This window comes from Melitaea cinxia, chromosome 5 (genome assembly GCF_905220565.1).
Source record: "Melitaea cinxia chromosome 5, ilMelCinx1.1, whole genome shotgun sequence".
NCBI lineage: Eukaryota > Metazoa > Arthropoda > Insecta > Lepidoptera > Nymphalidae > Melitaea > Melitaea cinxia.
The window spans coordinates 6,943,258-7,087,436 of NC_059398.1; the positions used below are offsets into that span (position 1 = coordinate 6,943,258).

The window sequence follows — 144,179 nt, forward strand, 5'->3', positions numbered from 1 at the left end:
CATTTAATAAGCCGCTGGCATTTAAATAGAAGGCTTACAACTCAATATTAGATTAGAAAGCTACCTATGTTAACTGCCGTTCATCTTTTTCATTTAATCATTTTCAACTAAGCTCATTTTACAAACATAATATCATATTAAAATAAAAAGGCAGTATTAATATCCTAATGTATGTATATTTTACTGAGTTAATGGAACCTATTCCAGTCGACCTCATTTGCTAACAGTCCTAAGGAGATTCTCCTTACTCTCCGCACTACCTGTGCGGTTGTATCTAGCGGCGTTCATTTGGGCCCATTGTGGATTTTATACCAAGTAAAATAAGAACTACAATGCAATACAGTGCATGTGCAAGACTACACAAAGTCAACTGTACGGCGTATTATCACAAGCTACGCGATCCCTCGGTGAAATAGTCTTTCATATCTTGAGTCTTGACCTATTTTAGAAATGGCAACTTCTTTTCGTAAATTACACGTAAATTCTGTACATTTTGCATTATGTAAGCTTCGTGGTACGATTGTACCTATTGTAAATAAGTATTACAATATAACGGCTTAGGAAATTTCTTATTATTTACGAGTACACGTTTTAATGTTCGCATTTTTCAATTTTTTTTAATAGGTATTACCTCTTAATTTATAAGACATATATATTACATATAATAAAGGTATCTGTCTCAAAACAAAACTTTGTTGAATTGGTAGTGAATACTGTCTTAAAATGCGTATAAGGGAAACACAATTTTGCGAGATTTTAGTATCAGCAGAAGCTTTGTGAGATCATAAATTTGGCGAAGCGATATCTTGTGATTTTTGTGATCTCATTAAAGAAATATGTTCCATTACGTAAATTGTAGTAAAAATATTACATTTTGTGTTACAAATGAGTATATTTCTGGTCCTCATTCATTTATTTTGCACTATTTCATCAGCTTCCGTATAAGTAGTTTGTTGAAAAACTTAGTAGTCTTTAATTCCTAAAAAAAAACTATGTATAAAAATGTAATCTCGTAATTTCAGAAGTTTGGGATTATGTTTCCAAATCCAAAATTATATACACCAATTTTTTAAAGGGTCGCAAGCGTAAAAAAACATTTCAGTAGGACGGATATGTTTTACATCTCATAAAGTCACATAGTAAAATATTTAATTGAATTACCCAATTCCAGAATTCCAGAATACCCATTTTTGTAAGCTACTCTTACTACACGCAAAATACTCCGCCACGTTTACGGCCGTGCTGTGTGTAAGCAGTGTGCATGCACCCTTGGTATGCAGTTATCCATTCCTCACCTTCCCCAATTTGAATAATATTAAAGAAGCATGGTGGTCATGGTTTAAATGTCCGAAAATCATAATCTGATAGTAATTCGAATCTAAAAGATGGCTTTTTTTGAGAAATATTTCAAGTCGTCAATCACGAGAGTTCGCGGAAGACGTAATAAACGCGGGCAAAACCACGCAAGTCATCTTGTTTGGTTTACATGTTCTCGCATAAACCTCGACGTCCTTATAAACATACGAGCACAAGGGCTCTGGCGGCCAAGTATCACTTTCATTCGTGATATTGATTACGTATCGCATTTCACATTCGTTGTAGCACTGAGAAAATTACGCGAGCCGCAGGCGTCGGGCAATTTATACAGGTTAGACAAGAGGTGCTATTTGCAACAATACTGCTGTAATTCACTTTCTTTGGCATTCTTTGTTTTATTGAAGTGAAACTTCTTTAGGCGCATGAGGGTAAAATTTTTACGGATGAAACGGCAACATTTTGATGAAACGACAACGTTTTTGTCAATGGCGCTGCAGTTTGCCAAAGAAGTTTCACTTCTGACATGTGTACTTTGTACTCACGCACTTTTTTTTTTAAGTTTCTTATGGTGTCTATACATGTCCATGTTTATACATATTAGTATTACTGTTTCGAAATGATGTTAATCTGTATTTATTTTTATGACGACTCTACTTGACATAATGCTGTGTTTGTATGAAATCATCTTTTTCATTTCGTTTCGTTTACCTTACTATATAACAATAAATAATAAAATTAATTTTTCTTTATTTTAATTTTAAGTGAATAATAGGTTCGTGTTTTACTAGTAGATAATTACGTATAACAATCCTTAGTTCCTTAGTAAGTTAAATTTGTTTCGTGTTGGATTAGGTAATACATTTTTGGACCGGAGTGGCAGGGGAATTCGTAATTTAGCCTGAATCCACTCGGGAAGGAAAGAATAATAGTAGAACGTTACAGGAATTACCGTTAGAGATAGGTGCATTGGTTATTCATTTGTTCTTAATCTAATAAAGATTTTATATATTACTAAAGCGTTGAGCAAACACGTAAGTTTAATACACGCCCTAACGTAAAAAGAGAGGTGTTATAAGTTTTCTGTCTGTAGCATCGTAGTTCTCGATCAGATGGACATAGTCACATATTATTATTAGCAGTCATATATATTCATATATTATTTTATTTGGCTACTTTTTAAATTTATTTATAGCTTATTTATACATAAATATATATTATTTTAATTTATTATTTTTTTCTCGGGATCGGATCTTGATGTAAGAGTGGAGATATTAATAAAAATAAGTTCAAAATTTTCTTTTTTTACATGTATCTATGCAAACAAATAAAATTAAACTTGGGCTCCTAATACAGAAACTCCAGTTTTTCTTAGTTGATTTAAAAATGTGTAGCGTTCAATAAAAAACAATATCTGTTTCCAATAAACAGTTTTTTAAGTATAAATAACTTAGTATTCCTTATATATTATCAAGAGAATTTATTAAAGTATCAGCAATTTAATAATTTGTTTTGAAATACTGTTAGCATTATAAAAGGAAACGACAAAAAACGATTAATTCATTAAACTTTTCAAACGGAGATCAATTATCTTGTTTTACTTTCCATTCTATTTTGTCGATTATTCCGCAAATGTAACTAACCGTTGTTGCTCAATCAAGCCAGGCGCTTATTATCTTGTTAGTAGCCTGTCTAGGACTTACAAGACTCAGCACTTCTTAACTAATTCCATTAAAATTTACTCCATTTTTCATTTGCGGTGGTATGCGGGCCTTTGTCTGGTGTTTCGTCTTCTATAATTTATCATCATATTAATCTATCTGTTTTTCTGTTCTCTGTTTTTTGTGGTACAATAAAATTCTCAAAATAAATATTTGGATGAGTTTAAAACAAGTCCCTGAAACCGATATTCAAAATACATATAAGTGAGTCATTAAACATCACATCATTGCTGTATATTTTCAACGATTAAACTAAGATATTTTAAAGACTTATTCATATAGTATTCTAAATGAAAAACATTTTACCTGGCACAAAATTGGTATACATAAAACCTATTTTATATATTTTTTTGTTGATATTACACAAACAATGTGCTTGTCTAAAAAACATTGTACGGTTGGTAAAACCGGCTCACATGTGCTACTCCGATTTGCTTTAGTGTTAATGATGTATCTAACACTTCCATTAATGTTGATCCCTCCGTAATGTCACGTCAAATGAAATACAAATATAGGGTGAAGGGCATTGTCCTTCCGTGCCTTACTCAAACACAATTTTAATATCTATCATCGTTAACAGACGTTTGGTGTGAACTTTCGTGCATGATAAATAAACATAAGAGTTTTCTTTCCATTATTCACTTCAATCAATCAATCAAATTTTATTCTAAAGTTGATTGAGGGGTTTTTACTTTGAAATTAATAAGGTCCTTCCACAATCTAAAGTTGAAATATTATACTTTATATGTTGAGACCAATATTTATTTTTCTGTTGGATAATGAATTAGAAGCTAATAAATAAATCCTATCCATCTGTAATATTAAACAGTATATCTTATTCCGGTCAAAGAGTTCGTATTCTAAATAAATATAGTCGCCTTGTGATCTCGCAATGGAGTTGAAACGAGCCCTCGTTTCGGACTGTTTCAAAAGAACAGTAAATAAAGTAATTGCTTTCAGGTTGAATTTCGGTCGGAGTTGATCTCGAATTTTGACGATATCGTTTTACCTTCGACTAAAACATAGACATTTGTTTCTGATATATATCGAACGTATAAAAGTACATACAAGTGAAGTGTTTATTTGTAATAACCACATAAGACTTTACCCACCGGGAGTTCCGGGGGTTGACGAAGTTAACAAATCCGTCAAAGTGTCTCCCATAAAGCTGTCGGCGATGGATAGCAATTCCGTGTCACCGATGCCGGAACTAGCGCCGATAGCGGAATTCGACAAGTCGCCGCCGTCACCGCCCAACGAAGAGGTGCCAATGGACGACTTGCCACCTCCACCAGCTACTATCTCTCAGGCGGAAGGGAAGAAACTTAAAGTGTAAGTAGACTCTCTTATTTTCAATTACTATGTATGTCAATGATACCAATTTTATTAATAAAATAAAACGAACCATTCAATAACTTAAGATTATAACAATTTTGTTTATTGGTGATGAAAAAGCTGCTTATAGACAAATGGGCTTAATTTTAAGAACAGAACAGATTATAAATTAATTTCATCAATTGAATTTTAAATATTCCTCGGTTTCACTATGACCCAGTATAAAATATGAATATATAAATTTCGAAACATTACGTTTTGTAAATGTTACCACGTCTGCCTAGAATAAATAATAAAATATGTTAGCTTTAGTATTCTTTTGATTAATTTGCTTTAGTTTTTATATTTGACATTTTTTTAGTAATTTTTCTGACAACTAGATCTTAAGAGATTTAAAATATGTTATTCTCAATCACTTCTGTCCAGTTTGCGTAGATATAAATAATATAACCTGAAAAATCAGTTGACATGGTACCACCAACATCACCAACATGTCATTCTGTCATGTTTTTGTCATCACATCCTTCGGTGCAGTCATCTACTGGTTCTATCTACTGCTATCATCTACGCAAACCTTGCTTTTATATCAATCTGTGGAATTCTTCATCCTATTTGTCACCTACGTGCAGGCAGTGAAATTTTTCGCCGTGCCTCTACCTCGAAAAAATGATCGCTGAATGATGAAATTCTAATGAATTCTCCCTGAGCGCTAAGATTTAGTGATTGTGAAGCGTGGAGTGTACATTTAATTTTTCCTCATGCACTCGTTACGCGGGTGCGTTACACAACTCTCTTATTGCAGAGGTCTATGGGCGGCACGGCAGTAACCATTTGGCATGAGGTAGAGTTTGTTCGTTTGCCCCTTTTTAAACGTTATATTTGTGAATAACTTTTTGCATAAAACGGTATATAGCAGCTCCATTGAAAAGAATTTCTGAAATTGGATATTCTGATGTTTTTTAATAACATGTTGTATGTTGATCTAAAATAAACAATCAATTCTAAAACTCTACAATTGATTGTTTTTTAACGAAAATTTGTATAGAGAAAACACACAAAGTTTCATTAAGTATTTAACATGCAACTACAAAAAGTATATATATATATCTCTATATATATATATACTATGAAAATATATAGTCACTCGATGGCAAACAAAACGGGCTACTTAAAAACTTACCCAGGTTAAAATTAAGTGGAAGGTCTTAATATTATATTGAAGTAGTCAAGGGCTCAAGGCAGCTCTTTCGCAGAATTGTTGATCCTGTATGTAATTAGCAACACTGTACTGAAATGATTTGAAAAGAGTATATAACTTCCAATCAATCGGATTTTTTTTTATTCCAGTAGCCTTAAACCGCATTTGTGATTTGTGATTTTACGATTTAATGTGAAACTCCCAACGATTTGGAATGTAGATTCTGCTTATGAGAAGTGGCAAGAAACAATTACTCATAAGAAATATAGCTTCAATAAATAATTCAATTATTAAAAATTCAGTAATATATTTTCCATAAAAAACATTACCAATAAATCTACCGATCTCTGTCAAATAAGCTTTATTACAACGTAATTCATGACTTTTCAATACACGGAAAAGTATTAGTTTTCAAAAGTTTTAGTTAGGTACATTTTTAGGTAAATATCGTACAATACGCATTTTACTTTAAGTTCAGACCTTAATGATTTTTTTTACTCTATATCATTTAAGCGCCACCTATGTTTACGATTTTGTACTATGTATGTCGATCGTAATCAATGTTAGTTTGTAAAGTGACTAGTGATTTGCTTCATTTGTTACTATTGAATGAATACATGCGTTTTTTATAGATGGCGTTGTTATACAAAAGTTTTAGTATTCAAAATACTTCTACTCTATACTACTATATACGAAAATTAAGGTCATTTAACATAAGAAATTATAAGATATTGTGAAAAGAAAGATAAAAATGTATGAAAAAAATTGTAAATAATAATTATATCTTTGTCTCGCTCTAAAGCTACGAGAAAGTCATTTGCGTTCTCTATCAGGCAACCAATACGTTAAATTTGAAGTAGGGCGCGTATCGTGTTCGGATCGAGCCGAGATCTCGGAGAGTGGTGACACGATCGTGGAGGGAAACATGCTTATGTGACGATTGCCGCCAAATTTCTAATTTCAATTATTTTTTTATTTTATCGTCTCGTGTTTGTGTTTGGTGTTATTTATTTTAAATTCAGCGAACTGTAACAGCTAGTGCTATTTTTTATTATTTGAAAAAGTGAATTACTTCTAAAGAAAATGACTCGAAAAAATCAACAGTAAGTATAGTTTTTTACTTATTTTTATTTTATTGAAAATCTAGTGTACATTACATTTCTTTTTTCGTTTTGAAACCAGTGTTGTTAGGTATTGAGATATCTAGGCATCACTGGTTTAAGATTTTTTTTTTATTACAGATTTAAATTTTATATAAGTAAATTTACAATTAATAGAATTTAAAAAGTTGTCAAGGTCTCCTTGTATCTTTATTTGTTTTTTACTTTACTTTAATTTACATAGAAATTACACGATAAGAACCTTATAATTTGACACATTTTTTCTTATTTAAATATCTTTAGTTTAAAACTATTCAAATGTTTATTTAACTACTGTTAATTATAGTGTACTGTAATAATTATAATATCGGCATGACTATCTTTTATAAAAAATATTTGAGAGTTAATTATTACGTATGGTGTCTATAATATTTTTAAGCCGTGACATAGAACAATTGTGATATATAACATTTTTAATTGAACACATACTCGTAAGCACATATGTGTTTGTGTGTATCAAATATGTAATTGACACGATAGTATTTTGATGATCTGAGTTCTTCTGAGAAATTTAACACGCACACCTTTAGACATACCCTTTTACGATATTTTCCGTTATTCAGTCATTGAAATTTGAAATTCGTACTGCATATAATTGTGATGTCCGCCATTGCAAGAAATAATGTTACTGATATAATTGGAAACGACTGTATTACAAGGACTATCGATAAATTAGCGATTCTCTTCCTTGGATATAACAAATTATAGTCATGTTTACACGAAGCAATTATTATTAAGTTAACAAAAAATAATTTAACAACTTTTTTACATTTTTCGTATTAAATATTTGGTTAGGTAGTGTAGTAGTTTTATGATGGTATTATTATATCAATAACTTTCAAAGGAAGCGTGTGCTTAAGAAATCCAACGAACCAAAATCCTCTGGGAAGAAATATGGGTAGATTTGACCTCTAAGACTAATTTTATTGAATCTAATAATTCGCAGTGGGACCAGTCACGGGGAGCTGCTCAGGAAATGGGATGAAATTGATGCTATTTACTGATGTACTTGTGTACGTGTATCCGACCAATCACGGGCATGTTGTTGATTGATTTATATTTAATTTTAATTTTAATTGTCTCAAAGCAACTTAGATTGTTATACCCAGACTTCTAAAGTCCACAATTTAAAAAGCCACGGAACAACGTAAATGATTTAATTATTTTATTGCCTTTGACAAAATTTTCTCTTTATTATAATAGGATTTACGACAATTTTTACACGTTTCGTAATTACTTTAAAACTAAAAGTAAGTATTAGTTTGAAACCTTTTGCGACCTTAATTATCTATGAGATTAATAAAAACAACATAATCTGTTTAAAAACGCCTTATTCGACGTCTTTTATTACAAATTTTATTACTCATTTCTACGTGTGTTTTAGAAAAATGTCTAAATAATAAGCAAAAAGTGTATGTATCTACACAAAGAGGACGTTGAACTCTCTATTTAGAGGTATGTAAAACTTATTAACACGTCAAACATGTCGCTAGATCAGTGTCATAAAACTGTTTTTGCGTGAAAGAAATTGCTTTTATAAAAAAAAAAAAATACGTTGAGTCCCAGTTGCGAATTGAGAGCGATGAGAGCGGAACAAGTTGGGCTGGCTTATGCACTTGACAGATCATCCGCCATTTTTAAGTGCCTATGAAGCGGCCTCCATACGAAACATCGTGTTTTAGCAAAAGGATTAGCAATTAGCAATTATAATTCATTGAAATGTAACTGCTACTACCAAATTTTAAGAGAATATGATCAAAAATTAGTAGGTATTATATATTGTATCTTTATAAAATTTACTTATGAAATAGTAGAAATATTACTAATATTAAACAAAATTTCAAATTATTGTTAGTATTATAAAAGAGAGGTCTGTGAGGAGGGGTGGATGTTTGTTAATCTTTCACGCAAAAGCTACTGAACTGATTATAAAAAAACTTTGTATTTTGATGGCTGGAAATCTAGAATAACAGATAACTACTTATTTTACTCACATTAATTACCTCGGAATCGGAAAGTACGCGGGCGAAAACTAGAAGCACAGGGTGCAGTTAGCGTATACAATTTTTTTAAGGGTGGTCTGTCTCACTTAATAGTGATTTACTATGACTGCTTTTTAGTAGAAGCTAGCAAATTTAACGATATGTTTTAAATAATTTATATAATTACAAATTGAAAGTTCATGTCTGTTGTGCTTTCCTATTATTACACGCCACACTGAGACTTTCATAACATAGCCGTTGTACGTACGCTTATACGGAGTGTTGAGCGTATGCTCTACATAGCCGACATATTAAGGCATTGAAAACAATGCCACGAGCGTTATTCGATGCATTGTTATGTAACATTATACTATATAATCATTTACGCACAACGTTACATAGATGCTACTCTATCAATGATTTCATCTTTATACAAAGCGCAAAATATATATAATAAAAGTTTTATTACATATTAACTTATTAGCCCACTTCACACTATTATTGCTTTTTTAACGCAACGTTAAAAATCACAGAAAAAAAATCTAAGACAAAAGAATATTTAATTAGGTTTTATTTTATTTAGTTCTTTTTTATTACAATTTTTTAAAGTTAAATTTTGATATATGTTGAATCCGTTATGTAGGCCACGTTGCTACTATTTACGTAAAAATCAGATCAGACGATCATGAGATTACAATTGACAACGGTTTTCACTTCAGTTTTCTTACGCTAATTATCAAATATGCTGAGAAATGTTATGTGGCAGCGTCTTTAAGCCGACTACGCTTGACCCCTTACGTTCTTACTGGAGCAGGATTCAAGAGGCTCTACATTTTGCATAACGGTGCAGTTTGAGAGTCCTTTGGGTTTAATCGGAAAAGTTGGAAAACTTTGCTTTTATGTTTTAAAAGTTGCACGTTATAAACTGTCGCCTAAGACGTGCACGAAAATGCTTTAAGTATTTTGTAGTCTTTTAGAGGCCTTTCTAATAAGTCCTTACTATAGTTTTAAGTTTTTGTACTAAAGCAATCGACAATTAATATTGTAAATGATAAATATTTCTTTGTTTTTTATTTGATTATTTAAAAACAGTATTAACGTAAACGCAATTGCTATAATATATATTTTCAAGAAGTAATCTAGCAAATATTGAAAATTCGTTAACAATTCTTAGACTTTGTTACTTTAACTTGAAAGTAAACATGAATACCCTAGTAAACATAAGCAATATAAAAAAAAATAATTAATAAGAAGTTATATCGGAACAGGTTATTACGACTGAGTTAAGGTTAATGTTTAACAAACAGAACTAGCGCAAGGGATACGGCAGCAGCATCCGCCATCGCTTAATCGATTTCCTTGCCGGGGATGATTTCTAGGAAACTCGACTTATTTCCGGTATAGTAATATAACTTTCTATAAATTTAAAAAATAATAAACGTTCTCCTTTCTATATAATTGTGGACACGATACACGTATTATTTGCTCTAGAAATACTTACATTTTTCTTTTAATTTTAAAAATAATTTAGACTATCCGCTCTGCACTACTTTTTTGTTTAATATTTTTGTCTAATTACGTTCTAATAGTATTTTATAGTAAAAACTCGCAGCGAAATTATCATAAAGATTTCACACACGTCATCTTAATAAACAATAATTAGTTCAAATAAAAGAAAAACAGCTCTCATCGACTATATCTTTTGTATATTTAAATAACAGTCTGTTTTTATCAATATGTATTTTAAGAATAACTAAAAGTGATAATTACATAATAATGTGTACAAAGACTCATTTGACCTGTGGCATATATTGATTATTTTCTTTCAACTGTTCCCTTTGTTGTAGATCAGATAGGGGCAATTTTAATACGTTATGGGTTGTAAGGGACTCATTATATTCTCTCTCTATAATTGATTGATCGTGACATACCATCACATCACGCATAAGTGGTGCTATCGTGAGTGAGAAAGTTCACACATAATTTAATGAGTTATGGGATATCTGTATCTATGTATTTATCTATTTTATTTTATTGTATTAATTGCATTTTTTTCGTGTATTTAATTGGATTTTATTTTTACTGACTAGGTTTAAATTTATTTATTGGTTTTAATTTATTTTATTTTTAATGAAAATTATTAAATTGACGAAATTATTATAGTTTTTATTAATATAGATTATGTAATTTGACTATGTATTGTGAATTTTTAGTAACAACTTAGTTTTGTTTTGTTAAATGAAATAATGGAATTGAATGTGATGTCAATTTTTGTATTTTTATCTTCATATGACATGTATTTAATACGACAACGACACTAACGCATTAGGATAATACCCTGTAATGTTAGACGTATGATGGAATAAATAAATAAATAAATAAAAAATCTATGCTCTCTATGCTATTTATATAAATAATAATGAATCGCTACACATGTTACCTATCGCAGAACTCGAGAATATTTAAATAAATTTCAGCCATTTTTAAATAATACTTTATAAAAGCTTTTTGTGAAAAGAAGTTTGTAATAAAAAAATGCAAAGAAAATTGTTAACTTTCAGAAAGACAAAATAATGTCTAGCAATTATTTTTTACAAGTATGGGTATATTATATACCCTATATTCCCCTTCATATTCTATGAAATACAAATAATGATTTACTTATTAACTATGTCAATGCTGAATATTATGAAGTAGATATTGTGTACATTTGAGACGAAACATTTTATCTCGTGCTTTTATTTGACACGAATGTGCTTTTTTGAATATTTCGAGAATAGAAATAGTTATACGCGTATGTAAAGAAAGCGAATGAAAATTTATTTAAAACTTCATGTGATATTAGGTACACACTTTCATTAAGATTGACGTATGTCACTGCACCAGACCTTGATCTAATCCGCGCTTCCTCTTAATAAAATAAGTGTACATCTTTGACACCCACTCGGTAATCTACTTGTAAAATAACTATAGGCTTAAAACAATAATAATACACTAGAGCTAATATACAAAAATAATAAGGCAGATATTGTTTTATACTTTTTAAGTGACAGAAAAGTTTTTTTTTTCAAATTTTTACTAAAATACTCTTTTCAACAAAATCAAGGCAAATGTTAGAATCAAAATTAGTTTTGAATAATTATGTGATAATTTTAAAATTCTGCTTCTTTTGCTTCAAAAATGTAATAATTTTAATTCCGGGTACTAAATAATGAAAAATATTTTTAATAATATAATTGCACATTATATTTCTAAATTTAAATTTAAAATAAGACGTTACAAATATTAATTTATTAACTAATCTTTCACTAAAGTCCTTCATCTGTTTTTGTTATTTTAACTCAAGTATATCGTACGTAAATATAATTAACAAACGAAAAATCATGATATATTAATAAATATAACACCGCAGAATCATTCAAATACAATTAATGCGACTATAACAAGGCTCTTATAGTTTCATTTTTAATAAATTCGTAGCTTTAAACAGAAAAATATTATTTAAATTACCCTTCTAGATTTTTCCGATTTTCTCGTTCCATTCATGCAATTACAGACCTGAAAGACAAAAGCAACGTCTGAAGTGGAAATAAAACTGAGCGTCTCAGCTAAAATATTTCCGTGACATTTTATATTCAAATCTCGGAATATCAGCGAACACAATATGGGGATGATTCGCAACGCTTCACAGAAGTTCTCTTGTTCTATTTACTTTTTTTACTACGACATTGTTGTTGTGGCATATAATTACTTTAATTACCAGTGTTATTTATATGTGTATATTTGCTTTTCTTATACGTGTATTTTGTTTCGTGATTTTGTGTCAAGGACCACTTATACGTTATGGGTGCTTTAAATCGAAATTATTAATGAAGCAACACAATGGTATCCCATTTCTAAATATTGTGATAACAATAAAATATTTACATTGTTTTAATTCATGGCTACTGGCCAATACTACCCCTTTGAAGAGATGCATTGTTTTATATAGTCTAAATATTATTGAAGCAGAACTTCTAAAGCGATATAGTTTTTATATTTTTGTATGCTCAGGGCAATGTCGTAATATTTTTTGTAATAAAAAGTTAAGAACGTTTAAACTTATAACGGACTACAATGTATGCTTAGGAGGTATGAGGTTCAACAGAGAGTCTTTTGTGTTGCTCGAGCAACGTCCCAGCACAAAATATCTGCCGTATTAGTCGGAAGGATCAGACAGGCGGAAAACCACTTTGACGTGGGTAGCCAGTGGTTACTCGAATGTGTAACACTAGATAACAAGCTCTTTTTATGTACAAAAAATATTAAATTACTTATATATTCGAACTTACTTTACTTATATATTAGAAGAAGTTCGAATTATGTTTATGTATGACTTTTTATTTTATTGAGTCGTATTTTTTTAATTATCAGTGAATAACGCACAGTAATAAAATTGAAAAGAAATTCTTATTCACATAGAGTTCGTTTAGAGCATTATAAGGCGAACTTTATAATATATAGTAAAAAAAATTCAGTCTAATAAAGATAAAATTGAATAAGAAAGTATAAGAAATATTTTCATAAAATAGAGGTAGTTTTATTTCTCTTGCTTGTCCTTAAATGATAGGATCGTGTTACACTGACAATCATCGAGTTTATTCTATGCAATTGACGAGGTCATTGGCCCGGCGGTGAGGATGGTGTAATTTGTATGTTATTACTAACTTTCCATCTAACCTGAGGGTTATTTTAACGATGGTTTCACTTCTACAGCAACACTATGTTAAACTGGGTACTTTACGTTAGAAACTAACTTAATTAACAATTGGCCATCAAAATAATTGTACACAATTATTTAAGAATTAAACTTCATGATATAATCGTTTGTTTTACTTTATTGCTAATGTTACTTTCACAAATTGCACTCATTACTTAACGTAAGTATCAATAAAAATTACGCTACGTTTTAAAAGTAAAACCTACTCTCCGCAATACTTTTAACTTACTCCGTTTCACTTTATTATAGTTTTCTTTTTGTCTTTTTATTTAACTGTAACCTCTTATTTAATTTAGTATCTGGTGAAAGAAAAGAAAATAAACAAATAAAAATAAATTGATAACAAAAAAAATAAATAAAGGCATATAGATGTAAGGGGTATATGTATGTAATTATGTATGTATTAACTGAATCGTATGAAATTAGTTCATACATCATACATATTTAGAGACTGTGTTTAAATCACGCACATCCTACTTGGTCAGGAATTCTCTAGTACTTATAGATGCTCATCTTTGTCGCTTATTATCTATTCGAGAGAGATAACTGAATGTAATTCGGTTCGGCGGTGCCTACATACAACGAAATTGGTTAATATAACCAACCTAACATTTATAATATTTTATTATTTAGCTTTTTTTTATACACACACGTACACACACACACACACACACACACACGATCGTCTGTTCCTAAAATAAGCAACTTAACGCTTGTGTTATAGGTAACAGACGACTGGTATAGCTACATATATATTTTTTTCGATAAACACATATAAATACTACATATATAAATAAATATTACACCCAGGCTCGGGGTGGGAATTGAACCCACAACCCCCGGAGCAGAAAGCAGGGTCACTACAAACTGCACCAACGGGCTTATCCAATTTACATATAACCATACAATTCATAGCTAGTTGTTTACATTTTAATGCTTATTTTGTGTGATTATACACTTACCTGCTTTTTTGTGTGATTAAACCTTATGTAATTTTTCCACGTGTAATTGTTTCTTTCGCGTGTGCTGAAAGAATCTCTTTAAAGGACTGGTACAAGTTTATACTTATGTTTCAATGAGCTGTATCTTTTATAATTCTGTACGTATTTTTATTGTATACGTATAAATTGATACATAAATTAAATAAGTGTAAAAAATGAATTTAGAAGCCAATGACACTCGGAGAATTATGTACGTTAATCCATACAACGCAAAATCCATAGGCTTAACAATTTATTTTCTTCTCCGTTAGGATTAATGGATTTTAATAGCAATATATTTTATTTACAGAACTAAAAACGTACGAAAACGTCAAAAAAATATCACGTGACCTGACAACTGCTTAATGACTTAAGATATTTGCAAATATAATAGCTTACCGAAGAACGTATTCAACCAACTCTTTGACACGGGTTCAGTGTATCATTCACGTTCTGTCAGATATTTAAAATACAGCAAAAAGGATATGTACTCACGTGAATGTTATGAGAAGATAAAAAACAAGGTCAGCTTATTAGTTGTCTTATCAAAGGAATTTTACACAAGGTACAGTAATAAATTAACTTGAAATAAGTCGGTATAATTCTGTGTAGAACAACGACAATGTTGTATAGGTATAGCTTCTAAAATAATTGTGTTTGCAGGCAAACGAAGAAAACCCGACTTCAATTATATCGACAAGTAATTAGGTACAACGTAGGTAGACGAAAACATATGTAATTACGTATTATCAAAGATTACTCCAAAAGTTGTAATCAGATATCGATGAAATTTAAATGTGACCACATGGTAAACACCGGCTTTCGATTAAATTAAAAATCATCAAATTCGGTACCCAGTAAAAAGCTATGCGGATTTTTGAGAGTTTCCCTCGATTTCTCTGGGATCCCATCATCAGATCGTGGTTTCCTTATCATGGTATCAAACTAGGGATATCTCCTTTCCAACAAAAAAATAATTATTAAAATCGGTTCATAAACGACGGAGTTATCCCCGAACATACATAAAAAAAAAATATACGGTCGAATTGAGTAACCTGGTCCCTTTTTTGAAGTCGGTTAATAAACAGTGCTTAATAGGCACGAAGTGTTATTAAGGAACATGTCATATCACTACTTTACATAATTATTTTTAAAATCTAAAGTAAAAAAAAAAAAACTTTATTCAAATAGATTCCAATTGCACCTTTAAAGCGTCATCTTAGAAATTAAAATTTTATTTATCGTTAAAAGTGAAGCTACCACCAATGCGGAATGTATATTCTGCACAGAATAATCGGCAAAAAACTCTGCAATTACTCTTATTTTTTTTTTTGTTTTATTATAAAATTGGTTATATATCTTGCTAGAAGTATAAGCCTCACTAAATCCACACATTATATCATCAATATAATCCTGCTCCGAATATTAATTCCTTTTTAATACAAACTGTAAATTTATTTAATAATTGGCAATCGTGAAATTTTTGTAGGATTTTATTAAACATACGTACGTATACAATATCCCAGAGATACTTTGCGCAGTCAGAAATTTGGAGTTACAATTTTGTCATTCCTTCTCGTGTTTATACTGCGATTATTACTATTTGTATCAAAACAATCGTTAGTGTCGTGAATATACATAATATATAATTATTATAAATACTTGTAGCAATATAATGAAATTATGACTATACTCTGTTTCTCTCGTCGTCTCCAAAATATTTGAATCAATACAACTAAAAAACCACAACTTTGTAACCATTTTCTTTTATTTTTAGGTCACCAATTTAGTGGCTTTTGCCACAATATACTTAAAACTTTGTGTAAACATTATCATAGTCAGAAATAGTATAAGTATATACTTATATTTAGACCCAGCGAAGTCAGGCAAGAGTTTGTAGATAATATCTGATTTTATAGACACGAGGAAATATGTGTGAGAATCGATTTAAAAGCGTTAGTGACAGTAAGTTGCGTTTTGATTGCCGGGTTGTAATCAGTTACGCTGTTGTTTCAAAAGCTAACCATTCGAATACACTTTCATTACCACCTTTCTCTCAGTTGACTATTTCACTTGCGATTTACATGTAACAACGATGTAAATTAATTTGTAGTTGCTTTGCAGAGTAATGTAATAGTAGTGAATGAAACGGTAGATATAGCTGAAAAACAAAATTGTTAGTTTCAGTCATTATGTTTCTATTAAAATTAAAATTCTGTGCTCAAATAATAATCAGTACGTTTCTTAGAAAAAAATGTTGGTGTGGATAAATATAATTTAGTAATTATTGTCTTTATTATTTAGGATAAATACTTAAGAACAATTTTGTAATAATGATTTTATTACTAGAAAGAAATACCTATTATATGTATTTACATATAGTGTATAGTACATATTTAATAGAACTAGCTGTGCCACACGGTTTTACCCTTGTCAATTTAAGGAAAAAATAAACTAAAGTATTATATAACTGAGGTAGGGCACAGCAGGAATTTCCTGCTCAAAATATGGAGCAGCCCGACTGGGGTAGTACCTCGACCTTACAGAAGATCACAGCTAAATAATACTGTTTTCAAGCAGTATTGTGTTCCTGTTGGTGAGTAAGGTGACCAGAGCTCCTGGGGGGGATTGGGGATTGGGTCGGCAACGCGCTTGCGATGCTTCTGGTGTTGAAGGCGTCTATACGCTACGGTAATCTCTTACCATCAGGCGAGCCGTACGCTTGTTTGCCGAACTAGTGATAAAAAAAAAAAATCTTCCTCCGTCAATGGGTTATCTAACACAAAAAAAAATTCAATCCCAATTAGTAGATCTTGAGATTAACTCGTTCATAGTAGTTTTATAATATCATCTTCATAGCGTTTACAGAGATTATCATCTTCTGTCATCTATCATCATCTATCATCTTCCTATCGTTTACATAGATTAAATAAAAGTGATATGACTACATTGTAAGATTAAATCAAGTATGAATTGAAAGAATCTAATTTTTAGGATCAAGTTATGTACGAATCGCTATTATTGAAAATATTAAACACATTTCGAATGACAAAGTGTCAATCGTATGTTATGGTTTGCCTTGTTTGACAAGTGTAAGTATTACTGCTCCATTGCAACTGACGGTATCAATTATGTCTCTGGCTATTTATATATCCATTGACGTTGACAGGAAACTCGTTTGTACCTGAATGTTAGGGTGGAGTTCAAAGCCGGAGACAAACTTGCACTGGTAGCTGATTGTTCTTGCAATCCCTCGTTATTACACGTATTTGTATATAAATGGTTTCAGATGGCTCAGTGTCTGTGAAAGTCTGGAAACCAAAACTGTAGTTAGTTAAATATTTTTAAGTTAAACTTTTTAATTTCGATTTATCGCTTACAATTGATTTTCAGATTTTATAATAACTATGAAAGATAGATAGATATTATATAAGAAAAATGAATTACTTCAAAATTTGTAACAGATTGCGCATTATTCGAATTGTTCATATAAAAGGCGAGCAAAGCGATAACTCTTACAAGAACAGCGATGCGGAACAACTGACCAGAAGACTGACTGTGTTGTGACAGTGCTCTAGTTAATACGAAATCTTTTTTTTTTGGTGCTATATCGCCGAATACTACGCAACATTTTAAATCACGAGAATACTGTGACACTTAACGGTATATGCTCTGAATCTTACCACCAGAGCTAATATTTTATACATATTTAGACGAGTTTCGTGCAGAAATATATTGAAGCTACCGTGATGTATTTTAATTATCATGCTACCATAAATGACATGAATATGCATGTGCGCACACAGAGGATTATATTTCGTTCATCATAGAGATAGTACATATTATATCCAACTATTTCTGGTCTTGATAGTCAATTTATTCGTGTCCAGTCCCATCCCGTCGGTAATTTGCATAAATTGATTGCTCTGTTCTGGTGTCTGATACGGCTCGCTAATGTTGGTACAGAGGTGCGCGGGCGCCGCCGCCTAGTTCGCAGTCGCGCGCCCCTCCGACCGACTGATACACGTTTAGCGGTAATACTTAAGGGCGTACCCTATCTGAATGACCTCGCGCGTTTCAACTCGCTTGACCGCCCCCTTCCCGCTCTTCACCTGACAACTTTTACGTATTTAAGCGCGTGAGGTAAAATAAGACATCTAGCGGATTTGTTGCGTATTATTACAACGCGCAATCATCAATCGATTTTATAGGCCGAGAGTTGATAACGCAAACAGATTAAAATACCTAAATATATTTTATTTATAATTCACTTCTAAATATATGTGAATACTAACTTTGCAAATTATTTAAATACGCTACAGAGTTAATTTGCAAATAGGGATGGACTAAAAAGAAATACCTGGATATCTATTTGTTGGTAAGTAATTTAATTAGTATAGATGTGCTGATTATAGCTTTGGCCGACTAGCCAAATAGTCGATTGTAAAGAGACCACTAGTCAGCGGGCCGAATAAATTAAAAAAAATCCTACTCTTTTTAACCGACTTCAAAAAAGGAGGAGGACCGTATATATTTTTTTATGTATGTTCGGGGATAACTTCGTCGTTTATCGACCGATTTTGATAATTCTTTTTTTTTGTTGGAAAGGAGATATCTTAGGTGTGGTACCATGATAAGTAAACTAGGATCTGATGATGGGATCCCAGAGAAATCGAGGAAAACTCGAAAATCCGCATAACTTTTTAATGTACCGATTTTGACAATTTTTGATTTAGTCGAAAGCCGATGTTTATCATGTGGTCACATTTAAATTTCATCGAGATCTGATTACAACTTTTGGAGTAATCTTTGATAATGCGTATTTACTTGACTAATTTTTTGTCTACCTGCGTTTTATTACTTGTCGATATAACTGAAGTCGGTTTTTTTTCGTTTGCCTGCAAACACAATTATTATATTGAGTACACATGATTAAACATACACTCATTGATTTAAAATTGTGATTTTTATTTTTAAATATGAATCGGTTACATTTTTGCTTTTATTTGAGTATATTTCTTAAATAATGTGTTCGGATCAATCAGTTTTTGAAGTATGCAGTCAATATAGAATTTTGTCAACTTTTGTTTTATTTCCTTCTGCCAAAAATTATCGTCTTTATTAATAATTTCGATTCTAAGCGATTCATTTTCACTGCCCCATACCGCATATATACATTTTTTGCTTTGTGTTACATGTAATTGACCTTGAATTTGGTAATACCAATTTTTGTTAATGTGGTATTGACCATTCTTATTTATTTTCCAGACGGTTATTTTTGTCTTCCTAATAGCTTCGTCTATGCCGATTCTATGCGCTGTAATGGGACATTTCACCTCAATGAGATGACGATGTTTGCCAATAACCTTGTGATTGTGGTCGTATGTATTTTCAGTGAAACTAGGCAAATTTATAGCTGACAACACTTCTTCAAGTTGTGACCGGCCACATCCTATTGCGATGGTACCAGCTACTGCACATGCATTCAAATTAATTCATAATAATATCATTTTCGATTGTAAGAGTTACGTTATACATTTTACACTGAAAAGTAAATAATGATATCAGACTATTTTGATTTTCTCCTGTTAGTATTATATCATTCGATGAATACGCTAGATGGCCATGTTTACAAAAGTTGAGTAATTTTTGAATTGAGATATGGCCACAATCTTCCTTCCGACGTGTTTATCGGATATAATTTCTTCCGGTTCCGTAGTAACAGTATACTGAAATTAAAAAAATAACTGAATCGAGAACAAAAAGTTGAACACATATTTTATTTGTTTACCAGAATGAAAATGTGAAAGGTAAAATAATACAGTGATAACTAAAATGGAAATACCTCTTTTTCTTCACTTTCTAATCCATGACAATAGGTTGAATTAAACCCATTAGTTGACTCTGCAAACTTATTCTTATGTGCCATAGGCGTAGTTAAATCTAGACCTTGTGGCACTTTTTTGAAGGTAGTCCTAGAAAAAAATATACATTTACTAAGATAATAACATATTTTACATTTTGTACACATTGAATTAAGATAACACAAAGACACATATCTACACACACATCCACGCAAACAAATACTAGTACACTTATTGCTGCATTTTTTTTTTGGTACTATATAGGTATGTTTGACACACTAAAACATACATTCATAAATAATATACATATACAAATACTTTATTCGTCGATTATAAGTAGGTCTGTCATTTCATTAGATAGTATGAATAAAGACAAAAAGAATACACAATATAACATACATACATACATACATACTTAATTACATACACACATACATATAACACACAAAACTTATACTATTACGTAATCGATGCCTACGATTAAAATGTCACTTCCTGGCTAGGTACTCATTTTTCATTTAAACTAATCCTAAGTAAAAAAAGGAAATTAAAAGAAATAAATAAAAACCGACTGCATAAAAACTGAAAAGAAAGATAAACAAGTCCAGTACTCAATCTAGATTCCTATACTGAGTACTGGACTTGATTTTAAATCACTCACAGCGATTTAAGCAGTCGGGTTCACATACCGATTTACTTTTTTTATAACCGCACCAAGTCCGCAAAGCCCAGTCAGGAAGTGTCTAATAATGCGGTGTGACTCTTAGCCTATTTTACTTACTGTGTGACATCGCAAGTTCGAAGTTGACAATTTTCTGAAGTTAAATCTTGGTTTTCTATATTTACATCGAGTTGTTGTAGTACCTGTCTTTTTCTTTGAGCTCTGTAAATAAAATAATAAGATGATTATTTATATTGTAAATTTTAGTAAATTTAATTGATATTATATTAATTTTATTAATACGTTCTATTGTATTGTAATAAACTTACAATACAATATAAAATTACGATAAAAAATCAGTACGTAATTAAGTACTTACACTGCGATTTTTATTTCCGTGAGCCTTTGTTGCTGATATCATTTCACTTTTGATACTTTCGGCATATTCAATTTACACAAGTAAACAAATAGGTAGTTATTTCGTCCTTTCGCTCGCTTATAAAACTAAATAAACAGTATTTGCACAAGCAAATAAGTAAATGCGTCCTTTCGTTCACTTGTAAAACTAAAGTGTCTACAGTGTCCTATCACACAAATGTCAAAATTGTGGGGTCAATAAAAATAAAATAATAAACAATAAATGCGCGCGCGTCGCATCAAACGACACAAGCTCCTCATACAACGGCCGAGAGGCGAATGCTCCTCGTCGCCCGCGCAGACACCCGCTTGCCCGGTTTACTTACGAAATTCAATATTACAGATTTCTCAAAAATTATCTATTTAATTGAAAAATTGGCAGACAGTATTGAAGAGTAATGCATTATTCACTACTGGTTAAAGTTTCATGTCTATGCGTTGCATAATTAGCGAGTTTATACGGATTTTAGACCAAGAAAAGCGTTCACGAAAAATTCATTTTCTCGTGATAAGGTAAATTTTTCAATATATCAGTAGACACAATTACAGATCAATTATCAAGCTAAAATATTGTCTTTAGAACTTTATTGTTTATTCAACGTTCAAGCATACTATAAGGAATGTAAAAACAGTAAATTCGGCCGGGTAGCCCCTTAATAATATCGTATGCAACCTGACAATTTTCGTACGTATCGTGCATATTAAAAAAATTAAATAGCGTAAATCGGTCGCGTCCGTGCCGCTAAAACCTGTATGTTTAATTGATAACTTCAGTCCACATAGTTGCCGCATGGCTCACGTGAAAAAAGTTGGTGATTGCGCTTATTAGTAAAGTGATTGATGAAACAATAGAATAAGACAAGATGCGTCAGAGATATCAACTAAAGCAGCGACTGTACGTATCAGTAATATTTATCATACTATGTAGCTAGTTCTTATGGCATTTGAATTACCTAGTTATATTCTTGTGATAATAACATTGATGTCAATAAATCGCCGGGAACGCTTTTAGTAAACAATGGAAAGAAAGTTACATGCATTCATATTGAAAATGTTCAAGTCTAAACAATGGCATTCCTTGGGGCGTAACGATGCAGTGCATGATAATATCCAACTTATAAAAGAGCCTTTAAAATTTTTGTGATAAAATTATGGATTTTGTAACACTGTAGGTAATGAAGCTATTAATAAACGTAGGTATCAGTCGTAATCACGATATATATGAAAAAAGATGTACGGAGAAAGCATTATGAAATAAAAACAAATAAAGTTCTTAATGGTAAACAAGCTATCTTTATAAATTCTTTACAAAACTAAAGAAAAATGTAATATTAGTGAAAAAAGATGTTAATGTGTAGAGATATTGGTACAAATATTGGAAATTCGACTAAAATATGATGTTTAGTAGTTATGTATGTTATGTTAGGTACATTGTTTGCTCTTTTTAGGCGTTTAACGTACCTGTGTTTGGAAATACGGAATCGTGTTTGACGGAAAACTTCAACGACTGTAACAACAGTAGCGCTATTATTAAAACTGATGTGATAATTCTTTAAGTATAAGTATTTGAAGATTTAACTAAAAATTCTTTTTGTTTTTGTTTCAGGTAAGTTTTGTTCCTGTCAACTTTTACGATAAAATAGAATTATTGCATTAATAAAATAAACAAAAAATATATAAAATAGCTTAAGACGACTTCTACGAAAAGAAAACAACAAATTGGAATGTAGGTTATTGTTTACTAATCGTTTTAACAGTCTATAAACTAAAAATTAAGAAGGTATTTAAAGTTTAATTAATGATATTAACAAATACAACAACGTCAAGTAAAAGTTATGATGGACATAAATCTGTAATCACTATTTCTGACGTAAACGTATTTAGTAAGTATATACGTAATATATAGAACACCTACAATTTTGGAATGCAATTAAAATAGAAAATTAAAAATAAATTCAATATTTTGTGATATATTAAAAAAAAAAAAAAAACATAAAACAGATTATTAATTTAGGATCGATTTTTTGTCATCGAGTTAAACATATAAAAAATATAAAATCAAGGTCATGTGAAAATATATGTGTGTAAATATAATAAAGATATGTTATTTTCGTCTAAGTGACCTTAATTGGTATGCGCGACGCTCCGATCTAGTCACCCAATGAATGTTGAACTAAATTAGGTATACCTACATGGCAAAAACTCATTTTAACGATATTATATACCTAATATAATAAAATAATTTACAACTAAATGAGACTAAGTAAGTGAAATATAAAAATAAATTATTGCTTGATATTAAATTAAAATGATTATAACAAATTGAAAGAGATTTTACAGTATTATAAAACATAAAGATAATTTTAGGCCAGAGCTTCAATTTCGTAGGTAATATAGAAAATTATAGGCTCGTAAATAATTTTTATACAATCTTTCGTACATTTTCTAAGGATTTTGTTTGTTTACTTGATCGTATGTCATGACTTTTAAAAGTGGATAGCGATTTTAGGAAGCCTGTTTATAAACCGTAAACCGTATGAACTTGAAATCGTAAACGGAAGTAAAGCAGCGAACTGCGACATTGTTAACCTTTTTTTACTCACATATAAAGTTACTGTTTGTATAATATGCTTTAAATTATAAAAATACTAGCTGACCCCGCAAACGTTTCTTTGTCATATACCTACGTTATTAACCCGCTTAATCCCCCCCCCCTTATATCTTAGGGGTATGAAAAATAAATGTTGGCCGATTCTCAGACCTACCCGATATGCCCACAAAATTTTATTAAAATCGGTCGAGCCGTTTCGGAGGAGTTCAATGTTTAACACCATGACACGAGAATATATATTAGAAGATTATATCTTTTTTAGTAGGTACAATGTCGTAATTATGATTATATTATAAAAACATTTATTCTGCCTAATTAAAATTAATGAAGGCGTGTAAAATGTCTATGATGAATGATAATGAGTCGCAATTATATTCAAAACGTTTTGTAGATTAAAAATGTATGCTAATAATTTATTAAAAAAAGATGTTTAAATACCGACGCCTTGCAATTGATTTGTCGGGAAAAAAAGTGTGTGTCAGCTCTGACGCACGACTGAATTTTATTTCTCATATATATTTTTTTATACTGGGAGCCTTATATGAAAATCGATTCTTAAGAAGTAAACACCAAAAAATCGTTTTGTAAATGCTATAAATAAAAATGAATCCTAACTATATGTTCGCACATAATTTTGACACCAAATTGGTTTTTTTTGCGTTCGTATTTCAAGGTCAAGGTATTTATAACAATAAAAAAAATCGTCCAAAATCTTTGACTGATAAAATATAGCGGCCGTAGGTATGAGCTTGCTGCGTCAGATAGTGTTTTATATAAATTCCATATTGAATGAAACTATTTTATTACACCATTGACTTAAATCTTTCATTTGAGTTTACCATACAATTTGCTAATAGATCCTGTAACTTCAACTATAGATATATGTCTAGTGGTTGAACATTAGCAAACCACTCACTGCGGGAATGCGGAATGGTTAGAGTGGATTCGAATTAAGAGCTAATACTGAAAGATGCTGTAATGCATGTTGTTACGAATCTACTAACTGCTCTTTTACAAGTACACATTCCTAACTATGTAAACACAATTGAGTAAACAACATTATTGTAACATTTGAATAAAAGCCTTTTGTCAATTTGAACATACGTGATTGTATGACTTAATTCAAATTCTGTGACCTGCAATGGACAAAAATGATTAAAAATATATTACACAATAAAATAATGTTTATTATGAATACATAATATATAAACGTAATATTTTAATCGAACCTGTATCTAAGTATTTTAAAAAAACATAAGCGTCAAAAATACAATTTTGAACTTTGTGTCTGAGTGCAGAAGTGCTATAGTGGTTTAATCAATTAATTAATACAGGACTATTTACGCTATATCAATTTAATTGCAAACGATTATAGAGTATGAAAGCAGTAAGCTGTTTCAATGGCTTGAATAATATAACGATTAGTTTATGTAACACGTTACACGGCTATGATATACCTATGCGAATAGAATAGTAGTCATTATTTAGGTACAGTCATTTTATACAAATCTCATAAATTTGTAATATAAATAGTAATGATCAGCGTTGCAAAAGCTACCGATTTATCGGTAGATCTACCGATTTTGGCCCTTGTCTACCGATATACCGATTTAGCAGTGCTATCTACCGAATTTTTGAATTTTCAACTAATGTAAAATAATTTTCTAAAAAAAAAGGTAAAATAATATTCTTAATACGGTAGCACTAAAAGAAAACGGTAACACAAAATCAATGCACGGGGACTTCCCGAAATTCTTCGCACCACGTCGAATATGACCGTTCAAATCCGCTGTCTAATGTACTAACACGTCATATAATAGAGTTTATTATTGTCTGGTGAGTTTACTAGGGAAAATCCCTGAAGATAACTTTCTTCGGGTTCGTTTCTTGAATTAGGTATAAGATTAGTGATGGATTATTTTTGGATTATATCGATGGATTAGAATTAGTATTCGGATTCATTATTGACATGGGAAGATTCAATTCGCATTTAACAAATTAAATGTAGTTGCGAAATTTTGTGAGGTGTTACGTGAATTCATCGCTAATTCATACTTCTTTCGCGGCAGAGCTGCGGCTTTCGCTGTAGAGTGAGTGTGTGAGTGAGAGGAGTGATATGTTTAGCGAATAAGGCTGTTGGTTTTGTAAACAAAATAAATAAATTACTTCTTTCTGTCTCCATTGTATGGACTACTTCTATAATTAATGTTTCTTAGTGATAAAACGTATTGCTTTTGAGTACTTTCTTTTTCTGTAATGTAAAATAATTATAATTATAAATGGAACAAAAATTTGCATGCCGTTTAAGGTAGATTATATGAGACATTGTAACTAATAACATCTTATGTATTAATATATTCATGAAAATAAAGAATTTGATTTAATTCAACGGAACAAATTTAAATAAATGAACGCTTTATTGACTTAAAATACTTTTGTTTTACTCCGAGTAAAAATCTACCGATTTCTACCGATTTTTCGGAGCTAAATATACCGATTTTTTATTTTACACTTTTGCAGCACTGGTAATGATGTTCTGCTGGTGTAATGTTGTAATATTTTAATATCGACAGTCTGAAACAATTTTAGTAACTGTTTTGTTTTGTTGTGTATACATTATTTTAGAAGTGCAACATAACCATATAACTATCTTATTTAAGAAGTGATTTAGTTATTTTAGGAAGACAGAATTAAATAATAGTCTTATATATAGCTGTATACTAATATTGTACGCTTCAGCCTGAAATATCCCACTGCTGGGTAAATGCCTCTTTCTCCATGTGTAGGGGAAGGATTAGAGCTTAATCCATCACGCTGCTCGAATGCGGGTTAGCGGATATATTTCAATATACATAATTATATACTTATTTTGCAAGACTTATAACAATAGTATATTTAGTCAAGTTATTTTAGGGTCTTAGAGAAAAATAATAATAACGATGGCCAAGTTAAGTTGAATATTATAAAAGCTATAAAATAGTACTCATGGGCATAAAAAAAAGAGTGTGTGTACTTATGTACGCACGTAAGAAGTTATACTTCATTGACTAGCTAACTTCACGTTGCTAACTTATTCGTTGGCTAGCTAATTTCAAGGTGTCGGTTTTTTGTGACGGTGTGTGCGCGCATCGTAAAAATTTAACCTCACCATTTTTCCCTAACGCCCCAAAAGAAGTATAACTTCAATAATACTTAACAGACCGTTAAACATAATTTTCAATTAAAGTTTTGTCAACGTTTTCGAAACGTTAACGATATAATTAAGTCACGTTTCAAGCATGTCCTGAACTGGAACAGGTTAGAAGACCATTCAGATAGATGTGAGACATTGACCGTGAACAATGTAGTACATTCGAAAAAGGAATGCAAAATACGAACCCACCTACAAACTTTTTTCATGAATATATCAATTTTTTTCAATTTTCAATAACCAAACCATGGTATAGCTATAATAAATACAAAAACCTAATTTGGTGCAATCGTCAGGAAGTTATGCGCTTGCAAACGTTTCGGCGGCGATAGATAAATCGATTAAAAGACTTTATTAATTTTTATATTTACAATTACTAGTGGTCGCCCAGAGGTCGAAATTTGACCATAATTAAAAATTTAAATTGAAAAAAAAGAAAAAAAATAATGGAAATAAAGAACCTTTTTAAAAAAATTAAATTTGACAATCAACTACAGAGAGAAATACACGGAAGTGTATGTAATGGTTTTTTTATTGGTTTAATATGTTTTTATGCATAATAAAAAAAAAAAATATTAGCATTCTGCACATCTTTTTTATATAAATTGTAAGTGTACGAAATTTTATACTCGTCCATCCGCGCAATTTTCGTAAAAAGGGGTACAAAGTTTTTGCTTCACGTATTAATATACAGATAATCAAAAAATTACGTAGTTGGACAGTGTTAAAGTAGTTAAAATTATTTCGTATATATTGCATTAATATATTTCGTAATATGATTCAACGAAACATGCTGAGTACACGTAATAAACAACGTGATTCTTGTTTTAAGTCAGCTGTATTTTGAGTGCACAAGTGTTTGAAGGTGCCACACGTTTAGTTCAATACCGTGAAATATTGTATTACCATTAAAAGGAATATTTTATATTTGTATATATGAAAACGAGACGTGTTCATGAAATATATTTACCATTTTTTGGCAAATATATATCGTTTCTGATGGCGGACTTAAAGAGACGGTAAGACTTTGTTTTGTTTGTCATTTAGCTATTTCAATTTTGGCCTAAAATAAGTTTGGCAAGTGATTCATTTTGTGGTATTAACCACGATTCAGCCAGCCATATCCCACTACTGGTCATAGGTATCTCTCTCCATGTAGGGGAAGGGTTGGAGTTGAATCCACCTACGCTACTTAACTGCGGATTGGCTGATATGAGTAGTCTTATAATTCTTTACTTATGTTCTTTTTCTTTAACAAAGTATAAGTTTCTCATTTGTAGAACTTGTTGCACAAAATGGAATCGGAGTTTTTCAATTGCTAATTAGACTCGAAAAAAATCTACTATTGCTTTTCCTAACTTTTTCACAACAGTCAACAGTCTAGAACACAATTGAGTGCCTGAATATAAATAGTTGAATATTTTTATCAAACCTCGCTCGGTTTTCTGTTTTGATCTAAAAAGCCTTTATTTATAAAACAGTTCAAAACTAGAAAACCAAACTCGCTTTTTAGTGGACCTGCGAACTGTAAATATATATGTATATAACTACAAATTCGTAGTTACGATTTGACAATGCTAGAATATATTCGAGAGCTATTCAAGCCGCATTCAAGGCAGACCGGTGAAGGCAGGAATAGTGCAAACACTATCAATTTGTTGTTATGTTAGCAACCTTGTTATTGCATTGCGTGTTTAATTGACTATTGTTTCTGATGTGAAATTTTAGACATGGAAAAACTTTCTTTTTATCTTATTTAACACAATTGTTAAATAAACTTTAATTTTTTTAATTATTTTTTTACTATAAATAATAATGAAACTGAGATTTAATTGTTTACCAGTTTTAAAGTTTAATTAAAAGTAAAGCTTTATTTCTGCTATTATATTTATTTTATATCGTTTATGCGTTGGGTTCAACATTATTTAATTTATAAATTCTTCACGAAAATAAATAAACGTGAACGTGACTGATAATTAATATTGGTCATCAATTAAATACATAACCGTGTCAGTGTATAAATACTTTCTAGTGCTAGTTTTAAAAAAATACGTTTTATAGAAACTTAGAGTTAAAAGAAATAAATATATGAGCTTTATCTTTTTAAAATAACCTTTAGTTTAGAAGAAAAAACAATAGAAAATAGTAGTAATTCATAACCGTCTGTACCCTTTAAGTAATAAATGTTGCAAATAACTTATAATATATGAAATAATGTTGTTTGCTTTTTGTGTCTGTTGGCCAATTTCGGGACGTAAAGGTCATTTTTGTTAGAGGTACAAACCACAATCGACCGATGATTTGTGGCCAATAGTTCTTGTGTAATTTGTTTATATATTGTATCTACTAGTGATAAATATCTGTAAGACATTACAATAATAATAATAAGCCTAAATGGACGTTTAATTAATTTTATCGGTAGGCAAAAAGTTAGGTCGTGAAAGTGAAGGTTTATAAAAACTTACAAGTTTGTTAGAGGAATGAGATAATTTAAAATTTAAAAGGAATTATTATATTGCGTAGATTTGAATACTATCTTTGAAATTAAATAAATAACGTCCTTCCGCATTAAAAATATTATGCAAAACGAATACAAAAGTTAGAATAATTTTAAAATATTTAACATAATTTCTTAACGTAATACGCAATTACACTGTTGAAAGAATTTAATATAATACAATCGACTTTGAATATTCTTAAAAATCTCTTTTTCTTTTAATGTAAAAAAAAAAAAACTCTACAGTGAAAAAGTAGTTGATACTGTTGTATAACACTTTTTATATAATTCGCGTCTAATCGCAATACGACCTCTTAAACACGCACTTTATGACTCGTTAGTCGGCTGGTCGGCTCAAGTTTGGAGTCCCTTAATTCCTCCCTCGCACATACTTAGTCATCTTATGACCCTTGTAATTATACCCTAACAAGAATATTAAGTTGCAGTGTTAGCAATTAGAACTAGTTCAGACTTAAGTCTCGGTGGAGCTTATGTGAGTAATTAAAGTATGTAGTCGTTATATAAGTTTTGCTTCATTTAAATTTGTTTTTATTTATAAACATGATAAGTTACAGTTTGGTTACAGTATTACATGAAATACTTATAAAATGAACGCTTATCAGGTACAAAAAAGCATATTATTTTTACTAACTTTTTATTAAAGAAAAAACAAAGCGAATTATACTTCTATTCTTGAATATATGCCTGGATGGATCTGCCAACTGTTTACGGCAACATACCACTTTTATATAAAAACTAGCTGACCCCGCAAACGTTGTTTTGCCATATATGTTATTAACCTCCGTTAACCCCCCTCCCCGTATAACTTAGGGGTATGAAAAATAGATGTTGGCGAATTCTCAGATCTACCCGATATGCACAAAAAATTTCATAAAATCCGGTCCAGCCGTTTCGGAGGAGTATTGTAACTAACATTGTGACACAAGAATTTTATATACGTGTTGTATGCATCATAAAGGACACACTTTAAAAACATCTAATAGCAAATTCTGATTACAGCGTTGATTAAAAAACATACTATTTTAATTAATTTTAATAAAAATAATGTTTAATATAAATTGCAGTTTTTGAATAGTAATGACTGTTATGAAGTTAAGAAATTATGAAAAATCTAGCCTCTTTGTTAATTGCAATGCGCTTGCAAAAGTTATTTTGAAAGTTTTATAAGTATATGTATGTAGTAATTCTTTGAGTTTGTATTCAAAATAATTTTAAAGAGTATGTAATAATAAGTCAATCTTTCATACACTAAAACCTCTCATCTTATATGTTCAGTAGTTTTCGCAGTATAATCGAACAAAAAAAGCGGCTCTCCATTTAGTAGTATAGCTAAAAACTAAAAAAAAATGGTGAATAATAGAAAAGGAAGAAGGCAAAGATTTTTATAAAATTTTAATAAAAAATTATAATTAACAACACACAACTTTTTGAGGAATGTAAAAAAACCTTGACGTTTGTTTCCAATTTTCAATTTTTAAGCATCAATAGACATGTTATAGATTTCTGTACAATGAAACACTATTTCAAAATATTTAAATATTTCCTTGTGGTATGTAAATTCAACCTATTGCAGTCCACTGCTGGACATAGGCCTCCCCAAGTTCGCGTCAGACATCCCGGTTTTCCGCAATCCTCATCCAGCCTACACCGGCAATCTTACGTAGATCGTCGGTCCAATATGTAAATTGTGAAGGGTTATTTAATTAAATTTACATTGCGTATTTATCCGTCTATACTATTTTAAAACATTCGTGCATAACATTACAACACTCTTGCTTATTTATTGCCTTAGCTCAACTCCCGTTAGTAATTCCCTTCGAAGGCTTCTTATTATTCATAAAAGTCGTTTCTCAAACGATTCCAACTAAACGATTTTAATTGATACCACATTATAGCGAGAAGTTGATCGACAAGTTCATCAAATGTTCGTATTTGTATAGAAAGTTATCTGTCGATCAAATATAAGAAACATGTTATAGGCAAAGGTATTACGAATTAATGCGATAAAATGACGAGATTTGGGAAATGTTTGGTATATGATTGATACTGTAATAGATAACCCATTTGCTGTGATTGAATGATTGATTTTTGTATAGTAACAAATATATAGAGAAAAAATAACAATCGATCAAAATATTTTCAACGAATTGTTATATTTTTAATATTAGAAATTTAGCGAATACGATTGTATTAGAATAGTCTGATCAGATAAGTTTGGACAGTTTTTAGGATCTGATAATTCAATGATATTATTCAATATTAGCTGTGTGGCAACGACAGTAAAGAATATAGCCATCCCCTCTTTTCCTATTGGTGTCGTAAGAGGTGATTAAAGGATAACACAGTTTCACTACCACCTTAAAAGCCGACAGATGGCAGAATAACCATCCAACTACTGGCTTTGAAATACACAGGCTGAAGGCGGGCAGCAGCGACTTCTGTGCGGCAAAGCTAGCCCCGCAGTCACCAACCCGCCTGCCCAGCGTGGTGACTTCGGGCAAAGCACATGAGTAAAAGCGCCAAAAATGGCGCGAACTTGAAGAGGCCTATGTCCAGCAGTGGACTGTAAGGCTGAAATGATGATGATGATGATGATGATTCAATATATAAAAAAGTTATTATGATTTTCGAAGAAAAAATATACATGATATTTGGTGGTAGTTTTTCAAATCCATTAGATAATCTTTGTTTCGGAACAAAATTCCACAACATTGGCATTGTTAGAGTACTAATTGATTATTGTGCATTCATTTAGTTAGCAGTAATAGTATCCTGTCTATGTATATGTAACTTAATTCACGTAGTCATTATACTTCAATTTTCAATTCAGTACAATATGTCACATTATTCCGAATTCCGTAAATAAGAGATGCCTTCACGTGCTTGCACAGGTGTGAAAAATGGACATGAATAAACCATTCGAAGGCATTCGTTAAGCGTAATGGTACGATTGTAGTCCTGTTTTTTGACACAATTATAATGTTTAGCTATTCAATAATTATTTAGCTTTTTTTTTTTGATAAAATGTTTTGTATCTCATATTACGTCTATACAGTCTGTTTTATCAAAATAACTGATCATGCGTGGTAGCTGTGTTCTAGATTATTTTTGTTAAATCCGCAGTACACTCTGGGTATACTGAGGACATGCTTATATAAATAAACGTAAATAGTATTATATACACATTTTATAAATTAAATACGAATATTTTATAAAATATGTACGATGTGTTGATTTTATGTGCTATATGAAATATGTATATATGTATAAATATAATATACAAAAATAAATAATGGATGCTAGGTAGCCTATAAATGCAATAAAAATAGGTAAAAAAACTTTTTAAGTTAAACGGTTTTATGTTAAACATACATTGCAATGTTTAAGATAAATGTACTAAAAACCAAAAAATAATAAAATAGATACAGTCGTGGGAATTATAAACATATGCATAGACTAGACTAAAATAAAACCGTGGGGCACGTCAATTGTCTACAATCGTTGATTAAAATGTTTGTTTTGTAATGTTACACTATAATTAGGCAGTTGTTCAACCGACAACGATGGACGTGTGATAAGTAGGGCTAGAATGTGGAAACAAGCTAGCAAGCTCGATTATAAGCGAGTTTAAGGGGTTTCATAGTGGTGAGCGAGTAGTACTTTTATCATATGTTTTGTCGATTAAAGACAAACTACGAGCAGTGAAACGATTCCTCGCCAGCCAGCAGTATGAATGTCCAACGATAAACTAGTTGAAACATCTCTTTTATTTACATGGAGTGTATAACTATTGGAATTTCCATGAGCAAGAAAATAGTAAGTAATTTCCTCACCGTCTGCGGGCCAACTGCCTATTTTAACGACGAATTAAACGATTCTTCTATCGCACATTAAGTCGATAATTTGTAGACAATTGACGTGCCCCACGGTTTTATTTTAGTCTAGTCTATGCATATGTTTATAATTCCCACGACTGTATCTATTTTATTATTTTTTGGTTTTTAGTACATTTATCTTAAACATTGCAATGTATGTTTAACATAAAACCGTTTAACTTAAAAAGTTTTTTTACCTATTTTTATTTTCTAGTTTTTAGTTTTTATTTCGCATTCTGTTTAATTCATTTAGTGCTTCATTATTGCAAGGCCCATCTTAAATATTGAGGTTGTATAGTGCACTGTATTCTTCTTGTCAAGCCCTTTTATTTGATACCCATATTGGTGGGATTGATAAAATTTTTTTATCAGATATTTGGTAGCGGCGGCCAGCTTAGATTTCAATTTTGCATAGTAAATTGTATTCTACTTGTTGAGACCTTTCATTTGATACCCATGTTGATGGGATTGATAAAACCTAAGTTATCCGCCATTTTGTAGAGGCCGCCATCTTGGATTTTAATTTTATATAGTACATTGATTATACTGGTTGAGCACTTTCATTTGATACCCATATTGATGGGATCGATAAAACCTACGTTATCCGCCATTTTGTAGCGGCCGCCATCTTGTATTTCAATTTTTTATAGTATATTGTATTCTGCTTGTTGAGCCCTTTCATTTGATACCCATATTGATGGGATTGATAAAACCTACGTTATCCGCCATTTTGTAGCGGCCGCCATCTTGGATTTCAATTTTTTATAGTATATTGTATTTTGCTTGTTGAGCCCTTTCATTTGATACCCATATTGATGGGATTAATAAAACATAAATTATCCGCCATTTTGTAGCGGCGGCCATCTTGAATTTATAATGATAATGAATAAACATAATTGTATTGTCACCAAAATCCAAAGTGTATACAAAATTTCAGATTAATCGGTTGACAGGAAGAGGGTGAAATTTGAATTACTAAATTTGACCCAAGAAAGAATAATAAAAAATAAAACAAACGGGGTGAGCTAAATAAAACCGTTTAAAAATACCTCTCTTTGTATCACATATAATGAAACGTTTGTATAGAGCAATTCTATAATTAATATTACTTAGTAGACGCATTATTATAACTATATAATTATAACGCATTAGGATGTAGCAAGCTATGCTAAAAAGAGTTTGATTTATGAATATTTAAAGTGAGTTTAATATTAATATATTATGATAATTGTTTTATATACCAAACAGGTACTGAGTTACATTAGTTATGACATATAGGACGTAATAATAATAAGATATAATTGGTTATCTGTTTATTGGGATCAGGTAACGTAAACTTACTTCTTTCTAAAAAAAGTTCCTTAAAGAAATTATAAGTTCCTTAAGAAATTATATATAAAAGGATAGATTCCAGCCAGATTGAAAAAAAAACACGTATTTGATTAACCTATTAATTGCAAAAACAAAATTTTATGAGGTATAGAATAATAAGGCAGTTGCAAACGATAGCAATATGAATCACTACCTTAACATCGTAATTAATTCTCGTCATGTCATGGTCATAATAGACGAGAGAATGATACAAGTATCATACTGAGATTTGAGAACTACTATCTGGTTACTAATTGACCGTCATTCTCACTAAAACTGTGTCTTATATAACCTTTCGGTGTATCATTTTATTAATATAATATTTGTATACCGAAATATTTACATTTAAAAGTAAATATTTTGGATGATATTATTTCGGTGGACGCGTGTAGAAACATATGTAGAAAAAAATCACATCCTACACTAAATTATGTGTTTGTATAAATAATTCTAACATCCCACCTTACCTATATAAACATGTACCTAGCAAGGTCGCGATAAATTATCTTTGTCATCTTAAATAGTGTTTATCATTACTTTTAATGGAAAAATTTTACATAATATCGACCTTGCGCTATCTTATCGGTAAAAAAATCAGTATGTTGACGTTCTTGTATGATTACATACAAGTCTGCTAAAATACCGAATCGAAAGATAAACTAAAAAAACAATGAAAAATGTCATGAGTGCAATATGCAACCTGTTGCTAAGCACGTGACTAATGGAATTTTCAATATTAATATTTGACTACTCTTTTAAAAGTTATGAGTAATTTGATTTTTTACCCTTAATGGCTGGCTGGCTGAATATACGAATACTACCCGCGTTGCCGCAATGGTCACAGCCATGGATTGTGCCTGTTCCGCTGGCGGTTGCGGGTTCGATCCCCGCACATGACCAACATTTGTATTGGCCATACAGATGTTTGCCGTGGTCTGGGTGTTTGTGCAGTCCTTGTGGGTCTCCCCACCGTGCCTCGGAGAGCACGTTATGCCGTCGGTCCCGATTGTTATCATATACACCTGACATCTGACTCATAGTAGGGAATATATCCGCCAACTCGCACTGGAGCAGCGTGGTGGATTAAGTTCTGATCCTTCTACATGGGGAAAGATACCTATGCCCAGTAGTGGGATATTACAGGCTGAAGCGAACGAATACTACTCTTAAAAAATAACCAACTCATGTAATTGTCCAACCTTTACACTTGATCCATACCTACACAATTTTATTTTACACACATACCTAATAAGAAAATCACTTCGAATATTGTCTTTATTTTTAAGTATTTATTTAATGAACTAGTTTCTAAAAAACACGATTCTAGTCCGACTGGTTTGAATCGCTCGTTGTCTGTCAATCAGTGTAAATTTTATTAGGTTGTTATATGTAACAGCAACCTTAATTAGAAAAATTAATCACGTTCAACAGACCTTTGCATTTAATATCCATAAAAATGTTAATAACTATCTATTAAGTTCATTTTAATTTTTCAAAAAAAGTATATAAACATTACTAACGTTAAATAACCGATAAGATTTGAATCAAATATCAAACAGGTACTAATGTTATTTTATTTTTTTATCTGTCTTGTTGGACTTACACTTATATATCTATATTCAAAATGGTAAGCAATTCTAAGTTATGAAAGAATCAAATTAAATAAAGTTAATAATAAATCAGAATTTCTATCCATTAATCATAATTTTCCTACACTTTGTCTTACGTATCAGACAAATGCCTCAAAACTGAGTAAAGCAAAAACAATAGTCACTATGGTACATGATAGATCTATAAGCAGCGCTACGTTGTCGCTTTAATTCACTTCATTCGGGGCATTCCCTAGATTATCACTTTAAATTTAATTTTAAAATTGTGTGAAGTGAATTTCTTCTTTGCATATATCCACAAATTTCCTAAATGTCGTTTTTAATATTCAGAATGGATATGGAACATTTAAGAATCTTTTTATTTAAACATTAAAAAGTTTCCTAAATGCTTTCATCTAAAGGCAGCATTCGGATCTGGGCAGCCGCGACCCGGCAGTGGCGACCAGCTGCCGCGACCCATTGTCGCTGCTGTGCAGCGCTGCTAGAAGCTTACGGACCCGGGCAGCGACTGCCACGTGCAGTAGTCAAACAGCACTCAGTGTGAACGCTTGTGCATTCCAGTCGTGTATAAAATATTCACTATGTCTGACTATTTAAATATACGAAAGCGAGAACTCGTGAAGAGACTGATAGAAGACGAAGAAGAGGATGATGAAATAATGTTGATCTTGCTATCATCAAAGAGGAATAACATCGATTCATTATATACGTCTAGAATTGATGAAGGCACCTATCAAATCCTGATAAAACGGCACTTAAATGTAAAGGAAAAGAAATTCTCTGCGAACGGGCAGCGCGACCCAACTGCCACCGGAGCGGCTCGGCGGCGCTGCCAAGGCCGCGCGTAGGCCACGCCCCCCGGCCGCGCTGCTCGGTCGCTTGCGTTGGTTACTATTGCATACAATTCCCTACGAAGCGGTGGGTCGCGACCGCGGTCGCGGCTGCAGGGCCGCGGCTGCCGGGTCGCGACTGCCCAGATCCGAATCATACCTTTATAGTAACGGCTTGGTCCTTTCATAAAGTTAACGATGAATCTTATATGTGCACATGTTTAACATTTTGATTCAAACTGTAAATTATATTGATTTTATAAAAAGTAAGTCATAACACGTGACAAGACATGTAATTGAAGAATGCGTGTCGAAGAACATTGACTTCATTTGTAATACAAACCACATATTATATTGAATGTATGCTAGAAAAAAAAGGCAGCCGTGAAAGTAATTCTTATATTTAGCATAGTAAGGAATGAAATCGATTAAATAGTATAATCCGAAAGCAAGCAGAGCAATTTCGTTCGTAGATAGTACGAATTTTCGACAAGTCGTTAATCAGTGGGAACCGTTACATTGTTTTCGAAGATTCCGAACGTGAAACTTCGCTGAGATTGTAAATAAAACTTTTCTATTTGTGGTTAAGAGTGTTTTACTGCGCTTTTTTATTAAATGAGCAGAAACAAATTGATTTATTCATGCTATTTATGTAAGTGAAAAGGGACTGTTGTTCTACAAATTTATTTATTTATTTTTTTTGACACGGTAACAAAACACAAATCAATAAAATCCATGCAAAGTTGTAACATAATATATATTTGTAAATTTGTATTTCAAATAGAACCGAGCACAACATCCAAATTGAAGACTAATTAAATCTAATCAGGCCGTTATGAAATTAAAAAAAAAAAAAAACAGTATAATTGAGTCACTTATTGGAAAGACAAAACAAATATTCTTTTTATTATATATTTATCATGTTCGTTAATGAACATAAGTATATCCATGAAATATGAATGTACAAAATATACCTTTGACCTAATTTATTACATTACTAATTTGTTTGATAATATGATATAATACACAAACAGACTTGGTCAATATAATATGTAAATTGTTTACAAATATTTATCAATGGTCCATTACGTATTTACTTCTTCGTATGACTACAAGATGCTCTCAAATTGATTGACATGTACTGATACGCTAAGTTATCGTAAAACGTGAAGTCTTCAGGAAGTATTGTTATATAAGAGTTTAAAACGTTGTAAAACTCTAAGATAAGATAGTTTTAATATATAATTTGATAGAACGAATATTGTTTTATTTTATTGCTAAAATATTGGCGTAATCCATCTGCGTATATAAATACATACAAACTAAATAATATTAATGACACTCGTCACAATAATTGCTTCCTCATGATTCATGTCATTTTTAACATTTTTTCTACATTTTTGATTTTATTTTCCTCTTGTTCTTTATGAAATGAAATATCTGAAATATCTCGATGCCTTTGTTTTCAAGTTGCGATATTACATGCGGGATTCTTTGTTCAGTCGTCCTTTTCCCGCCAGGAAAACTTCCCAGGAATGTTTTGATAAATGTTTAGAATTACTGAATGGGACAAGAGGGCAGCTAAACATTACATTACAGTTGGTATGATAAAATATTTTGAAACATAAATGGCGCGAAATGAATGTTACTTAAATATGTAAGTCGTGATCTATGAAAATTTATTGTTATTCGTAAGAAGTCAATCACTTGCCAAATTATTTTGCAATACTTGGAATCGCTAACTTGCAAGCTGTTACAAGTTATTAATATTAAAATTGGGTATCAATTAATGTATCGATTCGATTTTTTTTTAACTTGTAATAACTAAACAAAAAAAAAAAAAAACTAATTGGATCAATTTAAAAAATTCGTTAATTAGTAGAATGATACGTTATTGTTAGGTAGGCTCTATTTTTACAGAAGAAGACGGAACAGCCAAAATGCAGTAATCCACGCGATCCAAATTGCGTGCGTAAAGCTAGTAACTGTCTCATAAGTTTGAATTGCAAAATCTGTAGTTTTACCAAAATATAACTTGTTAATAAATTTCTTTCCATATACTAATTACTGTATAAGGGCTCATGCAAAGTTCTAACTATAATGTTAGTCGTAAAATAATCTATATAAATAAAAATAAATGTTGCTAAGCGCATAACTCGAGAATGGCTCGACCAATCCGGTAATTTTTTTTTGTATCTTCCTTAAGGCCCACGGAAAGTTTTAGTATTAAAAAAGAAAAAAAATTAAAAAAAAAGAAATTAAAAAATTAAAGTCATCACTGGAAAAACGTTACATTTATTTAATTTCTACTATTAACTATTGAGATAATGAAGTCTGTCCGTGCAGCTAGTAATAAATAAATTTTGCTTTCAATCCGAATTTACGTATTTACCACTATGACTTCCATTCGCACAATAAATTATGCAAAATCTATAAATTAGGAACCTTAATAAATAATTTCGCTCTACGAAATTGGATTCAATTGGGCTTGAATAATGAATTCAATTCATCGGGATTAACTAATTCATGTTTATTATAGTATATTCTGTAGAGTTCGATATTGGTATGAAGACCCTTTTTATAAATTATATGGTATGTGTTACATTACAACACTAGAACACTTGTAAACTTAGAAATAAAGCGGCTGACCGTAACCTACTGAAGTTCATTGATAGGCAATGTTGTGTACCGTTACGTTGTAGTAGGTCCCACGCAACACAAGTACCTTTTGAGTCTTTATAGTAACATGCGTATAGCCCGTAATGCTATGTAAATGTCGGTTTAAGTATGTGAGGCTAGTGTTCTACTTTTACTATTTATTCGACACATCTAACTTGGCGCTAACCACTGGTGACTCGATGATATTTCGGTCATAGGATTTAGATATGCCTATCGCGTATGAGCAACATGGATTCTAATGTGTTAAAATTTTTATGGAAAAGTATATTTTTGACAGTAAATTTATTTAAAAAATGACCATTTTTGAATACTTAAAGTTTATACCTTAATTTTAGTTTTATAGTTTGACAACTGTAATAATCTGTATATTTTACACAGTTTCTAGTGACAATCGGATGGGTAGACAGATAGCGAAGGCTACCTACTTAAGCACTCTTGGGTACAGAGCCTGTAAAAACTTTAATTTGTCTTTATTTTTGCACTCTGATGTGACAAATAAGCGTAGGTACATTAAAACAGATAGTCACGGATTAAAATTCAGGATACTTATTATTATTATACCTTATCGTCCATGATACGTGTGCTTGCAGCTGACGACTGCTACTTGACTGTCAAGCTTCAGAGCTTAAGTCCTTATGTGAGAGATTCATAGTGCTGATAAACCTTTAAGTTGGGCTTATGATGTTAAGACTCATGTTTCTAAGTGGTAAATACTTTTGATGAAAATGAAAATTAACACCATTTCATTAAATTTTACCAATCATCAGTGTCATAACTTTACGAATTCGTGTCAATCAGTAACATTTTCAAATGCATTCGGTTTTTTTTGAGTCATATACAGTAAAATCTTTTTCGCCTCTTTGTGAGAAATTTAAACTTTCTTTTCACTTACGACGATAAATGGTAACTTACACCACATACGATTACATAATGCGATTACAACTCGGTAAATCATTAAAGTTCTTTAATGATAATAATGAAAGTTTATTATGTAATTATTGTAATAATGATATGTGAATAAATCTACCAATTACTCATCTATTGTAACTTGTAGATTTTCGGAGGTTGACAACACAAAGAAGCAATCCTCGGTAATCTTTGTAAAGTAAAGGTAAAAGATGCTGTTCACACTGTAGGTTTAATTAACTAACTCCATAATAATTTGAAAGAGTTAACTTGTTGTAGTCGAGATACATATATCTAAATCAAGACGCAATGTAACATTAGCATTGAACGTCATCGTCATAATAATATAAAACGGTTATTAGAGTTGTAAGGCTTATACATAGATATTCAAGTCGAAAACGTTATTACATACTGCTTTAACGCTATTTTTAACACTAAAGATGTTTTTATAATCGAATCTATTTATCTTACAAGGTATAATGGACACACCATGGTGGTTTGTAATTTATTAACAGAAATTTCGATCATCTCAAATCGGTAATTAATTTCTCACGTTCAAATGATTTCCCCGCTACATTACAAACTCAGAATTAATTGGGAACGGAAATAAATTGGATCTGTCAACTGATAAATGGTAATTAAATCCAAATCGTGGCTAAGGAACTTAATCTTAGTTTATTAAGTAACAATTTATAAATTAACATGAAAAAGTCTTTTGCTACTTTGTAAGTCTATGTTTACTTAAGGTGTATTTTTCTGAAATCTTCATTTACTTATTACTGCTGTTAACTTACAAGTGTAAGAAAATTGTATAAAAGCTCCTATAGGGGCGACATGATCACTTCGTGATCAAACTTCTTAATTGAATAAAGATTAAAAAAGAGTGTAAGAAAAAATTAAGCTTTTTATAAGACAGCATAGGTTCATATGTTAAGGAGAGGTACAGGTAGTTTTTCTAAATTTCGGATTTTCTATTTCAAATAATACAATTTTTTTAATACAAGAACTAAAACCACCCCGACGCGAAATGACAAATACTCGCATATTACCTAGATTAGCAAGAAAAGATAATATTGGCATATTTATTCATACAGTGCATTTTATTTCCCGTTTTCTACAAGATTTTGAAAAATAATTAAATTGATATAAATATGTTATAACAGTTGTTTATGTATTGTTATCACTTATAACTTTTACATTTTTACGGAGATGTTCTAATAACTTTCGCCTTGGTCCGACCGGGAAATAGAGAAAGCGTTACATATAGTTTGTTTTACTACGAAAATAAACAAATATGACACATAATACATATATGTAGAAAATAACTGACCATACATATGATGAAGAACATTTAGTATCAGATGGAGTAGTTTTCTTGATAAACTGACGTCACTGTCTTTAGATACATAGAAAACATTATGTCTTGCATTACATATCCTATGTCATAAACATAAGGTAGGATAAGGGCGCTAGTGCTATCTGTAAGTTACTAGAGCTACTGTATCGTATAAAAAAATAATCACGGAGTAGAAGAGTCAGAGGAAAATTTTGCAGCATTTATCTACGTTCGATCTTTCTCCTACTCCTCTATTTTCGTATTTGTGACTCTTTTGAAGCTGATCATTTCATATCCTGCCCACTTGCTCATCTACTGCTATGATAACCAGTAGGTTGTTTGAATAAATCATTGTCAGTATATTGCATGCGTGTGTTTTGATTGTAACACAAAAGAATATGACCCTGGGTCTGTTAATTTACCCATCATAACATTGAACTCGCGGCCTTTGCACAATTGATACATAATCGCCGAAGCGGCTCCCACGAATGTTGTGGTGAGGATTATTAATAAATTTAATGTCGAGCCTTTTAAAGGGCAATCAACATTTTTGGAATTAAAAAAAGCAAATGTTGCTGCCATTACGTGTATGATTTAATCTTTATTCAGAAACAGTATAACGTTGTTGCATACGACCTTTTAAGCTGTGCAGATGTACGAGTGCATGTGAGGATTAACTCTGCTTTTTACGTATGAATGGAGAAAGTGTGGGATGGGCGGTTTTACAAGGCACTCCACGCGCCTCACGTGAACAGTAAGGCCTTCGTGCAATGGCTGCAATTCGGGGATCTTTTTGGGGAAACCGATGGTTTGTCTATGGAATACAAGATCAGTTGATTAAGATGAACAATAACCAAAAGCATGTCCTGAAGGAAGGCACTCCCGACTTTTCATCTGGCATCTACTTTCGGATTGTTCCACGCTTGCTAACACTGAGTACTTGCACACACAACCAAGCGGACAAGATTCTACACCAAGAGCTTGCTCTTATATATACATACTCCTGGAAAAGAGGATACCGTATTATCAGTACTCACCGATGCCACTACTCGAATGCGACGGTGTCCAGCTCTACTGAGACCTGCCTATCGCCACAAACATAACGATAATAGCGAATAACCTGATATGGTGGTGGTGGAAAGCTGATATTGGTGTTGCAAAATTGATAGCAAATATTTGTATGGACCACACAAATGTCAGTTATGGTCTGTATGTTTAGTTTGTATTGTTTTTGTCCAGAGTATCCTCATCTTACTAGAGGTCTTCCAATGGTCTTTCTGCATTTATCTAATGTTACGTTAAAAATTAATACGTTGCTTTTGATTTCATTACTCTTAAAATACTAATATTTAGATTGATAGATATTAATCAATTCCTATAAATTGCATCACGAAGTTTTGTAACTGAAAAAGATTTTTTTAATCAGACGGTCTGATCCTGATATTAGCACGAACCATTATTTATCTATCAAAAATTCAAAAACGATTTTCAATATTTTTGTGTGTTGGTTACTCTGTCTGTTATCTACAAGAAACAGACAAAATTAAATTAATTCGTTTATATCGCATCAATGCAAATTACATAAGAATCATAAAAAAACATGTCTGTTACAGTAAAAAATATGATTATTCAAAAGCTTGACTGATTGTCCCATGTATCAATGCACACATATGTTATCAATAATAATAACTTACATATTTAAACTCTTAAAATTTAAAAATTTTTACCTTAAATAAATTTGGGCTAAATTTTGAAACAAGAATTATGAAATAAGCCGGAAGCCTTCGTCGCTTCGGCAGCTCATTCAATTTAATGCTCCAGCCGCAAACTCTATTAACGGATACACGACACATTGTTGGGACAGTCTCTACGGTAATTCTGTTAATTAGTCCCGGCATTAAAGGAATTGAGTTCTTGATATTAATAACTAATTAAATTTTACTCTAAATCTTTGTGACATTAAGCCAATATCGTCAGAAGTTGAGATTATAATTTTATCTCTACAGATTTTTCTCCACAGATCTTACTACATTTTGTATACACTGGAGAAAATTAAAGTTATTTTTGAAGTAAAATATTTGTTTAAAGACTTAAACTTAACTCATGAAACTTAGGTTTAAAGTTTTAAACTGTGAAATTAATGTTATTAATTCTTTTACCATTCAATTGAACATAAAAATCACGTAATGTATATATTGATCATTTTATAGTTGTAATTTTATTGTCGATGTAATATGAGGAAAACCAAAAACTTTCATTTTTGTTGACCGATACCAAATCGCAACGTGTGAGTGAGACTGAATGATATTATTCATATATGTATGACTAAAAGAATACGCCATTTATATGAAAATTTTATGCAACGATTAAGTAATTTTAAAATGTATTTACATTTGAATTATCTTTGTACATCTGTAGTAACACATTATAATCGCACAGATATTATCGTTAAGCTTGCTTGCACGTGATTTTTTTCAATATTTCTTAACGTTTTCTTGAGTAACTAATGTTATAATAGCATTTTAAATTTCAACGTTGTATGATAATATTTTTTAACTCTTTCCTACCCAGTTTTGTCGTTTTTGCAATCAGAAGTGACTTATTAAATCCAATTGCAAGGGTCAGAGATCAATGAAGCTTATAATTATAGAATAGGGGTCTGCAATTTGAGTCATTGTATCTTTATCCGGTTCTTTATGTTTCATATAAAGCCGATAATTCCATTTAATTAAGGTAAGTCAACTCAAGTGAAACATAACGATATGTTTAGTGAAATTATATGTTATGTATACTTTTAGTTCAATAATTTTTACATAATATTAAAAACCGCTGCTGTGTGGTTACGGCAGAAAAGAATATAGCCACCCACTCTCTTCCCGTGGGTGTCGTAAGAGGTGGCTAAGGGATAGCACAGTTCCACTATCACCTTGGAACTTAAAAAGTCGACCGATGGTGGGATAACCATCTAGCTGCTGGCTTTGAAATACACAGGCCGAAGACCGGCAACAGCGTCTTCGGTGCGGCAAATCCAATCCGCCTGCCTAGCGAGGAGACTATGGGCAAAACACATCAGTTCACGGCGTTTTTAGCGTGAACTTGGAGAGGCCTATGTTCAACAGTGGACTGCGATAGGCTGAAGTGAATATTAAAAATCGAAGAGTTTGATGGTTAGTTTAAGCATTTTAGTGATACTACTTAACATTTTATAAATCTAAAACACTGTTTTTTTGTCATTCTGTACGAAAATCGTACACGACGGTACGGCTCATGGGAATAATAACTGTTAAGATATCAGAATAAATAGAAATAAATTACCGTATCACTAACTTTCTATTACTTAATATAAACTTAATCACTAAAAATTGTTGATTATATTACATACACCTTCTACTTGTATTAAGTCACTACTTATTTATGAAAATACCACTTACATTTTCAACGTTTACTTCAATTTAGTCTTTTAGTGGTAACAAAAATCGTGACCTAAAAAATTGACGAGTGTGTACTCTACATGGTTATTGTGTACTCTTTACACCAACGTACATACGTGACAAGAATTAACGATCGTTCGAGAGTGCGATAAAACTCTATAACGTAAATTTCGAAGGGGTACAAAAGGACTACCAATATATATTTTGTTCTACTTTGCCTCGTTTTACTTTTACGTTTTTAGTACATGCTTATTAATTTAGGTGTGTGTATCCAGTATAAATAAAAAATGTGTTTAGTGTAAGTTTTTATACTTTCATGATCACTGACACTACAATTTATTATATTATATTTAGTATTTTATTATTCGTTATTTTGAGTTTCCGATATTTCGGTACTGTTTCTAGTGCCATAGCCTCGAGTAACAGCATTCTGAATTATAAATATTAATAATAATAAATTACATATGTATAATAAAGTAACATTAATAAGTAGGCAATAAGCAATCTTCAGTATTTTTCTTTAGTATTCATATGACAGTCAATGATTGAAAAGTAGATATAACCGTTACATCTTTGTACGTATGTATGTAAATATGTAAGCATTTTTAGTACAAAGAAGTTATCTATAGTCATTGGTGAAAATGTACACACGAGAGAAAGTTTAGATTTTTGTCAAGTTGGTATGACTTGGACTAAAATAAACGTTCTCTACTGATACAGACGTAGATATTTACAGATATTTTAAAATTGAGTCTTCTATTTTAAAGATTAGTTTACTTTTATTATTTGTCACTACATGAGCTAAAGCAATTCATGTTCTGTGAAAATTTCAAGCGCCTATTACGGTTGCAATAAACAAATGCATTGTTGCGGAACTTTTTGACAAATGGACGAACTTTGTTTATGGAAATCCAATAAAAACTGTAATAATATGTATCATGCAAGTAGAACCAGTTTATTATGTAGTCGGTGAGAACCCTTCAAAGCTCACGGAGAGTCTGCTAATTGAATTTTTTCATAAAATCTTACATTTCCAATTTACATTAAAAATACATTAATCATATTAAAGGTACATTCAGTCGAGATAAAATTCCTATAATAATATTTTTTTCAGTGTAAATTACATTATAAAAGGCTTATGGTATTTAAACTGACTTGATTTTAGATTATATATTTTTATTTATATCAACATCATATTATAATTATAATCTGTATCTATTATTTTCAGTCTAGTATAAAATAGTCCACATAATAAGACCATAAATTATTTATTTATGAAAGCATAAATAAGCAAAGCTGGGCACCGTTAATCAAATGGTTAGCTTCGTTAATCGCTATTCCGCTAATACAAAAATTAGTTTCGTTAAACGTTAAAACGCTACATTTTAGAAGATTTAACGCAAGTTAAAGTTAATCGTTAATCGTTAACGTATGACTAAAGAAGCATTATATTAATTGCTGATTATTTAATACCGATAAAGAATGAAGTATAAATCAAATTTTTTAATTTGCTTAATGGAAGTTCTCCCTCGTATGTAAAATATTATTGTAAGCTCTAGTTAAAGAAATAAACTTTATTTTATTTTTTATTTATTAATTATTTTTATAAAACAATAAAATACAGAATGCAAATTTAATTAAATCAATTGATTGATTTAACTAAATTTGCATTCTGTATTTGCAGTTGAACGTATTTTTTCAACTAAATTTAGCTCTCCGGCACTATGTGCATGTTCCCTTTCATGAACATCAACATATTAAAATTTTCATCAGAAAGAGATGCTCTTTTCGGTGCTAAAATATCTTTTCCCGTTGAAAAAAGACGTTCAACTGCTGCGCTTGAAGGTATTGCCGTGTTATATTTGATGAAAAGATTAATCAAAATCTGGTCTCCAAAGAATGCAGCGTCGTCAAGTGAGTCCTTGGATGGTGTATCTAGCCACATTTTGACTATGCTTTTGAGCTTTTGTCTTCAAAGAGTTCTGCCTCGTTGGCCTTTCCTTGCACTGGGTAGTTACCGACTTAAAAAAGTCTTCCTCGTTATCACTACTCCCTCCATTACTTCCTCCGCCACTAACACTGTCCTTGGAGTTTTCCTAAAAATTATTTAGAAAAATAAACAATTATTCCATACAAAATTCCGCCCTACAGAGCAGTTTCTTGGCGGATTAATTCAGAAAAAAAAATTACCCGCACTTCTTGTCGTAAAGCCTCTTCTACTTTACTTCCCGTTTCGCTTTCGACAACATGTAACGGAATCATGTTAGAAATAAAAAAGTTTACTATACATTTGTCCACTTTGGTTTGAGGTACACCACTACCGGTAGATGCAATACCGAAAGATTCTCCAATGCTCCTCTGACGTATTTTTTTACCTGGATTACTGGTACTTGCAGCGCTATCATCGTCATTTTAATTTTCAGCTTCAACGATTTTCCTTTTAGGCTTGCCCCGATTAGATCCCGCCCTGATAATCTCTTCAAACCGTATGTGTTGGGACTCGTGAACTCTCCTCATGTGTTGTTTTAAATTGTTGAGGCTCGATGCATGAACTTTTATTTTTGTTTCTTTAGGCAAGCATCTTTTACACACAAAGAGTATTTGTTGTCCCGATTTGGATACAAAATCAACATACTCACTCAAATGTGGCCATGGATTTTCTTCAGTCTCACTGGAATCTGAATCCATGATATTTTTTTAATGATCACACACTTTATTTATAAACTTACACCACACCAACTGCACTGCTCATATAAATTCGCAATTTATCAGGAAAAGACAAGAAAACAAAACAAACACTCGTTAGCTCTTGACCGTAACCGCCGATAATAAGTAAGGAAACCAAAACAAAAACAATGTGAAATGAATTTCATACAGTGCAGTTTTCCCGCTCGCACGCGCCACACCTAAGCTATATTTGTTTCACTCACACCGCGGCACGCGCTCCGCGCTGCAAGTGCCGGCGCGCTCGACCAAACTTGTCGAAACCTGTTTTTCCCGCCGCGCGCGGTGCGTACTTCTTTGGGTTAACTGTTAACGGGTCCGTTAACCATTTTATAAGTTAGCTTAAAAGTTAATCCGTTACTCGAAGTGTTAACTTCGTTAATTAACTGTTAACGGATTAACGAGTTAATGCCCAGCTCTGTAAATAAGTAATACTCAAAATATGTTACGATAAACTACCTATTTATATTTAAATTGCGTACTATCTCACCGTTTGCGCTGTATGCAAATGTATTCATAATGAGAATTGTTACCCAACATTGCAAAATGTGTAGTGCAGTACGCAAAGCGCCCATGCAACCAGTTCAAATTATATTTCACATAAAGTGGTGACGTGACGTAACAATAATTGTAGTGTAGTTTTTCTAGAACACTTCCTCATTAAGCTGAACGGACGCGCTTTGTGCGGTAGACCATGGTTCTTTTTTTGTATCATTAACATCTTTATTAAGTTTGCGATAAACACTACATAAGAAGCTATATTCCATTTTGTACAATTTCATGAATGGCATACATTAACATATTTTTATTGATTGAGAGTTTTGTCAATGAAGTTCAAACAAGTTCGTGTAAACAGCTCTACTAATTTGATAAAGCATTTTGTATTCACTACTTAATTGAAATATTTTTATAGAACTACAAGAAATTGACATACATTTTTTATGAATATAAAGATTCACAAGCAAGGTATTGTATGTATACAAGATCACAGATGTGCGGTAAACAATTTCCCTATTTACTAGCGACGGATAAGGAAAATCTTTATATAACGCTCCTCAAGTAAATACCTGTCGTCGGCAGTCGCAAGTGAGTTGTTATACTTTCAAGCTTCAAAAGGACGTGTCTCGCAGCGACAGCTTTCATGTATAAATTGCAGCAGTTGCAAACACGCGACGTGAGAATAACCTGATTACAGTATTAACAGCTTGTCTTTATGTTTTCACCGATTGAGAGACACACAGTTGAGAGTTGTGAAGTAAAATTACTTTTCATCGATTTCTTGTTTTTGTTTCATATAGGTTTAAATAATTTATTCTCAAAAAGAAAATTCACTTACATGAGAACAACATAATAAATGTAATAATACAAATATTCGCCTTATAAGTAGGTACTTATTTAACGGAATAGAGTAGAATTAGGTCGTTTTATATATTTTAATCACTATAAAAGTGGTATTTTCATATGATGAAATCAAGAATATTATATGAAGATTATCTAAGCATTTATGTCTTTATGTAAGGCAAAAATAATTCTCGAAATTATTTCAAAATATATCTTAATCTTAAGATACTTTTTTATATTTTTAGTGTACAAAATAAATTGAATAACAAAATAAAGAAAGCAATGTCTTTTTGGCGTCTTAGTTGAAATAAAAAAAATTTCGCCTAAACCTACATTCCCTTGATGTTTTCATCTCAAGAACTACTGTAAATGGGACGCATTTGCGAAAAAAAACCGCCGGATAAAACTTTTGTTTAGTACTCCTTTATCGTCGTTTTCTTCAAACTTGTGTCACGAAAAGACACGAAAAGACGCTTCAAGTTGGGGAAGTGAAGATAATAGAATTAAATGTTTTCGTTTTTGCTCCAAAATACTTTACAATGATAATGTAATAAAATTACTTCAACTTTATATTGTGAACGTGAAAAGAACAAACATAAAGAAAAATAATTATTTTTAAGACCTTCAAAGCAATACAAAAACCGGCTTGGCGAGTACGAGATAAGCATATAGAGTTCCGTATCACAATGTTTATTATTGGTGTAATCTATTTATTTATTTCGTAAAAATAACATTAAGTTCTGGATTTGTAATAACGCCTCTCGTGTGATATTTGTTACGCCTTCATACATTTTTTTTATTTCGTTACATTTAAAAGCAGATTACATTTTAAAATCACATTTTCATGTATTATGTAACTAGTGATGGCACATCTGTAACAATTATGACCAATGATAAATTGTGTTTATACGGAAACAAATCAATTTACCTCCGCTATAAGGTTAAAGAGATAAATGGGGATATTGTTTATAATAAAAAAAAAATCCAATAACGTACCCTAAAAAGATTGCTCGTACAAGTTACTACGACAAGTATGACGGGACGGGACTTGATGACATTTATGTCGACTTTTAATAATACATTTACAATAATTATATGCAATTTTATCAGAACCGGAATGCAGACGGTATATGAAATTGGATAACATAATATAATAAAAGTATAAAATAATTTTAATAAATTTATTAGCTAAGTAATTTGTTTTCCTGAATATTTTAATGTGTTTTATGTTTCATTTATTTAAAAAATATATTAAGTTTCTTTTATTAGTTATTCAAACGCGAATTGAAGTTTCCAGTCCGACAACAAACTTGGTATTTGGGTTGGGTGGCCTTTTTATTAAAGATTTGTACCAAAAAAGGTTAAATCATAAAGTAAGCCGCTCCTTTTCCCTTCCTGGTAGATATACTACATTTTTGCTACAAAGCTCACAAAGAACACCTAAGGATAATGATGGATAAGTGCCATGTAGAATCGGATATTAATTCTTAATAAGGGTGTGTTTTATCTGAAAGCGACAAACGACATATTATTATAATATTTCATTTCAAAACAATACTTTTATTCCTTACAGTAATTTCATTCTTTAACTTTTTGTAAATTTCAACTTTATAAAAATTATTCGATTACAGAACATGTTGAACAAGTATTATTGTATGTAGTAATTTGAAATGTTATGTTTTTACTAATTGATATAATTTTAGACATCAATAAATTCTTAGATCGATTTATAGGTCTTGGTGTAATCATTTCGAAAGACACACTAGACGCAGTCCACCCAGTGGCAGTTGAACAATTAATGACAATGGCACTTGGCGATGAGCCATCTTAAGTGAGACGGAGTTAATCCCAGAGTAGACGAGATTAAACTCTTCGCTACATTTACTTTAGTTTATTATGACAGGAATAGCCTTCTTTATAAGTATATTATGTATTTTCTTATTTTATTCTATGCACGTGTTTACGTTAAAATATTTTATCCAAAATATTAAAAAAAAGCTTTAAAATATACTACGTATTGATTTGGATTTGAGTTTTTAAATTTACGAAAGGAAATAAGCATTTAATCCGTAAATATAGTTCTTTAGATAATTTTATATCGCTTTTTATTTTAGGTTTTAATTTAAATTTATATACTATCAGCCCGGAATTCCGATGCGATGTACAGGAAATTAAACACTCACGTTTTACCCATCTGTATTTATTTATTTTTATATTACAAAAGTTTTTAGGAAATGTTAGTGTTAGATAACAAGTAATAACGGTAATTATAACAAAAAATACAGTATAATAATAATTACAAATTATTCATTATCTAAATCTTTATGGTAAAACTGTCTTTGGTATAGACCCGAGTCCTAGAGAGTTGTTCAGATCCTTTGTAGTAAAGTGTTTAAGGTAAACGTTTTCTAAGGTACATCACTAGACAGCGATTATTCTCTTTCGACGTTTTGTTTAATATAAACGGAAAATTAACATAAATTTTTAACTTTAATTTTGAGGAAAATAGAGAAAACAATTGCAAAGATTTAAGCTTATAACTTTTACTATTTTTAACCGACTTCCAAAAAAGGAGGAGGTTCTCAATTCGACTGTATTTTTTTTTTTTTTTTTTTTTTTTTTTTTTATGTATGTTACATCAGAACTTTTGACCGGGTGGACCGATTTCGACGAATTTTGTTTTAATCGAAAGGTGGTGTGTGCCAATTGGTCCCATTTAAATTTATTTGAGATCTAACAACTACTTTTCGAGTTATATCTAATAATGTGTTTTTACTTGACGCTTTTTTCGTCGACCTACGTTGTATTATACCGCATAACTTTCTACTGGATGTATCGATTTTGATAATTCTTTTTTTGATGGAAAGAGGATATCCCTAGTTTGGTACCGTGATAAGGAAACCAGGATCTGATGATGGCATCCCAGAGGAATCGAGGGAAACTCTCAAAAATCCGTAATAACTTTTTACTGGGTGTACCGATTTTGATAATTTTTAATTTAGTCGAAAGCTGATGTTTATCATGTGGTGACATATAAATTTTATCGAGATCTGATAACTACTTTTTGAGTAATCTTTGATAACGCGTAGTTGCTTGACTATTTTTTCGTCGATCTACGTTGTATTACTTGTCGATGTAATTGAAGTCGGTTTTTTTTTCGTTTGCGAGCAAACACAATTATTGATATTTTGTATCACTTTGTTTTATATACCCATGTTTTATAATTATGTAGGTACTTGTCTCTGATAACGCAATAGATTATAAAAAGGCGTAAAAGTTGTAAGTGTCGTAAATTAATCAAATATTTTTTATTGTTTCATTTGTTTGTTCATACAAGCAGATTAACAGAAACAAAAACAGAAATATATAAAATTTAAGAATAGTGCAACAATTACGTTTGACTAAAGAAACATTTAATGAATGGATTAATTTTGCATAGATACCTTTTAACTTCAGTGAGTGAAGGTACCTTTCATACAAAGTTTGACATAATATCTTAGTTCAATAGTGCATGTGTAGACGATCCTTAATTCTTTTCTTTTCAAACGGAATCTCCGGATGTCCGTCCTACCTTCACAGTTACGACTTTTTCGTTTATTTAAAAATATTTTAGTTCTGCGTATTGTGTTATAATATAAAATAAGTAAAATTATATTCTATTATAATTAAGGGACTTTAAGGGATTTGTTTTATATGTTACTAGCTGTCCCTTGCGTGCGTTTCTGCGCTTTTTTTATTTATTTTTTGGTCGTATCAACTTAGAATCCTTTTTGGGCTCATGCACAACACTTTGCTGAAGATCATGCCATGGTAAAATGCATAGTTTACGATTCTATAAAAGACATACAGACAAACATTCATTTATATATATAAACTATATATATATAGGTAATAAACGGCAACTAACAAATTGTCAAACAAGGACATGTGTGGCGTGTCTTTTGAAACACGTGTATCTGGAACGAAATTTGTTAATCATAATATTCATTCATAATAATGTACAACTTCAAAGAAGAGTCGTGCTTTATTACTTGTTTGTTTCGTCATACATACTTATGTAGTAATTGGTTACTAATATTTTAATTTAAACGTTAGTAATAATCTTTTTATAGGTCAGTAAATAGTTAAATACTTAACTATCCATTTCAGTCAAGTAATTTCATTATTCTTACTGTTTTTTTTTAATTAATTTTTTAAATGGATACCATTAATTTTATTATCACGTAATTTCGATGGTTTCAAAATTACTTAATTTTTTTATCATTGAATTATGTAACCTGATATCTTGAAACGTCTTTATTACGAGTAATACTTGAAAATAGATCTTGAATCAAGCGGTATAAAGCTTACTTGTTATACCAATCTTCGTTTGTTGGGGTCTCGTTCATTTGTGTGGTCATTACGTCGGGTACTCCGCCTCACTGGTAAGTTCTGAGAAGTTTTCAAATGAATGTGGTTAATTTAACGGTTCTTCTTAAGATTGTTATGCAATCTTAGGGACGCCTTTTGACGGCTTTATTCGGATATTTGTGAAAGCATTTGACTTAAAACTTTTTAAAAGCTTCGTTGCAAGTTCGAGTTTAATTTGTTGAAGTTAATATTACGAAACATAAACGTTTTGTTCTACGGCAGGTATTAAATTTCAATTGTGTTGTATATTAAAACCTAAAGGACTGCAATACTTTCGAATGATTATTATATTTATATTACTATGCCTTACTTCCGCCAATCCGTAGTGGAATGGCGTGGCGGATTAGCTCTAATCCTTCTCCTAAACGGAGAAAGAGTCCTATGCTCAGCAGTGGGATGTTACAGTCTGAATGCATAACCTATGGATTCAGGTGATTATATTTATAACGATACATTGTTTTATGTTCTATCCTAGTAGTTATATATACGTTAGACATATGGACGTATTGGTAGTGACAAATGTCTCATGTAGGCCAGGAGTACCATGGACGGAGAGGTCGTTGACCGCTGTTCTCCCCCCCTCCCCCTGCATCCGCCCTCGAGACCCTACGCCACATTTCTCCTCTCTTCAATGCAACCGTTTAAGTAGAACAGCTAGATGATACAACTCGTTTCGCCGCTTTTTTATGCACGAGAAAATCTCACTAACATTTGAAAGCTGACGTTTCCTTCGTCTACAATTGCCTTTAAAACTATTAAAAAGCTTTTCATAAAAAATATATCTTACGAGTATGAATAGAGAGATACAGTAGATAAGATTGTCAACATTACTTTAGTGAACCAAATTTAATGTTTTATACAGTTAAAAAAATCAAAAAAATAAATGCTGAATTATTGACGGAAGAAGACGGTTTGCTTGTTTTAACAACAAAATATGTATTTATCTACTTATCATTTATTGTTTAATTAATAAACTAAATGGCATCATTCTCAAAATTAAAAATGTTTTAAATATAATTAAATATCATAACATACACGGTCTGTTCTACGGTAGGCAACTTAATGCTTGCATTATAGGTGAAAACCGGGTGATATGACTGAATATTTTTTTTATGAATATACATAGAAATAATACATATATAAGGAAACAAATACAAATAACACACCCAGACGCAGGTGGGAATCGAACCCACAACCCCCGGAGCAGAAGCAGAAGGCACTACAAACTGCGCCAACGGGCTAGTCAAAGTCTATGCATATTTAAATGAGTCTATACATAAATAATAAAAACAAAATGAAAATAATAGTATATTAAAAAAACAAACAAACTCATGTGTGTTGCCCACAGTCGTCACGCTGGGCAGGCGGGTTTGTGACCGTGGGGCTGGCTTGTCGCACCGAAGAGTCACCCGTTTTCGGACTGTGTATTTCAAAGTCAGCAGTTGGATAGTTATCACGCCATCGGTCGGCTTTATAAGTTCCACGGTGATAGTGGAACTGTGTTATCCCTTAGTCGCCTCATACGACACCCACGGGAAGAGAGGGGGTGGCTATATTCTTTATTGCCGTAGCCACACAGTTTAACCCTAACCTAAACCTTTAAAATTAAAGTAAGGCACTACTAATAGAGGGAATCCACCCTAAGTATGAGAGAAAAGAATGAAAGAAATCAGTATTAAATAGGAAGTGTCAGCGATTGATAGTAGGCATGAAATAGAACAGTAGATACAGACTCCGACCTTTATATCGGGGGTATAAAAAAACCTAAACCTTTAACCGTAAAGTAAATATACGTTAAACGAAGCATTAAACTTTGTTATTTTATCGTTAGTAATAAAAGACAGAAACACTTCACGCAAAAAGAACTCTATTATTGAAACAATCTACAAGAGTTCTTTGTTACAAATTAAAAAAAAAAAACAAACTTTAACTATACGCTTTACAAAAATAACTAATTACACGTATGTCGTGGCATTCTATAAACCAAACGAAAGACAAATGCTATAAAATAAATCGTCACGTCAGGAGACACTGTCCCATCTTAGCTCCACTTTCACAAAACAACCAACCTATCACGACTTCGATCAAATTGCTCGGCCGTGTCAAATTGACCGCTATATACCTACCATGGTCATACCACATACACAACACGAGTTAAATACCATTTAATGATGATTAAAACATGACGATTCAAAGACAAAAGTTGCGAATCTATAGGTTGAAGTGAGTGTTAATATAAAAAGCTACGCTAGTATTTAAAGTCCTAGTGGAAAGTGTTGAAAGAGCTCTACATTATTTTTTTAATTACATTTGGTGTTTTAATGTATTTCATAATATACAACTATTAACATAAGCTCCCATTATTGATTTTCATGTCTTCTTAGAGGTTTTTAAAATGGAGGAAATAAAAAGTGTATAAATTCAATGGTATAGTAGGAAGTCATTTCTAGCGGAACCGCTTATAGATCATAATAATATTAAGACAATTAAATTGAATGATATTTACTATTTGCATTTGTAAATAAACCTTATATAATTTCCAAGTTTCGTATCGTAAGTATCTTATTTTACAAAACTTTCACTAGTAATAAGGGGATAGAGACGTAGAGAGTACGTGTTATCGAAGTTTGCTTCTTGTTGGTATATTTAATTATTTTTTTCGATGTATATTGTAACGTATTATGTATACCTATGGTACTGTTTATACGGAAAAGTACATGTCGCTTAACAACACTAAATAGATAATTAAATGTTGAAAAATACTGATATTGCGTCATTCACGTTATTCTAGAACATAAAATACGACATACGAAGTATTCGATACAATTTTCTTAAAATCTTGTTTTTTTTTTAAACAAATCTTATACATGTGCATCATTCCTATACTTCACAAGATCGTAATTAAAGATAACGATTTAGGCCAGTATCGTTAGCCGAATATACGTTTATTTATGTAAAGTATAATTATTTCTATGTTCGTTTAAAGTTCACCCCGTATTCACGATTTCTATTATTTATAGTGAAATCCATAGGACAAAATATACATATAATTTTGTACATATAGTATCTAATTGATAGAAATGTGATATTTTGAATGTTTTTTAGCCATCCCTACAATAACTTTTTTTAGTAATGTCATTCGGTTACAAATAAATAAACGGTGAATATGAATATATTTCTTATTCATAAAACTTTGTATACAATAACCGCAGCTTTCCATGACGTCTTTGAGCATCCGATGTCGCACCGACTATCTCATGAGACTTGACACCTCTGTAGGCCTTGACCGGTACATTACCGTAAATATTTTGGTATGACTGTTGTAAAATCTAAATGTTTTTGGAGAATATTATAAAACGTATTTTTATCGACACCAAAAAATCTGTTTCCAAAAATAGTTTCACTTAACCAACAATAATCAAATAGGAATAAATTATTAGTTGAGCTTTGAGTGAATTATGATTTCTTATTCGTAAATGATTTTTAGATTCGCATCCAAAAAAAAAGTAAAAATATCATATCATATATTTGTCCCAAGTATAAACCCCATATTATTCAAAAACAAAAATATAAAATGAGCAACGAAGTAGAAGTGATCTCGTGGAACTTAGTATCAATGGCGTTGCGGTTTCCTTTCAAGCCTCCGTCTGCTTCAGTTATCCCGCTTCCATTTAAACGGGTTTCCTGATTTGTTGACAAGTAAACGAACAAACATTAGTTAGTGTGATATTTTGACAACATAGGCCTTGCAACTAAGCATGAAGTAAATTTAGAAGTTTTTGAAGTTGAAAAAATTGATACTTTAATCAACATTTCGCTTCAACGCTCACATTGAATACGCTCAATTTATTTTATACGTGTGTAACTAGTTCTTACTAAAATGCGGTCATATGATTACATATTGAGGTTTAATATCAGTGATTCGTTTTCGATAACTGTGAAACATGAAAAGTTTATGCTATCGATCAATGTAATTAAGTACCGACTGGTAACAAAATTCTAGTTTATACTCACGAATTTCTACATTGTATAGTCTAGGTCTTTATTCCTGTAATATGTTTGAAGTCTACGCATATTAATATTTTTTTGAATGTAAGTTAATTTAGTTTTGCTTACTTGTTACAGACAACGCAGCCGTTCGTACGAGTCGGATGAGCACGAGCGAGGCGCTTGTGAGTGGTGCGAGTATGCGCTCGTTATCACTCTGGCCACGATTCTGCTCATTGGCGTGTCAGCGCTCACCATCTTCTGGACGTTCTTCTACAGAGAAGGCTATGCCTGGGCTGACGAACTCCCTGAAAAGCAGTTCAACCTGCATCCTACACTTATGGTGGCCGGTTTCATTACTTTCAGCGGATTTTGTAAGTAATCATAATATTTTTAACGCGAACTTTTTAAAAGCTAGAACATTACTTGCATAACGTTTTCTCACGAATAATTATGTCTATGTATCCTTACTGTTTAAAGTCTGAAAGAGAGTTTGTTTGCTTTAATTTTCACGGCTCATCGTCAGCTGAAGGACCAATCGCTCTAAGGCAGACACATAGCTTATGTGTCATAAAAACGTAAAATGATATCCTTTAGTTAGGGTAAAATAAGTAGTTCTTTATGAGTAGGTATGGCGTAAACATTTATGTGTTGTATACATACATGATATAGAATAACTTATTTATAATGAATATACTTATTATTATTTCAGCGGTCCTGCTCTACCGTATCTGCCGTTGCTTCAGACGAATCTACGTAAAATTGCTGCATGCGATATTCCACGCTTTGGCGTTCCCCTGCATAGTTATCGGATTCCTCGCCGTTCTCGATTTCCATAACAAGAAAGGCATTAACAACTTCTACTCACTTCATAGCTGGATAGGCTTCGTAGCTATGGGACTCTTTGGAATCCAGGTAAGGCACTAAATAACTATTTTGATATGAAACATTTGAAGAGTTGCAATAATATCATGAATGTTTACTAAACTATACTGAGTAACTTGCACTAATAAGTAAAAGACTTTGTTAGTTTGAATGCATTGATCAATATAACTATCTACTGGTGAGATTAAAAATATGTTAAAACCGTTACAAAACCTGTTTATCGGCGAAGCTTCATAACTACTAAATATCATGCTACGCCTAAAAGTGGAGTAATGAACACAAACGAAAACGTGCGGCTATTTATATTTAAATATTGAGAAAATTTAACTTAAATAATTATATCCTTATTTCCGAAACCATTTAACCCAACCAACCACTAAGGTTTATTAAACTTGTTAAATATTGGTTTGTATAAATAGTAGTACCTACCGTAAATATAATAATTTTTTTATTGAAAAGGCCATAAAAATGCACATATCATTTCAATACCTAATTTCGTTCTTCTTAAGCTAGTCCCGATCGCAATACATTTTCATACGAAAGGAATTCAAACGCTCGAACTTTGATATTGGATGCGATCTACTTTTATAGTTCGAATACCGTTTAAAACTCACACCGGTAGACAAAGTTTAGTAAAATTTTGTTTTAAATTCACAGTATGTCGTCGGTTTCTTCAGCTTCCTCCTGCTATTGATCTGTAACAAGGGAACTGCGAACTTCCGTGCTTCATTGGTGCCAATTCACGCTGCTTTTGGTATTCTGACATTTGTTCTCGGAGTATGTGCTTGTCTTACTGGACTTACTGAGAAGGCTCTCTTTACCCTTGGGTACGTACATTTTAAATTATTACGATTAGATAGATATTATTTAGTTTTATACTATTTAGTACCAACTTGAGGATAAATTTGCTAGCCACATGTTTGATCTCCTTACACAAGAATAGTGTAGATTTTGACAAAGACAAGTAACTTAACGCAACTTTAACGTTACCCTTTCATGACTATATTTTCATACTCAAAGTATATTTTACTTCAGAAATGCTACGATTGGAGAACTCAGGTATAATATACCAGTTATTTGTTGTTTATGATTAGTTATCATCGAAATGTCTTTTTTTTTCATAAGAAGGTCTCATCTTAAAAAGACCAATTTCATGTCTGTCTATTGTGAAACTGTGAATATCATTTATGCATGATCATGCCATTTGTTACGTCTGAAATATTTTTGTCATATTTTAAGTTCTTTTTTACAATTATATTTGTCTGTCATTATATTTGTGTCTTTAGAAAATATGCATGTTTTATTTGTTAGTTGCTTGTATGTGTACGTATCCACAGTGCGGAACGGTACAGCGGGCTGCCTGACGAAGGAGTGATCATCAACGCTATCGGTGTTGCCATCATAGCCATACTTGCAGTCGTCATGTATATTGTATCGAGGAATAAGTTCAAAGCAGATTCCCGTGACATGAGAGCCTCAGTTGATTTGTAAAATTGTAAAAATATAATAATAGATCTAGGGCGTAGCTACCCTATGGAACTCTCGAGAAACCTGCCAAATTGGGAAATTCGAAACCCTTTTATGTTTAACTGCAATGAAACAAAAAGTCCTTTCCTATAACATTTTGAAACGTAGTTTATATTAAGGACTAGCTACGTAACTGAATTGAATCGGCATTTTGGTAACACTGCGTGTCTATATATTAATACACAGTTTAATTATTAACTTTTGTAACTTCATCTAAACAATACTGAAAACTGAGGTGATATAATTATAGGGAAAAAAAAATGTACATATAATATTTTGTAATGACATTAAATTTACATACTAAAGAAATAGCTTCAATTAAATATACATACAATTACACTACATCTAGTACTCTATTTTTTTTTTTCTTATATTAAATATGCGTTTATTTTTGTAAGCTTTTATAATAAAATAATAAATTATAGTTAAGCTCTGTTAGGGATAGTAGTTTGAAAGGCGTTTTAAGATTACGATGAAAAGTACCTACGTATGTACAAATATGGAGGCTTTTACTATTATACGATTGATTCGGTCTGCATCAGACCAAAAATATATTTTTTTATCAATAAGACTTAGATTACTTTAATTTTTCATTAAAAATAAATATTTGCTATTAATATTATCATCTTAAGTATAAATATTATGTGTTAATAAAATATTGTAAGGCAAATTGACTTTTAATTTTTATAAGCATGTAGCATATGCTTTAGCAAATTTATTACTGTTACTAACATAAAGCACGTAAGAACTGTTTGTATGCATTACACTAACGCTTAAACCCATACCTACTAACAAACATTACCAAACATACAAACTAACTATTAACCAAGTTTAGTAGTTTACCTATTTTCATTAGATTTAAGACAATCGAAAATTATAATAGATCAACTTTAAGAACTTGATCTTCTAATAAGCAGGTTTGAGTATCCTCAGTACAAATTTTAATTTCTATACTAACCCGGGGCATGCGGTGCGCAGGAGCGAGACATACGCCTCGATGACAACAGAGGCGATTGTCATAAACGCCATCGGGATGTCGGTGGTGGCAGTCGCAATCGTAGTGCTGTACACCGTGCGCGGGACCGGCGGCTACCGGCTGCGCAAGGTGACGCAGAGCCCGAGCTAAGCGACTACACTACACGTAGCGGTTATCGATATTAGCGTTGCAAGCGTATTTTTTATCTGCTTCATTTTTTATCTATTTCGTTTTTTATCTATGGTTCGAGACATAAATTGCCGCCAAAATTGTCTTTTTTTTCACAATCGCTTTTTATATTGCTAATTGTTTTGAGCAGACAATGTGAAATGTAAACTACAAACGATCAAATCATTATTACTTATTTACAGTATTAAAAATGTAAGTGACTAATAAATAGAAGAACGTTAAAAACTACGCTTGCATTGGCACGCACAACACCAAATATTGTAAATTCTTCATATTATATAAAGTTGTTTCCCTTTTTGTAATGATTTATTCTTGATATAAGTATAATTTTTATAATTTGTTATCCTTTTTGAAAACTTTGTAAGAATCGTTTCTACTACGATAAATATATTTAACGAAGAATAAAAATCTTGAAAAAAAAAATTGCCACAAATAAATCAACACGAGAAAGTCGAATAATTATGTTAAGAATAAAAAATTAAATATTAATCCTTTAGCTGAAGTTTAGCTGAATTTGTTGACTTTAGGTATTATTTCAATTATTATAATTATTCTAGCGGTTGTGCGTTGTTCTATTTTTAAAAATTTACCAAAAAAAAAATTTGATCCGTCTTCAGAGTTATGATGACTGATGATGAAAATGTTTGACTTTTATTTTGACCACATTTTTATTCTAATGATAATAGGGATAAAGTGTTTATATGTCATTCGATGGTTAAGAAAATATAAAATATAAAGAAAAAGTCAACGAAAACGCAATTTTATTATTTATTATTGTACTTGATACTCTAAAGTAAATATTGAAGCATATTAGATTCGTAGTAAGAACAATGTATAGGGAGATAATTAATATGATCATGATTGAAATAAAACATACAGATGCAATTAATTATAAGAATAGGTTGTCGTTGACAGGAACATATTCAAAAAGATATTACACTTGTCTGTAAAAGATACAAAATATAAATCAGTGGCCATATACCTACCAACCTAAAATTAGGAACCCAGTTATAATCATTTTAGTAGGCGTTTAGTTAAGACATTTTAGATGTAATCTGTATATAAATTTAAATTTAATTAATGTAATGTGCGAGTGTTCGATAGTTGTAGAATGTGATTGATTCGTAGTAAATATCTACCCTAAGGGCCTGTTTTACCAGTTGTGCATAACGCTATTTGACGGATGACAGTATCCCACAGTAAAAAGTTTTTGATTCATTATTCTTTCTTTCCATCGAATTCTAATATTTATGAGATATTTCTATTCGCATATATTAATCTTAAAGTTGCAGTTTATTAATTGAGGAGAAACAGGTCCTACTTGCCTATTCTACGAGTACATCCCTTTACCGGTCTATTTGTATCGTCATCCGTCAAATAGCGTTATCCACAACTGGTGATACCGGCCCTCAATATTTATTATTAGTAAAAAAAATAGCATCTGTTGGAGGTAACATTTTAAACATTACTTTTTTGAACATTTTAAAATAGATTTAATAGGAAGCTATTTAAATTTTTTAATAAAACGTTTCGAGAAATAACCGACCGTAATATTGATAATTCTGAGAAAAATAATAATATATAAATACTGTTTAGATCACTGTGCGCTTCTGTAATGTTAAGCGAAGTGTTCAATCAAGTTGCCAAATTCGATGTAGGGTCTTGTGGTACTTGTTATAATCAATTTACTAAGTATTGCGTACATACATGTAGCATGTTTATCAATAATTATATAGGATAACGCTCAATGTGTTTATACGAGGGATGCCTCTGTATTTTTTCCTTGTGTAGAGATTGAGTAAGTTTTCTATTAATTAGGCAAAAGTTATTTATATTCCATTTTGTAAAAAGTTGCATTCCAATTGTAAAATTTAATGCATTTTATCGTTTTTTTACGAAAATATACAATCCGTACGAAGACTGTAATCATAAGTAGTTTGTCGTTGTTATTGCGATAATTTTTACTCAATGCAAAGAGCATATTTACAAATTTTAAATAGTCCCGTTTTTGAGGATCCCTAAAACATTGGGGCCAAGTATTTTATATTATAAAATCAAAACATTTAATCAGCATATAAAACTTCCAATTTTCTAACCATTATTTAACCGACCCAGAAGAGTAAGAGTACCTGCCAGCCGGTGTAATTTGAATACAGACCGTAAGATCAATATGCGACCTGCATTTCAAACGATTTATAAATTGTAACTTTCGTAAGTACTGGTATTAATCTGCCTTCCTCAAATATATTATTTTTAAACTTAGTTGTGTTGATTACAGTTGTGTATTGGTTACTATGAATTTTATCACTGTTTTACATTTTTAAATATTTATACGCATTCATAATGGTACATTAAATTACATGTATAAAACGAGTTGTTTTATTTATTTCATACCAAATCTATACATATAATAAAATGGTAGGATAAAAAAACTGTACAGTAAATATTTTTTTAAAGAATATTTGGGGTGTGATCTACAATCGGTACCGAAACCAAAAATATAGTTTTTGGAATTTTTGTCTGTTTGTCTGTATGTATGTCCGGGATAAACTCAAAAAGTACAGCATGGATTTACTTCAAATTTGGAACGAATATTATTAAGAAGTCGGGTCAACATATAGGCTACATAATATCACGCTATCACCTACGGGGAACGAGCAGTGAACCTTTATTTCTTCAATGCATTCTGTAACAACGTGTAATCTAACGACGCATATTTGAATGTTGTTGTTATTATGTTAATAACCATGCTATAAGCTAGCTTTACTCTATAAATAAAGACATTCTGTAGTATATTTAGTATCAGCATTGGACCCGTGCGAAGCCGGGTCGGGTCGCTAGTATTACAATAAAGCCAATATTTGAATGGATAAAAGACTTGGGACCTTTTTTATATATGAGTTGGTAAATCTGTTCGGCCCACCTGGTAAAATGCGGATACCGTAGCCTATTGACGCCTGTAGCACCTACGACACTCCCCAGGATACTTACCCTGGTTACTTACCACAGGAACACAACAAATTCAATAAAGGAAGACAACAATAGAATAATTGAGAGTAGTATTATTTGGCTGTTGCTATGTTATCTTCTATATGATTGAGGTACTTACTACATCAGATAGCGGGATATTTCCTGATGTGATTATGTACACACTGAAGGAAATGATCCGTATTAGGTGGCTATGATAACAATCGGAACTAACATCTTTACGTGTTTTCTGAGGCATTATTGAAAGATCCACAAGGACATACAACCGGGCAGGAAAAATAATTTTATTGAATTGAAGAAGAAAGAAATTTTTTTATACGTCTCATATTGAACGATTTTTGACAAAGATATTAATATGCTAAGGTTAGGTGTTTGCCTCCTCTTTTAGAAAAAACCTTACTGTAATAGTGTCCACAAATTATATATCATTTTATAGATAATTGCTTGCTCTACCGGCATCAGCAACTAAAAAATTTAAAAAGGAAGGTTAGGTTATTTTTTTTTAAAATATATATACTAGCGCTTGACCGCGATCTCACCTGATGGTAAGTGAAGATGCAGCCTAAGATAGTGCGCACTTGTCTATAAGATGCCTATTCACTCTTGATTTGAAGATACCCAAGTTGTAATTATTTGGAAAAACGGAAGCCGGAAGGGGATTCCAAATTTTTGCGGTGCGTATTAAGAAAGAGGAAGCAAAACGAGATCGGAAGCAGAGCGAGATCGTGAGATTTCAACCACGTAGCGGTGCACACTCAAGCGATGCCTTGCGGTTCGGTGGTAGAATGGTGATGGTGGAACCACATTGTGCAGCTCTTGAGCACACTCTCCGAAATATATTCTGTAAAATACAGACAGACAGGCAACCTTGCGCCGATGTTCAAGACTGTCAATCTAGAGTTAAACAGTGGTTCGTCACCGATGAGTCTTCTGGCGCGTCGATCCACAGAATCCAAAGCAGCAAGCTGGTACTTGGCAGAGCCATCCCATAAATGACTGCAGTACTCCATACATGATCGAACTTGTGCTTGGTACAGAGTAAGAAGCTGTTCCAGTGTGAAGTACTGCCTGACATTATTCAGGATACCAAGTTTCTTACCAGCAATTTTTGCCTTGGATTCTATGCATTGTCCGAAGTTCATATTAGACGAAATATTTAAGCTGTTGGCTGTTTTTTCCTCAAGTCAAAGCAGGCGAAACCGCGGGGCCCAGCTAGTATCAATTATTTGCATTGCTTTAAACTAAAATAGCTAAATAATATAATTCTTGTACAACTATTGAGTATTCCGCCAACCATCATTGGAGCAGGGTGTTGGATTAAGCTCTGACTCTGATCCTTCTCCTACATGGGCAAAGAGGCCTATGCCCAGCAGTGGATATAAAGTGTATTAAGTATAGAATGTATTGAAAATGTATAACTAATGATTAGACAGGAATAAAGTTACAAATTTAATTTAAATTTCATTATATTCTATTTTAAAATACTTGAAATTTCGAACAAAAAAATAATTGTGTTTGCTCGCAAACGAAAAAAAACCGACTTCAATTACATCGACGAGTAGTACAACGTAGATCGACGAAAAAATAGTCAAGTAACTACGCGTTATCAAAGATTACTCAAAAATTAGTTATCAGAACTCAATAAAATTTATATGTGACCACATGACAAACATCAGCTTTCGATTAAATTAAAAATTATTAAAATCGGTATACCCAGTAAAAAGTTATTGCGGATTTTCAAGAAGTTCCCTCGATTTCTCTGGGATCCCATCATCAGATCCTGGTTTCCTTATCATGGTACCAAATTAGGGATATCCCCTTTACAACAAAAAAAGAATTATCAAAATCGGTATACCCAATAAAAAGTTATTGCGGATTTTCAAGAATTTCCATCAGTTTCTCTGGGATCCCATCATCAGATCCTGGTTTCCTTATCATGGTAATAAACTTGAGATATCTCCTTTCCAACAAAAAAAGAATTATCAAAATCGGTACATCCAGTAGAAAGTTATGTGGTATAATACAACGTAGGTCGACGAAAAAAGCGTCAAGTAAAAACGCATTATAAGATATAGCTCGAAAAGTAGTTGTTAGATCTCAAATAAATTTAAATGGGACCAATTGGCACACACCACCTTTCGATTAAAAGAAAATTTGTCGAAATCGCTCCACCCAGTCAAAAGTTCTGATGGAAATACATTAAAAAAAAAATACAGTCGAATTGAGAACCTCCTCCTTTTTTGGAAGTCGGTTAAAAATATGCAATTTCATGTTGACGGGTCTATCTATCAAAATCAACGAAGAAAACATACTTATATTAATTTTAAAATGAATTTTACGGAATCAATGTGATTGCGACTTGTATTGCAGTGGAACAGCGTGGTGGATTAAGCTCCAATATATCTCCTACATAAAGAAAGGGGCCTATGCCCAGCAGTGGGATGTTATAGGCTGAAATCGATTTTTCAGAGACTCTTTTATAATCCAAAATACATTTAATAATATTATGAATAAGAGCCATAATATTAAAATTCTTGTATAAATTTAAAAGAAGAAATACATTAATTAAACGAACAAAAAAAAAATGTCAAGCAAGATTTTTTTGTCCATTGCTGTTTAATTTCCTATTAAGAAATATATTATTACATATAGTAATTACTATATCCACGAAAAATAAATATCCTAAATAAAAATATTTCTGTTATGAATTTTATACCCATTTATAACGCATAAGAGTGCCGTGCCGTTACAACTAAAGGTGATTTGCCAGAAAATATATGTTTAAATATTCTACTCACAAAAAGTAAAATAAATATATGTAAAATTAGGGCATAGCAAACATATCTTGGTAGGATTAACATAAATAAATATAATTCGAGACTGAATTCGTTATTGAGGAATGAACTTTATTTAAAGAAAAGATAAGATTCAATTTTAAAATCTTAATATTCATACAGAGTTGCAGACATTTAAGCTAAATGAATTTTGAATTACAAAATAAGCTACAGATGAGCTTGTTTCCAAACATCAATGAACACATTTTTATAAACAATCATTTGATTGATTTTATTTGGCAACACTTTGAGCTTTCTCGAAAGCCACTCTACATTACAATTACATAAAAGAAGCATAATTTGAAATGTTAATATAACAAATCTAATCACTGTATTCTACGATTCTTGATGGTAAAATTATGATGGTTGATATTAAGTAATTAATAATAGAACATCCACTGAAGTAATTTTTTTCGTATATCTTTGATTTGATGATACATTCAACATGAATAATTACAGAAAATGACGTTGGTTAAGGACTACGTTATTCGTAAATACTCCTTAATACATTGATAACGGAATAAACAATTGTTACAGTGACTATTAAAACATATATAAAAAGACAAATCCTGACTCACTCATCAACGCCCTAAAAAGCTGAAATTTTGTAGGTTTCCTGCGCGAGCTAAGCCGCGGGCAAAAGTTAGTTAAAACATATAGTCAAAGAATTTCTAGTGTAAAAATGAAAAGTAAAGCTGCCTTAATAAATAATCGTCTAATATAATAGTTATCTTTCATTTCAAAGTTTCAAGTAAAAATTATAAATATTTTCAAATCTCTAATCTCTATAAAAGCGTAGTCAGTTTACATAGAAATAATTATATTGTGTCTACGTAAACAAAAATACTATGTAATATACACCCTGATACATTGGTCGATGAGGTAAAATGTTAATACAGAATTAATTTTAAACATGGAAAAGTTACACTTTTTATAATTTTTATTAACAATTAATTTGATATTTTGAAATATAGCTATTGAAATTACAATATATAAGTTCTACTTATACAAAATATTCATGTATCGCTTATTTTGGACATTAAAATTTTTACATGGCACATGATTTCAAAACAACTAGCCAGTCAAATTAATTAAAAAAACTATAATCATATTACCTGCTTTCAAGTAACATGTATAATGTGTTTTATAACAAAATATAAACACAAATAATAACTTAACTATACCTCAAGTTAGGCCGGTAAAGTTTTTTAATTTGTGATAATGCATCTATTGTTTCTATTAGAATATAATCATCTAATAAGTAAATATATTCGGTAGCTATTAGCTATAACGCCTGGCAGGGCCGAATTTAGAGGTTTGGACACCTCGGGGAAATAAAGGAATGGACGCTCCTAGGCCGCAAATTATTTTTCAAATAAAATTGACGATTTTTTAAAAGGTAAAACGCGAAAAGTTATATGAAAGAAATTTTTTTTACTAATGTTTACTAGACTGAATTTTTTTTTTAAGTCTATTGTGGGGCTCTTTCGTGGAGGCCCCGGGGCTGTAGCCCTGGTTGCCTTCCCCTAAATCCGGCCCTGACGCCTGGAATAATTAACATATATAAGCTATTAGTGCCTCCATTTAACCTAATCATATCAGTATCTTTGGTGCAATAACTGGCACATAAAATTTAATCACTAAGTACAAACCCAATATAAGTATAAAGCTTATATCAACGAGAGCCGATTGTATTATCAATAAAGATTATTAAACTAAATTTATAGTCGGGCCAACATAATCTAAAAATCTTTAAAAATTAAAACAAACAATAATAATCTTTTTATTGCCCTATACAAGAAAAACTTTAAAACTTTTGTAAACATTGAGTATTTATTGTCTCCAAAATCTATTCGTCAAACATAACTTAACCGACGTTACTTAATTATTATGTATTTAGGTATGTATGTTTGTATGTATTTATCTATGTATGTATTTATGTATGTATGTATGTACCTATTTGTATATGTGTTTAAGTAAATATATTCAAACGTTTATGTCTCAATTTGTACACTGACACAATACCATCTCCTTTGTCCCTGGATTGCCTGGAAGAAATCGAATTTCAGCGATAAGGCCGCCCTTTGTACTTATGATACTCTGTTAAAATCAATCCGATATGTAATATTTCTGTATTGGTGTACAATAAAGTGTATTGTTATGTTATTTAGACAAGAAAATTGTCAACATATTTTGCCTAATCAATAGTACGGAACCCTTAGTGCGCTTAGTGCGCGTAGTCGTTAATGTAACAACATTATGACACAGAGTCACAGAATCACACAATATTCTTTAAATATTACCTTTTTTCTATATGCAGGTAAACAAAATTATTTTTTTTAACATGTAGGTATACCACCTCATTGGCCCGACTCTAATATAAAAATAAAAATCGTAGCTTATATACATACTTCTCTATTCTTACTCTGTGCGAATATAATTAACTATACAGAATAATAAAATTATATTTTAAATGCAAATTAATACAAATAGTTATGATAGAATACTCCTCACTACACTTTGTTTATAGAAGATATTAATTTGTTGTTGTAACTATTGTCAGCTGCATTAATATATCTTCTTAACTTATAAGACTAACAAATACAGGAATAAAATATTTTTTTAACTCCTCATGACTTTCAGATATAATTTTTCACATATATTTAAGATAAAGTATATTTTAATTTGTGCAACATATAATTATTAAATAAACAACTACATTATATCTTAAATATTTAAACTATGTATTAACATCATAAATCTTCAAAGATAAAGTATGAGAGAATTTTATAATTTAAATTCAATTAGAATACTTCTATCTGAGATCAGCTTTTTTCTCTACAATTTGCATGCATTACTATTTATTAACAATCAATTTAATTATTAGTAAATATAATTTTAAGACACAATAACATTGAGGCAAATACTGAAATAGTGACTAACACAGCCAATCACAAATATCAATTACTTTAAAGTACGCTTTGAAAATTTTAAAATTTAAGACAAACATTACAATACTTATTCATTTATTATCTAGTCGACATAAATTTTTTTAGACTTTAATTATTATGTCAACCCGTTAGGGAAAACACTAATCACACTTTTTTTTAAACAGGAAATATTAAGTCAATCTATTAAGGGTAGCAACAGTAACTATTATGTTAATTATAGTATTCATATAGACCATCTGCAATAAATATTTTATTTTGATTAAAATTCTTCTTAAAATATTTCAACTCCCTGACAGAGGGATATGTCTTCGCTATATACTGGAACATGTCTTTCTAAAATACTTGAACAGGACAATATATTTATGAAATATTTAAAATAAATCAACGCATAAAGATAAATAACTATTATATCTCAATATTACTGTGCAGTTTGTGTGTGCCACACATATAATGCAACTTGCAACAGACAATGTGATACTTATTTGTAACTGATCAAAAAAAATATGATGTACTTTTTTACTAATGAGTATAACAGAATAAGAAAAAAAATTAATATCTCTGTTTTGTGTGCCAATAACTAATCTCGTAATAGTAAGTTCTGTCAAAGTTTACATAGTACTTTCCAATATCATACAAGCTCATTTACATAATTAGGACAACATTCATACCTTAAGCCTTGAAATATTGCGGGAATTCATTAGAGATAGCCCTAACAAGGGCTTGGTCGTCCCGACTCGAGTCTCCCTCCTCACAGAAAATACGAGCGAAGCAACGAAGCAAGTCGTCTCTTCGGTGTAAATGAGATCCGTAGTCCGTATTACGTATTATTCCCTGCAGTATCTTGAGATATTGTCGACGTCGCTGTAATTGAAAAATAATGTTTTATACTAAACTAGACAAACCACGATCTCTTATTTGTGTACATGTTTACTGCTCTGCTTTGGTGCACCAGCATGTCATTTTATAAATTACTAGCTGTACCCTGTGCGCGTTGCTACGCTTTTTTTTTGGGTTGTACCATCTCAGAAACCTTTGTGGGCTCATGCACAACACTTTTCTGAAGATCATGATATGATCAAATGCATACTTTACAATTCTATAAAGGACATACATACAAACATTCATTTTTATATATGTAGATGCCTTTAACAGAAACTTATTCCAGCTTTCTAGTGATTAAAAGAATGTTAAAATTTGACCAAAACACTCCATGATGTATTTTAACTAACAAGTATAACATTTAGATTACATTCAGCTTAAAACACAATTTACATATACCAAAACATGTTACTAATATATATTTATATGCTATATAAATGTTTTGATGTTTTGATACACAAATTAAAGGTACAATAAGATTTTAAATTATATGCTTTTGTTCATTTTGTTACAAGCTTTTATTATTATTTGATATTAAATACATACGATATCTCCTGGAGATAGATCAGCCAGCTGCCTCACAATAATGTCGATAGCAACTTTAACGTCATTTGTATAGAAATGTTCAGCAGTTTTCTTGCGGCTGAAGAGATCTATAGCTAGTTTCAGGACCGAGTGTGCTGGTGCAGGCTCGTGGTCGAAGATATGAACAGGATCCTCTGGAAAATTGTAATTTTATATTTCAATATATATATAATAAAAACGATCATTTTATTAAACCGTTACATAGTTATTATAATAATATGACAATATCCTTTAATATAAAAAATAAACAATACTAAATAAATGCAACACTTGTAATAAAAAATACACCCATACACATACAGTAATTATTAAGTTCATTTATTAAATTATAATAAAATTACTCCAAAATTAACAAGTTATAGACGTCTGACCCCATCCCCATTTCCCTCCAGGAGCTCTGGTCACCTTACTCACCAACAGGAATGAAAATGGTGTTATTTAACTGTGATCCGCTGTAAGGTCCGAGGTATTACCCCAATCGAGCTGCTCCATATTTTGAACAGGACGTTTCCTTTTGTGCCCTCCCTCAGTTAGACTAGTTGATGATTTTATCTAGACTAGTCATTAATTGTATATCTATTCAATAATAAATTATATTTTCACCTTCGCGATTAAGCAGTAGGAGAACCTTTTCACAAAAAGTTTTAGCGTTGTCCATAGTCTCAAGTGAATTTAATAATAAATTCTCAAATGGATTTACAAATTGCAGATTGTATGCAAGAAGTAAGGTAAGAAATAAATCAGGTATTTGCTCGTCTACATCAGTTTCCGGGGGGTTTTCTATTAACTCAAGGAGAAATTGAGCAAATTCAACACCCAGTTGTTCTGAAAAGATAAATTGTGTCTTATTATATCTAGTCAATTATATGGTAACTTTAATTTAATTATGTAATGAGAAAATATAGTATTTTGTAGTTTTTTATCATAGTTAAGTATCACTGATGTAACTCAGATTAAGCCATGATCATACTGACCAGTTGAAGTAAGTCCTTCAGACAGGCGTTCTTATTTACTAAGAATTAAGTGGTCAAGATCAAATCGGAATAGACTTTAGCCTTGCTAAAATTTTACGCATAACATATTGCTTATTTTATTTTATATTTACAAAGGCAAGTATACTTTTTTAGTTTTTACTAAAGTACTAATAATTTATAGTTACAAAAAAAATCTAACTACTAACCAAAATGTGTAATAGGTAATTTGTCACCCATAGACAAAACCATTGACAAGAGCAAAGCGGAATGAGAGAGACGACTGACAGCTCGAGGGTTGTCGCGCATATCACGAGCTATCTCCGCTGGAAGTGCTGACAATGCTAATGTGGCCAAAGCTGTACGTTCTAGACCACACATTACGCCAAACGCCTGAAAAGGGTATGGTGTGTATCATGTATCAGTTAAGAGTAGTTACATAGCGTCTCAGCTTTGGTTTTTTCCATCATAATGCTGTATTGTGGTGGTATATTTTAACATTTAACCAAGACTTTCTCACATTTTTAAGCACGAAAATAATTTTTCAAATAACTGTAACATTATTTAAGTAAATGTGGGTATCATTACATAATATATGTTAAATCATTTCAATCATTCATCAAATCATTTTGTTACTTTAAGCTACTTCAAAATTCTCCCTCAATCAAAGCAAGAGTTTTATTTTTTATTTCTGCCTTTCTATTCAACTTCGCAATACCAAAAATTAAAACATATCACAAATTTAAAATAATTAATTTAATATAAACAATAAAAAAGTCTTAAGTCCAGCTAACTTATTAATTGTTTTAAATAATTTGTACCTGTAGTAAAAGTTGACGGAGCGGCCATCGTGTTTCCATCTGGTAATACTGAACAAGTGTTGTTACATACACGTAACGGTGACTACTTAGTACGTGTTGAGAGATGTTAACATCTGCATTTGACTGAAAACGCACATTATATGTTTTAAAAACATTATAAATTTCATCCCCTTCCGATTAAATTTTATATATAACTAGCTGACCCGGCGAACTTTGTATCGCCTAACACAAACTTTATCGTATGGTATTAAAGTTCAAATTGACTTTTAAGTATTATCACAAATCTTTTGTATGGGAGTATAGAAAAGTGTTGTTTTTAGACTTTTTCAGGAAATTAATTTTTTTTTTTTTTTAGAAGTTTTCTCTCCGTAAGAACCATCCTCGTACTTCAAGGAATATTTTAAAAAAAGAATTAGCGAAATCGGTCCAACCGTTCTCGAGTTTTGCGCTTAGCAACACATTCAGCGACTCATTTTTATATTATAGATACATATTTTTTAAGTTTTGCTTTAGGAACTCTCTAATTTTAATTATGATATTATTACTTTTATGAGTGTAGTAGATGGGGATTTAGTAATAAAGTTATGCCAGCTCTTTGAATATGAAATGGTCATATCACACTTTTTTGTAATTCAAATTTCAAAATCCAATATATTACAAAATACTTGATATATATCATTATAGTCCATATTAAAATTTATCTTAGTTGCACTACTCTTAAGTAGTGCACTTCCTCCAACAAATTCAAATACATATAAAAAAGATAACTATTGATAAACTAGTTTTTTGTTAACATTGAGGTAAGGAACGGCAGGTAATATTCTGCTCAATTGAGCAACTCTAGGTGGGAAGCATGTGAACCTTACAGAAAATCACAGGCAAATAAAACTGTTCTCAAGAAGTAACAGCTTACCATCTTATCAGGCGGCACTTACGCTTTTATTGGCATCCTAGTCAAAAAACAGTTTGAATTTTTTATATAAGCAATAATACTAAAATAAACATACCATAACAGATATAAGTTCCAATAATTGTGTTTGTATATCATGAGCATCGTCATGTAAAGCCCATCCTCGTTGTTGGGCGTCATTTGCTGCCTTTGACAATGCGTTCAGCGCTGTCATCATTCTCAATGCATCAGGAGCTGCATCTATTGCATTTTTAGGGCATGTTATATTGCTATTTGCCTCACGAAGTAGGGCATCAATGATTGATCTTGCTGCACCACCAGGTAAAAATTCCTGTAATTTTAAACATACATTCAATGAGATAGTACTTAAGTTGGTAAATATAAATGTAACAAATACCATAATAATCACACACAGCAAACATTCCATTATTAATGAACCAATAAGGAAAATTCTTATTTGTCAAAACTCAAGAATAGATTACACTATTTTTTATTAGCATATGCCAAGTTGTTTATATTCTTTCTTTATAGAACATAGCGTCAAGCTATATAATAGATCTATTATATAGAAAAATTGTCTTACTCTTAATGAAATCAAAACAGTTTCAACAGCAACTTTTGACATATCATGACTGAGTTGAGTCTCTCTACGTACAGCTTGTACAATCTCATAGATAGCATTTGGCTTAATACTCTCACTGCTGTCTTGGCTGTCGTCTTGGTTATCAGTGTCAGACGATAGTTGGTTAGATGTTAGCTTGACACCTAGAGACTTCTTATCATCTTCATTGTCTGCAAGTGACATAAATGTTAATAATAAGAAAATATATGTGTGAATTTAGTGGCGCTGCATGTCATGCAAGATATTGCTAAATTTACAATTAAATGTATTTTTTTAAGCATAACTGCGGAGTTTCTCAGTGAATCTTATCTGCAGAATCTTCATTTCGAATCGGTGGTAGCTTCACTTTTAACTACTATTCATTAATTAAAACTAACATAATTTTAATTTGAAAAGTGACTATTCATTAATACTTTTGAAGTCTATTTAGTAATAGAGTAATTTTTGATATTGATATAATAATTAATGATTTATATATTATTTTAAAATGTTAATGCATGTTTCACTCATTACAATGAAACAACTTTTGCACGAGGTCCTCCCGTAACCATGGTTGCTGTAAAGTATCCACAATGTCGGGCATCTAAAAAACTTAATAAACCTCGATAAAATCTGAAAAAGTTGTTTCATTATAATAATGATTTATATATGAGAAATTTACAATCAGTAACTGTTTATGTTAACTATTATCATGAATACATATTATTATTATTGAGCCAAAACAACTTCAATAGAATATGTGATTCTTAATAGTAAAGGTAAAGTTGAATTGTATTTTTAATTTACCCAATGGTAGTGAAAATGTACAGTTTGCTGAATAATTAAGAATGAATAAAAATATTTATTTACAAAATTACAAATAAATTACATTAATATTCTGATATTTACATCATATTGCTTATTTTCAAATAATGATAATTTGTAAATAATAAAGACTACATACCTTTCGTGACATTACTGTTAAGAGAATTAGAAGGAGACGAATAACATTGTTTCTCTTCTGTAATTTGCTGTTGAGAAACCACAGGCCTCAAGTCAAAGCTTGGTGACACACCATTGGGAGGGGTGCTGTCATCAAGGCGTGGAGGAGGCTTCGGTGCTGCGTGCTTTTTGCTCGGTGGCTTAATCAAAGTTTGTATATGTTTTTTCTTCTCATTTAGTTTTGTTAATAGTTCTTGTTTTTGTGAAGTCATGTTATTATTATCCTTCAAATTTTTAATACATTCATTAAGAAATGCTAAAAAGAACTCGGGTTCCACCTGAATAAAAGATAAAAATAATTTTAAACTGGCTCAATATAGGTGTTAATTGGGATAATGAAACAAATTGTTACCTTGACTGCAGCGACGTAATTCGAAGGCACGAATCCAACTTGACCTTTTTTATTAACAACATGCCACCAATTCCTCTGTTTAGTGTTTGTCTGCTGAAGGTAAAAGAAATCACCTTCAGTGAAGCTAAGGGTCTTAGCTAATGTCGCCTCGAAGTCAAATAAAGCCTTAAGCATTTCCATATCATCTGAAATAATAATTTTTATATCTATAACAGAGTTCGGCAATAAACATCAATAATTTTTTAATATAATTTTTCTACCGATATTAGGTTGATTGTCGCCCATCGTTAAGGATATTTTAAGTAACACACAAAAATCAGTTGTTACTTGTACATAAGTATTTTTTTAAAGTATTTCTAATTAATTTTTCTCCCGTTGTATTATAATTCGGTTTCAAATCAATTTTTAGCTATGCAGTATTGACATCAGTCTCATAGATGCGATTTGTGTTTTAATGGATACTTTTTATGAACACATACAAGCATTTTGTCATTTAGTAGTTGGAAAAATAATTTAACAGTCACAAATGGATTTTCTTTTATTTATTTGCAACAATTTTCTTTAAATTTTCCGGAAAAACTAAAGACATCACATAAAATGACGGAACGCAATGCTGCCAACTACACTTAATTCGGAAATTTATTAAAACTGCTGTGGAATCTATAGCTTTGCTCAAAAATTTTATTATAAATGTACATAATAAGTATTTAGATCAAGATTATTACGTAACACTGGGAACCTAAGTTTATAATGTACCTAATGCAGTATTTTTTAAATTGTTTATTGATTTAACTACTATGACTCTTTGTGATTATTTTTGAGATGTAGAATTTTTTTTGACGTTCGTTAAGTGTATATTATAATCACTTAACGGTAAAATCCGTGGGTAAAATAAACGTTTACATTTAAATTTACATTGCTGTGTACCATCCCTTATAAGTAAATAAATAAATAAATAAACAAATTGACTTCATGAAACAACCAAAACAAAGATTTGTGCTCATGCTTGCTAAAATAAGTAAAAACCAACATTTTTTACCCTTTACTGTCTGAATTATGAAAAAATTGAAATAAAAAATATTGGATGGTTTTGTAGTATGAGTAGGTGTAGTTAGGTGTAGTGAGTAGGTGTGTTGGTTTCAGTCAGGGGATACTCATCCCAATTGACCTGCCCGGCAGTTGTGGTATGTTATACGGGTACGCGACCCCGGCTCCCCGAGCTGCTACTGTCTCAATCGCATTCATCCGAGGCAGTAGTATCCCTTCCCTTATCCACTCCAAAGATCCAAACCGTTCCTTCCTGATTTCCTTGCAGCGGCTCCCTCCCGCTCGACATACAAAGACTATCTGGGTGGGGAAGGCAACTCACAGCAGATATGCAACGAGACAGGTGGACCCGGCGGGATAGCAAAGCCTGGTGGACGGCTTAGGGCGATGGTAGAAGGCGTAGAGTTACCATTGGCCAGACACATCATCGGAACCCTTCTCCGGTCGTATCGGTCTCTCCGTTCCACCGGACAAAGAAGGGGGAAGACGAGTGTGTGCACCTGCGTTTGCGCAAACGTTTGTGCACCTAAATATCTCCTGCGCACTTGACTGCTTCCGGAAGTAAGGACTCCGATTTTCGTAAAGTCCCATGGCGATGGGTCGAGGTAGAGAGGTCCGGTTTGATGCAGAGCGGGCTTTGTCTGAGACCTGCACATGGGCGGCTCCAGGGGTGTTTCTAAAACATCGTGGTCGCTCTGCTTCTGACATAGGGAGACAGAGGGAGTTCGGCAGCACCTGGAGTGACAAAGCAGCCCTATTCAGGGAAGCACTGCTTTCCCTGCTCAGCCTGGGAGGGGGCTAGAAAAGGTGCCCTAAAAATTGCTCTCCCTACCACTTGAGGACGGCAGCAGCCGTGGCTGCCTCCGCATCGATAAATTCGCGGTCGACGTCGCAACCAGCATATAAAAACAACAAATATGACTTTCGGCGCGTGGAACGTGCGTACACTCCTTGATCGCGATATAAATGTCTGCCCAGAACGGAAAACCGCAATTGTTGCCCGAGAACTTCTTCGCTACGATGTAGATGTGGCAGCCCTCAGCGAGACACATTTAGCGGAAGAAGGGGAACTGGTGGAACACGGTGGCGGGTACACTTTCTTTTGGAAAGGACTCACTGTCTCAGAACCGAGACGGTCAGGCGTTGGATTTGCGATCAAAAACAGGCTTGTCAAGCAACTCGAAGAGTGTCCTATTCACATCTCGGATCGCGTTACCACACTGCGTCTACATCTTGGAAATGACAAATATCTGAATGTCATCAGCGTCTATGCACCTACCTTAGACAAGTCTGATGATATTAAAGATAAGTTTTATGAGGAACTTGCAAAATGCATCAAAAGCGTAAGGCCTAGAGAGCAGATTCTTCTGTTGGGTGATTTTAATGCCAGAGTCGGACGGGACTACGATGCATGGCCCAAGGTTTTGGGTAGGCATGGGGTCGGGTGCATGAACAGCAACGGACAGCTATTACTGAGTCTCTGCGCACAATTCCAACTTGTCATCACGAGTACAATGTTCAGGCTTCCCGCTAAATATAAGAACACCTGGATGCACCCAAGGTCTAAACACTGGCATCTAATTGATTACGCTATCGTGCGGCAGCGAGATGTTTCCCAGGTCCATGTCACCCGCGCAATGCGTGGTGCCCACTGCTGGACTGATCATAGGCTTGTTGTTACTAAGCTGCGTCTCCGACTCCAGCATCCTCGTCGATTTGGAAAACCTAAGCCTTATGCGAGTTTTAACGTGGACGGGCTAAAGGATCCTGTGACGAGGGAAAAGTATGCTCGCACTTTGGCCGCTGGATTACCATCTCTTAGCAAAGATGTTCGCCGAGTTGATTATGACTGGAATGCCCTGTCTTCTCATATTCTAGATACCGCTACATCTACTTTAGGTCAAAAAGTCCGAAAGTCCGAGGACTGGTTTGATGAGAATGACGCAGTCCTGATGGCGGCGATCGGCAAACACCGACGTCTTCTCCGACAACACCGTGGAGCAAACCGATGTGCGAGCGCTAAGGAGATCAGACAAAGTGACCTGGAGCTTAGGCGACTATCTCGGGAAACAAAGGATAAATGGTGGCGGGAGAAGGCTTATCACATTCAGTGGCTCGCTGACACTAACCAGGTTGGAGAGTTTTATGGTGAGGTTCGAAAGCTAATAGGTACGACCCCTTTTGCAAAAGTACCTATTAAGCCTGCTAGCGGCAAAGGTCTTCTTAAAAGCAAAGGGGAAATACTCGAACGTTGGGCGGCACACTTCAGCACTCTGCTGAATGTAGACAGGGCTGCTGACTTGGAACACATTCGTTCGTTACCTCAACTCCCAATATTTACTGAGCTGGATAAGCCATTATCGTGTGAGGAGATTGCTCTTGCCATCAATCAACAGCAAAATAGGCGTGCGGTGGGCATTGACTTTATACCAGGAGAACTGCTTAAGCACGGTGGTGATGAGTTGCAATTGGCTATCTGGGAACACTTTGATCGTATGTGGAAAGAAGAACAGGTCCCATCTACTTTTAAAGTATCACGCATAAGGGCCATATATAAGAACAAGGGTGACAGGTCCGATTGCGATTCGTACCGTGGTGTTTCACTTCTGTCAGTCCCCGGAAAGGTTTTTGCCCGTGTACTACTTAACCGTCTTATGAAGCTTTCTGAACAACTTTTGCCCGAGACCCAGTTTGGCTTCCGACCTGAACGAGGTACGTGTGAAGCCATTTTCTCTGTACGTCAACTGCAGGAGAAGAGCAGAGAGCAAGGTCGTAATTTATACCTCTGCTTCGTTGACCTTGAGAAGGCCTTTGACAGTGTGCCTCGAGAAGCCCTCTGGATTGTACTTGCGAAGATCGGGTGTACAGAGAAGTTTGTGAGGCTCCTGAGACTTCTGCATGACGACATGGAGTGCTGTGTCGCTGTCAACGATGACCAGTCCGATTTTTTCGCAGTTACCTGTGGGGTGAAACAGGGATGTGTCTTAGCACCCACACTATTCGCGCTGTACTTTGCAGCTGTAGTACAGGAGGTCATACAATTAACCTCTGAAGGGGTCCGCATCCGTTTCCGTACGGACGGCGGTATATTTAATCTGACTCGACTGAAGGCCCGCACCAAAGTGTCGCATGCTCTGATCACCGAAATGATGTACGCCGATGACCTATGCTTTGTTGCAGAGTCCCCAGACGGCCTGCAGCTGCTGATGTCCGTTTTCGACGAGTCGTGCCGAAAATTCGGTTTAAAAATCAGTGTCAAAAAGACGGAAATAATGTCTTTAGACATACAAGGTCATGAGACACTGGTTATAAAACTCGGTGGGGAGGAGCTGAAGCAGGTTGACAAGTTCCGTTATCTGGGGAGCACAATTTCATCTAAATGTGACCTAGATGCGGAAATCAACAGCAGAATCGGCGCTGCTGCTGCATCGTTCGGCAAGTTGGATGCGAAAGTCTTCAGCTCCCATGATCTGAGGCTGGCGACTAAGATCTCCGTCTACATGGCTGTTGTGCTGCCCAATATTCTTTACTCTGCCGAAACATGGACCGTGTACCGCCGTCATATACAAACGCTCGACCGATTCCACCTCAATTGTCTACGTAAAATACTCAATATTCGATGGTCTGATCGTGTACGGAACACCGAAGTGCTGCGAAGAGCCAATGTGGATGGCATTGAGGCTTATCTTATGCGGCGTCAGCTTCGGTGGTGCGGACACGTGTCGCGTATGGCGGAGCAAAGAGTCGCTAAGCGCATCTTCTACTCGGAACTTGAGGAAGGCAAGCGTAAGCATGGCGGTCAACTCCTCAGGTACAAAGATGTGCTCAAGCGACATATGAAAAATTGCAGCATCGACCCGCTGCAATGGAAGCAGCAGGCAGCCGGACGGCCAGAGTGGAGGGCGCTAGTTAAAGCTAGCGTCCAGAACTTTGAGGATAGGCGGCTCTATGAGCTGGACGCCAAGCGAGATGAACTAAAGGTCCGACCACCAGCGACCTTTAGCTATAATTATGTTAACGGTGTGCTAGCGTGTCCGCAGTGTGCGAGGACTTTTACACAAAAAATTGGCTACATAAGCCACGCGCGAGCACACCAAAGACAAAAACGGAGTTGAATGCAGTCGCCGTGGCCGTAATCGGCCGGGAGGAGGTGTGTTGGCGGTACACGCTTGTGATGCTTCTGGTGTTGCAGGCGTCTATAAGCTACGGAAATCGCTTATCATCAGACGAGCCGTACGCTTTTTTGCCGACCTAGTTGTATAACAAAAAGTGATGATGAATGCACCTTGAAGACAGGCATATGTATGTACACTAACAGAGAAATTTTATTGCGTTCAAAGAAAAAAAATATAGATACCTACAAAAGGCGTTCTTGTCGCTAAAAGAGCGATCTCTTCCAAAAACCTCTAGCATGAAAAAGGACATAACAAAGAATATATATATATACATATATATATATATATATCTTTGAATACCACATTTACGAATATACTGGAAAAACTACGCATTTTTATTTATTTTACATTTATTAAAAATAAAAAGCTTGTATAATTTTTTTTTTTAATTTTTATTTACGCACATTAAAATATTCTTTAATTTAGTCTTCATTTCATGAAGCTAGGTCTGTTAAGTTTTAGGATATTGGAGATTTTCTAAACGACGTTTTTATTTGCAGTCCAGTGTATATTGACCCGTATTCGTAGTATTTATTTGTACAGTTATTAAAATATACCTAATTGTATGTTTACATATCTATATATATATATATGTCTGTTACCTAAAACATATGCATTAAATTGCACACAACCTGCTTTGGAACAAACGACTGTGTTTTTATGATAAATATGACTTATTTTTTTTTTATTCATCATAAAATATTGTATTGTTATATTATTAATCAAGATATTATTACAAGCTTATGTTTACAGATCGAAATGAATTATTAAACAGTTTAAATTAAATTATTATAATAGATTATTTTTTATTCCAAATAAAGTATAATAAGCATGAAGAATACAACACTAGATATACTTAAATTGTATTTAACTTATTATAGCATATTGAGTCCACGAAAACTTTTAGGTAATTAAGATAACGTTTATTATATTAAGAGATAAGAAGGTAAATCGGGGTCATGGGGATTTTAAGAAGAGCGGTAAAGTTGGTTTGGAAACCAAAGATTTATATTACTCCAAAGTCTTCCCCCACTCCCTTCTATGATTTTTATAGCGCTTAATGAATGTATGTAGTTTTAGCGTTTGTTAATTTTTTTAGACAGCCTCTGTTGTTTTTCGAAGCTCTATGCTATTATTTTTTCCTTTTCCTGTTTGTCTAGGCGTTGTTGGTAATTAATGTTGGTATATTTTTGAGACTTCTACTAAGCAAGAAAACTTCATTCAGAATTAGAGAGAGAGAACAGGGGGGGGGGGGCAATGGAGCAGATAGTACCACCTAATTTTAAATGGCTAGCATCGCCAATGGACTTCTGCAACATTCTAATGTTCTAAAGAAATGCGGGTGTGTTGCCGCCATCTTTTCCCTAAATGATAAATTAAAACAATTGAGTTTGCTCGCAAACGAAAAAACCGACTTCAATTGGGTACATCGATCAGTAATACGACGTAGCTAGACGAAAAATTAGTAAAGTAAATACGCATTATATTAGAGATTCAAAAAGTTCAAAAATTCAAAAAGTACTCCTCAGATTACTTGATAGTGCTCTGAGGACTACTTTCAGGGGACTTAACTTAAACGGGACCATGTGAGAAGCACTAGCTTTCGAAAAAAAAAAAGAATCATTGAAATCGTTTCACCCAGTAAGAAGTTCTGAGGTGACACATAAAATAAATAAGTAAAAAAATACAATCGAATTGAGAAACTCCTCTTTTTTTTGAAGTCTCTTAATGAATGATAAAATATATCTTCACGACGAATACTCGACGAATGAAAACTCCCAAAGTAGCAACAAACGTAATTAAGAACGATAGAAGTATTAAAATTGCATTAAAAATATAAAAAAGATTTCTTTCCAAGAGTACCTAAATTTTCTAATAAGACTACTTATATTTAGTTCTTTAAATAGAAAATTATGAAATATTATACTAATAACAAAAGCTATGTTATAAGTCTTGTAGTCTAACTGAAACGGTAATTAATTATCGCCTGAATATCTTTACGTGTTGTAAACATAATAACAGGTAATTACAATGTACGTGTGTGTAATGTATGTGTACGTGTTATTCTTCGATTTTAATTCTATTTTTGATTACAATTATAGACTTTTTTAGTATCTTTTATTTATTTTAATTTAGTTATAGTTTATATAGATTTAATTAGACAAAGTTAAATCTACCAGTGATCCATAAGAAAAGTGATATATAATGATAATCGTAAAAAGTTGTATCATACAGGCTAAAATTATGACAAGCCAAGGCCGTAAATAAAAACTTTGCGCTCGATCGTGTGTTAGGGGTCAATCAAATCATACACAGCACAATCAACGCACAAAATAACAAAAAGACAAATACCTTTAAGGATAATCAAAAACATTTATAACACAGGCAGATCGAACTGGCGACAGCTAACATGTCAGATAGTTGCTGTAAGCACTACGTTAGCGTGTCATCAAAAATATTCCACATTAATAATTTTATTTAAAAACGAGTACTTCCTCGAAGGTAATGTACCAACGCTGTCTACGCCATTGAGTCTATAATAATTATGTTTGCTCCCAAACAAAAGAAAACTGATTTCAAATTTCAACAAGTAATACAAAATTGGTAATTGAAAAAATAGTGAATTATTTACACATTATTAAGGATAACTCAAAATTTACTCGTCAAATCTTAATCGTTTTAAAATTAAAAAAAGAATCATCAAAGTACAACCAAATAGCAACTTTTACCTTGGAATGTATTAATTTATAACCTTAGGTGACCTACAAAAGTAGAGTTCAGGGAAGTCCTTAGCATTATAAAATGAATCGGTGTTGACCGTTAGTTTGGCGATCAATGAACCAAAACTGTTTGCGGAAATGGTTTGCATATGTTGCTTAATAACCTATATAATAAATTGCATAGAAATTATTTTTTTCTGAAAACGTCCTGTTCAACGGCATAGGCCTCTTCTCTATATAGAAGAAGGTTTGGATGTAAATCCACAACGTTATGCTGCTGATTTGCAGATAATTTCTATAGCAACCAATGTTAAGTACCCTTGATAACAATAGTGTCTTACACTTATTTTATAAGGGGCTTTACTTTATCTCCGAGGCACGTTGGAAAGATTCACAAGTAGAAGACCAGAATAAATATGTATAAATATAAAAATAGCTTATTTTAAGCGAGAAATGAAAGAAGAATGAAAGAAGAAGAATGAAGAAGACCGACTCGCGTCACAGAACTAGAACGGTTTATATGTATAATACATCTGTATAGTGATTAATAATTAAAAATTACTGTTTTAATACCTAGTCTCACATCAATAAAATATCTAAGATCATTTAATATTCTGATAAACAGAATCGAACATATTTTTAGTTTAGGGTTGTCAATACAATACATTCGCAAATCGGGGGGAGGGGTCTTTTTTAGTGTGACGAGATATGAGAACAGGAAGATTTTTATATATATTAAAAAAAAACATATACATATACCATATACCTTAGTGCTATTTTTCATCATAAAAATGTTAATGGTTAGCTGTCTCCCCAAACTTTTGGGACGTAATATTTGATAGGGAGTCATGAAAATGTGTATTAGCGTGACAAGAGGTCCAAAACGGTAAACTACCGTACGTATTTTATGGGCGGCCCTTTGTGACTTTAGAGATAGTTGGTAGATATATTGGTTGGTTTATACAAATAAAAAAGCTACTATACTATAAATATATGTAAAATATTAATATAAATAATATAATCAAAACTGTTTGTCAAAGACGTAATAACAAAAATCAAATATAATTAATTATTTTTCGCATAATTATTTAAAATCATCTAATGACAAGAAAATATAATTATATCTACCTATAAATAGATATGCTATGCTACACACTCCAATATCCATACAATTGCAAATTACAACGGAACTGAATACTTTACAAATTCAAAACGTAATTGTCTGTCTTACATTATTTTTCTGTTATCTTTAGAAACATAACTTCTTTGTTTCAAAGCGTACTTCCCCTTAGTTTTATTTTTGTTAGTAAATATTGTTATGGCTTAATATTATTTGATACTAGCTTTTACCTGCGGTTTCACTTGCATTAATTTTTTTTTTAATAAAAAGTATCCTAATTATGTTACTTCTAATACCTCCAAGATTATGTATACAAAGTTTAATGATGATCCATTAAGTAGTTTTCGCGTGAAAGCGTAACAAACAAACTTACATTCACATTTATAATATTAATAGAGAAACAGGGATTAGGGATTCCTCGAAGTTATAGAAATAAGTTTAATTTAAACAAAATTAGTTTCAAAATAATATAGGTTTTTCAAAATGATTGGTGACTCTACTTTTATTAGGTATAAGAGTATAACATTAAGGAATGAGATGTAGAAAATATATCAAGATCGGGAGGGGTTTTTGTATTTAAAAAAGCTTGAATTATTAGCTAAAGGTAGCCCGGCTGGGAAAGTGCCTCAACCTTAAAGAAGATTACAGCTGTAAAGTACTTCTCTCTACTGCCACCTCAGTACTTACTTACAAAAGAAAAAAAAACAATTGAAGCGTGTTGTACGGTCAAGATATAAAGATGAAAAGCAATATATGTTGTACATAAAAGAGTGACGACAAAAAAAAATATTAAAATGTTTTCAATATATAGAATTGTATCAGAAATGTTAATCTCTTATCAGTTTAATTATAAGATTAAAGACTGACATTAAGTCAAATGTAACTAAGTAGTTCACAATTTTTAGAGACCAAATATTTTTTTTAAAGTTAGGAATAGAGTTTCAATGAATATAATTATATATCAATTAATAAATAGAGGTAAAGTTACATAGATAATTTTTAAATCAAACCCGTGCCCTGTATCAATTTAACTAGGTCAAATTTAACAAAATAAAATATAAAGATATCAAATTCTCTTTGAACCTAACTTTGTTATTGTTTTTTTGTAAGCCAATTTAATTTACTAGATTGATATTTTCACTATTTTCATTGAGTGTTCATTATATAATATTGAAATCAATATTAATAATTATTTCATATATTATAATTGTTTATTTCATTAATATGTATTTTTTCATATTGATAAGCACGAAGTGTTGTTTATAATATGAGAAACGTGATTAAATTAATGTGTTTGAGATACGAAACTCGTCAAGTTCTTCCCTGTATTTGCAGTTAAGAAACTCGTATGTAAAGTCCCGAGTTTACTACATACATATTTATTTTCCTCAAGGTGTAGTATAAAATGGACACGATGGTGATAATAATTATCATTATTCAAAGAGAACTTGAGAAGATTTACAAAAATGTTTAAGCTACTAACTGTATTATTTTTGATTACCTTTGCCGTCGATACTTTCGGCCAGCGGTTTATTCAACCAACGTACAGGCCACCACCAACCAGAAGACCGATCATTCGTACAGTTCGAGACACAGGGAACCAGGAACCACTATGGTTGTATCAAGGGGATTTGCCAAGAGCTCCTGCGACCGGCGATCACCCAGATTTACCAACTTATATTGATGATATTAAGCTCGACCCGAACAGAAGATATGCTCGCAGCCTAGATTCACCAAGTGCCAAACGATCAGGCGGAAGCCATAGAACATCTAGCAGCAGCCGAGACACTGGCGCTAATCATCCAGGGTATAATAGAAGAAATGCAAGAAGTATCAGACCTTCGTCATGGCCATCAGCTCCCCGACCGCGCAACCCATTCCCACAGCCGACCAGACCACGCCCCATTTATCCTGTCTACGCAAACAAAGGGGGCCGATAAACTATATAGTACCTACATTGATCGTTATTTTATACCATTTATTTTCTAAATTATTTAACTATTATATGCTATTGTGCATCTAAAATTTTATAAAGCTTACATTATAAATAAATTTTTCATTACCATTTACAAGTTTTTTTTTAATTTATTTTAATTTTACTTTTATTAATGTTTACCAATCAGTACGGTTCAGCCATTAAAACACCACTGCAAGGCATATTGCCTTTTTTCTTTTTACCTTTAAATAATAATCTATACCGACATTAAGAATATGTTTAAGACAAAATTATACTATTATATCGTAAAAAGATGACATTTTCTGATTGGAGTTGGGTCATTATTATTATATGACGGTTAATCCTTGAAATAACCAAGTTTAAATTAAGAGACAAACATCCACCTTAATTATTTTGTAGAATAGAGATGACGTCATTTTATATATTAAATAAGAAAAATATATTACTGGTGTAAATCGAGGATGACACCTAATTTTTATAGTTTATTAATTTAGGAGAAACAGGTCCTAACGGCCTTTTCAGCCTCCTACTGTTAAAGTCTATTCGTAACTTATGTGCTGTGCTTTGTCCATACTCAGTAAAAATGTCCTTAATAGTATTAAAAAAAAAAACAAAAGTCAAAAATAGTTTATTTAACTGTAAATTACATAAAAGGAACAGTGAATCCCACACTAGGCAATGCCTGTGTCGTGGGATTCAACAACTCAAACAATTACCAGGCGTAGTGCGGCTTAAGAAGATAATAAGTATATTTATAACTAACTAATGATAACTGAATTACAATAGAATATATTTAATTTGCGCGTGAATATTTCTTTTTAATATATATTTTTGCTTCTTAGCTATAAAACAAGTCACTATAGAGAAACAGCGTAAAATTTTGAGGGATAGTTATAGGTACTCATATAGTCGTAGCAGGAAATTCCTGCTGTGCCCTACCTCAACTGAGGTAGGGCACAGCAGGAATTTCCTGCTCAAAATATGGAGCAGCCCGACTGGGGTTAGTACCTCGACCTTACAGAAGATCATAGCTAAATAATACTGTTTTCAAGCAGTATTGTGTTCCTGTCGGTGAGTAAGGTGACCAGAGCTCCTGGGGGGATTGGAGATTGGGTCGGCAACACGCTTGCGATGCTTCTGGTGTTGCAGGCGTCTATAAGCTACGGTAATCGCTTACCATCAGGTGAGCCGTACGCTTGTTTGCCGACCTAGTGACATAAAAAAAAGGTATATCCGTCATTACACAGTTTCTATTCGTCACTGATTAAGTTCTATGTTACAGGTACGACTATGACAAAGTGACACCGTACTACAGAAAATAAGTCTAAAATAAATGCAACTTGTAGTTAGCAACAAATTTTCGACGTTGGGACACAATAAATGTTTAATGACTTCTTTTATACTCGTATATTTTTATTTTTAAACGATGTCTTTTTTGCCACCTAGTAATAATTTCGTATTGCTTTGTTAGAAAGTTCGCTTTCTTTCATTACAATTTATATATACCTATAGAGTTTCCATTGTAAAAGTTATCTAAAAATCTACTTAGGCATTTAATATTGTATTTACACAAATGAGGCCCTAATTATGTCGTTAACAAAAAGAAATTTGAAACTAATTAAAATCATACAAAATTGATATGTATATATTTTTATAAATAAGAAAACTTAAGCATTGATACTTGATATCTGACTATCTCGGTACATAAAAGTTTTCTTTTTTTTGTAAGAACTGAACAACAAAATAAAGCAATACTTTTAAATAAACATAGGTATATTTAGCTTTATCCTTCAACGATAGTGTTAACAATCACTGCATAACCAATTAAATTAAAATACTTTTCTATTCCGAAACCAAAATCTTAACATTTATGGTAGATCTTTTTTTTCAGAGAAGATAATTTGTAAATTGAACTAATTAATGTAATTTACAAATCTTACTCTGACTGCGACCGCGGAATGGCGTAGAAAAAAGAAGAAAAGGTGCATCCGTCACACCTATGAGATATTAGTTTATTTACAGAATACATTAATATTTTTGATTTTGTTATATGCCATCTCGTTACGGTAAGTCCTTAATTAAGAAATTAATTTCTCTCACGGTATACAGCGAGTTTAAGTTCTATGTGTTTTTGTGGTCTAAATGTTCTTTAATTAAAATCATGTTTAATATTCGGAGCTTTCTTTGATAGACATCCGGCAAAGCAAACACACGCCTTACTTGTGCAGGTACTTAGTACATTCGTACAAATTGAAAACCTTTTTTTTTCACTACATTCTGTTCAACGCAACATCAAACTTTGCCGAAATAGATTGATAAAGATTACTAGGCAAAAAGTCATCCTCAATAATTGTGTTTGCTGGCAAACGAAAAAAACCGACGTCAATTACATCGACAAGTAATACAATGTAGGTAGATGAAAAAATAGTCAAGTAAATACGTATTATCAAAGATTACGCCAAAAGTTGTAATCAGATCTCGATGAAATTTAAATGTGACCACATGATAAACTTTGACTTTCGATTAAATTAAAAATCATTAAAATCGGTACCCAGTAAAAAGTTATACGGATTTTCGAGAGTTTCCCTCAATTTCTCTGGGATCCCATCATCAGATCCTGGTTTCCTTATCATGGTACCAAAGCAGGGGTATCTCCTTTTCAACAAAAAAAGAATTATTAAAATCGGTTCCTAAACGACGAAGTTATCCCCGAACATACATTATATATATCTATATATATATATATATATATAGTATATACGATCGAATTGAGTAACCTCCTCCTTTTTTGAAGTCGGTTAAAAAGATATCCTACCAGACTAGATCAGATAAGATTAGTGCAAACCCGATTTAACAATAAAGGTGATGTTGATATCAAAAAACATTGGGGTCATTATTCATATATAATGAGATATAGGTAGTCTGTGCCTATAAGATAAGAGATTATATGCCTTTGTTGTAGGTAAAAATATAATAATTTTCATGATACATATATAAATACTATACTATACCCAAACCCGCCAAACTTGAGCGTTATACAGGTCGCTGCCAAATATATGTCAAAAACAAATAAAACATTATGCAGTTGTCAATCAATTATATAGTATAACTCTACCGCTGTAATATGATAGTATCAAAATAATCACATTCGGAATATGCAATACACTACATGTGATGTAAATTTTTAAGTGTTTGCAAACCGCCGTGATCACTTTCAATAATTTGTGAAAATAAAAAAGGGTATGACCCTTCATATAATGTAACCTTCTATTAGTATAACATTTCCAAGAATCGGGTTAGCAGATACAAAGATAATATCCAACTTCTAACATTTGTAACATTACATTGTACATAACATTTAAAAAATCGCACCACCACAAATTGCGCTATAGGTACATATCTATCTGTATATTTTATTCATTTAATGGAAATTATCCTAACCAGTTTTTTACTCACGGTATTGGTGTGGAGGTAAACCCCCGTAAAGACACGGTCACTAGTATAAATTCCTTGACCTCTCATTTTTTTATTTACTAAAGTAATCTTCGGATGTGTAAATTTGGCATAAAATGTTTATATATCTTTTTTCGTATATTTTTTTTAGTATGTAATGTACATTAATAATTATCTACATAGTGTGTACTTATTACAAGTGTACTCTTATAGTTTTAACGTAACTTTTGTATTATAAAAGTAACAAAGTTTATTAAGCTTATTCTATTTCTATATCATTGTATTTAACAAAGCAAGTATGGTATTGCTTTAATCCCCTGAATGATTTTTACGACGTTTGATCAAACTGTGTTAAAAGCCAAGCATTCAACTCATTTTATTAGTTCCAGAGTTTATAAATAGAGTCCTCTTTATCCCATTATATTTGCATCGTGGTTTTACCCGTGCAATTACGACGAGTTGATTTTGTATGATTAAAATGAAGTGTAAAAAAAATTAAAATTGTTTTAAAACAAAAACAATTAACCACTGAAAAGTTTGATAATAGATTGTCATAACACTCGAATCAATACATTTTTATCCGCCAAAACGCAATGGAGCAGCGTGGTGGATTAAGCTCCAATCCTTCTCCTACACGGAGAAAGCAGCCTATGCCCAACAAGCACGTTACAGGATGAATGCGTGTGCGTAATACATTTTGTTTGATGTTTAGATATATAAACTATCAATCATATATGTATTTGTAATATCTAACTTGCAATTTAGCTTTATTAATATTTTATGTATAATATATCATTACATAATAGAAAACAAAGTCACTTACCGCTGTCTGTATGCTTAGATCTTTAAAACTACGCAATGATGATTTTGATGCGGTTTTCTTTAGTAAATAGAGTGATTCCAGAGGAAGGTTAATTTGTATAATACATGCATAATATAGTAGAGGAACATTGATAGTTTTTGCACCCGTGCAAGGCGGGAGTGGGTCGCTAGTATATATATATGTATATACTAGAAAATACTATATATAAACAAGATATATTGTTTATGAAATTAAATTACATATTTAAATATCATGGGTCAAAGATTATCAAAAGCACAGCTGCAGTCATTGATGTAAACAGAAACCCGACAGGGGAATAACATAAAGTAATTACCCTTTTAGTCTGACTGTTTTATCTTAAACGAGTATCGTTTATTACCTTCCATAAAATCTTGTATATATAGTGTTGTAATCGACAACGAACTTCAGTATATTTTGTCTGTCTAAAATGTTTAAGTGTATTATTACCATACTGCTTTTGGCTGCTGTCGTCGCTTCGGAAAAATCTGAAGAGACACAAAATCTACCAAGACTAGGTAGAATACAATTGGAAAGAGGCGACGGACATGTCAATCTACATTTTCCTACCAATGATATTAAAAGTCGTGTAAGACGTCAAATGAATTTTCCGGGATTCAAGAAACCAACTCATCGCGACGTTATAATTCCAAATTGGAATCCTCATGCGCAAACTAAGCCATGGCAAGTTATAGGCGTTAAAACACGCAATAGGAGAAGCGTCGATTTATCTAGTCAAGAAGCGGTATATAGAAGCCCCATAGAAGACTTATCAAGAAGTAAAGAAAGGATATAGCGCAGTATGATATGATATATAGCACACCAGTAGAACAACTAGCAATTTACCAAATTCCTTAGACCGTGAAATATATAATAGACATGCATTATAATATTGTCTAAAAATTGAGTTCTGTGACGTGCAGCTAGCGATTAGCTTAACTAATCTTGTGTATAGAATATGAAAACATTATAATAAAAATTTAAATCAATATGATTTGTATTATTTCATAATGTGACCTTCTTTTAAATACTGGAATCATATAATAGTGCTTAATCACGATCATTTAAATAGATATTCTTTAAAAATAATGGTTAAGTTTTAACAATTTTGATTATTAAGATAACTGTATGTTTGAAATATCTTATTTTTAAAAAGTCCATTTACAACTTTAATGTTCCTATAATATTTTAATAATATCTTGGGATTTTGTACTACAGAGGATAACGGGTCGTATTCCCTAATGGTCCCTAAATATCCGGCTTAAGAAATAATACCCTAATGTGTTTTTGTGTTTAATGATAATGATTCAGTACATATGCAAAATAATAATAGGTCGGGGCAAAAGTCTTTTCGTATTTTCTAGTAAAAAGTTTCAATAATATCTTTGTTTGTAATTGGCTGATACCATGAAAAGGTGATATTTATAAAATGGAAAATAAATAGTAAAAAGCAGTTTTTCCCCACTTTTCATCTGTCACTTTTGTTTTTCTGTGCGCCAAAATGGGTGAATCAAACTTAAAAAAAAATATGTGGAAAGAAATTCGACACATTTTAAACCTAATCCAGTACAGCTATGGGGTTGCCTGGTTTCCAGGTAAAAGCAGGTACTTAATTAATCTGTACAGGCTATTTAACTGATCTGTAAGTGAAATGATGTGGTTGCCTCGATTTAGGGTTAGAAAATAGCTATGGTTGAATATGTAGCAGAAGATAACTATGATTACCTAATATCGTATTGTTTCTTTTTCATAATAAAATAAAGTTACCGATAAATCATCTTCGTTATTAGTATTTTCTCCTTTAAGTGACGTTAACGAAATTTTCTTTACTATTTTGACAAGAATGAAAGTCATTAATCAATACAAACTAAACTTCTTTCATAAAAAGGAGCCAAGGCTTTATAATATTTGAATAAAAAAGGTACTTACGCTTACTAATAGGATAAGAGTTGGATAATAGACTCGGTTTTTTAATTACTGCATATTGGGCAAAATTAAATCTACTTACTCCTGATTTAACTTTTGTTACTTCGATGTGTACGTTTTGTACCTACGTACATTAATTACAAAATACGAAATTTTGTGCCAACGCGAATGCGGTTTGAATTAAATATTAGTACAGTATAATGCAAATATGTTGTCGTCTCTCACGAGATTTAAATTTTCAATCTTTCGAGCTAACAAAAACAATTACGAAACCACTTTAAAAATAATTACACTGTACTTTTGACACAAATTTATTATACACTTTGTGGCTTTTACTATACTTAGTTCAAGAAAGTTAGTTAAGTTGACACACAGGTCGAAGACGGAAAGCAGCGTCTTCGGCGTGACAAAGCCAGGCCTGCGGTCACCAACCCGCCTGCCCAGCGTGGTGACTATGGGCAAAACATATGAGTTCACTCCATTTTTTGCGCGAACTTGTGGAGGCCTGTGTCCAGCAGTGGACTGTAATAGGCTGAAATGAGTTAAGTTGTTTTATTTAATAAAAGAAAACAGCAGTTTCCTTACAAAATAAAAACAATCATATTTTGTACTAGAAAGACAATAATGTAAGTTAAGTTGTCTTATTGACCTTCGAATTATTTTGCGTAAATTTTATTAAAGGAAACCGATGTAAAATAATCTTGAGTTCAAATGTTAATTAATAACAACTGCAAGTATTAAAATTGAGTGAAAACTCAATTATATTCCAGCCCTTTGAGAGCTAAACTAGTCTGGTAAGTACTTTTCCATCTGTCAACGAGGCTAGTGCACGGCGCCTTAATTACGAGGGAGGACGCGAGTGGCGTCGAGTTAATTAAAGGAAGTTTGCACTAGAGCCGCGCGGGCGTGCACGTAATGGCGACTCGCCTGCTTGCTCGGCTGCGAGCTCGGTATGCGAGGGCTCGCATGACATGCAAATTATTTGTTGCACGACTCGCATGTTACACTCGCTACTATTTACGTTACAACAGTAGAAGTCTAAGGCTTTGAAATAGGTCGATTATTTGCAAGGCGAAACAAAAATTTGTATGTTGTACTCTGGTATTTGTATTGTCACGCAAAGTGCATGCTTCAAGTATTGGTTTTTACGAGTTCTCTTTAGATAATAATAATTTCTGACAAAAAAGTGTTTATTTTAGATGTTGTGTTAAATCCAAACAATGCTTTTATTTAAACAGCTAACCTAAATTTCTACAACAAAGTAAATTGAAAATACCTACTCGAAAATACCTATACAATATTATTTCGTTTGTCTTCAAACATTTTTTAAATGACTAGGTTGGTAAATAACCGTCCGGCCCACCCCATTGTAAACTTTAAGTGACTATTTTAATATAACGTTACTTTTTTAGTTATTAGATAGTAAAGAAGTGAAGGTGATGACTGCTCTGGTGTAATGGTGCATGTGCCGTGTCGGTAGCGCCTAAAACACCGAGCGTCACTGGTTAATTCCTACTCGGAGTGGATATTTATGTTTATACAAGGGCACGGTAGGTGCACAGCAGGAATTTCCTGCTCAAAATATGGAGCAGCCCGACTGGGGTAGTACCTCGACCTTACAGAAGACCACAGCTAAATAATACTGTTTACAAGCAGTGTTGTGTTCCTGTTGGTGAGTAAGGTGACCAGAGCTCCTGGGGGGATTGGGGATTGGGTCGGCAACGCACTTGCGATGCTTCTGGTGTTGCAGGTGTCTATAAGCTACGGTAATCGCTTACCATCAGGTGAGCCGTACGCTTGTTTGCCGACCTAGTGACATAAAAAAAAAAATACAAATATTTGCTTCCGGTCTGGTTGTTAGTCCTTATGGGTCTCCCCACCGTGCCCCGGAGACCACGTTAAGCCGTCTGTCCCGGTTGTCATCATGTACCCCTGATAGCCAACCCACATTAGAGTAGCGTGGTGAATTAAGCTATTATCCTACTCCTACGTGGGAAAGATGCCTATGCCCAGCAGGATATTACAGGCTGAAGTGTAGTTTATTCAAATTATCGTGTACCAAAAATGTACGTAGTAAAATGTTTATATGGTCGTTATAAGGATAATTAATATCGAATATGAATGAACCCATATGCCTTGGTTATTAGGTACTTCCATATGAACTTTAGGCAGTCGTAAAATGCGAATGTGTGATGTTCCCTGGTAGTCAAGGCCATGTACTTGTTTATTTACTATTTGAACTTCCATTGACTTGCTGAGAGACATAACTACAGCCTAATAAGACAATGGTATATAGGGTAAACAAGAGTTACAAAATAATATAATTGTGTTTGCAGGCAGACGAAGAAAAACCGACTTCAATTATATCGACAAGTAATACAAAGTAGGTAGACAAAAAAAAATGTCAAGCAAGTAGTAAGTTGTAATCAGATCTCAATTTAAATATGACTACATGATAAACATTGGCTTTCGATTAAATTAAAAATCATCAAAATCGGTACACCCAGTAAAAAGTTATGCGGATTTTCGAGAGTCTCCCTTGATTTCTCTGGGATCCCATCATCAGGTCCTGGTTTCCTTATCATGGTACTAAACTAGGGATATCTCCTTTCCAACAAAAAAAGAATTATCGAAATTGGTCCATAAACGACGGAGTTATCCCCGAACATACATAAAAAAAAACATATATACGGTCGAATTGAGTAACCTCCTCCTTTTTTTTTGAAGTCGGTTAATAATGAGTTAATAAAAACGACACAGTATTAATCAACACAAAATTCCCAGTCAACAATGTTAAATATTATGTTTCCGAATACCTGGGTCAAGTTATACAATTGGGCAGAATCAATTACGTCGAAGAAGCCAACGAAAAAATACGGCTGAATTGAGAAGCAGTAGCGTTGTTTTATTTGGAAAAACGAGTCTAACTAAAAAAAAAAAAAACATTTAATCTACTGATATCATTAAATTTACGCTGGAACTGGGACAGCTGGAATAGATATTACATCATTTTCTTCGAATTTTGTTTAGTATTAATAATAATCAGTTAGTATTAAACTCTAAAATAATTAATGGCAGGCTGGTGATAATCAAGATTAATGATGATCGATTATGATGGTTATTAATAATTTTTAAAAGAAATTAAATATGTTACCAACAGAGGTAGAGTATTCTTAGATATACCATATAGTGGGAAAATATGCGATGTACCTATCTACGATATGTAATAATTATGATTAAACTTATCTACAACATTTTCAGAACACGAACAGAGATTAAGGTTAAATTAAATTTCTTGGAATTTTCCTGTGTATCTATGTACACAAATTTGTTTTTTAATAATATTTTATACTCAAACTTTCAAAAAAAAAATAATTGTGTTTGCTCGCAAACGAAAAAAAAACCGACTTCAATTACATCGACAAGTAATACAACGTAGATCGACGAAAAAATAGTCAAGTAAATACGCGTTATCAAAGATTACTCAAAAAGTATTTATCAGATCTTAACAAAATTTATATGTGACCACATGATAAACATCAGCTTTCGATTAAATTAAAAATTATCAAAATCGGTACACCCAGTAAAAAGTTATTGCGGATTTTCGAGAGTTTCCCTCAATTTCTCTGAGATCCCATCATCAGATCCTGATTTCCTTATCATGGTACCAAACTAGGGATATCCCCTTTCCAACAAAAAAACCGGCAGCGAATCATTTTTACTCTCTCTTCTATTACGAATCCTTCACCATTTACTAAAAATACCGAGCTGAGCTCGGTCACCCAGGTACTATGTATGTATGTGATTATATGTATGTGTATGTTTATGTTCATTTGAATATTTATCATAAATGTATTTTACCTTACCTATGCTGATACCAGACCATTTCCTTTGCCCTAAGGTTGCCTGGAAGAGATAGCTTTTTAGCAATAAAGCCGTCTTTTGTATCTAATGATACTTTCTTTCTTTGCTTATGTATTATTACTGTTTTTGGTGTACACTAAAGTCTCCAATTATTATTAGTATGAAGTAAATTACGATTAACACAGTCCGACGCGTTAGGATTTGTAAAAATTACTAACTAACTAAATAAACTTCGAGAAGGAGGTCGATAGGGATTCGGTTGGTCTGGGCGGCGTTTGGTAGGCTTCGTCAAGTCTTAGTTAGTATCATTTAAGAAAATATATAATTATAATTTTGTTAGATCATATTTTGTCTACTGGTAAAAAATGACTACAAGTTTATAAAATACGATTTCTTGTAAGAAGTTGGGATTTGTTTTGAATGTTGTAAAATGTTCTATATCTGTTGCGTCCAGATTTCAATTATTAAAAAAAATATAAAATAAACAAACAAAAATAACTAAACCTTTAGTGTTTATTTGCATTATCTTTAATTAATCCACGTTTTACTTGTTAATACTTTTTTAATTTGCAGTTCGGAAAGAAATTTTTTATGTATATTTTTGTTTCAAAATGTGACTATTTATTACCTTGTTATGAACAAAATTAGACACAAACGAGTACAAATTTTAATGTTTTCGGGTGATGAAATGTTCGCAATGACAAATTTACTTACTAATTATTTCGTGAAAATACAACAGCACGAGCTAGTTTAGAGAATGCCGTTGTTAGGAAAGATCTAATTTAAGTCGTTACGATCTGTGAAATTCTAACTTCGAATTAAATTAGATAAAGTTGAGCTAAGCAACACTAACTTTGAGCCATCGCTTAAAGTATTCCATTAAAAATTAAAACATCGTATGAAGTAGTTTAATTTGTTTACTTTATAATTGTTTCTATAATAATTAATGTAGTATTAATTATAATAGAATTGTTGTCAACCTGATGAGTTGTGTTTTGGCTTCAACTACTTTTAAACAACTAATAAAGGTGGCTTTTTATTACTATTTCAGTTTTAAATTTTTTATAACTTTTTTTTTATTTATTTTTTTTTATTTTAAATTAGATGCAAGTATGCATTATGGCATCTTCGGTGCGACAAAGCCAGCACTGCGGTCACCATACAGACTATAGGCAAAACACATGTGTTCACGCCATTTTTGGCGCGAGCTTGTGGAGGCCTATGTCCAGCAGTGGACTGCGATAGGCTGAGATGTGTGTGTGTGTGCGTTGAGTATGCAGTATAAAATGAATTTAAATCGAAATTCTTTATTTCTAAGGTAATATAAACAATAGATTTCTCCTGCTTGCACAATTGTTGGTTGTTATATCAAAGAAACCGGAAAACTAAACATACCATAATAAAACTATATATAAAACTATATATAGTTTTGTTATGGTATGTTTAGTTTTCCGCTTTCGTAATGTACATAATTGTACCCATATCCACATAAATACATGGGTTCAGTTAAAAACATAACAAGTACCTACCAATTCCCACATCCCTAGAGACACCGTCGACCTAACATGTAATATTTTCAACACAAATAAACATCGACATCATATTTGACAATCTCATAAAAAAAGGTAATAAAAAATAAACGTTATAACAACATTTACCAATTCCGTACTTATATTGCTTTGTAATAAATATATTGGGTAACAAAATAATTTTGAAAATAGAATAGCTTTGTTTTACTGTTTATGTTTTAATAGTATAAATATTGCAAACATGAGCTTGGAAGGATGGATTGGAGGTATAATCTAATCTGTTTAGGATTTAACTTGGTGTGTAGTTGAGGATCTGGATTGTTCTAGATAATCGTGATTAATCTGAATTATATTCCAACAATACAATCACTTTGCATTTATGTACTGCATGTAACTGTACTGTAAATTATATACTAATGTAATTGTGACCTCTTACGTTTTAATTTCTCTCAAAGCATATAAATGTCATCACGACGATTTTCAGTACTGCTGAGTGTAACATTAACTTTGAATATCAATAATTTGCTTAAAATTTAGTAAAAAATCGTAACTGAGGTAGGGCACAGCAGGAATTTCCTGCTCAAAATATGGAGCAGCACGACTGGGCTAGTACCTCGACCTTACAGAAGATCACAGCTAAATAATAATGCTTTCAAGCAGTATTGTGTTCCTGTTGGTGAGTAAGGTGACCAGAGCTCCTGGGGGGGATTGGGGATTGGGTCGGCAACGCGCTTGCGATGCTTCTGGTGTTGCAGGCGTCTATAAGCTACGGTAATCTCTTACCATCAGGTGAGCCATACGCTTGTTTGCCGAACTAGTGACATAAAAAAAAATAAAACTCAAGTTTTTAATAACTGCGAATTGTATAAAACCGTCTTTAATTATATCGACAAGTAATAGAACGTAGGTAGACAAAAACAATGTCGAGTAAATACGCATTATCAAAGATTACGTCAAAAGTTGTAATCAGACCTCGATGAAATTAAATGTGACCACATGATAAACATCAGCTTTCGATTAAATTAAAAATCATTAAAATCGGTACACCCAGTAAAAAGTTTTGCATATTTCGAGAGATTTCCTCGATTTCTCTGGGATCCCATCATCAGGTCCTGGTTTCCTTATCATGGTACCAAACTAGGGATATCTCTTTTCCAACGAAATAAGAATTATCAAAATCGGTTCATAAACAACGAAGTTATCCCCGAACGTAAATAAATAAATATATATATATACACTCGCGTGCAACTGAATCGACTCAAGCCGTATATTGGTATATAAGTTTGATTTTTCGGAAAATGGCTTATCCAATTTTTGTAAAAATTTTTTTATTCGAAAGAGATATATTTTTTTCCATAAATATAGCAATTTTTAAATAAACAATGACAAAACTTTTTTAATAACTACGGTCAAACATGAGCGTTACAGAAATTACTCGTTGCAGTACTCACGAGTTGCGAGACTAAATCATGTATAAAAGCTCACGTGACCCATATTTCTTATCAGTCACTCGTTAGACGTTGACAGGTACATATTTCCTTAAGCTCCCAGTATTTTAATCGCGATCCAATGGACACTGCCTCAGAAGCAGCGGCCCAAGTTGTAGCTTTGTTGCAAGCGGGCCATAGTCATCGGCAAGTCGCTCGTGAACTTAACATGAGCCAATTAGCTATTTCACGAGTACATAGAAGGTTTCAAGAGACTGGTGGCTTCGTTCGGAGACCACAAACCAATAGACCCCGGAGCACATCTGAGACGGACGACCGCTTCATTGTCTCAACTTCGTTGAGAAATCGTCATCTCACGGGCGTTGATGTGCAACAGGAACTCAGAAGGGTGCGAAGAGTGGCTGTCAGTCAGTGGACAATTAGAAGACATCTAAAGAAAGCCAATTTAACTCCTAAACGGCCAACCAGTGGCCCGAAACTGACCGCAGCTCACCGTCAAGCCCGACTTCAATTTGCTCGTGAATACCTCAATTGGACTATTACGCAAAGGAGATCCATTCTGTTCACTGACGAGAGCAGAATGTGTCTCAGTGGCAAGGACAGAAGAGACCGAGTATACAGGCGTCCAGGGGAACGGTTCTCGCAATGCTGTTTCGCTGAAACAGTATCATATGGCGGTGGTTTAGTCATGATGTGGGTTGGAATATCATATGAAGGGAAGACCGAGCTTGTTTTCGTGCCTGGTGGTGGTCGGAGTGGTGGTCTAACAGCTCAAAAGTACGTGGAAAACATTCTCCTCGATCATGTTGTACCTATGCTGGGTACATAGGAGAAAATTTTCTATTGATGCATGATAATGCTCGGTGCCATACAGCAAGTGTTACTCGCCAGTTTCTTCTTGAGGCGCAAATTGAGACGATGATGTGGCCAGCCCTCAGTCCTGATCTGAATTGCATTGAGCATTTATGGGATGAGCTCAAACGGAGGGTGCGAGTTAGAGATACGGCTCCATCAAGCATCGTTGAACTCAAAACTGCGCTAGAGGAAGAATGGAATACGATACCTCAAGATTTTATCAAAAAATTGATAAAATCAATGAAAAATGGCATGTAAGCCGTTATAAAAGCTAGGGAAAGCAATACAAAGTATTGAAAATTTTAATTTTCTTTACTTTTATCAAAAATAATTTTTTTATTCATTATGTTGTTGTTTTCATTTTTCTTCATTTTTTATGCATTTCTGTCAAATTAAATTTTATCAATAAACACTCAACCGATTTTTTCATTAGGATAGCATTTTTTTAAGAGAAAAGATTAGGCTTTCAAACAAAAAAAAAACAAGAAAATCGGTTAAGCCATTTTCCGAAAAATCAAACTTTTATACCAATTTACGGCTTGAGTCGATTCAGTTGCACGCGAGTGTATATATATTTCAACCAACTACAAACAAATATATATATAGATATATATATTTATACGGTTGAATTGAGTAACCTCCTCCTTTTTTTGAAGTCGGTTAAAAATGTAAATTTATACGGCACATATAATAAAGAACAATATAATAGTCATCTTTGTATCTTGTTCTGGTTATACACGAAAGCGGTTGTGGGTAGCAGTTATTGTATGGTGGGTAGCCATACCTAAAAAGTGTCCTTATTTTAATCTAGGTACTCTTAAGATGCCCTTTTAAAAAAGTTACCATTAGTCAATAAGTTAATATACAGAACGCTAGGCAATATTAATATTTGTAGATAATGTAAATTGATTACGTAATCAACATTTTATAATGTTTCGCGGTTTTAAAACTCTTTCATTAATAAGCGTCGTAAATATTGCATAGTAACCAACCCTTACATTCATTTGTATATGTATATCACTCAACCTTCCAGCGTTTTGTTATAAAAAGTCGGGCGAATTTAATGGAACTGCATTTAAGAATTTATTTTCTCTATTATTCTCCACATTTAGCTGTCATTTTTTTATTTTATAGTTAATTTCTCACATTTACGTACTGGAGTTTGAATAAAAATTTTATACTTTCGTTTTGATAACAATGACCTGGAGTTTGTCTTTATAATTATGATTATAAATTTTATTTAACGTAGTTGAGGATGATGCGGTTCAGGAATAATAGACTTTAATATATATAGAGAATGAAATATATATACAGAATAAAAATGACAATAAATCATTGAGCTGAGAATAGATTTATTATATCAGTAAATAATATCCGCTTCAGACGGTAAACGGATGTAACTTTGTAGAGGAGAGTACTATGCGACAAACAAATAGTTAATTTGTTATTTGCAATCTCGTATGACTTCCTCAATTCACAATTACTAATTGTTATAGCAATAGTTTATCTTCTTAATGTAATAAAACATGAACTCCTTATAAAATGAATTAATAAACGATTTCTAATTTAAGGGATTCAGTAGAATGATGTTTAATGTCAAGTGACCAGAAGCATATAGGTACATGCTTACGTAAACAGAAAAGTCTCGACCGTGACTACTATCTGTATGGGGTGTCTAAAATTTTTCATGAACCAAAAATTAATTCGCGACTACAATGAAGATTATAGGTACAAAATGGACAATATTGTGTACTCTTCTTTGTACATTTATTTCTATGGCCAACATTTAAATATTAAATGAAAAGATAAAAGCATTCGAAAAGAATAACTATGGAATTTTCTGTAATCACGACCTGACTTGTACAGCCGTTCTGTTGCGTGACTCTGAAATTAACTTGCGTGACAAAATTTTAAGAGAGTTTACGTACAAGTAAATGTCAATGACTTTGTCCGATCAGATTGTTTATACAATGTAACAGAAATTGACTTTGTTTCATAATAATAGGTTATGAAAATGTAACTTCCGTTATGTTGGTGAAGTGCTACAAAGTTTTATGATTGTTTTCCAGCTTTTCTATTAAAACGAAAGCACTTATTTTTTTTATTTTTTTTTTATTTATGTATTACAGAAAAACTTTTAAGAAACTAAATAATCTTTCGTTATGATTATAAACTTTTCCACTTAGCAATAAATGATGTTACAAACCAGGACAGTTACTGCTCAACTGCTTGAAATAAGCTTTCGTCGACAATAAAAATAATTGAAGTAAAACTTCTTAATGCACGCTTGACTTAGGGAGTAAACTGGTGAATGCGTGACGAGAGCGTTACGAAAAGTGTAATGAGTGAAGACAAAGTGCAGGCCTACCGTGCAGAAGTTTTACTTCAGTCGTGTGATCTAAAGCACACTCGTTTTGAGGGTTCCATACCCCAAAAGGAAAAAAACGGAACTCTTATAGGATAATTTTTTTGTCCGTCTGTCTGTCAGTCAGGTATCAAGCTGAAATTCATATCAAATACTCAGGTCTACTGTTCCTTGGAGCTGTGAAAAAAACAAATTTCTAAGCCAACGCAATCAAAAGATACGCTTATGCTGCAAATTTTTGACATTCGCAAGGGAATCAAAACCTACAAGGTACCTACTTCCTGTGAACTCAAAATCTTGAAATTTGGTACAAAGCAACGTTTTATAGTACAGATGAAGGAAAAATTACGAAAAGCATAAATTGTTAGTTACATCATATAATCAAAATATTTTCAATAATTTGGTTTGTATGGAACCCTGGGTCCGCAGGTCCGACTCGCACTTGGCCGGTTTTTTATGATCTACAAGGTTTTTAAACTAAAAACTCAACGATGTTATAGATAAATAAACAAATAGTAACATTTATATATTATACAAACATTATATACACAAATATAGGTAGGTAGGTATGATACATAAAAATATATGCATAACAACGACACAGTATTGACAAAACAAAAACGTTATCTATTTAAAACGATTGCAGAAACATAAAACGATAACATAAAGGAGAGACGATCAAGTCTTACGATTCCACGAGCGTTCTACAACAGAATATTATGATCGGCAATTTCGTCTTCGTATCTTGCAATCTTATACAGCTTTTCATTGCAAATAGGATTCTTAGATCTCAAACGTGGTATATTGTCACAATCTATATCGATAAAAATGAATCGCTAAATGTTTACTAAGCACAAAATTTGAAAACGACTAGACTAAGTCGGGAATATTTTTTTTCTAATAGTTTATAGAAGGTTCATCTGGAATGAAAAATTAATAAACATTGCGCAGAAAATTTGATTTTCTGATATCGAAACGATTTTTAAAATAGACACTCTGGTGTAGTGGTGCGTGTGCCGTGCATGCGTTCAAACACCGATGATTCTAGGTTCGATTCCCGCTCGGAATGTATATTTGTGGAAATATTTCTCAGAGAGAACGTTAAGCTGTCAGTCCCTGTTGTTATCATCAGCACCTGATAGCAATTGTTACTCATAGTAGGGAATATATCCGCCAACCCGCAATGGAGTAGCGTGCTAGATTAATCGCTGACCCTTCTGATACAGAGAGAGGCGTATGCCCAGCTGTGGGATGTTACAGGCTGAATCGTGATCGTGTCGAAATAAACTTTGCGCGTATAATGTCAATTCTTGCATTGGACAGTTCGTGCGCTGAAAATAATAATCAATCCGTTCGAATACTCATAGTTGGACCACGTGAAAGTTAATAATACCTAGCTATTTTTTTTAAAAGCAAAATATCTTTACTTTACTTTGATGGTTATGGTCTTGTACAAACAACGTACCATTTACTTGTACATACAATGACTTCTGCTGTTGATATAACAGTATGTTACCGTATCGTTCGATCTCGTTAATAACTCTTTGTAAAGAAATATCAATCGTCATTGGCTTTTTGCTTTTACTAATCCTGATAAAATTGCTAAGGTATAATACCCAAGGAATGTATAATAAAAATTATTGTATGTTTAACCTCTCGTAGTAACCTTTTCCACAGTGCAGATCCCGAAGCTTCCGTCCTATTTGTTTTAAAGCTGAACTATCGATGAAGTTAGTGAAAACATTTTAAACAAGTTTCCGTTCATCGATTTCTGCTCCGGGCTGCTTTTGCTTATCAACGTGAACTTTATAAAATAAAGTATCATTTAAATGATTTTTTTTTATCTCATCTAAAAATAATTCAAAAATTTATGTTAGTGTGGATTTTTATGCTATAATTGACATAAAGCATATCAATCAAGAAATCGTAAAATAATCATTCTTTGTTAATTTTCATAATTTGTTAAAAAACTTTTGTGTAAGCAAAGAAGGAAAAACTAATTTCTAATTAATTTAACATATTTTTGATAAGTACATAAACGATACATATAATCTATATATAACTTGCCGTGAATAACTGATTCGCCGATTGACAAACTGGAGAGGAAAGGATACCGGCTCTTTCTCTATACAAAGGTAATCGACTGTTTCCTCCCTGGATAATGAAACTAGATCAAATATTTTTGTAACATAAAACCTTTAACTGCAATGACCATGCCCTATATCTTGGTTTTTTTCATATTCTTCCTTCAAAAACTAGAAATATTGTCTAATTTTTTATACATTTTCAGACACTCATTAAAAAAATTACGCATATTTACAAAAACCGAGAACATAGGGGCATAGTTGAGGGTTTTTTAATTACATAAAAAAATCGACATGTTTTGGGGAAAAAATAGTTAACTACGAAAGGCTGTTTTGGTCAATAATTATCTACCTAAAATGGTCTGAGCTGCAGTTGTCCCTTTCTTAGCTCGGGGCGCGGCGGCAACATACAGCGAGACAGTAACATTTTATTCAAATACCTATTTTTCAAAACTCTCTCAGGTACCCTTTCCTCTTAACTCCCATTTTTTATACCATTGGGGTGGCAAAGAAGTCGTACAAATGTTATATTGTTTCTATGTCTGTTTGTTTGTTGGCACTAAGAATCTTAAGATCTCAGTTGAACATGATGTAAGTTCATACTACGTTCAAGGAAATTAGACACTGTATCCCTAAATTCAATAGCTACAATTTCTTTGAGCAAGGGAGTGTAAGTCAAAATGTGTTCTTATTATATTTAAATAGGCTACAGTTATAATAATTGTTTTCGGAAAGGTTATGTTAGAGATAGATTCACAGATCACAGTCCTCAGGTCCAAATAACTTGAAACTCGGAATGTATACAAATCTGAGAATGTATGGCTCATCTTAATCAGTTAATGTACTTTAGCTTTTAACGGTTTATTAAAAGAACGATAATCGTGAACGAAATTGCGGGTAAAGGTAACTAAAAATATATGTTCATTATAATAATAATAAATAACTAAATGCTCCACACTCAGGCCCAGGCCACCAGTAGAATTTTCTTCTGTGTCGGGGGTCCGCATACGCACAAAGCCTAAATCACGACAAACATTTACATGGCCATACAGATATTTGTAGTGAGCGAGGATCGAACCACCAGCACAACAGTCAGTGCTGTGACCGCTGCGCCAACGCGTCCTTGCATTATGACGTTGCACTCACGTTAAACAGTACATCAAAGAAGTATTCGACTATCGTTCAATTCATTATAAATTCTTTTTCATTTAACAGTAATGTTTATGAACAAAAAGAGACCATTTAATTACCATCCGTTATATCACAATTTTTTAATATTCATAACCACAAGAGTCCTCTCTAGTGAACGTTTTATTGAGGTGACACGAGATGCTTTAAAATTGCTACCAAAACTGGGACACGCCCGGAAGGCTTCAATTATTTAGTTCCTCGGCTAGACGAGCTTGTGTAGGACAAAAAAATATAAATATGATGCTTGTTACGGTTTAGGTACATTGATGGAAAGTTTTTTCTCTTTGATGAAATTACAGTATAAATTATTTTATATTCTATTCTTTCATAAAAGCGTATCAATTTACAAAGTTGTGACAATGTATTGGTCAAAATGTAAGTTTTTAGTTTCTAATAAAAACATGACTGGTGAAATTGATAGAAATATTTTTCTCAAAGGTTTAATATAATGAAGAGCTATATACGAGTAGATATAACAAAATTTTTAGCATATGTTTTTGTGGAATAATGTATTCGTAAAAGCATAAATGTGTTTACATATTATGAACTGCCTACACCGAGCGGCCCGAATTGATCATTTCAAATAAATTATGTTTAGCTTAAAAATATATTAAATTGTACATGTATTAATTTTCCAACTCTAAAATACACGATAATACTAATCGGTCCCTCGAGTCCTTAATAACTATCACTATTCATCGATTTTTATAACTAGGTAGTTAATTATTCCGTTTTTATTTGTAATTAATCATTTATCAAATATTCATTATTTGATATAGTTTAATTATAAAAGGATAACAAGAATTAAATAATAAATTATAATATAATATTACATATTTTTTACACTGAAGTTTTTTTACGATTTTTACGACTTTTTTTTGTCCTCTCCCCCGTCCTTGTCACAAATGCCCACATTTATGAGACCCCTGTCCCTGCTGCGACGTCACATATCTTGCAATTATATACCTGAAAAAATATTTATTAAATAAAACATCAGTTTCGACATAATTTTTATTTCCTTTAATATTGTTTTTCAATAAAATCCACATCAATCTAAAATAGGTATGAAAAATAATATTATTTTAGTACTAACAATTATATATTTTTTTTATATATTTAGAAATGTAATGTTACAAAATTTAGCATGTGATGTAATTTATGGATGGCCCCTAAGTATGTACATGTAAATAGCACATATTTAAATAAGTGTATATTAACATCCAGAATCAATACGGGTATCGTACCTACAACCCTCCGAGCAAAAAGCAGGGTTACCGCAAACTGCGCCAAGGAGTCAGTAAACAATTAATATTTTTTGTACATTAATTACTTAATATTTGTTTTCTAATAATTTGTACGGAACATATACAAATTTCATATTTCACGCGAGTAATGTTAGCTTGCTTTTACCATAATTCAAAATATCTCATAATATTTTGTTACGCTCGTGAAGTGAGTACGAACTTAACGATGTTATGTCATTAGGCTGAAACTTTTACATATATCAACTAGACAGGCCATCAACATCCGTTTTAAGTAGCACTTGATGAATAAGTTATAGAACGTTTGTTTAGTGTCCATTAAATGACGGAGTTAGTTGCGGGAGGAGTGCGACCCCAGAACAGAAGCTACTTAAGTAATGGCCGGCAATTTGTCTCGTGGCCAAAATTAACTTGTTCATAAATGGTCTTGATACACCCACTGTGGTATAATAAATATATATTTATGTTAACACTTCAGTTTATGATTAATAACTAATCTAAATATCCAATTAAATTATACTGAAGTGACTGTTTAGGAAGTCGAAATACGTTTTATAGTAAATGTATATGATTATTTAATTTTAGAAAATATTTAAATTGTTTCACGCAATAGGTAATTTATATATAATAATTATAATATATATAATATATATAATAATTTATATATAGATAATTTATATATATAGGTATAGGTAAATTAGGAAGCATTTTCAGATATAAAACAGCTTTGAAAAATATTTAATGCTATTTAATTTACGATTTCTGATTACGATTCTGAATAAATATTTAACAAATTTAGCACTTGATGCCATTTCCCTTTCCCTGTACTAAGCTAAACCCGTTCGTCATACAGGTGTTTTATAAGCAGCAGGGTAAATATGTGTACAGTGCCTGTACCCCTCTCGTACTGAGCACGAAACTGACACGAGCAAAAGCCTGTCAATGGGTCACTAAAATCTATAAGAGCTTTCATGCTTTCAAAGCTAATGGAGAATTTATTTTAGCGTTATGTTGAATAAAAAAAAATATATTAAAAGCGAGTACGTTTTATGATGTTGGATATGAGGATATATGGACGACTAAATGTACGTGAGTGTTTTACTCTTAATTGTTTAAGTAGCGTACACAAAATAAACTTGGTTAAAAACAAAGCACGACGCCGCGTTAGCGCAACGGTCACAGCTATGGATTGTGCCTGTTGCCCCTGCGGTTTCGGGTTCAATCCCCGCACACGACAAACATTTGTATTGGCTATACAGGTATTTGCCATGGTCTGGGTGTTTGTGCAGTCCTTGTGGGTCTCCCCACCGTGCCTCGGAGAGCAAGTTAAGCCGTCGGTCCCGGTTGTTGTCACGTACACCTGATAGCGATCGTTACTCGAATATATCCGCCAACCCGCATTGGAGAAGCGTGGTGGATTAAGCTCTGATCCTTTTCCTACTTGGTGAAAGAGGCCTATGCCCAGTAGTGAAATATTGCAGGCTGAAGCGTAAAAACAAAGCACATTTTTAAGTAAAAAATACTCTTTCTTCTTAAAATAACATGTTTGCATCATTGTATTTCTCAATAATCTTATTATGTACATATAAGATACTTGTTGAATACTCAGAATTAGAACCGAAAAATAAACTAGGTGTTGGCTCTGAAAAAAAAAAAAGTTTTTATTTTATAATTTTTCTTTAGATCAGGTCACGTGTCCTGACGCATGTTTACCATTTTTTACCCATCACAAAAAAAGTGCACAACGCCGTTAAAAAAGTTTTAACTTCACAAATTACATAAATAGATAATATTATAGAAATATAGATCTAGTGTGGTTTTACCTACTTCAAAATAACTTTTTCAATTAAAATAATACAGTAAACTGAATATTTTTTGCCTCACAGGTTACCGCGTTTTTATTGATTTTCACACTCGCTAACGAGATTCAATATGTATGTGTTTCACGTGCAAAAGAAATTACAAATTTGCACGAACAGAGCAGACAAAATAACCATAAAGCTTGTACAATATTTTTTTGTAATACGAATATTTAAATTTATGCTAAAATTAATAAATAACATATACATTAAAAATAGCATACACATTTGTAATAAATATATTTTGTCTTAACCTAATTTATTTATTTTACTGAACATATAACAAGAACCGTTATAGACCAATTTTTAAATTTTTTATACATTTACTTAAACAATAATATCCTGTTTCTATGGGAAGATACGGATTACGATTTTAATATCAAAATATATACCTTATACCTTTGACCTTTATGAAGCTGACTTTGTAAATATTTTAAATTCCATTTTATTTGATTTGTAGGTATAAAACTGAGAACAAAGGAACGTTCGGAACTTAAGTTGTCCAATAGTTTATGAGAAAATACAATAAAATTAAAAAAAAATAACTTGAACAAATGGTTTGTAAGTTATGTGAATATCTTTACGTATTCACAGAAAATATACATGCTCCTATACATATCAAGTTAGAAAGCGCATTTTGACTTGAGAGGTCAGACATACAGAAGACGGATTTATTACAAACAGACCAGAAAAACAAACTCTATGATAGTCTTTAATAACTTAAATACTTTTTAAAAATAAAATGAAATGGTACCGCTATAATTACGACCCGTGGAGATAATGGACGAAGATTACTGTTTATTAGTGACATAACGAATAGTGGACCTATCACATTCATGAATGTAAATGCGAATGCGAATGTTGATTTTTCAAATAAAGTTCGCTTAAAAGGTATAAAGTTTTGTAAAACGTTGTCGGTAATTTTTTTATATAACTATATACATATGTACAACTAGGTCGGCAAACAAGCGTACGGCTCGCCTGATGGTAAGCGATTACCGTAGCTAGTCTAGTCACAGGCCTTTATGTTTCATGGAAAACCAAAGGAGGAAGTTCATTTTGCAGTCCATTCCATTGGATGTAAGTTAGGCATTCAATTAGTGTGGTTTATATCTAATCCTGTGCTATATAATTATAATCTAATGCTGTGTGGTCGCGGCAGTAAAGAATCCATTATAATCTGCTCTTTTCTTCCACACTGGGCATATTAGTCCAGCCAGTATAAAAGGTATCACTCGTATTGTCATCAATATAACAAAGAATATTGCTGGCTTGCAACGTATCGTTAATATGCAGAATAAACAGTGTAGGTGAGAGCATTGAGCCTTGAGAGACTCCAGCAATAATGTGGCATGGTTTCCGAAGACTCTTTTTCGACATCAAAATTGATGCTTCGGCCATAAACAAAACTGGTGACTAAATGCATAATCTCTCGGGGAGGTAAGATGGTAACTTCTCAAAAAGAACTTTATGCCAGAACCGGTCAAAGGATTTCATCGTATCTAGGGCTAGTGCCATAGCTTCCCCCTTACTTTCAATGTGGTTGCCCAGTGAGAGCTCAACGTTCAAGTCTCCTCTATCCCACTCCTAAATATAGGTTTTTTTCTCCATGTAACCTCGATATTGAAGCCGCCACTACTTCTTTTTATGATACTATCTTTAATATTATTGATAAACACATACCATCAAAGGTTGTGCATCAGTCACGTAAGTATCCTGTTTGGTATAATGGGCCTTTGATAAAGATAATTAAGGAAAAATTAAAATTTCACAGGAAATGGAAGACATATTGTAGGATTTCAGACTATGACACATTTGTGCTTTTACGGGAAAGGCAGAGAAAGGTTGAGGTCGACTGTTATAATGCTTACATTGATAATGCTGAGAGAGAAATTAATCGAAATAGTAAATATTTTTGGTCATTTATAAAATCTAAGAGGGAGGGGTCTAATGATCTACCTAATCGTATGTTTTTTGGTGAGACTTCATCATCTGATGGCGAAGAGATTTGTGGCTTGTTTAATTCGTACTTTCAGTCTGCTTTTGAACCGGAGATGCGTGTGAATGGAGTCTTACCCGACAGTCAACCCTGTGTGGACTTATGTACAATCGAACTTACTACTTCTATAGTTGAGAAATATCTTAAAAATCTTAATGTTGACAAGGGAGTTGGACCGGATGCTTTACCCCCCCCGTTTTCTTAAGCAATTTTGTGATGTGCTGGCATTACCTATATTTTTGTTGTTTCGCTTATCTCTGAACACCGGATGCTTACCAACTTTATGGAAAAAATCCTTTATAGCCCCTATATTGAAATCCGGTAATAAACATGATATACAGAATTATAGGCCTATTTCAAAACTTTGTTCCATTGCAAAGTTGTTTGAGAAAATCATTTACGATACTATGTTTCCAACTATACGTTCTTATCTGCTAAATCAACAGCATGGATTCATCAATAAACGTTCAACGGAAACCAATCTTTGTGAATTTATACATCGGGTTTCTAGTTCTATGGATCAGGGACATCAGGTTGACGTCGTATACACGGATTACTCTAAAGCCTTCGATAAGGTCTCACACAGTCTTTTTCTCCTTAAGCTAAAGCGTTTTGGAATACACGGTGATCTTCTTCGTTGGTTGGATTCATATCTTCGCAACCGAAGTCAGGCTGTATCTATTAAGGGTTACTTATCATCGTTTATACCTATTACATCAGGTGTGCCCCAGGGCTCTCACCTCGGTCCTCTACTTTTTAATATATTTATAAATGATATAAGCAATGTGTTTGTGTCCTCTGAATTCCTTTTGTACGCTGATGACACTAAAATATTTAAAACTATCAAATCATTAGCTGATTGTTATGATCTTCAAACCGATTTAAATAGTCTCAAAATATATTGTAATTCTAATTTGCTTCATCTGAATATTATGAAATGTAGTATAGTTTCTTTTTCACGTAAACTCAAACCTTTAATTTATAAATATACTCTTAACAATACTTTATTAACCCGGAAATCTGAGGTGAGAGACTTGGGCGTTACACTAGACTGTAAACCGACTTTTGGGAGCCATGTTAACAACATTTCAACAAAGGCCTATAGTTTGCTTGGATTCATTATGAGGGTTGGATCTGAGTTTAGGAGACCTTCCACGCTTATTCTTCTTTACAACTCCTACGTTCGCTCTGTACTTGAGTATGCCTCTACGGTCTGGAATCCACAGTATGACGTTTATAGGAATCGGATTGAGAATATTCAGAATGAGTTTCTGAAGTATTTGTCGTATAAATTTACTGACTTACCAAACAAGCCATTGAGTCTGTCTAGTCGCCTTTCTGTTCGAGACCAAATATTTTTATTTAAAATTGTTAATAGTCACATAGACTCTTCATTTTTACTCAGCAATCTACTTCTGAACTGTCCACGGTCTGGTTCACGTCACCCGAGGTGTTTTCATACTCCAACCTGTCGTACATCCTATAACGCTAATTCTTTTTTGATCAGAGCTTGTCGTGAATACAATGAGCATTTTGAGAATTTTGACTTATTTCATTTATCTTTGCCTGAATATAGAAAGCAGTTGTGGAATTTCATTGAAACAATTTAATGTAGAATGAATTTTATATCGTTCATTTGAGCTTTTTTTTTTTTGAGGTTTTGATGTTGATTAATTTATTAAAGCTTATCATTACTTTGGAGTGCTTTTATGAAATAATAATTGGTGGAAACTTTGCTGGATTTTGTAAAATTAATTTGTGTTAATATTTTTTTATTATGTATATCTGTTTGTTTCCCAAATATTAAATAAATAAATAAATAAATAAATAAATGTAGGAAAAGGATGGGAGCTTAATTCACCACGCTGCTTCACACCGCACTGCGGTTGGCAGATACAGGGAATATATGAGTAACGATCGCTTTCAGGTATCTATGATATTAACCGGGCCCCACAACTAAATGTTTTCTCCTGGGTACAGTGAGGAAATCCATAAAGAAAATAAGGATTTTTTTCTATACAAATATAAATTTTCATCTCAAGCGGGAATCGAATCCCCGACGGCCAGTGGCCTACTCCACCAGAATGGATGTTTTGTTAGCATATAAGTAAATAAAAAACATTAATCTTATGTATACGTATGAGGATTCAATATCCATCCATTAAAACAATATACTTAATTTAATAAAATTAAATACACATTCGGCAAATCTTTGCAACGTTTCGCGCGAATGCGTATGTCAAAATGTGCGAATGTGCGAATGCGAATATTCGTTACATCGCTATTATACACATATATATATATATATATATATATATATATGATTGCTACATATGCCCACTGTGAAGTACTCAGAATTCTAGCGTTAAAAACAGTATTGTGTATTTTGTACGAATCGGATGAAATTTATAGAATAAATAAACAAGGTAAATTTTTAACACGATTTTCATTTCATTCATTGAATTATCGAAAACGTTACTGTTCTGTTACTTTGCTAGCAGATATTTTCGATTACGTGGCAAATTGTAACTACTTATGAAAACAATAAATACAGTTAAGTATGTCTTTTAGCTTATGACAAAGAGTTTAGATAAGCTTACTTTTTGCGTTTAATAATAATAATGGGAGATAATTCAGAAAGTTACATCGTCATATTTTTAATTATTTTCAGTAATTTTTATGCGCCGAGACAAAACGAGCTGATAGCTATATGTACATATGTGTAATAAAACAACTAAAACGGTTGCCTTCGGTCATTAGCACAAACTTTGTATCATTTACTTTATATTTGTTAAATTGTTTTAATTGCATGCTGGTTATTGATATACTCGTATATTAAGGACCTTACTGTATAATGTGTTCATATCAATGTAAAAATATGTATATTGTTTGTATACTTAAATACATAAATTTTACAATAATAAAATAAGAACAAATTAGCTTCAGATAGGAGTTAATAACCATCAGGTGATTATTTGTAAATGAAATAGGAACATATATTTTAATTTTCAGAGTACTATTTTATGACTAGCGACACACTTCACAAGGGTGCAATATTAATACTAAATATAAAATAAATATAATATATAATATATACGCAAAAAAGCGTTTATTTGCAATATCACATTAGAGACCTCTAAAACTATCAGAGTTCCTCTACTATATTATGCATGTATTAAAAATATAAACCTTCTTCTAAGATCACTCTATTTACTGAAGGAAACCGCATCACTACCCGTTGCATAGTTTTAAAGATCTACGCATACAGACAGCGGGAAGTGAATTTGTTTTATACCATGTAGTGATGTAGCAACATCCACGTTCCACATATTTACGTATGATGCATTTGGTAGAGTTATGTGACCATTTAATTAATATTTTAAAAAATATATTAAATAAAAATATGGATTATTACGTTCAAGTACTCATATTTTTATTTATTAATTGAACCCAATAGACACTATGAATGAATGAATGAATGAGCAGGCTCATTGAAGAGAAAGAGATAAATAGGATAGATTAGAAGGGTCGTGTTACCGCATTGTACGTTGATCGCCTACGCGTTTGTCGAGCGTAGGTTATACAAATAAAATTACTCTTTCAACCCACGCAGGATTCCAAGGCGTGGGATGATCTAGACTCGATATTGTTACGTCACTAAAACTCAATTAAGGTGTCGATCGATTTGGATTTCAAAATTATAAAATCAAATTTATATCTGCTTAAAATTTTGGTAGTGTTCTGGCGTCTGAGGCGATCACGGATTACTTATAATTGAATGTACACGCTACACATACAAATTATTATTGATATTTGTTGTACAGTGAAAATTATATATAAATGGTTATCTCTCTAATATATATATAATTCTCGTGTCGCAGTGTTTGTTACCAATAAAATTTTGTGTTTATGTTGGGTAGGTTTGAGAATTAGCCAACATCTATTTTTCATACTCCTAAATCCTTAAATAAATTTCATATTTAATATAATTTTTTAAAATATTTTTTTTAAATTAAAATTAATATATAACAAAATACAAAATTTTATATTTTTATTTTATTATGATTCGGCATTGAAAAATGCATACAACCCTAAATTTTCACCCTTCTACCACCAACCTCTATTTTTAATAGCGTTAAGATAACGTTGGTCCGGTCAGCTAGTATATAATTTATAAAACTGTAATGGACCAATCGGTGGGAATCGCACACGACATTGTCTAAATGGCTGCAATTTTATACAATTAACTTAACACTTAATAATATTTAAGGTTGAGTTAAAAATGCAAAACAGCCTTTATTTTGACCTCCTTCTCCTTACTTAGTAAGCCCTTTTCCCATAACTAATTCAGTACACAAGCGGTGAAAACTTTAAATGACTTAAATCTCTAAATGTTGCTGACTGACTGACAGATTGAGCAGTCAAATGGTAACCCGGTCCTGCTAGACATGGCGTCGTCGGGATTGTTCAGAGGTGAGCCGGACAGTCCCATGGAGGAGAAGTCTGGTCTTTTCGCCGAGGCCAGCCTGTCGCTGGAGGGTCCTGTTGCCTGCAGATCCGGGACCCTCCAATTAAAGCGGCTGAAGGCTCCCGCAGGGGGTTTTGGTCGGTAGTGCACCCCCAAGTGCTAAGCCGACATACGGTCTAGGAATGCCTACCCGGGCATCCTGGATATCACCCGTAAATGGGTTACCCTGCGATATCAAAAAAAAAAAATGGGCAGTCAAATGGTCCTGATTGCATTTGACTAAGTACTGTGACAGTACATACATAATAGTTCATTATAACTTATAATAAATATATTTCAATAATTTTTATAATACGATAACGTTTCACAATTTTTGACACATTATTAAAAATAATTTTAACGTATTGTATTAGAATAATTAATATTACCTTTTATTTCAAATGGCACGTAACAAAAAAACTTTTAGGTTGTAATAAATATTTCATTGTCCGACCGCTATTTTTATTGAAAAAGAAAATGAAAAAGGAAGTTTCGAGAAAGGAGTCGAGAAAATAACGGTAGGTAGAAAGATAGAAGTAGTGAAAAGAAATAAAAATGAGTGTAAAACGTCATCATCATCATCATCATCATTTCAACCGATCACAGTCCACTGCTCGACATAGGCCTCTTATAAGTTCACGGCAAAAATGGCGTGGACTCGTGTGTTTTCGTGTGTTGTGAGTGCAAAACAATTACTTATAATATAATACAATTGATTATTTATCGCAACGATCTGGTGTGTTGTTTTATTTTTACTTCAACTGCGACGACGATTGCTCTCTTATTTAATTTACATTCTCAATAGTTCGTATAAAATATATAAATTTTGCTATTTACATGGTACTAAATGAATTAGTATGTTGCTGACTAATTCCTTAAACGTTTACAAAATTAGTATTTCGAACGAGTGTCCATAGTGTTATTAAAAACAATTTCACTGAATTGTATGAGCCAAACAAATAATATATTAAATATTATATTTTTGTATTCTCTTATTATAAGAGAATCAAGTTACACTGTGGAACCCTAAAACGAGTGATATGTAAATTCGGAAGTGCTTGTAAAGAGCAATTTCTATAACACATAATCTGAATTTAAATTCGTGCTATTTCTTTATTCATATAAAACCAAGATAATATGAAAACTCATCGTTTCCTATGGGTTCGTAACCAAAAAACATAATTTCGTGTTATCGCTATGGATGAAAGCAACGTTACGCGCGGGCTAATGGAGTTTAGCATGGCATTGTATTTAATTCTACTTTGTATTACCGAGGTATGAAATGGGAAATTTATTTTATATATATTTTTTATAGCCAAATAACATTTGTTATGTTATAAACTATATTTACATGAAAAATATTTTTTGCATCTCGAGGCAACTAAAAAATATTATTTATTTTTATTTGATATATAATATACAAAAAACGACAAATTATTTACTTAATATAAAAATCTTTGTTCCAGGTACTACATACTTTATTATATGCTTAAAATATTAATATCACGCTAATACTCTCAGTTTTCCGCGAAATTATGAGGTTATTATTGCCTTGTCATTGAAGTTACCTCACCTGTAACGGAGTGGGCGTTGAATTAAATAATACGCCTCAATCTGTCTGCCGGAGCCCGGAGATTTCATCTGGATGCTTCGGTACTTAATTGACTGGTTTATTACCTTGAATCCTTGAAATAAAATAAAAATGTAAGACAATACAAAAAAAATGTCTAAGATGATGACGTTAGTGTGAATATGATAAGTGGGATAGTTGTTGTAGAAAACTTAACTGTAGGAATATATCTTTATACCACTAGGATAGATAGCAAACAAGCGTATGTTCCGCTTGCTGATAAGCAGTAACTGTAGCCTATGGCCTGCAACATCAAGAGCATTACAAGCTTATTGCCGCTCTTACTTCCGACCCTCCCGAGGAGTTCTCGCTACCTTACTCATCACAGAAATAATACTTCTTAAAAGAGGCTAATTTTGCTATGATATTCTGTAAAGAAAAATATGGTATACAGGCAGCTTATCACTTTATTATGAAGGCAAACTGTAGCATAACATACCATATGTCCTAAACATGAACCGTATATAACTATTAGAGTTTCGCTTGACCGCATGTCTAATTGTAACTATATAATAAATGCACGACAACATAATAAATATCAAAAATCAGTTTAATAATAATTGTGTTTGCTCGCAAACGAAAAAAAAAACCGACTTCAATTACATCGACGAGTAATACAACGTAGATCGACGTAAAAATAGTCAAGTAACTACGCGTTATCAAAGATTACTCAAAAAGTAGTTATCAGACCTCAATAAAATTTATATGTGACAACATGACAAATATCAGCTTTCGATTAAATTAAAAATTATTAAAATCGGTACACCCAGTAAAAAGTTATTGCGGATTTTCAATAAGTTCCTTCGATTTCTCTTAAATCCCATCATCAGATCCTGGTTTCCTTATCATGGTACCAAACTAGGGATATCCCCTTTCCAACAAAAAAAGAATTATCAAAATCGGTACATCCAGTAAAAAGTAATTGCGGATTTTCGAGAGTTTCCCTCGATTTCTCGGGGATCCCATCATCAGATCCTGGTTTCCTTATCACGGTACTAAACTAGGGATATCCCCTTTCCAACAAAAAAAGAATTATCAAAATCGGTATATCCAGTAGAAAGTTATGCGGTATAATACAACGTAGGTCGACGAAAAAAGCGTCAAGTAAAAACGCATTATTAGATATAACTCGAAAAGTAGTTGTTAGATCTCAAATAAATTTAAATGGGACCAATTGGCACACACCACCTTTCGATTAAAACAAAATTTGTCGAAATCGGTCTACCCGGTCAAAAGTTCTGATGTAACATACATAAAAAAAATATATATATACAGTCGAATTGAGAACCTCCTCCTTTTTTGGAAGTCGGTTAAAAACAAACTTGATTTGGTAATGAATAATTATCATTTATTTTCATAGATTGTCAATTGACTATTTGGCAATAATTTACTTATTTGAGATTCATTTCAAAAAGTGTCCGCTGGCTAGCAACATCCTTCTTTTGTTAAATATTGATTGCAAGTTCGTACTAGTCTACAAGTTTCGTCTAGTTTTAGGTGCATTTTTGTGAAAACCGAGTGGCTTTTTAATTTACCCTAACTTGGACTGACAGAAAACTTAACGCATAATACCTTGAGTAAAAAACTAATCTATACATATATAATAATAATAAAATAATAAAATAAAATAAATAAAATATAAAATTATATCATATAAAATGATATATGTATAATATGTTTATTTATACATTTGCACACCAATTCATATTTAACAAAATACAGAATTACATTTGGAACTAACATAGTTGGATCAGTCGCAACACCTAATCGCTAATGCTGCAATTTCTTCCAGGCAGCCTTTGGACAGAGAACTGAGAATATAGTATGTATTTTATTTTAAACTAGCGAACCGCCCAGCCTTCACGTGGGTGCAAAAATTATCAATGTTCCTCTACTATATTATGCATGTATTATATATATAAACCTTTATCTGGAATTACTCTATTTACTAAAGAAAACCGCATCAAAATCCGTTACGTAGTTGTAAAGATCTAAGCATACAGACATCGGGAAGCGACTTTGTCTTATACTATGTAGTAATGTAAACTGTTTGTATACGACTAAAATAAATAAAAAAGTGTCATGATTTACCTTAAACATAATTTCTTAATTTTTTTCATATAGTGATATGGTTGCAAATTAGTGTACAGTTCACTTTTTGGTAATCAGTTACCGTAGCCTATAGACGTCCGCATCACCATAAGTATCATAAGCGTGTTGATAACCTTTATAGTTTCGCTTCGATATAGCACATTCGCAGGCACTCTGGCTACTTAAATCATCACAGGAACACAACACTAATATTTGGTTCTCTGTTGGACTTCTGTTAGTTGAGGTACCTAGCAAATAGGGCTGTTTCATTTAACTAGGTCAGCAAACAAGCCTCACCTGATGATAAGCGATTACCGCAGCTTATAGAGGGCTGTAATACTAGAAACATCGCAAGCGCGTTGCTGACCCTGCTCAAAAACAGTATTATTTAGCTACGATCTTCTGTAAGGTCAAGGTGCCCAGTCGGGCTGCTCCATATTTTGAGCTGGAAATTTCCTGCTGTGTCCTATCTCAGTTACACCTTAATTTCATATTTTAAGCAAGTTATTTCTTGCTGTGTTCTACTTCAATAAAATTAGAATATAATCTATTTATAACTGTATCAAAACAAAGTACTTGTGCTCAGTTGTTCAATATAAGATTCAAATGTCATTTTGATGTCAAATGTGGAACTGTAGTTTATTAACATATATGTTTCATTTAAAACTGTTTGTATAGTTTGAGTTACACGCTCGTTTGAGTCTCCTTCAGGCAGGTGTTTAAATTTACGCTTGCCTGTAATATTCCACCGCGGGGCATAGGCCTCATTCCCCATGTAGGAGAAGGATCAGAGCTTAATCCACCATGCTGCTCCGATGCGGGTTGGCGGATATATTCCCTACTATGAGTAACTATCGCTATCAGGTGTATATGATAACAACCGGGATCGACGGCTTAACGTGCTCTCCGAGGCACAGTGGGGAGACTCACAAAGACTGCACAAACACTCAGACCATGGTAAAGATCTGTATGGCCAATACAAATGTTTGTCATGTGTGGTGATCGAACTCGCAACCGCCAGCGCAACAGCCACAAATCAGTGCTGTGACCGTTGCGCCAATGCGAATATGTAGCGCAGATAATTAATTTTGTTCATTTAGCTATTGGTAGGGGGCCGAAGTAATTAATAAATAGAAACTCTAAGAATATCAAATATGCTAAAGTATTAAATAGTTTTAGGACTCAGATCTTTATATACACGTTGTCGACCCGACCCCAACCCTTACCAGAAGATTTAACTACCTTACTCACTACAGCCGCAAAACGGTACTTGAGTGCGGTATTATTTTATTACGTTCTCTTGTAAAGGTATAACTCCCCAGTCGCGCTGCTGCTTCAAATTTGGAGCATGATATTTTCTACTATTGCCTGCGTACCTCAATAAACATTTTTTTATTCACCAATTTTTTACATGATAAAGTTTTTGCATGCAAGTAACAAAAATACACTTTTCGAATAATGATTTTTATAACATGGTAAGGCGAGGATATTTTTTTTTTTTTTTTTTTATTTATAAATTTTGATCCACGGGCTCAAAATGCCCGTGCCTTTGTTTATCATGCATGCATTATAATACTACAGGCGATTTTTCTACTTATTATACTACAGATCGACAGTCCTGTGACTGCCTAGTAAAACTAGGACGTGGTCCGACGCAGACGGTTTTTTTTTTTTTTTAATTTTTTTTTTTTTTTTTTTTTTCCTTACTAAATACTGTTTATGCAGAAGTATACACATAATTGCTTTCTAATTTCTAACATTATTCTTTTCTTATCTATGTCTATATTTACACTTATTTGCCTAGTTATCATATATGTACACTTATTTCCTAGTTACCATATATGTACACTTATGTTCTACTTACAATTTACACTTAACCTATGTTACTGTTAGTAAGGATTTTTTTTTTTTTTTTCTTATATATATATATTATTTTTTATATAGTTATTATTTGTTTATCTACGTATAAGTTATCTATTTCTGTTATTTACTTAAATTTCACTACATAACTATTTATTTATCTATTTTTTTTTTATTTTTTTTTATAGGTACATCCACAAAATACATATGGAACATTATATATAATTCACTATTACATTTTTATCTAATATGTATCCCATCACGGGGTACACAACATTCCACAATATATTAATGCCGTGTTGCAAGTATAATTAAAATTACTTCGCATAAAAAATTAACAGTAAAGATACTACTTGTTAATAATAAAATTCATTTAAAAAGGTCATCAATCAAATTTATATAAAGTGTAAAGTTGAGATAATATTCATAATCAAACTTAGCTTAACTAAAATTTAAATAAATATTTAAATAAATATATCAGCATGCAAAATAACTGCTATTTGTAACTATTTGATAAACCAAAAGGATATAAGAATTTATATATTTATATATCTACTTTCTTATTACTATATCATGAGCCACGCCTGATCCCAGCATCTTGAGCAGAGCCCTTGCCAACGACATATCACGCTTGTGGATGGTTCTTTTCAGGTTGTGCTCCAAGATTGTTTTTGTCGAGGCACCCAGCGCTCGGCTAACGAACCTGCCGATTGCGTCATCACCGTCGTCAGTGTAGTAGACACAGGTGTTAGTGTGTCTTGTTAACGCTACTACCGCATGAGGCACACTATCGTGGATTTGTAGCCTCTCGGTCTTTGTCTGGACGATGATGACCTCGCTGTAGGTTTGCCCTTGTGCTTCATGAATGGTCATGACGCGCGATCCCTCTCCAGCACCGTATCCCTGGTCCATCAAGAATTTTTTCTCTTCCTGCGTATAGACCAAGTATAGGGTGTCCTTTTGAAGTTTTGGTATTGGCGCGCCAGTGTATCCATTCATTCTGAGGGAGTGGATGGTGGGATTCGACGAGTACATGTTTATATATACCTCGCAGATGGCATATACAACGTCCATGGGACTCCGGTATGTGCAGGAAAACTCACGTGAGATGTTGATTGTCAGGTAAGGTCTACAGTACCTTATTTCGAACAGATTTTCTCTGTCTATATAAGGCAACTGGTTGACATCTCCGATGAGAACAACTTCGTTTGCCCCCGATAGCCGAGCCGCCATTACTATAGCTCCAAAATGGTTCATAAGGGCTTCGTCCACCGTTAAACGGTTACATTTCGTGCCCTTTTTGAATCCATTTGTTAAAATGGAGGCCATAGTACGTACCCTAGACCTGATTTTGTCGCCAAAGCGGCGGGCTAGTTTCTCTTTAAGATCTTTGGCAGCTTCGACCGTCGTGGTAACTACTATTTCTACATTCTCATCGAAGTTCCTAACTATGTGTGTCGTTTTTCCGCACCCAGGTACCCCGTTTATCCACTCCAGCTTCGGCAATTGCCAGCCCACGAGGCCCGCGTCGACATCAAGATCAACTGAAATGGATTTTGCCATCTCAAGCATCCTGTCATCCAGCATTACTCTCGTGCACTTGGCAACCACCAAAACCGGGTCCCTCGGAGGTGTTAAAAATTTTGGTGACGTATTTTCCCGCCCCGCAGCCTCGGCCGTGCCCACAAAACCACCCGTGCCGCTATAGGCTGCCATATATTTTCCTGACATGTGTCCTTTGATAACCTGGGACGTGTCGTTATTATATATGGCTGCCTCTGCCTCATCGAGCAGCACCATTAGCAGACCTTCGCTGCCTCGCTGATGGGCCTCCAAGATCTTTTTGCATGTGGCCAAGTTGACTTCCCGATTGGCTTTTACTATGGCTAGGAATTCAACCATTGCGTTAACAGCATGGTCTAGCGGGTTCGATGCCGGTCTTAGCCTGGGCGGGGTTACTTGTCCCTTATCGGCCCTAGTTCGGTGAGTTTTCGGCTTAACCGGTTTTCCTAGATGGTCAGCCCTCAGAAACTCCCTTAGAGCCATAGCCTGTCGGTCCGTCGATGTTGAAGGTCGAGGCGCGCGGCGAGACGTATTAAACGTCGTCTTTATTGGAGAGACCAATCTGTGGATGGAATTCTGCAGTGCCACCAAGCGGGTATCGAAAGTCCGCTCACTGTTATTGGTCATGGAAGTGGTGTGTGATCTCTGTGCTGCTATTTTCAGTTGTAGGCGTTCGGATTCACTCAGTGGTGGCTCACTGAGAACCGGCCCCTCAACTGGGGACGATGGCTTAATTTCTGCTTTCAGGAAACTCAGATCTTCCCCCCTGTCATACACTATGATCTCGTGCCTTTCTGATGCTATTAGGCATCCATAGTAATTTGTTATGTCCCCTTTAAAGAAGCCGGTCCTCATGGCATCCACACTAATTTTTCGCGGGCCACTGTCTTGGCCTTCTCCGCAGAGTTTTGAGAGTATTGTGCATGCCCGCGCGAATGGGGTCTCCTCGCCCCATTCGAACAGTACGATAACCTTTTCTTGCAGCTGTACGCATCGATAGTCCGAGCCACTCACCATCCGCAAGTCCAGAGCATCAATCTTGTCACGCTTAATGCTCGTTTTTGCGGTACTCCCTTTTAAGAGCAGGGCGAGTCCCGGTGACACCGTCACTCGATCCGAACTCTCCGAGCGACAGAAACTGATACCTATTTTTTCTGCGGTGTCACTCATGAAAAGGGCTACACCCCGCGTCCTTATACTTGGGTCGCCACGTTCTACTCTTTCTCTAATTAGCTCTTCAAACGTGGCGTACAGGGTGGTGTGTTGAGACGTTGTCGGTGTTTTTGCCCTCCCAAGAAGTCTCCGCAGCAGTTTAGGGACAGCTTGCAGTGACCTCGCAATTGGATTTTTTGGAATGCTGGATTGTGCAACTGCTGCATTCTGTAATGTGGGCTGTGTTGTATGGACGTCAGATAGTGCAGCGACCGAACCATTTGCTCTGGCAGCCATTTGAGCGACCGTTCTCGCGAATTTGAGAAAATGCGATCTTGTAGTCTCTTTCTCCAAGATAGTGTTTAGAAAAATTTGGTCTAGTTTTATCTGTAGCTGGGTTTCCAACTCCAGTCTCCTTTGGCTAAACCGTGAACATTCTAAAAGAATATGGATCACCGTTTCCTCGCACTCCGAGTCGCACACACATGAGGGACTACTTTTAAGGCCGAAGCGATGCAGGTACGCCGAGAAGCCCCCGTGACCGGTTAGAATTTGGACATCGACTGGTGTTAGTGTCATATTCTTGATTATAGTCCTGGCGGTTTTTACGCACGGTAAAAACACCTTCGTGACCGAACCAGCCACAGACGACTCATAGCGCCGCTGCCATCTCCTCACCGTCTCCTCACGTATACGCCTCCTAACGTACGATATTGGGACTTGATCGTAGTCGGGGGCCAACTTATTCATTAGTGCTGCCTTCTTAGCTAGTTCGTCCGCTCGCTCATTGCCCGGCGTTCCTGCGTGGGCTCTGAGCCAGAAAAACCTCACAATTCTGCCGTCCTCTTGCATATCACGTATGCACATTTTCATATCGAGAGCGAGGTGGTGGGTCACTGATGGGCTTCTTAATAGGTCGAGCGAGGATCTTGAGTCGCTTAGGATGTTGATCGAGGTCCAATTTGACCGCTTTGCCATAATTACCGCTCTGTAGAGTGCATACATTTCTGACTGAAAAACAGTATTGTGGGGCTCAAGCTGAAACGTAGAATACCCGGACTCCCTATCCCCCTCCCACCATGTTAGGGCAGCTCCGACTCTTCCCTCTATCTTGCTGCCGTCTGTGAATATAAGGGGACCGATTATTCGGTGATCTTTAAGAGTTTGGTGATCCAGGCTCTCCAAGCACTCTTACTCGGTTGTTATGAGTAGAGATGGGTGGGGATTTTGTAAATATCCCATCCTGCGCTCCATTTCTTTTCCTGGTGGAACGAAGTCCACGCAGTGCCCTTTTTTGATTTTAAATAGGGTAGCAGCCTCCTGGACTCGAAGATCAAGGGGTAATAGACCCGAGAGGACCAAGGCCGATGCCAGAGATACAGTTCTGTACGCTTTGCATAACTTTATAGCGAAACCTCTCTGAAGCGAGCCCAACTGTCTTATAGTCATCAGTTTTTCGGCTGCCGGAGACCATGCGCTTGCTGCATAGAGAACTATAGGCTCTATTACCGCCACATATATGGTCCTCACTATCTCACCATTCAGACCCCACGTAACCCTCACCGCGCGTGCTAGTTGTTTATATATATCTGCGGCTTTTTTACATATAGCAGACACATGCGCGTTAAAGGTCAATTTAGAGTCTATGACCAAGCCCAGCAATTTGATTTCGTTTACAAAGCCCAGCCGAGTGCCGGCCATATGAATTGTGGGGAGGTCATATTTGAGCTTTCTTGTAAGTAGCATCGCTTTGGTCTTGTGCGGTGCGAAGCTCAACTTATTAAGGTTGCCCCAATCATGAACGGCAGCAAGGATCGTATCAGCTTGGGATTGCAATACGCTAGTCTGGTGGTGAGAGAACACAAGGACCACGTCATCTGCAAATGCTTGACAATAAATCCCTGACATTGCCATTTTTGGAGTAGCGGGTCCAGGATTAGGTTCCAGAACGTTGGTCCACCAACTGATCCTTGGATGCAGCCTTTCGATGTACCCTTTTCACTTGTCTCTCTCGCATAGTTGATTCTGATCTTCCTGTCCGTTAAGTAGGACACTACTAGGGCATATAAGTTTCTGGGGCATTGTTTTTCTATCATCCGTTTCTTAAGGGCTGGCCACCATGCGTTGTCGAATGCGCCCTCTATATCAAGCGAGATTAGAAGAACTATCTTTTTCGACTTTATTTCCGCTCGTATATGTTCAACCAAGTCGTAGAGCGCGTCCTCAGTTCCACGCTGCGGCACAAATCCATACTGGCTTGGGTGAAGAGTTGGAAAGAAGCGCCACTGAAGTCTACCCACGAGGAGCTTTTCTACTATTTTTCCTAAGATTGACAGTAGGCCTATTGGTCTATATGATTTTGGGTGGGTGTAGTCTTCCTTTCCTGGCTTGCGGAGAATGCGCACGTGGGCGACCTTCCACTGTTTGGGAAAATATGACAATGATAGACATCTATTGGCTAATGCCAAGAATAATTCCCTGTCACAGTTAATGGCCGCGGTGCAGATGTCCGATGTAAACCCATCTGGGCCCGGAGCTTTTTTAGGACTGAGATTCGTAAGAATCTTTTCCAATTCTGGTATTGTAAAGAGGGGGTCATCATCTGAAAGATCTTGAATCTCCGCAGGAGCTATGCCTTCCGTAATCGCTCTAATCGCTTTATGTTGTTCGGTTTCGGCTTCCACAGAATCATCAGGATAAAACGACTCTGCCAGGAGGTTAGCCGACTGCTCCGGCGATAGTGTCTCACCATTTGCGTCTCTTAATAGCATATCGTCCTGCCTCCCCGAGGTCCCTCTAATGATTCTGTAAATTCCATCCCAAACGCTCTCGCGGTTTTGAGTTGTGCAAAACTCTTTCCAGTTTTGTGTGGCCGCTTCGTTCGCACTATTTTGGTATATTTCTCGAGCCCGTATATACTCTTCGACTGTGAATTGCCTCCTAGTGGGTGCAGCATTTCGTATTCGACGTTTCTTCCTCAGAACGTCCTTTTTCAATTGCTCCAGTTCAGCCGACCACCAAGGCGGTTTGTTTACACCTTTCCACTCCTTCTTTTTTGGAATCGCTCTTATGCAAGAATCCTGAATGGCAGATGTATAGGTGTTCAACATCTCCTCTAATTCCTCCGACGTCGAGAGACTCGAAATTCTATCTAATGTAATGCTGTGCTCAGCCAATGCGGTCATGAAGTGTGCAGAGAAGTCCGACCAGTTTGCCTTCTTTGTATTGTATATGCGCGTTGAGATAGGCCTTAAGGGTTCCAAAGCTTTTTCTAAGCGCAATGCAAAGGTAATAGCATTGTGATCTGAAGTTGTAAGGCTTCTCTCCACTCGCCAGTTTTCCATTTTGCCAAGTAAAGAGTGACTCGAAAGTGTCACGTCCACATAATTTATATATTATATTAGGATATTAGGATATTCAAATAGAATATTTTACTTAAGAGTATTTTAGAATAAACAGTGCTATTTTACATAAAATAATACCATGACTTAAATTTATAATTAGCCTTCATTCATTTGTCATTGCGTTCTTCATTTAAATGAAAATAATTAAGTCAAAAGGGAAACAAAATAGCAAAGGACGAACGAGAACGACTTAGGCGTGTCGAATATTTTCCTTAACTCTCTTCTGTTGAGGGAATTTTAAAATTGTTAATAAATAATATAGTTCAAACGAAGTAATTTTTGTATCTAATTTAGCGCTTCCAACTATATTCCAATTATATATATTTGATATGTTAAGTTGACATATTTTTAGAGGAAATGTGAACATTATTTTGTTTCTAATTTATGACAAGCAAAAAAAATAATCCACAATGAAGTAAAATCTAAAGGATTGTATTGAAAAAAGTGTACACATACTTCATTATCATTTCCTTATTGAACTTCCCGTCGATTCACAAAATCTCTTCACATATAATTCGGCGAAAATACATTTAACAAGCTAATAAAACAAAGGAAGTTAAGGAAGGAAGGTTAGAAATTTAATATTTCTGTGTTCCTTTTTTAAAATGATAAGCTGTTATTTCACAGTTCAAAAACTAATATTACTGTAACGTTAACCATTTAATATAAGAGAATACAGTGGAGTATGTTACATATATATTTATATTTTTTTTAACCGACTTCCAAAAAAGGAGGAGGTTCTCAATTCGAATGTATTTTTTTTTTTTTATGTATGTTACATCAGAACTTTTGACCGGGTAGACCGATTTCGACAAATTTTGTTTCAATCGAAAGGTGGTGTGTGCCAATTGGTCCCATTTAAATTTATTTGAGATCTAACAACTAGGTACTTTTCGAGTTATATCTAATAATGCGTTTTTACTTGACGCTTTTTTCGTCGACCTACGTTGTATTATACCGCATAACTTTCTACTGGATATACCGATTTTGATAATTCTTTTTTTGTTGGAAAGGGGATATCCCTAGTTTAGTACCGTGATAAGGAAACCAGGATCTGATGATGGGATCCCCGAGAAATCGAGGGAAACTCTCGAAAATCCGCAATAACTTTTTACTGGATGTACCGATTTTGATAATTCTTTTTTTGTTGGAAAGGGGATATCCCTAGTTTGGTACCATGATAAGGAAACCAGGATCTGATGATGGGATTTAAGAGAAATCGAAGGAACTTATTGAAAATCCGCAATAACTTTTTACTGGGTGTACCGATTTTAATAATTTTTAATTTAATCGAAAGCTGATGTTTGTCATGTTGTCACATATAAATTTTATTGAGATCTGATAACTACTTTTTGAGTAATCTTTGATAACGCGCAGTTACTTAACTATTTTTTCGTCGATCTACGTTGTACTACTCGTCGATGTAATTGAAGTCGGTTTTTTTTTCGTTTGCGAGCAAACACAATTATTATTCAGAATTGTTGACTCCCAGCTAGGTTCCTTCAATGAGGGTGCTGTAGGCGTAATAGATTACGCTCTACGTAAAAAATCCTAGTGCTTTTTAAAATATTACTTTGTCTTAATATGCGAACTACTCCGGCAAAGTACTTCTGCATAACCGTCCAGTGTACAATGTTCATTCGTAATCACGGCTATAATTTATAAATAAATAATACTCTACGAGGAAAAGATTTGTTTCCAATACGCAGTTCTTTAACTGTATTCGTCAGTTAGTAACAATTTTCCTATCAAAGGCGTGTTTACGTGCTCACGAAAGGTATCATGCAGGACAACTCTATTAAAATAAGTCGTTTAAGTTTGGTAAGCGAAGTCAAATTTAAAAAAGGGCTTATTTTGTGACGTATAGCGTCTACGGAACCCCCCACTCGACGGAACGCAGTTAGAAGTCGTCTATTATTCAATCTCTCAAGGTACTTTAAATACCCTTCGTCAGGGTCAAATGAAATATGCTTATCTGTAATAAATTTTTAAGAATGTACTTTAAACTGGAAAGTGGCGTAAAACTTCCGAGATACGTCATTAACTTGGTAAGACCACCTCGGAGAGCCATTTAGTATAAAGCAAAAATTCTTTAATATTTGATGAGACGAGGATTACATTTTTGTTTGAATTGAAATTTTTTTTATATGTTCAAAATACAAAAAAACATAGTTAAAACTTATACATAAGCCTGCCACGAAAACTCACAAGAGCTTATCCGGACAAGCCGCCGCGTCGCATATCATATTATCATATGATATCTTTATCGTACCGTACCATGTTATAGCCCTTAAATTTAAACTAAGGTAATTACCAAAATTTTGTAACTATTAAACGCTTAAAGATTTTAGTAAATGTTCTTTTAGTGATCTTCTATATTTTCGTTTGTCCAGGTATAACTCTTGTAGGTCTTCAGGAAGTTCATTGACAAATGCAGGTATAATAGTGTTTAGTATTCTAGCTCCGTAAAAATTCCTAGCATTCGGCACAACAAATTTTTTTGAGTTTTGAATATTTCTTAGGGTATTGGGTCTACATTTTTCGATTAATAAAGAAGGATCATTAACTTCATTTAGGATATTGAATTTCACCAAAGTAAATACATCCATGACATTACAATATTTAAAAATATCACTTTCATTCAAGATACGTTTACTTTTAAATTTTGGGATAATAGTTTTTAATAAACGTAACTGTAAAATACCAATGCAGACAAATTCTTTATATTAAATCAACTGTTAAATCAAAATATATGTAATATGTAATCATTACAAACGTTAAAACATTTATGTATAAAAAATTCAAACCCTTAAAGAAATTAAAAATAAAAAGTTATATCTATTATAAGAAATATTTTTGCACAAATAAATATCCTTTAGTACAAAAACGAAGAACAACTCCGTCGCTTGCATCGTAAAACGTCTCGAGTAAATCTCAAATACAAAATTGATTTAAAGACACGTCCTATTATTTATTTTACGACTGAGTCATTTCAGACTGACAATTTTACAACTTCGCTCTAACATAAAACAAAAATGAATGTTAGAAATTTAAACCAACAACGGTGTTTTTCATTTCTAGAATATCTTACCGTCACGACATGTTTCGGGCGAGTAAAAGCTTTTATGTTCTTGATGTTTGATTCTTTTTCTCAATGTTACTTTTTTCCAGACTATTTTAAAATTTTCCATTTGCATAACCTTCAATTTTGGTCATCCACCTCGAATACACTTCAAATAAAAGCAAATATTTAAAAATGACTTGCGTCTGTAGTTTGGATTGTGAAGATTTACAATTCAGCGTTTTAAATATGAATAAAAATTCTTTTGATCTTGTTAAAATAGAAACTGGCTTTACGTTAAAATATTTTGAGGTAAATTTCACTTAATACAGATCTACAGCCGATCTGTAAAATAAATTATCGTAGCGACCTAAAACCTCAAAATCTATGACAAGGAAACGTGTCTTCGGAACAAAACGGTTATCTCAGTTCAAACCATTTTCCAAGCGAGCAGTTTAACTGAAGCATGCTCTGGCATAGCTCGAGGAGCTACGTGACGAGTTCGTCGTTCGACCCTACTGACTGTCTTCTATCAATTTATATGATCTTTAGAAACGTGAACTAATGATCATACAATTTAAATTTAAATTTTCTTACGAAGGCTAGTTATAAAACCAATGTATGAGTTTGATACTGTGGTTGTATCAATTATATTAGAGGTAGCAGCTGCATTAGTATGGCGTAGTTTATCTGCGCGTTCAACAAATACCTATGCATAAAATTTGTACAAATTACGCAGTTAAAGTTCTGTTTGTTTTTTCTAGGATGTTATTAAGTTGTTATGTTTCAGGAACTTGAATTTTCCGAAATTGAAGATTGAGTGAACAACCAAATAAACTTCAGGCTTATAATATTATATAAGTATAGATGACAATCTTTGACGAGTGAAACATAAAAGGTCGAGTCATAGGTTATACTGGTACATGGGTACATTCTGTTCGCCGGGATTTTGTATTGAGCCTTTTCCTATTTCTATCCACGCCTCGAAAATGCCAAGTTGATTTTACGACATACCTACCCTTCTTCATTCCAAATTACTTAACAGAGTAACAGAGTGACTTTGAAGTCAAAAGTTTCATATTCCTTTTATTTTAATAATATTTGAATTCAAAAACTTTAAAAAAGATCACTTTTTTCGTATAATACTTATTATATACAAATAAAGTTTCAATAAACTCTAAATATTAATATTGCAAAATGGCGTTTACTGAAATAATACATAAATGATTTTTCAAATTTTAATTATAATAAAAAAAAACGCTTCAAGTATGAGTTGAACTTACCATTTTACCAGAGCAGTAGTTGCATTTCTCATATGAGCCCTTAAATTACTAAGATTTTTTTTTGACGTTATAGTAAATATTTTGTTATGAAAATTCAAGCGCAATTTTTAAAAATAATATGCCTTTGTGGAAAACGATGAATGACAGGCACCGAAATTTTAGTAGCGAGTCGTTACCTCTTTAACACAGAAACACTTAGTCTCACAAATTTCTTTTGTTAAAGTTTGTAAAAGCGTGACTTTTTTTAAAGTTAAAAAGTTGTAATTGCTGTTATTGTAACAACAAAAGACGGTAAACTTACCCAAACGTATAACAATCTCATTTTAAACGCAATGAAAATAAAATTATTACAAGAGTTTAATTTGTGTGTATTTAACGTAACAAGAACCCTAACAAAACTCTGCTGCAGACAAATAAAGACAATTAAAAACTCAGATGATTTGCTATCATGAAGTGTAATTCTAATGCTGACAGGGGAGCGCCTCTGTGTCGATTTGTACAGGAATATAATGTAACATTTAATACAATCCAAGTCTTTGATCAAAATCGTTGTAAAATTTAAAACTTGTCTGCTTAAGTATTTATACGATTGAGTGCGATCTTGTCGGAGTTAAATGTAACATAACATAATAATAATATAATAAGATGATTTTTAAAATATCAAGTAACTGTGTGTATATGTCTTTATTTCTAATTAACGCTTCAATTTGTCTGTGGTCAACAATACTGTAGGATTTTATATTTTACTGGCTATGGTCTGCGATTTTACCTGCGTTAATTTAATTTTTTTATTTCTGAATTCGAAGCAGTACATTCTGAGATTAGGACGTTCAAACAAACAAACATTCAGCTTCATAATATTAGTTACTTACTAATTAATTTTGTAATACTGTCTTTGTACAAAATTTATTAACATACATAATATGATTTACATAAAGTAAATATATAAATTAAAATTTTCAATTCGAAGTTAGGTAGTTATTTTTAGATCGTTAACTTTAATTTTCCTGTGACCGGTAGCTACGTTGAATAACGAGTTATTACCGTGTCGAGTTAACACAAAGCGACTCGAAGCTACAAGCACATCAGATATCCTATCACCGTGACATTTTACTCGTTTTCGCCCGTGCGGTACATCGAATTGTTTTTGAATGAATAGCAGGAGGTCTTTTGATAAGCCTGGGCCTTAATGATTAGTTCTATTAATTTTAAGATACATTATCTATTTACATAAATAAATAAAAAAACACTGTAATAATGATCACGCATAACCAAATAACTGCACCGAATTCGTTAATTAAATGTTTTGTGCTAAGAAACAAAGACAAATTGAAAAAATGTAGATATACATAAATGAAAAAAGGCGGTACGAAGTTAAACTGGTTAACTAGTTTACAATAAATTCCATCATTGTTTAAACTTAAAATTGACGATGGTCAATTATTGATCTTTAAAGGTTATATACTCGTAATTGACGGGTGACTGAGTTTTGCTAAGTGAAGACGTTTCAGAGTACTTTGTAGTACTAATTTACTTGCCCTTTACCCAAAGTACGTTCCATTGAGCGTCAATACAGGTTATGTGATTTTAGCAGTAAAATAGCAAAGTAAAATAAATTTATAATAAGTTAGTAGTTTATGTATATGATAACAGGTTAGCACAAATGTTACAAAAACTGGTGAATGTGCGACCAGTTGCAGTTTTGACCCTCGGTCATGATAACTGTTTGCGTTCGCCATACAAATGTTTATAACACTGAGTATTTCCAGAACCTAACACAGGGTTAGATGTCCTACTGCAGGTTGTTGAGTGGAGGCGTTTAATTAAAATGAGCCTCTGATCCATATCATAACCTTGTGGGCATGTAAAATTTGTTAAAAGACTTAATATTATATGACTTTTTTAATGTATAAATATTATAACTAAAAGTTATCATATAAAATTTATAATTTCATATGAAATAGTTAATACTACTAAAAAACGATTAAGTACATACAAAGTAGAATTATGACGCAAAGTTTATTAAAAATTATTTTATAGTTATCATGATATGTATAGCCCGTTGGCGCAGTTTGTAGTGACCCTGCTTTCTGCTCCAGGGTTGTAGTTTCGATTCCTACCCCGAGTCTCGGTGTAATATATATATTTATTTATATATGTATTATTTATAAGTATGTTTATCGAAAAAATAATAGCTATACCAGTCGGCTGTTACCTATAACAAAAGCATTAACTTGCTTACTGTAGGAACAGACGACCGTGTGTTTATTTTGTAGATATTTATTTACTATTTATATCTATCACTTTGACTAATTATGGTGTAAAATGTATTAAAATTTAAGTAATATGACAACTCTTATTGTAATATTCATTACCATATCTGTACGTTCGTGTAAGTTTGATTAAGTACCTACATAATTATGTACCTAATTATCATCAACAGCAACAAAAGTTTATAAATTGTTATAGCTATATATATTCCGATATCCTATTTCCCCTAATACCAAAATTCAACGAGATATTCTGTACCTATATACGACTACACGGAGTTTTATATAAAACTAAAATTTAAATTTAAGTTGCTGCCAGCCACGCTGCGGCGCCGCGACACATTTCCGTATACTTTTTTATTTATTCTGATCGGATGGGCGACGGTATGTTCACAAAATGCCAAAAGTCCTAATAGTGTTGCGCCCCTGGTCTGACATCTCCATGCATATATTTATAGGTCACGTCAGACAAAATTCCAATTATAAAAGTTGAATTAAATAGATGAGAAGTGGTTACGCTAGATTTGTATGACCGTGTTAGATTCGGGTATTTAAATATTAATAAAAATAAATCGAAAGGGGGCACAAAATAAAAGAGGGTGACTTTTCATTCAAAATAAGTTGTTTATATCGGCCAGTCGAAATTATTAAATAATTAGTTTAAATTATAAGTTTAAACATTAGTAAGGTTGTAAACATTTTTGATATGGATATTAAAAAAATATAATTTCCTCATGTGTGTTCAAACAAATTAGTAAGGTTCTGTTGTCAAAGACTTATAATAATAAACAAAAAGTTCATGTGCAAGTGTGTGTCAAATACATGGTAGATGTGTAAATTTTTTTTATTGATGATGATATATGAATGATATATGATTTTTATGCATAATTAAAAAAAAATATGAGCATTCTGCACTCCTCTATATAAACTATAAGTGTGCGAAATTTCATACTATTCCGTCCGCGCCATTTTCGTAAAAAGAGGAACAAAGTTTTTGCTTCACGTATTAATATATAGATTTCTGTGACGTTTAAATAACAACCTCTAGGACATTAGATGACATTATGCATCAGAAACAATAATCGCATAAAGACCGTATGGAAGTCGGAATTAGTATTCCTCACAAAAGTTCATTTTACGAGAAACTGAGCTAAATAATTGAAGCCTCCTGGACGAGTTCCAGTTTTAAAGGCAATTTTAAAACATCTCATGTTGCCTCGATAAAGCCTCAAATAGGTTCGCCAGCACTTGTGACTCATGCATATTCTCGTTTCGATTTCTGATGCCTTTGTTCGAGAAAATTCGAATGAAAAGTCGGCAATTTCAATTATACGAATGTTTTAGTTCTACCTATAGACGAATGAACGACTTTTGAACATTCAAAAGTAACATAAAATATATGAAAACCCTTAAAAGGTTTTTACAAAAAAAAAAACAAATTAAAAAATTAAAATAAAATTTCCAAACTAATATAGGACAATAGTAAATCATCGCTTAAAAATGAATGTCGCGCGAGCTTGTAACGATATGATTAAGTTATACTGATGATCTCATAATTAACCGATGATGACTGTAATTAATGAAATTATTTGCAAATATGATTAATTACCATGATTTATTGTTAAACTTTTCAGCATTCATTGGAAAACAGACCGCTTATTATTAAGTTTTCACTAAACTATGTACATTTTAGGTAATAATTTTGTGATATAACAATTACAGAATATAAATTCTCCTTAGTTTGATGTAATCTTCACAGGTATCAATCTTGTTATATAAAAAATGCCCACGATAGATAATTTATACTTGTTCAACTTGTCCAACGATAATCGTCGAATTCCGGATGAAAATTCTCAAAGCGATCCCTCGTCTTCCAGTAGTGACAGTTAAAGCCTCGGAGATCGACTAAAGCGAAAACTTGTATTACCGTGGGAGTGCTCAAATCATTTTACTTTACAAGGCAATTCGTGATTTAAGCGGACATCCTTAACCAATAAAGTTGCAACAACTTTTTCTATTTCGTCACATCAACGCCTTAATAAAAGCAAAAGTATTTTATCGGAATTAAAGTAAACTACTCTTATATACTGCCCGTGTGGCTACGGTACTAAAGAATATAGCCACCCCCTCTCTTCCCGTGGGTGTCGTAAGAGGCGACTAAGGGATAAGACAGTTCCGATACCACCTTGGAACTTCAAAAGCCGACCGGTGGCGGGATAACCATCCAACTGCTGGCTTTGAAATACACAGGCCGAAGACGGGCAGCAGCGTCTTCGGTGCGACAAAGCTAGTACTGCGGTCACCAACCCGCCTGCCCAGCGTGGTGACTATGGGCAAAACACATGAGTTCACGTTATTTTTGGCGTAAACTTGTGGAGGCCTATGTCCAGCAGTGGACTGTTTAGGCTGTAATGATGATATACTGCCCTTAGACATCACACTGTCAGGCAAAGGACCTTACATTAATAGAAGGAAGCTTAATAAATCTCAGTGCTTCACTGTGGCGTAACGCATAATTTCTTTATTAATGACTTTTGAATTTTGTCAGCATAACTGCGTTCAGATTTGTCGGTTTTTTCAAATGTTATGGATACGAAACTTGAAATCAGGATATAGATTGGTATAAGAATACCATCTTTCTGATGTGTTTTATTTGCTTTAGGCATAAAGGCTAGGTGCTTTTATCTGAAATTTTCAAAACTTCTTTATCGAATTCGGTTACAGTTAAGGATAGGTTTTTATTTCGGATATCCACAAGTTTCGGTTACGGTTATAGAGCTTCATACGAGTAATATCCGTAATCCAAACCATATACCTATTTAGAAATCAATAATGGAAGAGCACACTAGTTCATTGTGGCACATGCCTTGCCTATCACAAGAACCAGGGAACTAATTATTTTATATGTAAATATTTTTATGAATAAAGCATTATGAATACCTATACTAATTTATACTGAACCCCACGCCTGATGTCTGATTTATATACCATATCTGCCAATTGTACGAGTATCACTGTACACGTTTTTTATGTACGCTAAGTATATCAAATTAATGGAATGTATGCTTTCAGCTATTTATTTATGAGATGTGAGCGAAAAGCATAAAGCCATTCAGCTTGCACGAGTGTATAATAACAAAATGGAGTAATGTTTATTTGGTTCTTTTTTACATGTATTAAGCTTTTGTAGGTTAAAATTCCATAGATTTTAAAAAGCATACCGTATTCATAACATTACTCTAGTTTTTTATTTACTTTTAGCAAACAAATAGTAAATCGTATTTTAAAATAGTTTAAGACTTAAATTGAAGTTCTTTAGTTTTGCTATGTCTGTCAAGTTTTAAAACGAAGGTAAAAGAAGTTGCCTGCGTTTTATTCTCAGTAGTCTCATTGTTGTCAATTTTGTAGTTGTGTAAAAAAAATGACAAACCTCTATCAATTATCCATACATTTCTTTACGGTCGCAAAATTTCTTGATTCGTTAACTTTTAATTACTTACGTATGTTTATTCTAATGTAAGCTTTGTGTCAGTTAAAAAAAAATATGTATTGCACTCTAAGGCACGTTAACTTTTTATGCCTATGAAATTCATATTACGTATGATTAGCTACAAACTTGTATAGTATTTCTTGGAGAATATCCGCTAAATATGCACTATCAGTATCAGTTCAGCCTATTGCAGTCCACTGCTGGACATAGGCCTCTCCAAGTTCGGTTTTCCACAATCCTCATTCAGCCTACACCGGCAATCTAACGTAGATCGTCGGTCCAACGGGCCGGAAGATGTCCCACACTGCGTTTGCTAAGACGTGGTCTCTACTCTAGGACACTGATCGGTCCTGCGACACAGATGACCACAAGCCCACTGTCACTTCAACTTGCTAATTCTATGGGCTATGTCGGTTATTTTCGATCTCTCGCGGATAGTCTTATTTCTAATCCTATCTTTGAGAGAAACCCCAAGCAAAGCCCGTTCCATTGCACGTTGAGCGACTTTAAGCTTGTGGACCAGTTCCTTCGTCAGTGTCTACGTCTCGGCTCCGTATGTTATCACAGGCAGGACGCATTGCTCGAACACTTTTGTGTTCAAGCATTGCGGAATCTTCGAAGTGATGATATAAATATGCAGATCTAAGATGTAATAATAATAATATTATATTCTTTATTGTACACCAAAATATGAACAAACAGTAGTAACTAAAAAACAAGATGTACAAAGGCGATCGCTGAAGAGCGATTTCTTTCAGAAACCTTTGGGCATAGGACACGATATAGTAGCGACGGATAGGAAGTGTACAATATTCTTAATAAAAATGGTGTATGATAGATTCAATTATACACACGATAAAAATAATCATAAATACATACAAATATTCATAAATAATTAATCAGGATAGTTGATATAAATTAAAATGTTTTTAATATATGTATTTGATATATATTAATAATGTCGAAAAAAAATTCAAGTTTTGTTCTTTGCTTTATCAATAAAATTGCAAATATGCTTAAAAGTGAGAATAGACCAAAAAATTTGCCTGAAGATATTAGATGTGAATACCATTTTATGTGTATAAGATAGGTAAAATTTTATACAATTTTGCAGAACTAATGTGACCCAGCATAGACATCGAAATGTCAAGGTTTCGAGCTTGCAACGTTGACTTTTCACTGTTAAAAATTTTAAAATTCGTCGTCAATTTCGCCTCATACTCGGATAGAGATGTCGCAAATCTTGTTCAAAATTTGGAACAGCCTGATTAACCCAGCATATATAGAAGATCACAGCTAAATAATACAACACTCAAGTATGTATTCCTGTGTTGAGTAAGAGAGTGAGAGCACATATTGAGGGTCGAAGCTGGAGTCGTTAACGCGCGTGCTCCTGGTATTGCATTATTCCATAGGCAACAGAATCTAGTTACCTTCAAACGAACTTCATGCAAGCCGCTAATTATACAAACGGAGAATACTTAGCGTTTTTATCTATACAAATAAATAAAACTAAAGCGTCTATTTGTAATATTAAAATTACCGCTTTTTACTTAATACATATTGATGTACGCTACATATACCAAAATAACATGTTTTTAAATTTTTGTCTGTTTGTTCCGGCTAATCTCTAAAACAGCTGGATCGATTTTGACGAGACTTTCACTAGCAGATAGCTAATGTAATAAGGAGTAACTTAGGCTACTTAACACTTTCATGCGAACAACGTATATGTACGTCACATATTGGTAGGTATGATATGGCACAACGTACTATAACGTTCAGCGAAATCCCGATTTATTGAGCACAACGTAATGGTTCGGTGCCTGGCCATAATAATGTTTAAAAGTTTGGTTGCTGCGCCACAACATATCGAATTCTAAAAATTGTAGTGCTACGCCGCACCGATTTAATTTTGCCTTCTTTGATGGCATTCAGTCCTGATACAGTACCTACTTTTTTAGCGCACAACGTCACTATACGTCGTTCCGCCTAAGAAGTGTTATTACTTTACTCGACTTGTGCGCCTCGCGGGGGTAGTGCGTGCGCCGATTGTGTTCGCGTAGAATATTGACGTAAAATGTAAGTATTTTTACTATCTTACTACATTATATACATTATAATAATTTATTTTACGTTATTTTAATCATTCTGAATATGTTCAAAATACATATTTAGTATTTTTTGTTTGTTTTAGATATGTAAAATGAGCTAAAAAAAGGAATCTTCTTTGAAAATCTTAGAACTTTCATTATCACGAAAAATCACCCCAGACCCTTTTGTTGACGATGGAGAATGTGGATCGGATGCTGATTACGACCCAGTCCAAATAGCATTGCAAATATGTCAAATAGACTCTGAAGTATTGCGAAAAAATGTAGGAAATGGCCTTTTGAAGGATGCGTTTCTACTTAACGGTTTTAGAGACTTAGAAGATCAGTCACAGCTACTCTTGCAGAACCTTTCTAGAGAGGGCCAATGACCTGTTGGTCAGCAGTCATCTACTTTACCAAATCTTAAAAGTGCATTATGGAATCTCGACATCTCATGCGCAGTCGCTGTTACTTCCACCGGAATCTGACTCGACAATTTGTGTGTAGCCGCATTTACCTTCCCCAAACTCTATGCCTATCGTGGATTCGCGCTCGCCGTCATTAGATCCTGCAAGTACGGAAGCTAATTTAACACGGAACATGCTGCAGGCCGCATCATATTTAGAACCTACACCAAACGTGCAGCTGCCTTCGCCATCTTTGGATCTCGAATCGTCCGCTGTATCCTGTAATTCAAATTCTGGAAATGAGGACGACACTGTAGAAAGTAATCTGAGACGTTCAAGAAATCGTAGTCCTGAGCCAATAGATCACTGGGAATATACAACTACAGACGTACCTACGTTTGAGTTTGATGAAAATTCAACTAGTGTTTAGTTGGAAATCACACAAAATATTTAGCCTATAGATGTTTTGTTTGTACGTTATATTTTTGTTGATAACAATAATACCTAATTTCGTCGACGTTATAATACATCCTTCGTTATGGCACTTTTATATATATATATATATATATATATATATATATATATATATATATATATAAAAGTATATATACAACGTTACAACGTTATGATACGTTGTTCGCTACTGCGTAGATTTTTATAAATCATTTGAAGCATGGCGTATATTAACGTCGACGTTTAGGAACGTCAACGCAATCAATATTTAAATACTAATATTATCAGCTATTTGCACAACGTCATTAGACGCCGCTCGAATTTTTATGAAAAAATGATGTGCAATGTCGCATAGTTCTACAATATTGACTTGTTTGCGTGAAAGTGTTAATTTTAGAAATTTATTTCTTCTGTAACTTTGCGAACTGAACAATAACTTTTTTGTTAAATTCCATGCGGACGAAGTCGCGGGCACAGCTAGTAATAAATAAATAAAAAGAAAACAATAGAGATAAAATATTAAGGAAATGTCTAAAATAAAATATATAATAAATATGGATATCGTACAATTGCCTTCGTCGCGTGTTTGTATTGAGTCGATATCCATTTGAATTCACGTCTCGAACGCCGCAGCCTCTTCTCTAAATCATACTAACCTCCCTCGGATAGTTATAATATCTTGCGTGTTAACATTAACCTATAAATTCAAATATCCTTATAGAATTGACTATAGGAATTACAAAGAAAATGTTTAGTTTTTGAAACAAATATACATAACTTTTAATTTTTTTATAATCCACGTATTTTTGCAGATATCTACAGATTAATAGTAAAAATAATAATGTGCAGTATAATAATAATATTTATACTAAATTGTATTAAAAATAGGTTATAAAATTGAATTATAGTAGATGATCCTAGAGGTTTAACCTACATCAATGTTTAAAGGAAGTTCAGAAGCATTTTAAAATTAATTTTACAGAATAAAAATTATTTTTTACTAGCTGCCATTACAATTAGCAAGAAAATCAGCAGTCAGAAAATGCCAATTCCATACTCAATCATTATAATTTCAGTCACACGCCCTGCATTACGACCGAAGTTACTACACACACTCATTTTTGTCGTTTATGTTATCTTGTATTGAATAGTATGCTTTGGCTTCTACCGACTTTTTATTATAAAGTTTTAATGTATTAATTGGCAAGTTGAAGTTTTAATGTATTAATTAGCAAGTGTAAACTTATAAGAACAAATATTTTAAATGTTATCATTTTATCATTTTAAATGTCTCATTTTATCAAGACATTAAAACGCACAGTTGTCAAGATAACTTCAGTATCGTAGTATACATAAATATTTAAATCAGCACGGCTCATCTTTAGCTGACTTTATCTTATATAGTCACAAAAAAAATGTAAACGCAAACAAATTCGCGGCTACAGCTAGTTTTCTTCTAAATTAAATTGAAACTATATTGTTCTTTATGCGACATTTTAAAGCAAGTAATATACCAGTCAATTTAGTGCCGAAGCGGCCTGATGACAGCTTCGGGCTCCTGACGGGTGACAGATTGGGGCGTGTAATTTAATACGAAGCCCACTTTGTTACAAGATGAGGTAATTTCAATGACAAAGCAGCTTAAAACCGTCATTACTTGGGAAAGTGGGTGTCTTGAGGAGATTCGGTCGCACCTACGTGAGATTAAAAAGTTTGAATTGATTTTTATTATTCGTTGTTATTTATACAGGACAGATATTATCAAAGCCATTTTTTAATATATAACGTAAGTTATTTTTACGAAATTCAATCTACGGAAAAATTAAACTTTTTGCTAAGTTAATTTGTTTTTTATACTCAATTAACTTTTTGTGTACCTATCGGAAATTTCTTTTTTTTTTTTTTTCTTCTATTATACGTAAATTGAATATCGAACTCATCTTTATGCCTCGTTTACATTGGCGTGGTATTAGAAATATAATATAATATAATATTTTTTGTTCTTCGAAAACTGGATAATGTTGATTAAAAATAATTATTATTTAACCAAATTAAAAAGAATTTTTTATTTAGTAAAGTTTATTTTGTATCATATATATTAATATTGTATGATGTTTTCGAAGAAAAAAAATTCAAAATTCGCCGAGCTACTATAAAATAAAGGTATTTGTAGCTAGCTGAATATTCAACTAGTGTTATGCCTATATATTTGAAAAGAAAATGTTATATTAATATTGAGTTATGTAGACACAGTATAATTTAGTATTGGGCGTGTGTTAAATTGGGTGATGGTAAAGCCTCATTCGTCACATTATGCGACTCCCGGGGGCCTCGTACGTTTGTTTAGCTCTAACAAGATTGAACCTTCATTTACCGACGCTAGCCAACTACGTGTTACTTTTCGCACATGCTTACATTTATTGTAACTAGTGATATTTGTTTTATAGATATTATTACTTGTTACGAAAATCACGTAGTAGATATATAATAAAACATATTGCTACCACATTTTGCTAAGACCTTTCTCATATTGTATATA

General features: G+C 32.9%; 3 protein-coding genes and 2 long non-coding RNA genes across 5 annotated transcripts; 3 read left to right on the forward strand and 2 right to left on the reverse strand.

The window, feature by feature from the left end:
- Positions 1 to 4,212: 4,212 nt before the first annotated feature.
- Positions 4,213 to 61,202, forward strand: LOC123653483 (plasma membrane ascorbate-dependent reductase CYBRD1-like). Its single transcript, XM_045589479.1, has 6 exons — positions 4,213 to 4,365; positions 42,384 to 42,401; positions 58,371 to 58,584; positions 58,923 to 59,125; positions 59,753 to 59,922; positions 60,433 to 61,202. Exons 1-6 carry the CDS (start codon positions 4,213 to 4,215, stop codon positions 60,584 to 60,586), a joined length of 912 nt encoding a protein of 303 aa, XP_045445435.1. The 3' UTR covers positions 60,587 to 61,202.
- LOC123653486 lies at positions 19,571 to 21,816 on the reverse strand. The gene is made up of 4 exons (XR_006743108.1): positions 21,354 to 21,816; positions 21,095 to 21,196; positions 20,295 to 20,424; positions 19,571 to 20,178 (listed from the first exon to the last, which is right to left on the reverse strand). It is a non-coding gene; the product is annotated as an uncharacterized LOC123653486 (long non-coding RNA).
- LOC123653487 lies at positions 22,050 to 23,352 on the forward strand. Its single transcript, XR_006743109.1, has 2 exons — positions 22,050 to 22,286; positions 22,998 to 23,352. It is a non-coding gene; the product is annotated as an uncharacterized LOC123653487 (long non-coding RNA).
- Positions 61,203 to 70,618: 9,416 nt separating the features above from the next.
- On the reverse strand, positions 70,619 to 77,290 carry LOC123653994 (NCK-interacting protein with SH3 domain). The gene is made up of 10 exons (XM_045589957.1): positions 76,942 to 77,290; positions 76,682 to 76,866; positions 76,292 to 76,607; positions 75,310 to 75,509; positions 74,824 to 75,057; positions 73,817 to 73,939; positions 73,205 to 73,388; positions 72,628 to 72,849; positions 71,986 to 72,158; positions 70,619 to 71,421 (listed from the first exon to the last, which is right to left on the reverse strand). The coding sequence occupies exons 1-10, from the start codon at positions 76,964 to 76,966 to the stop codon at positions 71,230 to 71,232; spliced, it is 1,854 nt and encodes a 617-aa protein (XP_045445913.1). The 5' UTR covers positions 76,967 to 77,290; the 3' UTR covers positions 70,619 to 71,229.
- A 9,885-nt stretch (positions 77,291 to 87,175) lies between these two features.
- Positions 87,176 to 92,983, forward strand: LOC123653787 (lebocin-4-like). The gene is made up of 2 exons (XM_045589770.1): positions 87,176 to 87,680; positions 92,395 to 92,983. Exons 1-2 carry the CDS (start codon positions 87,210 to 87,212, stop codon positions 92,788 to 92,790), a joined length of 867 nt encoding a protein of 288 aa, XP_045445726.1. The 5' UTR covers positions 87,176 to 87,209; the 3' UTR covers positions 92,791 to 92,983.
- Positions 92,984 to 144,179: the final 51,196 nt, after the last annotated feature.

Excerpts from the sequence above, each read along its gene's own strand:
- LOC123653787 (XM_045589770.1), top strand. The coding sequence starts at position 87,210 with ATGTTTAAGCTACTAACTGTATTATTTTTGATTACCTTTGCCGTCGAT. Across the intron at positions 87,681-92,394 it reads ACGCAAACAAAGGGGGCCGA|ACGAACTTCAGTATATTTTG; the intron begins TAAACTATATAG and ends TTGTAATCGACA.
- LOC123653994 (XM_045589957.1), bottom strand. The coding sequence starts at position 76,966 with ATGGGCGACAATCAACCTAATATCG. Across the intron at positions 75,058-75,309 it reads CTGTTTTGATTTCATTAAGA|GAATTTTTACCTGGTGGTGC; the intron begins GTAAGACAATTT and ends TTAAAATTACAG. Across the intron at positions 72,850-73,204 it reads ATTACCTATTACACATTTTG|AACAACTGGGTGTTGAATTT; the intron begins GTTAGTAGTTAG and ends TTATCTTTTCAG.
- LOC123653483 (XM_045589479.1), top strand. The coding sequence starts at position 4,213 with ATGGATAGCAATTCCGTGTCACCGATGCCGGAACTAGCGCCGATAGCG. Across the intron at positions 58,585-58,922 it reads CATTACTTTCAGCGGATTTT|CGGTCCTGCTCTACCGTATC; the intron begins GTAAGTAATCAT and ends TTATTATTTCAG. Across the intron at positions 59,126-59,752 it reads TGGGACTCTTTGGAATCCAG|TATGTCGTCGGTTTCTTCAG; the intron begins GTAAGGCACTAA and ends TTAAATTCACAG.